Source organism: Oreochromis niloticus, linkage group LG19 (genome assembly GCF_001858045.2).
Source record: "Oreochromis niloticus isolate F11D_XX linkage group LG19, O_niloticus_UMD_NMBU, whole genome shotgun sequence".
NCBI lineage: Eukaryota > Metazoa > Chordata > Actinopteri > Cichliformes > Cichlidae > Oreochromis > Oreochromis niloticus.
This window is the reverse complement of record NC_031983.2, coordinates 30,784,086-30,927,222: the sequence shown is the minus strand read 5'-3', so window position 1 is coordinate 30,927,222 and position 143,137 is coordinate 30,784,086. Positions and strand designations below refer to the sequence as shown.

At 42.0% G+C, this 143,137-nt stretch overlaps 6 protein-coding genes, 1 long non-coding RNA gene and 1 other non-coding gene across 13 annotated transcripts; 5 read left to right on the top strand and 3 right to left on the bottom strand.

Annotated features, from left to right (window-relative positions):
* The first annotated feature begins 68,274 nt into the window (after window positions 1-68,274).
* Window positions 68,275-73,286, top strand: dkc1 (dyskeratosis congenita 1, dyskerin). Of its 2 annotated transcripts, none has more exons than XM_019349082.2 (15): window positions 68,275-68,381; window positions 69,332-69,387; window positions 69,467-69,553; window positions 69,928-70,019; window positions 70,095-70,279; window positions 70,543-70,607; window positions 70,785-70,911; window positions 70,994-71,124; window positions 71,334-71,477; window positions 71,666-71,786; window positions 71,972-72,090; window positions 72,160-72,263; window positions 72,599-72,641; window positions 72,715-72,870; window positions 72,995-73,286. In XM_019349082.2, exons 1-15 carry the CDS (start codon window positions 68,366-68,368, stop codon window positions 73,052-73,054), a joined length of 1,506 nt encoding a protein of 501 aa, XP_019204627.1. In that variant the 5' UTR covers window positions 68,275-68,365; the 3' UTR covers window positions 73,055-73,286. The 2 variants fall into 2 exon arrangements, with proteins under 2 accessions (XP_019204627.1, XP_005466270.1); XM_005466213.4 differs by lacking the exon at window positions 68,275-68,381 and adding an exon at window positions 69,148-69,247.
* LOC112843211 (small nucleolar RNA SNORD83) lies at window positions 71,830-71,906 on the top strand. Its single transcript, XR_003215397.1, has one exon. It is a non-coding gene; the product is annotated as a small nucleolar RNA SNORD83 (small nucleolar RNA).
* A 4,609-nt stretch (window positions 73,287-77,895) lies between the features above and the next one.
* On the bottom strand, window positions 77,896-83,346 carry LOC102079865 (uncharacterized). The gene is made up of 4 exons (XM_005466210.4): window positions 82,599-83,346; window positions 82,243-82,434; window positions 78,769-78,979; window positions 77,896-78,687 (listed from the first exon to the last, which is right to left on the bottom strand). Exons 1-4 carry the CDS (start codon window positions 83,245-83,247, stop codon window positions 78,453-78,455), a joined length of 1,287 nt encoding a protein of 428 aa, XP_005466267.1. The 5' UTR covers window positions 83,248-83,346; the 3' UTR covers window positions 77,896-78,452.
* A 286-nt stretch (window positions 83,347-83,632) lies between these two features.
* cinp (cyclin dependent kinase 2 interacting protein) lies at window positions 83,633-87,627 on the top strand. The gene is made up of 5 exons (XM_003460210.5): window positions 83,633-83,776; window positions 84,543-84,705; window positions 84,782-84,911; window positions 85,637-85,766; window positions 87,110-87,627. The coding sequence occupies exons 1-5, from the start codon at window positions 83,770-83,772 to the stop codon at window positions 87,310-87,312; spliced, it is 633 nt and encodes a 210-aa protein (XP_003460258.1). The 5' UTR covers window positions 83,633-83,769; the 3' UTR covers window positions 87,313-87,627.
* A 365-nt stretch (window positions 87,628-87,992) lies between these two features.
* On the bottom strand, window positions 87,993-96,218 carry znf839 (zinc finger protein 839). Of its 2 annotated transcripts, XM_025901133.1 has the most exons (8): window positions 91,220-91,609; window positions 90,680-90,793; window positions 90,478-90,570; window positions 90,071-90,217; window positions 89,886-89,990; window positions 89,611-89,698; window positions 89,398-89,512; window positions 87,993-89,187 (listed from the first exon to the last, which is right to left on the bottom strand). In XM_025901133.1, the coding sequence occupies exons 1-8, from the start codon at window positions 91,241-91,243 to the stop codon at window positions 88,716-88,718; spliced, it is 1,158 nt and encodes a 385-aa protein (XP_025756918.1). In that variant the 5' UTR covers window positions 91,244-91,609; the 3' UTR covers window positions 87,993-88,715. The 2 variants fall into 2 exon arrangements, with proteins under 2 accessions (XP_025756918.1, XP_019204337.1); XM_019348792.2 differs by lacking the exons at window positions 87,993-89,187; window positions 89,398-89,512; window positions 89,611-89,698; ... (1 more) ...; window positions 90,071-90,217; window positions 91,220-91,609 and adding exons at window positions 91,645-91,775; window positions 91,968-93,050; window positions 94,954-96,218 and having other exon boundaries at window positions 90,554-90,570.
* LOC112843160 (uncharacterized) lies at window positions 90,224-94,930 on the top strand. Its single transcript, XR_003215327.1, has 3 exons — window positions 90,224-90,612; window positions 93,627-93,690; window positions 93,800-94,930. It is a non-coding gene; the product is annotated as an uncharacterized LOC112843160 (long non-coding RNA).
* A 268-nt stretch (window positions 96,219-96,486) lies between the features above and the next one.
* On the top strand, window positions 96,487-120,630 carry tecpr2 (tectonin beta-propeller repeat containing 2). 4 transcript variants are annotated; one of them, XM_019348788.2, is made up of 27 exons: window positions 96,487-96,631; window positions 97,596-97,704; window positions 97,780-97,920; window positions 98,437-98,565; window positions 98,656-98,787; window positions 98,863-99,020; window positions 100,098-100,251; window positions 100,350-100,502; window positions 107,306-107,456; window positions 107,585-107,811; window positions 107,915-108,134; window positions 108,280-108,526; window positions 108,604-108,802; window positions 109,064-109,291; window positions 109,370-109,437; window positions 109,506-109,621; window positions 109,731-109,904; window positions 110,612-110,792; window positions 112,234-112,375; window positions 112,490-112,715; window positions 112,814-112,903; window positions 112,979-113,076; window positions 113,460-113,595; window positions 118,284-118,432; window positions 119,364-119,505; window positions 119,599-119,748; window positions 119,832-120,630. In XM_019348788.2, exons 2-27 carry the CDS (start codon window positions 97,624-97,626, stop codon window positions 119,981-119,983), a joined length of 4,044 nt encoding a protein of 1,347 aa, XP_019204333.1. In that variant the 5' UTR covers window positions 96,487-96,631; window positions 97,596-97,623; the 3' UTR covers window positions 119,984-120,630. The 4 variants fall into 4 exon arrangements, with proteins under 4 accessions (XP_019204333.1, XP_005466266.1, XP_019204334.1 ...); XM_005466209.4 differs by having other exon boundaries at window positions 96,488-96,631; window positions 107,324-107,456; XM_019348789.2 differs by having other exon boundaries at window positions 96,517-96,718.
* Window positions 120,631-123,836: 3,206 nt separating this feature from the next.
* Window positions 123,837-125,138, bottom strand: LOC100712253 (ankyrin repeat domain-containing protein 9). Its single transcript, XM_003460213.5, has one exon. The coding sequence runs from the start codon at window positions 124,940-124,942 to the stop codon at window positions 124,115-124,117; it is 828 nt and encodes a 275-aa protein (XP_003460261.1). The 5' UTR covers window positions 124,943-125,138; the 3' UTR covers window positions 123,837-124,114.
* Between the last annotated feature and the right edge of the window lie 17,999 nt (window positions 125,139-143,137).

The following is a 143,137-nucleotide window of genomic DNA, read 5'->3' as shown; positions in this document are numbered from 1 at the left end:
TTGGTTGATATCATTGCAAAGTGCGTGCAGTCTAACCTCTGAATAAGTCCGAACACACTCCTGTTGCATACGTAGTTTTCCTTGAACCAACAAAAATTATAAATCAAAACATAGGTATTTTTCTTGGCTTTCAGACAATGTCACTGTCATTATTCAGAGAGCTATTTCTCAATTTGCCTCAAAGTGACACAAGGTCTAAAAACTAAAAACATTCAAGCAGATAAAACCTGATTTTCATTGGTGGATTAAAATTTAGCAGATTAAATTTAATTTAATGTCATAAAAACACAGAATTCACAGTCTCTGATTAATTGTGCTCTAGATTTTGGCTGTATCCCAATTCAGGGTCTGCAGCCGTGGCTGCATTTTAAGACCGATTACGTCACAGCGGCGCGCCGAAGGCTGTCCCAATTCAAAGGCTGCTCGAAATGCGGCCTTCATTTCCATGAATTTTAAGGCTGTGGCGATGTAGACTTCGTGGCCCAACATATCCCACAATTCATAGCGCGGCAGTCACTGTGGACGAACCCAAGCGTAGCGGCCGAAGAGTAAACTGTTAAACGTAAGTACTGAATATGATGTCACTTATTTATGTGCAAATGTTTAAGAATGAGGAACATTAAAACATTACTGTTGGCCACATGTCGGCAAAGTTATTTGCCATTAGCGATGTTTGTACTTTCAGCGTTTACTTGGTTTTAAGGCCTTTAAAATATAATAATACAATAGTTGACCTTAATCTTACAGAGAATGTGATGATTTTATGGATAATTAAAGTCAGTCATATATCCACAAACACAACAAGCTGAAAGTCAGTGATGCTGCTCGGTTTGCAGTCCTGAATATGACGGCACAAGCAGGATTCACTGCACTGTTAATGTTAGCTATGTTATATTGCTGCCTCTGTTCGGTGGTGTCGAGCCAAACGGACTTTAACGTGTGTTTGAACGAGCTGACGGTTCACTCGTTAAGCTGAAAGAAAGATGCTTTAATCACAGGAGTCACACATGTGTCCACTGGACCATCTGGGAACTCTTCTTGTTTAGCACTCGTAATAACACAAACACTAAATCCTCCTTCTCTTGTGCTGTTTTGTAGCAGTGTGTACACCTGAGACTGTCACCTGTCTGTCTGTCCTGCACTCTCTCTCTGTTTCTTTCTCTCTGATTGTGGAATAAAAGTATGAACATGTATTTATAAGTTACACTTGTGTTTGAATCCTGCAGCTTATCACACATTTGATTTCCATGTGTGACAACTGCAAGTGTCCAGAGTGAGGACAGACTGAGGGACCCACTGCTGCACATCATCTGTGAGGCTTTGCACCCCTGATGATCCACCAGGACAAACTCAGCAGTGTGTGAGGAAGAGGAGGAGGAAGAGCCAGCAGCAGCTGACAGATGGAGAGAATAGACAGACTGTTCCCTGTTTGTGAAGGACTGCTAGGAAAGTTTAACATAACTAATTGTCTGTCCTGAATCAGTCTTATTAGGTAATGTTCAAATAATGTTATCATCCCAGTGTTTTCAGTGTGGGAGAAAGTACTCAGAGCCTTCAAGTTACACACTATGAAAGGCAGCAACAAGTTTAATGTTCAGAAACCTAAAGTATGTATCAGCAGCAGAATGGAGCTAAAAATAAATGTTTGCTTCAGTTCTATGAAGCTTTGAGTATTTTGGATTAGTAGCACTGCTGTGTTTGTTGCATCATATTGCTGTAATTGTTTATATGCTTTATATATTCTGAGGTAAGTTGATCTATAGTGTTACATCATATTCTACAAGGATGTTATGTGTTTGTAGACTTTCTGCCCAGTTTGACCCATTTAGCAGAAGTCAGCCTGTTTAAGGCTCTGATATCTATTCTGTATGACTTAACACAGTTATGACATGGTCTGATTTTCTCACCCAATAAAGGAATATTTAATATATCAGTCTGATCTTCATTCTATCAGAAACAGTTTTCACAGCTCGTACATTTTCTTTTTACACATATATGTAAGCATTGAGCCAAATTTAGTAATGCCAACATATTAAACAGACAATATTTGTCTCTTATATATAACACATCTACATATACACTGTTAAAGATACTTGTCTTTGAGTGAAGATTTAAGGTAATAGGAAATATAAATAACTGCAACTTGAATCTTTACTGAAGCTCAGTATTAGACACAGAGTTCACTCACATGAATTTCACTCACATCTGCTGTACCTGTGTACCTGCACATGTGATGTGACAATAGAAGTGATTTGATTTGAGAGTTCAAACTCACTGCTGTAATAACTTATGATGATTAATATAATAACTTTAATATTGGCCATATCATATTTACACTGACTTTAGTCTCATGAACAACATTAACTAATTGTTATTTACTAGCTAATCTTAAATGACTGTTCAGTACAGAACTGAAGGCCAACAATCATGTTTTACAGTCCTGTGGTCTCAGCCTCAGATACTTATTAAATCACACAAAGCTCGTGTAGAAACAAACACACGAACAAAATATGTTCTCCTTCATTTCTGTCAAACAAAGCTGTATGAAACGTTTCCAGCGGTTGGTGTTATGGTTGCTAGGCAACCTGGGCAGCGTGACGGAGGCTAGACCGTCCCATTTCACAAGCCTCGCACTTCCGGCCTTAGCGGTCTTTGAGTACGCGGCCCTTGAGGATCGTTGAGGCTGCGTACTTTAAGGCTGCAGACCCTGAATTGGGATACAGCCTTTGTGTGTGTGTTTGTGTGTGTGTCCACAGTTGTAAGCACTGTTAGGCGCAGGTGGAGGAATGATGGAGAATTCTACTAATTTGTTAAAGATATGCAAAGTTTACATAACAATTTCCTAATAAAACCTCTGCTATTTCAGCTGGTTTCACCTTAATGTGTAAATATATAAACATAAATATATATTGCATAATCCCTTCTCATGTGTTCTCAACAGTGTTTATCTACTATCTACTAGTGTCTAGTGACCAGTGTAAACTTTCAAATAAGATTTGACACATCAGCTATGTGTAAAAAGAGCTGTGTCCCAATTTAGCATTCAGTACTTCACGGACTACATATGGCGGGTACAACGAACTGCGAGAAGTGCGGAAGTGAGATGCTGCTGAAATGGGACGGTCTGGCCTTTGTCACGCTCCTCAGGTTGCCTAGCAACCATGATATTAACCGCGGGAAACGTTTCATACAGCTGTTTTGTTCATTCATTTTTTTATGATATCACTTTGATTTGATAAGTATCTCAGACTGATTAGTTGAGTACATCTGAGGCTGAGACCACAGGACTGTAAAAACATGATTGTTGGGCTTCATGTCTGTGCTGAACAGTAATGTCTTCAGACACTGCTGACATGCATGGTCGAAATAGTTTTTACAGTCATCTTACTGTTGAGCCATAAATTACGTTTGTTTGAGGGGTGGAAATCTTTCCTCCTGTCAGTTTTCAAACTCTGAAAATGAAGCCGTTTCTTCTCTCGTCAGAGCTCCGCGACGGAGGTACAAAGAGCTATGTAAATCGCAGTGAAAGTTCACCAAAGTCTGCTGATTCACCCAGCACAAGAATTGTGCTTCTATCCCGCCTAGTTTTTGAGTTACACGACTTTTTGTAACTCCAAAAAAGGCGTTTTACACCTCTCGCTGTGATCTAATTCTGACTGCTCATTACCCTGTTTTCAAGAAACCGGCTCACTTTGCCGCTGGCGCAGTTGGTAATGACGCGGGTCTGCAGCCCAAAGGTCGTGGGTTCAATTCCACCTTGGTCCACATGTTTTTTTCCCCCTACAAATTAATACACTATCACAGATCAGTAATTCTAAGTACACAGCCTCTCTGATTGGTGGATTCAAATTGAGAAGCTCACAGCTGTTTGACTGACCTAGAAACATGCTGTTTTTTACGGCAGCATTTCATTGTTGGATAAAAATATAATATATTCAGACTGGTTGACTGGCATAGACCCTGTGTGTTGTCTCTCTCTGTACATTTGTGTATCCATATTTGATTTTGTGTGTATCTGTTGGCTGTTCTTATTTGTTTTTTTTCTAAATGTATTTTTATTTTATTTATTCACAGGTGAACAAAAATTAGTTTTGAGCGAACTTGACCATGTTCCTTTTTTACTCAGCTTGTCTTGTATTCGTGCCAAAGTATAGTATTTATAGCAAATCATAGTATTTGTGCTAAAACATAGTATACTGCCACATTGTAGTATTTGTGTATAACCAGAATGTCTGCAAAATCATCATATATCTGTGATGTTATAGTGTTATTACTAAGGCATAGTATTTCTGCAAAATCATAGTATTTTTGCAGAAACATTGTACTTCTGGTAAATCATAGTATTTCTACTAAATAATAGTATTTCTGCCAAATCATAGTATTTGTTTCAAATCATAGCATTCGAACCAAATCATAGTATTTGTGCCAAAACATTGTATTTGTACAAAGTCATAATATTTCTTCTAAATCATAGTATTTCAATCAAATCTCAGGAGTTGTGCTAAAACGCAGTATTATTGCCAAATCATAGTATTTGTACCCAAACATATCAGTTCAACTTATTTAACTCTTCTCAACAGCCCAACACCTCTTCTTCACCCCGTTTCAGCAGAATTGTGAGTTTTTTCACCCCTTTTCAGCACAAATCCCAGCTTTTTCAGGTGTTTTCAACAGAAATTTCTTTTTTAGCAGACATTCTGTTGATTTACCTGTTTTCAGTGCAACATTCTACTTCTTTACCTCTTTTCAGTAGAAATTCTGCTGATTCACCTATTTTAAGCAGAATTTTCAGCCTTTCACCTCTTATCAGTACAAATCTCAGTATCTTCTGCTCATTTCAGAAGGAACCTTTTCACCTCTTTTCAGTACAAATTTGAACTTCTGTACCCCTTTTAAGCAGAATTTTGCCTTTTCATGTCTTTTCAGCAAAAGATTCTGCTTCTTCACTTATTTTCAGCATAATTTTTCAGTTTCTTTACTGCCATACAACTTTTGCTGCTTTTCATCTTTTTCAGTCATTTTCAGCAGACAGCTTCAGCGTTCTGGCATCCACACAGCATTTTCGCAGGAAATGCAAATTTTTCTAGTTGTGTGGATGCCCTAAAAGGGCTTCCACACTATTGAGTTCCTGTTTCTCTTTATTCTTTATTGTGTGGATGCCTTTGAAGGCATCCACACTATTGAGTTCCTGTTTCTCTTTATTCTTTATTATTATTATTCTTCAAGTTGCTTCCGTACGTTTTTTGCCGTCTATCTACTGCCTCAGTTTTCAGCCGATTTTCTCCGTTCAAACTCTATACTGTTCTGCTCTTTCTGCTAATGTTTGCTATGACTTTTGGTGTTTATTACTATTATACTTTTTAAAATATTACACTTTTTTCCTTTAATTTGTCCCATTGAAATGAATGGAAAACTTCCACAATTCTGCTAAAACTTGCTTGTTTTTGAAACTTAACTACTTTGTCATACTTTCACCTAGAAACTCCATTCAAACTTTAAAATGTTCTCAGATTATTGGGCTATTCCTGTCTGATTCAGCTTTTTCAGATCTTCTACCGTTTAAATCTTATCTGTCTTTAAGTTTTCAGTTGCAAAATTGTGATTTTTCAGAAAATACATGGGTTGCTATGGTTGCTATGCAATTAAGTCAGAGTGAGTGCTGGTCCGTTCTGAATTTTCTCTTCATGTCCGAACAACTTCTTGCTACTCGCTCAATTTCCACTCAACCCCCACAAATTATACATCAAAACGTAGGTATTTTTGCTGGCTTTCAGACAATGTCACTATCTTTATTGTGAGATTTACCGTTTTTTCGCAATTTGCCTCGGAGTGACACAAGGTCTCAATACTCCCCATTCAAAGTCTATGGGGAGGTTTTGAAATTCAGAGCTGAAATTCTGAAACGGGAGGCATTTTCAAATCGCCATATCTCTTTAACAAAGCAAAGTTAGGACATGAGGCTTGTGCCAATATATCTTCAGACACTGCTGACACTCACAGTGGAAGCAGTTTTTACAATTATCTTACCGTTGAGCAATGAATTACGTTTGTTTGAGGGGTGGAAATCTGTCCTTCTCTCAGTCTTCAAACTCTGGAAATGAAGCCGTTTCTTCTCTCGTCATATCTCCGCGACGGAGGTAGAACGAGCTATGAAAATCGCAGTCAAAATACACCAAAGTCCGCTGATTCACCCAGTACAAGAATTATGCTGCTAGCCCTCCTAGTTTTTGAGTTACACGACGTATTGTAACTCCAAAAAACGGCGTTTTTCGCCTCTCACCGCGATCTATTTTCTGACTGCCCAAGTATCTGTCTTTCAGACCGCCGCCCCCTTTCCTGGTGGCGCAATCAGTAATGACACGGCTCTGCAGCTCAAAGGTCGTGGGTTCAATCCCACGTTGGTCCACGTTTTTTTTTTTTCACTACAAATTTATACACTATCACAGACCTGTAATTTATATTGCTAATTTATTACAATTCTGCAAAGTTTTATGATTTTAGCAGCTTTTCTAATATGGACCTCAGATTCTTGTTAACGCTCCATGACAGAAACAAGTACACAGCCTGATGAAGCAGACTGAGGCAGTACCTCTGATTGGTGAATTTGAGCAGAACCAGGTTGTTCTTTCATTTCATTTCATTATTTATTTCACACATGGTTCAACAGTGTTTCTTTTTCTACATACAGAACCTTCTGCCTCTTTTCAGCAGAAATTCTGCTCATTCACCTCATCTCTTGTGTTGGAGTGCCCTCTTGTGGCGCCTTTTGGGTAGTGCCTTAGTAAACGTGAACGCTGCAAAGAAGTGGTATCAGACTGGTTTGTAGTGGAGGAATTTGTTGCCAGTTTCTTTCATCTTTAATCCGTATTCATGTTGTAATGTAGTAGTACCACAATATGGCAGAAACACTATGTTTTGGCACAAATACTTTGATTTAGTATACTTTAGCTTCTTCACCCCTTTTCAGCAAAATTTTCAGCCTTTTCACCCCTTTTCAGCACAAATTCCAGCTTTTTTGGCTGTATTCAGAAAAAAGACAACTCTTTTGAGCAGAAACTCTGCTGATTCATCTCTTTTCAGCGCAAGTTTCTGCTTTTTTGCCTCTTTTCTGCAGAAATTCTGCTGATTCACCTCTTTTCTGCAAAATTTTCAGCCTTTTCACCTCTTATCAGCTTCTGCTCATTTCAGCAGAATTGTCCGTCTCTCCACCTCTTCTTTGTAAGAGTGACTTTGGCTCAGGGAAATGAATAGCCACCTTTGAGCAGAAATTCTGCTGATTCATCTCTTTTCAGCGCAACTTATTGCTACTTTACCTCTTTTCTGCAGAAATTCTGCTGATTTACCTGTTTTCTGCAAAATTTTCAGCCTTTTCACCTCTTCTCAGCACAATTCTCAGCAGCTTCTGCTCATTTTAGCAGAATTGTCGGTCTCTCCTCCTGTTTTTTGAGAGAATGAGTTTAGCTCAGTGAGATGAGTAGCTTCCTTGAGACCAGGAGGGCCAGGTTCAAATCCTGCTCAGGGTGACGTTTTTTTCACCACCATACAACTTTTTGCAACTTTTCATCTTTTTCAGCTTTTCAGCAGACAGCTTCAGCGTTAAGGCATCCACACAGCATTTTCGCAGGAAATGCAAATTTTTCTAGTTCTAGTTATTCTTCTAGTTGCTTCCGTACACTTTTTGGCACTTAACTACTTCCACAGTTTTCTGCCGATTTTCTCAGTTCAAACTCTATACTGTTCTGCTCTTTCTGCTCTTTCCGGCAATGACTTTTGGTGTTTATTACTGTTATACTTTTTAAAATATTACACTTTTTTCCTTTAATTTGTCCCATTGAAATGAATGGGAAACTTCCACAATTCTGCTAAAACTTGCTTGTCTTTGAAACTTAACTACTTTGTCATACTTTCACCTAGAAACTCCATTCAAACTTTAAAATGTTCTCAGATTATTGGGCTATTCCTGTCTGATTCAGCTTTTTCAGATCTTCTACCGTTTTAATTTTATACCTCTTTAAGTTTTCAGTTGCAAAATTGTGATTTTTCAGAAAATACATGCGTTGCTATGGTTGCTATGCAATTAACTCAGAGTGTGCACTCGTCCTTTCTGAATTTTCTCTTCATGTCTGAACAACTTCTTGCTACTCGCTGAATTTCCACTCAACCCCCACAAATTATACATCAAAACGTAGGTATTTCTGTTGGCTTTCAGAAAATGTCACTATCATTGTTGTGGGACTTATAGACTTTTTGCAGATCTCCTCAGAGTAACATAAAGTCTCAAAACTCTCCATAGAAACTCAATGGAGAGTTTCTTCAAAATCAGCGCTGGAATTCTCTAATGAGAGGCATTTTCAAATCGTCATATCTCCTTAACGAGACAAAGTTGAGACATGACGCTTGTGCCAATATATCTTCAGACGTCACTGATGCTCACAATTCAAGAATTTTTTCCTCACCTATTACCGTTTGGCCATGAATTACACTTGTTTGAGGATAGGAAATTTGTCCCTCGCTCAGATTTCTTCAGATTTCAAACTCTGGAAATGAGGCACTTTTTTCTCTCATCATATCTTTTTGATGGATTTCCACAGAGACCTGAAAATTCCCATGACTGTTCACCAAAGCCTGCTGTTTCTTACGGTGAAAGAATGATTTTGATGCTCCATATAGATTTAGAGTTACAAAACATTGTTTGAGGGCAAGTCAAGGCAGTTTTGCTTTGCCTCTACTCAGTTACGGTGTATTACAAGTCATATATCTTTAATAATTTATATTTTATCTCTGATTTATGAAGACCTGCAGATTCCCCCATCTCTTCTGAACAAATCGGTGTCAGAATGAGCGTTCTAGCCCCTACGGTTAGGAAATTATGGCCATTTGTTCGAGGGGAATCCTGAATGTGAGAAATACACTGCAGAAAACTCACACCTCTCTCTGTGTCTGTGTGTGTAAGTGCTGATTACAGCAGGTGCAGCCAATTTAGCTGACCTAGATATACCAAACCCAGACTCTCAACAGCCTCTGCACACTTTGCTCTCTGTGTATGTGTGTGTGTATATCAATATTTCTCCCATGTTAAAGTATTACTCCTCCATAATAGTATTTGTGCTAAATCAAAGTACTTCTACTACATCTTAGTACTTCTGCTCAATCATAGTATTTCTGCTAAATCATAGTATTTTTGAAAAATCATGGTATTTGTGCCAAATCATGGTTTGGGGGCAGAACCATAATATTTATTTTATGTTATGAGATTACTACTAAGTGCAGGAATGTCTGTTATGTTATAGTTTATGTGCTGAATATAGTATATCTGCCAAATCATAGTATTTATCCCAAATCATAGTATTTATGCAAAATTACAGTATTTCTGCCAAAAAGCAGAAATAGTACCTTTTAGCAGAAATTTCTGTGAAAAGATATTATTTATGTTAAAACATAGTATTTCTGCTAAATCATAGTATTTCTGCCAAATCATAGTATTTGTACTTATTCATAGTACTTGTGCCAAATCATAGTATTTGTACCCAATCATAGTATTTCTGCAATATGATCGTATTTGTGCCAAATCATGGTATCTTTTTGCCAAATCATGGTATTTGTGCCAAATCATGTTATTTGTGGCCAGTTAAAATTTCTGTTATATTAGTGTTACTACTAAGTCATAGAATTTCTGTTATGTTATAGTATATCTGCTGATTATGGTATATGTGCCAAATAATAGTATTTATAGCAAATAATAGTATTACTGCCCAAACATAGTATTTCTTGTAGTATTTGTAGTAGTAGTTGTTGTAGTATTTGTGCAAAAACATAGAATTTCTGCAAAATCATAGTATATCTGTTATGTTATAGTATTACTACCAAATCATAGTATTCCAAATCATAGTATTACTGCAATTCCATAGTATTTGAGCGAAATCGTACTATTTGTGAAAAAACATACTATGTCTGCAAAATCACATTATATCTGCTATGTTATACTATTACTACTAAGTCACAGTATTTCTGCCAATTCGTAGTATTCGTACTAAATCATACTACTTGTGCCAAATCATAGTATTGAAATCAAAATATAGTATTTGTACCAAAGCATTGTATTTGTACGAAGTACAGTATTTCTGCCAAATCATAGAATTACTGCAATTTCATAGTATTTTGAGGAATCCCTTTTATTATAGTATTACTTCTAAGTCGTAGTATTTCTGCTTTGTCATAGTATTTGTACTGAAACATAGTATTTCTGCCAAATCATAGTTTTACTGCTATTTCATAGTGTTTGAGTGAAATTACAGTGTTTCTGCAAAAACATTGTATTTCTGCTAAATCATAGTATTTCTGTTATCTTAAAGTACTTGCACTCAATTATAGTATTTGTGCCAAAGTGTAGTATTTCTGCCAAATCATATTATCTCTGCTAAATCATAGTGTCTGCCAAATCATAATATTTGTGCCTAAACGCAGCATTTGGACCAAAACATAGTATTGCTGCTATATCATAGTATTTGATCCAAATCATAGTATATGTCCTAAAACATAGTATTTCTGCCAAATCATACTATTTGTCCTAAAGCATAGCATTTCAACAAAATCACAGTATTTCTGCTATGTTATAGTATTTGTGCTTGTAGAAAAACCTGTGTTATTATGAGCTACATTACCCAGCAGCCTCTGAGCAGTGAGGGAATTCATGGGACTTCTGAGCTAGATGGTCTTCCTTCGTTCCTGGGCTAACGATTGAGGAGAGAGCTGCTGGGAAGGGGAGCAAATAGCCCATCCTGTATTTGTTGGGGATGGTGTGTGTCACATAAACGTGAGTTAATGTTCCATGCTTAAGATGTTTACCCTGCTACTTGTGTGTATTGGTTTTAGTTACCTTTAGCGTATGTGCTAGTTAGAGATAGCTATGGCAGCACAATTATTTGATTGTTTTGGGCTTGTTCCTGCTTTGTTTGTTCCCCCTGCAAATTTATGTGAATTTGTACACTGTAATATCGCTGTATTACGTAGTGGCTAAGTAGGAGGCTGACTGTTACTAAGTGCATCAGTGTACATAGGTCATCTCTTGTGTTGGAGTGCCCTCTTGTGGCACCTTTTGGGTAGTGCCTTAGTAAACGTGAACACTGCAAAGAAGTGGTATCAGACTGGTTTGTAGTGGAGGAATTTGTTGCCAGTTTCTTTCATCTTTAATCCGTATTCATGTTGTAATGTAGTAACTTTTGTGGCGCAAATACCACAATATGGCAGAAATACCATGTTTTGGCACAAATACTTTGATTTGGTATACTTTAGCTTCTTCACCCCTTTTCAGCAAATTTCATTTTTTCACCCTTTTCAGCACAAATTCCAGCTTTTTCACGTGTTTTCAACAGAAATCTCTTTTATTTCTGATTGCTGATGTCTTTGTTTTTCAGCCGCCCGCCCCTTTCCAGGTGGCGCAATCAGTAATGACACGGCTCTGCAGCTCATGGTCGTGGGTTCAATCCCACCTTGGTCAACATTTTTTTTTCACTACAAATTTATACACTTTCACAGACCTGTAATTTATATTGCTAATTTTTTCACTACAAATGAGTAGTGCAAAAACATACTATGTCTGCAACATCACAGTATATCTGTTATGTTATAGTATTACTACTAAATCACATTATTTCTGCCAATTCAAGGAGGCTGACTGTTACTAAGTGCATCAGTGTACATAGGTCATCTGTTGTGTTGGAGTGCCCTCTTGTGGCGCCTTTTGGGTAGTGCCTTAGTAAACGTGAACGCTGCCAAGAAGTGGTATCAGACTGGTTTGTAGTGGAGGAATTTGTTGCCAGTTTCTTTCATCTTTAATCCGTATTCATGTTGTAATGTAGTAGTACCACAATATGGCAGAAACACTATGTTTTGGCACAAATACTTTGATTTGGTATACTTTAGCTTCTTCACCCCTTTTCAGCAAATTTTCATTTTTTCACCCCTTTTCAGCACAAATTCCAGCTTTTTTGGCTGTTTTCAGAAAAAAAAACTCTTTTCAGCAGAAACTCTGCTGATTCATCTCTTTTCAGCGCAAGTTTCTGCTTCTTTGCCTCTTTTCTGCAAAAATTCTGCTGATTCACCTCTTTTCTCCAAAACTTTCAGCCTTTTGACCTCTTATCAGCACAATTCTCAGCAGCTTCTGCTCATTTCAGCAGAATTGTCCGTCTCTCCACCTCTTCTTTGTAAGAATGACTTTGGCTCAGGGAAATGAATAGCCACCTTGAACCAGGAGGGCCAGGTTCGAATCCTGCTCAGTGGGGCATTTTTTTTTCACCACCACTTTGCAACTTTTCATCGTTTTTAGCTTTTCATAGTATCATAGTATTTCCACAAAATATTTGTATTTCTGCTACGTTATATTATTACTGCTCATAGTATTTCTGCCAAATTTTGGTATTTGCTCCAAAGCACAGTATTTCTGCCAAATCACAATATAACTGCAAAATAAAGGTTTTTGAGACAAATCATAGCGTTTGGCTAAATCCTAGTAATTCTGCTCATAGAATTTCTGCTATGCTGAGGTGCTTTCTGCTAGATTATAGTTTTTCTGCTAAATCAAAGTATTTCATGTAAATCATACCAAGTCCCAGTGTTTCTGCCAAATCATAAATCATAAATAATGTGGCGTGTTGGGGGAACAGCTAGTCCTCTCCCATCATGCCTTGGGACATGTGCTGCTGTTTAGATGTTCTTGTTTCATTGTTTATGGTTAGTTACTTTTAACTGTTGTCTTGAATGTTGTGTTTATACTATGGTACAAAGTCACTGACAGTTATTGTTTTATAGGAAGGAAGAATGCAGTACCATAAGTGAGTTCTGTTATGCTGTTATTGACCCTTGAAGCACATTGTAGAACAAGCAAGTGTTTAATAAAAAGCTTCTCCTACCAGCTTGGGGTGGAATTACAAGCTCAAGCTTTCCCTGTGTGCTTATTTGCAAGACTTGTATGTGCCATAATAATTTTAATAAAGCAAAGTTAAGATGAGAAGCTTGTTCCAATTCATCTTCAGACAGTGCTGCCAGTCACGGTTGGAGCAGTTTTTACTGTCATCTTACTGTTGAGCCATAAATTACGTTTGTTTTCCAACTCTTAAAATGAAGCCGTTTCTTCTCTCGTCATATCTCCGCGACGGAGGTACAAAGAGCTATGAAAATCGCAGTCAAAGTTCAGCAAAGTCTGCTGATTTACCCAGTACAAGAATTGTGCTTCTATCCCACCTAGTTTTTGAGTTACACGACGTTTTGTAACTCCGAAAAATCGGCGTTTTACGCCTCTCACCGCGATCTAATTCTGACTGCTCAAGTCTCTGTGTTTTAGGCACCCGCCCCTTTGTGACAGACCTCATTTGGCTCAGAGGGTTGAGAAGCTACTGTGAGACCCGGTGGCAGAGGTCGAGTCCTACCTGTGACAGTTGCTACACATCATCCCCACTTGCATGCACTCTGCTTTCTTGACACTCTTCGTGTACCCTTACACATAAAGCCATCTCCATCAAACGCTCTACACCTCTTTTTTAGCAGATAATTCTGCTTTTTCGCTTGTTTTCAGCAACTGCTGATGCTGATAGCCCTCCTAGTTTTTGAGTTACACGACGTTTTGTAACTCCAAAAACGGCGCTTTTCACCTCTCACCGCGATCTATTTCTGATTGCTGATCTCTTTGTTTTTCAGCCGCCTGCCTCTTGCCAGGTGGCCAATCAGTAATGACACGGCTCTGCAGCTCAAAGGTCGTGGGTTCAATCCCACCTTGGTCAACATTTTTTTTCACTACAAATTATACACTATCACAGACCTGTAATTTATATTGCTATTTTTTTCACTACAAATGAGTAGTGCAAAAACATACTATGTCTGCAACATCACAGTATATCTGTTATGTTATAGTATTACTACTAAATCACATATTTCTGCCAATTCAAGGAGGCTGACTGTTACTAAGTGCATCAGTGTACATAGGTCATCTCTTGTGTTGGAGTGCCCTCTTGTGGCGCCTTTTGGGTAGTGCCTTAGTAAACGTGAACACTGCAAAGAAGTGGTATCAGACTGGTTTGTAGTGGAGGAATTTGTTGCCAGTTTCTTTCATCTTTAATCCGTATTCATGTTGTAATGCAGTAGTACCACAATATAGCAGAAACACTATGTTTTGGCACAAATACTTTGATTTGGTATACTTTAGCTTCTTCACCCCTTTTCAGCAAAATTTTCATTTTTTTCACCCCTTTTCAGCACAAATTCCAGCTTTTTTGGCTGTTTTCAGAAAAAAAAACTCTTTTCAGCAGAAACTCTGCTGATTCATCTCTTTTCAGCGCAAGTTTCTGCTTCTTTGCCTCTTTTCTGCAGAAATTCTGCTGATCCACCTCTTTTCTGCAAAACTTTCAGCCTTTTCACCTGTTATCAGCACAATTCTCAGCAGCTTCTGCTCATTTCAGCAGAATTGTCCGTCTCTCCACAACAACTTTTTGCAACTTTTCATCTTTTTCATCTTTTCAGCAGACAGCTTCAGCGTCAAGGCATCCACACAGCATTTTCGCAGGAAATGCAAATTTTTCTAGTTCTTTATTATTATTCTTAGGCTTCCGTACGTTTTTTGCCGTCTATCTACTGCCTCAGTTTTCAGCCGATTTTCTCCGTTCAAACTCTATACTGTTCTGCTCTTTCTGCTAATGTGTGCTATGACTTTTGGTGTTTATTACTCTTATACTTTTTAAAATATTACACTTTTTTCCTTTAATTTGTCCCATTGAAATGAATGGAAACTTCCACAATTCTGCTAAAACTTGCTTGTTTTGAAACTTAACTACTTTGTCATACTTTCACCTAGAAACTCCATTCAAACTTTAAAATGTTCTCAGACTATTGGGCTATTCTGAATGATTCAGCTTTTTCAGATCTTCTACCTTTTAATTTTATACCTCTTTAAGTTTTCAGTTGCAAAATTGTGATTTTTCAGAAAATACATGCGTTGTTATGGTTGCTATGCAATTAACTCAGAGTGTGCACTCGTCCTTTCTGAATTTTCTCTTCATGTCTGAACAACTTCTTGCTACTCGCTCAATTTCCACTCAACCCCACAAATTATACATCAAAACGTAGGTATTTTTGCTGGCTTTCAGAAAATGTCACTATCATTGTTGTGGGACTTATAGAGTTTTTGCAAATCTCCTCAGAGTAACATAAAGTCTCAAAACTCTCCATAGAAACTCAATGGAGAGTTTCTTCAAAATCAGCGCTGGAATTCTCTAATGAGAGGCATTTTCAAATCGTCATATCTCCTTAACGAAACAAAGTTGAGACATGACGCTTGTGCCAATATATCTTCAGACATCCTGATGCTCACAATTCAAGAATTTTTTCCTCACCTATTACCGTTTGGCCATGAATTACACTTGTTTGAGGGTAGGAAATTTTCCCTCGCTCAGATTTCTTCAGATTTCAAACTCTGGAAATGAGGCACTTTTTTCTCTCGTCATATCTTTTTGATGGATTTCACAGAGACCTGAAAATTTCCATGACTGTTCACCAAAGCCTGCTGTTTCTTACGGTGAAAGAATGATTTTGATGCTCCATATAGATTTAGAGTTACAAAACGTTGTTTGAGGGCAAGTCAAGGCAGTTTTGCTTCGCCTCTACTCAGTTACAGTGTATTACAAGTCATATATCTTCAATAATTTATATTTTATCTCTGAATTATGAAGGCCTGAGATTCCCCATCTCTTCTGAACAAATCGGTGTCAGAATGAGCGTTCTAGCCCCTACGGTTAGGAAATTATGGCCATTTGTTCGAGGGGAATCCTGAATGTGAGAAATACACTGCAGAAAACTCATAGCTGTCTCTGTGTCTGTGTGTGTAAGTGCTGATTACAGCAGGTGCAGCCAATTTAGCTGACCTAGATATACCAAGCCCAGACTCTTAACAGCCCTGTACACTTTGCTCTCTGTGTATGTGTGTGTGATATCAATATTTCTCCCATGTTAAAGTATTACTCCTCCATAATAGTATTTGTGCTAAATCAAAGTACTTCTACTACATCTTAGTACTTCTGCTCAATCATAGTATTTCTGCTAAATCATAGTATTTTTGAAAAATCATGGTATTTGTGCCAAATCATGGTTTGGGGCAGAACCATAATATTATTTTATGTTATGAGATTACTACTAAGTGCAGGAATGTCTGTTATGTTATAGTTTATGTGCTGAATATAGTATATCTGCCAAATCATAGTATTTATCCCAAATCATAGTATTTATGCAAAATTACAGTATTTCTGCTAAAAAGCAGAAATAGTACCTTTTAGCAGAAATTTCTGTGAAAAGATATTATTTATGTTAAAACATAGTATTTCTGCTAAATCATAGTATTTCTGCCAAATCATAGTATTTGTACTTATTCATAGTACTTGTGCCAAATCATAGTATTTGTACCCAATCATAGTATTTCTGCAATATGATCGTATTTGTGCCAAATCATGGTATCTTTTTGCCAAATCATGGTATTTGTGCCAAATCATGTTATTTGTGCCAGTTAAAATTTCTGTTATATTAGTGTTACTACTAAGTCATAGAATTTCTGTTATGTTATAGTATATCTGCTGATTATGGTATATGTGCCAAATAATAGTATTTATAGCAAATAACAGTATTACTGCCCAAACATAGTATTTCTTGTAGTATTTGTAGTAGTAGTTGTTGTAGTATTTGTGCAAAAACATAGAATTTCTGCAAAATCATAGTATATCTGTTATGTTATAGTATTACTACCAAATCATAGTATTCCAAATCATAGTATTACTGCAATTCCATAGTATTTGAGCGAAATCGTACTATTTGTGAAAAAACATACCATGTCTGCAAAGTCACATTATATCTGCTATGTTATACTATTACTACTAAGTCACAGTATTTCTGCCAATTCGTAGTATTCGTACTAAATCATACTACTTGTGCCAAATCATAGTATTGAAATCAAAATATAATATTTGTACCAAAGCATTGTATTTGTATGAAGTACAGTATTTCTGCCAAATCATAGAATTACTGCAATTTCATAGTATTTTGAGGAATCCCTTTTGTTATAGTATTACTTCTAAGTCGTAGTATTTCTGCTTTGTCATAGTATTTGTACTGAAACATAGTATTTCTGCCAAATCATAGTATTACTGCTATTTCATAGTGTTTGAGTGAAATTACAGTGTTTCTGCAAAAACATTGTATTTCTGCTAAATCATAGTATTTCTGTTATCTTAAAGTACTTGCACTCAATTACAGTATTTGTGCCAAAGTGTAGTATTTCTGCCAAATCATATTATCTCTGCTAAATCATAGTGTCTGCCAAATCATAATATTTGTGCCTAAATGCAGCATTTGTACCAAAACATAGTATTGCTGCTATATCATAGTATTTCATCCAAATCATAGTATATGTCCTAAAACATAGTATTTCTGCCAAATCATACTATTTGTCCTAAAGCATAGCATTTCAACAAAATCACAGTATTTCTGCTATGTTATAGTATTTGTGCTTGTAGAAAAACCTGTGTTATTGTGAGCTACATTACCCAGCAGCCTCTGAGCAGTGAGGGAATTCATGGGACTTCTGAGCTAGATGGTCTTCCTTCGTTCCTGGGCTAACGATTGAGGAGAGAGCTGCTGGGAAGGGGAGCAAATAGCCCATCCTGTATTTGTTGGGGATGGTGTGTGTCACATAAACGTGAGTTAATGTTCCATGCTTAAGATGTTTACCCTGCTACTTGTGTGTATTGGTTTTAGTTACCTTTAGCGTATGTGCTAGTTAGCGATAGCTATGGCAGCACAGTTATTTGATTGTTTTGGGCTTGTTCCTGCTTTGTTTGTTCCCCCTGCAAATTTATGTGAATTTGTATACTGTAATATCGCTGTATTACGTAGTGGCTAAGTAGGAGGCTGACTGTTACTAAGTGCATCAGTGTACATAGGTCATCTCTTGTGTTGGAGTGCCCTCTTGTGGCGCCTTTTGGGTAGTGCCTTAGTAAACGTGAACACTGCAAAGAAGTGGTATCAGACTGGTTTGTAGTGGAGGAATTTGTTGCCAGTTTCTTTCATCTTTAATCCGTATTCATGTTGTAATGTAGTAACTTTTGTGGCGCAAATACCACAATATGGCAGAAATACCATGTTTTGACACAAATACTTTGATTTGGTATACTTTAGCTTCTTCACCCCTTTTCAGCAAAATTTTCATTTTTTTCACCCCTTTTCAGCACAAATTCCAGCTTTTTCAGGTGTTTTCAACAGAAATCTCTTTTATTTCTGATTGCTGATGTCTTTGTTTTTCAGCCGCCCGCCCCCTTTCCAGGTGGCGCAATCAGTAATGACACGGCTCTGCAGCTCAAAGGTCGTGGGTTCAATCCCACCTTGGTCAACATTTTTTTTTCACTACAAATTTATACACTATCACAGACCTGTAATTTATATTGCTATTTTTTTTCACTACAAATGAGTAGTGCAAAAACATACTATGTCTGCAACATCACAGTATATCTGTTATGTTATAGTATTACTACTAAATCACATTATTTCTGCCAATTCAAGGAGGCTGACTGTTACTAAGTGCATCAGTGTACATAGGTCATCTCTTGTGTTGGAGTGCCCTCTTGTGGCACCTTTTGGGTAGTGCCTTAGTAAACGTGAACACTGCAAAGAAGTGGTATCAGACTGGTTTGTAGTGGAGGAATTTGTTGCCAGTTTCTTTCATCTTTAATCCGTATTCATGTTGTAATGTAGTAGTACCACAATATGGCAGAAACACTATGTTTTGGCACAAATACTTTGATTTGGTATACTTTAGCTTCTTCACCCCTTTTCAGCAAAATTTTCATTTTTTTCACCCCTTTTCAGCACAAATTCCAGCTTTTTTGGCTGTTTTCAGAAAAAAAACTCTTTTCAGCAGAAACTCTGCTGATTCATCTCTTTTCAGCGCAAGTTTCTGCTTCTTTGCCTCTTTTCTGCAGAAATTCTGCTGATCCACCTCTTTTCTGCAAAACTTTCAGCCTTTTCACCTGTTATCAGCACAATTCTCAGCAGCTTCTGCTCATTTCAGCAGAATTGTCCGTCTCTCCACAACAACTTTTTGCAACTTTTCATCTTTTTCAGCTTTTCAGCAGACAGCTTCAGCGTCAAGGCATCCACACAGCATTTTCGCAGGAAATGCAAATTTTTCTAGTTGTGTGGATGCCCTCAAAGGGCTTCCACACTATTGAGTTCCTGTTTCTCTTTATTCTTTATCTTTATACTTTATTATTCTTCTAGTTGCTCCGTTCTTCGCCATTTAACTACTCTGTCAGTTTTCAGCCGATTTTCTCCGTTCTAACTCTAAACTGTTCTGCTCTTTCTGCTAATGACTGCTATGACTTTTGGTGTTTATTACTATTATACTTTTTAAAATATTACACTGTTTTCCTTTAATTTGTCCTATTGAAATGAATTGGAAACTTCCACAATTCTGCTAAAACTTGCTTGTTTTTGAAACTTAACTACTTTGTCATACTTTCACCTAGAAACTCCATTCAAACTTTAAAATGTTCTCAAATTATTGGGCTATTCCTGTCTGATTCAGCTTTTTCAGATCTTCTACCGTTTTAATTTTATACCTCTTTAAGTTTTCAGTTGCAAAATTGTGATTTTTCAGAAAATACATGCGTTGTTATGGTTGCTATGCAATTAACTCAGAGTGTGCACTCGTCCTTTCTGAATTTTCTCTTCATGTCTGAACAACTTCTTGCTACTCGCTCAATTTCCACTCAACCCCACAAATTATACATCAAAACGTAGGTATTTTTGCTGGCATTCAGAAAATGTCACTATCATTGTTGTGGGACTTATAGACTTTTTGCAAATCTCCTCAGAGTAACATAAAGTCTCAAAACTCTCCATAGAAACTCAATGGAGAGTTTCTTCAAAATCAGCGCTGGAATTCTCTAATGAGAGGCATTTTCAAATCGTCATATCTCCTTAACGAAACAAAGTTGAGACATGACGCTTGTGCCAATATATCTTCAGACATCCCTGATGCTCACAATTCAAGAATTTTTTCCTCACCTATTACCGTTTGGCCATGAATTACACTTGTTTGAGGATAGGAAATTTGTCCCTCGCTCAGATTTCTTCAGATTTCAAACTCTGGAAATGAGGCACTTTTTTCTCTCGTCATATCTTTTTGATGGATTTAAACAGAGACCTGAAAATTTCCATGACTGTTCATCAAAGCCTGCTGTTTCTTACGGTGAAAGAATGATTTTGATGCTCCATATAGATTTAGAGTTACAAAACGTTGTTTGAGGGCAGGTCAAGGCAGTTTTGCTTTGCCTCTACTCAGTTACAGTGTATTACAAGTCATATATCTTTAATAATTTATATTTTATCTCTGAATTATGAAGACCTCCAGATTCCCCCATCTCTTCTGAACAAAACGGTGTCAGAATGACCGTTCTATCTCCTACGGTTAGGAAATTATGGCCATTTGTTCGAGGGGAATCCTGAATGTGAGAAATACACTGCAGAAAACTTATACCTCTCTCTGTGTCTCTGTGTGTAAGTGCTGATTACAGCAGGTGCAGCCAATTTAGCTGACCTAGATATACCAAGCACAGACTCTTAACAGCCACTGTACACTTTGCTCTCTGTGTATGTGTGTGTGATATCAATATTTCTCCCATGTTAAAGTATTACTCCTCCATAATAGTATTTGTGCTAAATCAAAGTACTTCTACTACATCTTAGTACTTCTGCTCAATCATAGTATTTCTGCTAAATCATAGTATTTTTGAAAATCATGGTATTTGTGCCAAATCATGGTTTTGGGGCAGAACCATAATATTTATTTTATGTTATGAGATTACTACTAAGTGCAGGAATGTCTGTTATGTTATAGTTTATGTGCTGAATATAGTATATCTGCCAAATCATAGTATTTATCCCAAATCATAGTATTTATGCAAAATTACAGTATTTCTGCTAAAAAGCAGAAATAGTACCTTTTAGCAGAAATTTCTGTGAAAAGATATTATTTATGTTAAAACATAGTATTTCTGCTAAATCATAGTATTTCTGCCAAATCATAGTATTTGTACTTATTCATAGTACTTGTGCCAAATCATAGTATTTGTACCCAATCATAGTATTTCTGCAATATGATCGTATTTGTGCCAAATCATGGTATCTGTGCCAAATCATGTTATTTGTGGCCAGTTAAAATTTCTGTTATATTAGTGTTACTACTAAGTCATAGAATTTCTGTTATGTTATAGTATATCTGCTGATTATGGTATATGTGCCAAATAATAGTATTTATAGCAAATAATAGTATTACTGCCCAAACATAGTATTTCTTGTAGTATTTGTAGTAGTAGTTGTTGTAGTATTTGTGCAAAAACATAGAATTTCTGCAAAATCATAGTATATCTGTTATGTTATAGTATTACTACTAAGGCATAGTATTCCTACCAAATCATAGTATTCCTTCAAAATCATAGTATCACTGCAATTTCATAGTATTTGAGCGAAATCGTAGTATTTGTACTAAATCATGGTACTTGTACCAAATCATAGTATTTTTTGCAAATCATATTATTTGAACCAAAACATTGTATTTGTACGAAGTCATAGTATTTCTTCTAAATCATAGTATTTCACCCAAATCTCAGTAGTTGTGCTAAAACCCAGTATTATTGCCAAATCGTAGTATTTGTACTGAAACATAGTATTTGTGCCAATAAGAGTATTTGTACTAAATCATAGTACTTGTGCCAAATCATAGTATTTCTGCCATATTGTGCTAGTTGTGCAAAAACATAGACTGTCTGCAAAATCATAGTATATCTGTTATGTTATAGTATTACTACTAAGTCACAGTATTTCTGCCAATTCGTAGTATTTGTACTAAATCATACTACTCGTGCCAAATCATAGTATTGAAATCAAAATATAGTATTTGTACCAAAGCATTGTATTTGTACGAAGTACAGTATTTCTGCCAAATCATAGAATTACTGCAATTTCATAGTATTTTGAGGAATCCCTTTTGTTATAGTATTACTTCTAAGTCATAGTATTTCTGCTTTGTCATAGTATTTGTACTGAAACATAGTATTTCTGCCAAATCATAGTATTACTTCTAAGTCATAGTATTTGAGTGAAATTACAGTGTTTCTGCAAAAACATTGTATTTCTGCAAAATCATAGTATTTCTCTCATCTTAAAGTACTCAATTATTGTATTTGTGCCAAAGTTTAGTATTTCTGCCAAATGATATTATCTCTGCTAAATCATAGTGTCTGCCAAATCATAGTATTTGTGCCAAATTATGGGATTTTGCCAAAACATGGTACTTGTGCCAAATTATAGTATTTGTGCCCAATTAATATTTCTGTTATGTTATAGTATTACTACTAAGTCGTAGAATTTCTATTATGTTCTGCCAAATCATAGTATTACGGCTATTTCAAAGTATTTGAGTGAAATTACAGTGTTTCTGCAAAAACATTGTATTTCTGCTAAATCATAGTATTTCTGTTATCTTAAAGTACTTGCACTCAATTATAGTATTTGTGCCAAAGTTTAGTATTTCTGCCAAATCATATTATCTCTGCTAAATCATAGTGTCTGCCACATCATAATATTTGTGCCTAAGCGCAGCATTTGTACCAAAACATAGTATTGCTGCTATATCATAGTATTTGAGCCAAATCATAGTATATGTCCTAAAGCATAGTATTTCAACAAAATCACAGTATTTCTGCTATGTTATAGTATTTGTGCTTGTAGAAAAACCTGTGTTAGTGTGAGCTACATTACGCAGCAGCCTCTGAGCAGTGAGGGAATTCATGGGACTTCTGAGCTAGATGGTCTTCCTTCGTTCCTGGGCTAACGATTGAGGAGAGAGCTGCTGGGAAGGGGAGCAAATAGCCCATCCTGTATTTGTTGGGGATGGTGTGTGTCACATAAACGTGAGTTAATGTTCCATGCTTAAGATGTTTACCCTGCTACTTGTGTGTATTGGTTTTAGTTACCTTTAGCGTATGTGCTAGTTAGCGATAGCTATGGCAGCACAGTTATTTGATTGTTTTGGGCTTGTTCCTGCTTTGTTTGGTCCCCCTGCAAATTTATGTGAATTTGTACACTGTAATATCGCTGTATTACGTAGTGGCTAAGTAGGAGGCTGACTGTTACTAAGTGCATCAGTGTACATAGGTCATCTGTTGTGTTGGAGTGCCCTCTTGTGGCGCCTTTTGGGTAGTCCCTTAGTAAACACTGCAAAGAAGTGGTATCAGACTGGTTTGTAGTGGAGGAATTTGTTGCCAGTTTCTTTCATCTTTAATCCGTATTCATGTTGTAATGTAGTAACTTTTGTGGCGCAAATACCACAATATGGCAGAAATACCATGTTTTGGCACAAATACTTTGATTTGGTATACTTTAGCTTCTTCACCCCTTTTCAGCAAAATTTTCATTTTTTTCACCCTTTTCAGCACAAATTCCAGCTTTTTTGGCGGTTTTCAGAAAAAAAACTCTTTTCAGCAGAAACTCTGCTGATTCACCTCTTTTCAGCGCAACGTTCTGCTTCTTTGCCTCTTTTCTGCAGAAATTCTGCTGATTCACCTCTTTTCTGCAAAATTTTCATCCTTTTTGCCTCTTATCAGCACAGTTCTCAGCAGCTTCTGATAATTTCAGCACAATTGTCAGTCTATCCACCTCTTCTTTGTGAGAATGAGTTTGGCTCAGTGAGATGAGTAGCTGCCTTGAGACTAGGAGGTTCGAGGGGAATCCTGAATGTGAATGTAAGAAATACACTGCAGAAAACTTATACCTCTCTGTGTGTCTGTGTGTGTGTAAGGGCTGATTACAGCAGGTGCAGCTAATTTAACTGACCTAGATATACCAAGCCCAGACTCTTAACAGCCACTGTTCCCTTTAGGCTCTGTGTATGTGTGTGTGTATCAATATTTCTCCCATTTTAAAGTATTACTCCTCCATAATAGTATTTCTGTTAAATCAAAGTACTTCAACTAAATCTTAGTACTTCTGCTCAATCATAGTATTTCTGCTAAATCATAGTATTTTGGCCAAATCATGGTATTTGTGCCAAAGCATAGTATTTTCACAAAATAACAGTATTTCTGCTATGTTATATTATTACTGCTCATAGTATTTCTGCCAAATCTTGGTATTTGTTCCAAAGCATAGTATTTCTGCCAAATCACAATATAACTGCAAAATAAAGGGTTTTTTTTTAGACAAATCATAGTGTTTGTGCTAAATCCTAGTAATTCTCCTCAATCATAGAATTTCTGCTATGCTGAAGTGCTTTTTGCTAGATTATAGAATTTCTGCTAAGTCAAAGTATTTCATGTAAATCACAATATTTATACCAAGTCCCAGTGTTTCTGCCAAATCACAAATCATAAATAATGTGGCGTGTTGGGGGAACAGCTAGTTCTCTCCCATCATTCCTTGGGACATGTGCTGCATTTGAGATGTTCTTGTTTCATTGTTTATGGTTACGTTACTTTTAACTGTTGTCTTGAATGTTGTGTTTATACTACGGTACAAAGTCACTGACAGTTATTGTTTTATAGGAAGAATGCAGTACCATAAGTGAGTTCTGTTATGCTGTTATTGACCCTTGAAGCACATTGTAGCACAAGCAAGTATGTTCAATAAAAAGCTCCCCCTACCAGCTTGGGGTGGAAATACAGGCTCAATCTCTCCCTGTGAGTTTCTTTGCAAGATTCATCTGCATGCCATAATAATTTTAATAAAGCAAAGTGTCATCTTCCTGTTGAGCCATAAATTACGTTTGTTTTCAAACTCTTAAAATGAAGCCGTTTCTTCTCTCGTCATATCTCTGCGACGGAGGTACAAAGAGCTATCGCAGTCAAAGTTCATGAAATTCTGCTGATTCACCCAGTAAAGGAGTAGTGCTTCTATCCCACCTAGTTTTTGAGTTACACGACGTTTTGTAACTCCAGACGCTTTATGCCTCTCACCGCGATCTAATTCTGACTGCTCATCTCCCTGTTTTCCAGGCACTGGCTCTCTATGCCGGTGGCGCATTTGGTAATGACACGGGTCTCCAGCCCAAAGGTCGTGGGTTCAATTCCACCTTGGTCCACATGGTTTTTTTTCACTACAAATTTATACACTATCACAGACCTGTAATTTATATTGCTAATTTATTACAATTCTGCAAAGTTTTATGATGTTAGCAGTTTGTCTAATACGGACCTCAGATTCTTGTTAACGCTCCATGGCAGAAATACATACAAGTACACAGCCTGATGAAGCAGACAGAAGCAGTACCTCTGATTGCAGAAAGTATTACTACTCCATAATAGTATTTCTGTTAAATCAAAGTACTTCTACTACATCTTAGTACTTCTGCTCAATCATAGTATTTCTGCTAAATCATAGTATTTTTGCCAAATCATGGTTTTTGTGCCAAAATATAACACTTCTGTTAAGATATAGTATTACTACTAAGTCGTAGAATTTCTGTTATGTTATAGTATATCTGCTGATTATAGTATATGAGCCAAATCATAGTATTTATAGCAAATCATATTATTTGTGCCCAAACATAGTATTTCTTGCCAAATCGTAGTATTTGTTCTAAAACATACTATGTCTCCAAAATCACAGTATATCTGTTATGTTATAGTATTACTACTAAGGCATAGTATTTCTACCAGATCATAGTATTCCTTCAAAATCATAGTATTACTGCAATTTCACAGTATTTGAGCGAAATCGTAGTATTTGTGCAAAAACATACTATGTCTGCAAAATCACAGTATATCTGTTATGTTATAGTATTACTACTAAGGCATAGTATTTCTGCGAATAAGAGTATTTGTACTAAATCATAGTAGTTGTGCCAAATCACAGTATTTCAGCCACATTGTGCTAGTTGTGCAAAAACATAGACTGTCTGCAAAATCATAGTATATCTATTATGTTATAGTATTACTACTAAGACGTAGACTTTCTGTTTTGTTATAGTATCTCTGCTGAATATAGTATATGTGCCAAATCATAGTATTTATAGCAAATCATAGTATTTGTGCTAAAACATAGTATACTGCCACATTATAGTATTTGTGTAAAACCAGAATGTCTGGAAAATCATCATATATCTGTGATGTTATAGTATTACTACTAATGCATAGTATTTCTGCAAAATCATAGTATTTTTGCAGAAACCTTGTACTTCTGGTAAATAATAGTATTTGTGCCAAATCATAGTATTTGTGCCAAAACATTGTATTTGTACAAAGTCATAATATTTCTTCTAAATCATAGTTTTTCAATCAAATCTCAGGAGTTGTGCTAAAACGCAGTATTATTGCCAAATCATAGTATTTGTACTCAAACATATCAGTTCAACTTATTTAACTCTTCTCAACAGCCCAACACCTCTTCTTCACCCCGTTTCAGCAGAATTGTGAGTGTTTTCACCCCTTTTCAGCACAAATCCCAGCTTTTTCAGGTGTTTTCAACAGAAATCTCTTTTTTAGCAGACATTCTGCTGATTCACCTGTTTTCAGTGCAACGTTCTACTTCTTTACCTTTTTTCAGTAGAAATTCTGCTGATTCACCTATTTTAAGCAGAATTTTCAGCCTTTCACCTCTTATCAATACAAATCTCAGTATCTTCTGCTCATTTCAGAAACCATTTCACCTCTTTTCAGTAGAAATTTGAACTTCTGTACCCCTTTGAAGCAGAATCTTTGCCTTTTCACCTCTTTTCAGCAAAAGTTTCTGTTTTTTCACTTGTTTTCAGCATAATTTTTCAGTTTCTTTACCGCCATACAATTTTTGCAGCTTTTCATCTTTTTCAGTCATTTTCAGCAGGCAACTTCAGCGTTAAGGCATCCACACAGCATTTTCGCAGGAAATGCAAATTTTTCTAGTTGTGTGGATGCCCTAAAAGGGCTTCCACACTATTGAGTTCCTGTTTCTCTTTATTGTGTGGATGCCCTAAAAGGGCTTCCACACTATTGAGTTCCTGTTTCTCTTTATTCTTTATTATTCTTCAAGTTGCTTCCGTACGTTTTTTGCCGTCTATCTACTGCCTCAGTTTTCAGCCGATTTTCTCCGTTCAAACTCTATACTGTTCTGCTCTTTCTGCTAATGTTTGCTATGACTTTTGGTGTTTATTACTCTTATACTTTTTAAAATATTACACTTTTTTCCTTTAATTTGTCCCATTGAAATGAATGGAAAACTTCCACAATTCTGCTAAAACTTGCTTGTTTTTGAAACTTAACTACTTTGTCATACTTTCACCTAGAAACTCCATTCAAACTTTAAAATGTTCTCAGACTATTGGGCTATTCCTGTCTGATTCAGCTTTTTCAGATCTTCTACCGTTTTAATTTTATACCTCTTTAAGTTTTCAGTTGCAAAATTGTGATTTTTCAGAAAATACATGCGTTGCTATGGTTGCTATGCAATTAACTCAGAGTGTGCACTCGTCCTTTCTGAATTTTCTCTTCATGTCTGAACAACTTCTTGCTACTCGCTGAATTTCCACTCAACCCCCACAAATTATACATCAAAACGTAGGTATTTTTGTTGGCTTTCAGAAAATGTCACTATCATTGTTGTGGGACTTATAGAGTTTTTGCAAATCTCCTCAGAGTAACATAAAGTCTCAAAACTCTCCATAGAAAGTCAATGGAGAGTTTCTTCAAAATCAGCGCTGGATTTCTCTAATGAGAGGCATTTTCAAATCGTCATATCTCCTTAACGAAACAAAGTTGAGACATGACGCTTGTGCCAATATATCTTCAGACGTCACTGATGCTCACAATTCAAGAATTTTTTCCTCACCTATTACCGTTTGGCCATGAATTACACTTGTTTGAGGATAGGAAATTTGTCCCTCGCTCAGATTTCTTCAGATTTCAAACTCTGGAAATGAGGCACTTTTTTCTCTCATCATATCTTTTTGATGGATTTCCACAGAGACCTGAAAATTTCCATGACTGTTCACCAAAGCCTGCTGTTTCTTACGATGAAAGAATGATTTTGATGCTCCATATAGATTTAGAGTTACAAAACATTGTTTGAGGGCAAGTCAAGGCAGTTTTGCTTTGCCTCTGCTCAGTTACAGTGTATTACAAGTCATATATCTTTAATAATTTATATTTTATCTCTGATTTATGAAGACCTGCAGATTCCCCCATCTCTTCTGAACAAATCGGTGTCAGAATGAGCGTTCTAGCCCCTACGGTTAGGAAATTATGGCCATTTGTTCGAGGGGAATCCTGAATGTGAGAAATACACTGCAGAAAACTCACACCTCTCTCTGTGTCTGTGTGTGTAAGTGCTGATTACAGCAGGTGCAGCCAATTTAGCTGACCTAGATATACCAAACCCAGACTCTCAACAGCCTCTGCACACTTTGCTCTCTGTGTATGTGTGTGTGTATATCAATATTTCTCCCATGTTAAAGTATTACTCCTCCATAATAGTATTTGTGCTAAATCAAAGTACTTCTACTACATCTTAGTACTTCTGCTCAATCATAGTATTTCTGCTAAATCATAGTATTTTTGAAAAATCATGGTATTTGTGCCAAATCATGGTTTGGGGGCAGAACCATAATATTTATTTTATGTTATGAGATTACTACTAAGTGCAGGAATGTCTGTTATGTTATAGTTTATGTGCTGAATATAGTATATCTGCCAAATCATAGTATTTATCCCAAATCATAGTATTTATGCAAAATTACAGTATTTCTGCTAAAAAGCAGAAATAGTACCTTTTAGCAGAAATTTCTGTGAAAAGATATTATTTATGTTAAAACATAGTATTTCTGCTAAATCATAGTATTTCTGCCAAATCATAGTATTTGTACTTATTCATAGTACTTGTGCCAAATCATAGTATTTGTACCCAATCATAGTATTTCTGCAATATGATCGTATTTGTACCCAATCATAGTATTTCTGCAATATGATCGTATTTGTGCCAAATCATGGTATCTTTTTGCCAAATCATGGTATTTGTGCCAAATCATGTTATTTGTGGCCAGTTAAAATTTCTGTTATATTAGTGTTACTACTAAGTCATAGAATTTCTGTTATGTTATAGTATATCTGCTGATTATGGTATATGTGCCAAATAATAGTATTTATAGCAAATAATAGTATTACTGCCCAAACATAGTATTTCTTGTAGTATTTGTAGTAGTAGTTGTTGTAGTATTTGTGCAAAAACATAGAATTTCTGCAAAATCATAGTTTTACTGCTATTTCATAGTGTTTGAGTGAAATTACAGTGTTTCTGCAAAAACATTGTATTTCTGCTAAATCATAGTATTTCTGTTATCTTAAAGTACTTGCACTCAATTATAGTATTTGTGCCAAAGTGTAGTATTTCTGCCAAATCATATTATCTCTGCTAAATCATAGTGTCTGCCAAATCATAATATTTGTGCCTAAACGCAGCATTTGGACCAAAACATAGTATTGCTGCTATATCATAGTATTTGATCCAAATCATAGTATATGTCCTAAAACATAGTATTTCTGCCAAATCATACTATTTGTCCTAAAGCATAGCATTTCAACAAAATCACAGTATTTCTGCTATGTTATAGTATTTGTGCTTGTAGAAAAACCTGTGTTATTATGAGCTACATTACCCAGCAGCCTCTGAGCAGTGAGGGAATTCATGGGACTTCTGAGCTAGATGGTCTTCCTTCGTTCCTGGGCTAACGATTGAGGAGAGAGCTGCTGGGAAGGGGAGCAAATAGCCCATCCTGTATTTGTTGGGGATGGTGTGTGTCACATAAACGTGAGTTAATGTTCCATGCTTAAGATGTTTACCCTGCTACTTGTGTGTATTGGTTTTAGTTACCTTTAGCGTATGTGCTAGTTAGAGATAGCTATGGCAGCACAATTATTTGATTGTTTTGGGCTTGTTCCTGCTTTGTTTGTTCCCCCTGCAAATTTATGTGAATTTGTACACTGTAATATCGCTGTATTACGTAGTGGCTAAGTAGGAGGCTGACTGTTACTAAGTGCATCAGTGTACATAGGTCATCTCTTGTGTTGGAGTGCCCTCTTGTGGCGCCTTTTGGGTAGTGCCTTAGTAAACGTGAACACTGCAAAGAAGTGGTATCAGACTGGTTTGTAGTGGAGGAATTTGTTGCCAGTTTCTTTCATCTTTAATCCGTATTCATGTTGTAATGTAGTAACTTTGTGGCACAAATACCACAATATGGCAGAAATACTATGTTTTGGCACAAATACTTTGATTTGGTATACTTTAGCTTCTTCACCCCTTTTCAGCAAAATTTTCATTTTTTTCACCCCTTTTCAGCACAAATCCCAGCTTTTTCAGGTGTTTTCAACAGAAATCTCTCTTATTTCTGATTGCTGATGTCTTTGTTTTTCAGCCACCCGCCCCTTTCCAGGTGGCGCAATCAGTAATGACACGGCTCTGCAGCTCAAAGGTCGTGGGTTCAATCCCACCTTGGTCAACATTTTTTTTTTCACTACAAATTTATACACTTTCACAGACCTGTAATTTATATTGCTAATTTTTTTCACTACAAATGAGTAGTGCAGAAACATACTATGTCTGCAACATCACAGTATATCTGTTATGTTATAGTATTACTACTAAATCACAGTATTTCTGCCAATTCAAGGAGGCTGACTGTTACTAAGTGCATCAGTGTACATAGGTCATCTCTTGTGTTGGAGTGCCCTCTTGTGGCGCCTTTTGGGTAGTGCCTTAGTAAACGTGAACACTGCAAAGAAGTGGTATCAGACTGGTTTGTAGTGGAGGAATCTGTTCCCAGTTTCTTTCGTCTTTAATCCGTATTCATGTTGTAATGTAGTAGTACCACAATATGGCAGAAACACTATGTTTTGGCACAAATACTTTGATTTGGTATACTTTAGCTTCTTCACCCCTTTTCAGCAAAATTTTCATTTTTTTCACCCCTTTTCAGCGCAAATTCCAGCTTTTTTGGCTGTTTTCAGAAAAAAAACCTCTTTTCAGCAGAAACTCTGCTGATTCATCTCTTTTCAGCGCAAGTTTCTGCTTCTTTGCCTCTTTTCTGCAAAAATTCTGCTGATTCACCTCTTTTCTGCAAAACTTTCAGCCTTTTGACCTCTTATCAGCACAATTCTCAGCAGCTTCTGCTCATTTCAGCAGAATTGTCCGTCTCTCCACCTCTTCTTTGTAAGAATGACTTTGGCTCAGGGAAATGAATAGCCACCTTGAGACCAGGAGGGCCAGGTTCGAATCCTGCTCACTGGGGCAGTTTTTTTTTTCACCACCATACAACTTTTTGCAACTTTTCATCGTTTTTAGCTTTTCATAGTATCATAGTATTTCCACAAAATATTTGTATTTCTGCTACGTTATATTATTACTGCTCATAGTATTTCTGCCAAATTTTGGTATTTGCTCCAAAGCACAGTATTTCTGCCAAATCACAATATAACTGCAAAATAAAGGTTTTTGAGACAAATCATAGCGTTTGTGCTAAATCCTAGTAATTCTGCTAATAGAATTTCCTCTATGCTGAGGTGCTTTCTGCTAGATTATAGTTTTTCTGCTAAATCAAAGTATTTCATGTAAATCATACCAAGTCCCAGTGTTTCTGCCAAATCATAAATCATAAATAATGTGGCGTGTTGGGGGAACAGCTAGTCCTCTCCCATCATGCCTTGGGACATGTGCTGCTGTTTAGATGTTCTTGTTTCATTGTTTATGGTTACGTTACTTTTAACTGTTGTCTTGAATGTTGTGTTTATACTATGGTACAAAGTCACTGACAGTTATTGTTTTATAGGAAGGAAGAATGCAGTACCATAAGTGAGTTCTGTTATGCTGTTATTGACCCTTGAAGCACATTGTAGAACAAGCAAGTGTTTAATAAAAAGCTTCTCCTACCAGCTTGGGGTGGAATTACAAGCTCAAGCTTTTCCTGTGTGCTTATTTGCAAGACTTGTATGTGCCATAATAATTTTAATAAAGCAAAGTTAAGATGAGAAGCTTGTTCCAATTCATCTTCAGACAGTGCTGCCAGTCACGGTTGGAGCAGTTTTTACTGTCATCTTACTGTTGAGCCATAAATTACGTTTGTTTTCCAACTCTTAAAATGAAGCCGTTTCTTCTCTCGCCATATCTCCGCGACGGAGGTACAAAGAGCTATGAAAATCGCAGTCAAAGTTCAGCAAAGTCTGCTGATTTACCCAGTACAAGAATTGTGCTTCTATCCCACCTAGTTTTTGAGTTACACGACGTTTTGTAACTCTGAAAAATCGGCGTTTTACGCCTCTCACCGCGATCTATTTTCTGACTGCCCAAGTATCTGTCTTTCAGACCACCGCCCCCTTTCCAGGTGGCGCAATCAGTAATGACACGGCTCTGCAGCGCAAAGGTCGTGGGTTCAATCCCACCTTGGTCCACGTTTTTTCTTTCACTACAAATTTATACACTATCACAGACCTGTAATTTATATTGCTAATCTATTACAATTCTGCAAAGTTTTATGATTTTAGCAGCTTTTGTAATATGGACCTCAGATTCTTGTTAACGCTCCATGGCAGAAACAAGTACACAGCCTGATGAAGCAGACTGAGGCAGTACCTCTGATTGGTGAATTTGAGCAGAACCAGGTTGTTCTTTCATTTCATTTCTTTATTTATTTCACACATGGTTCAACAGTGTTTCTTTTTCTACATACAGAACCTTCTGCCTCTTTTCAGCAGAAATTCTGCTCATTCACCTCATCTCTTGTGTTGGAGTGCCCTCTTGTGGCGCCTTTTGGGTAGTGCCTTAGTGAACACTGCAAAGAAGTGGTATCAGACTGGTTTGTAGTGGAGGAATTTGTTGCCAGTTTCTTTCATCTTTAATCCGTATTCATGTTGTAATGTAGTAGTACCACAATATGGCAGAAACACTATGTTTTGGCACAAATACTTTGATTTAGTATACTTTAGCTTCTTCAGCTTCCTCACCCCTTTTCAGCAAAATTTTCATTTTTTTCACCCCTTTTCAGCACAAATTCCAACTTTTTTGGCTGTATTCAGAAAAAAGACAACTCTTTTGAGCAGAAACTCTGCTGATTCATCTCTTTTCAGCGCAAGTTTCTGCTTCTTTGCCTCTTTTCTGCAGAAATTCTGCTGATTCACCTCTTTTCTGCAAAATTTTCAGCCTTTTCACCTCTTATCAGCTTCTGCTCATTTCAGCAGAATTGTCCGTCTCTCCACCTCTTCTTTGTAAGAGTGACTTTGGCTCAGGGAAATGAATAGCCACCTTTGTGCAGAAATTCTGCTGATTCATCTGTTTTTGCAAGTTTTCAACTTTTTCAGCTTTTTCAGCAGGCAACTTCAGCGTTAAGGCATCCACACAGCATTTTCGCAGGAAATGCAAATTTTTCTAGTTATTCTTCAAGTTGCTTCCGTACGTTTTTTGCTGTTTAACTACTTCCACAATTTTCAGCCGATTTTCACCGTTCAAATTTTAAACTATTCTGCTATTTCTGCTAAAGTGTGCTATGACTTTTGGTATTTTTTGCTGTTATACTTTTTAAAATATTAAGCTTTTTATGCAATTTTTTGTCCCATTGAAATGAATGGAAAACTTCCAAAATTCTGCTAAAACTTGCTTGTTTTTGAAACTTAACTACTTCCTCATACTTTCACTTAGAACAACCATTTAAACTTTAAAATGTTCACAAATTATTGGGCTATTCCTGTCTGATTCAGCTTTTTCATATCTGTTACCATTTTCATCTTATCCCTCTTTAAGTTCTGAGATTCATTTTTCTGATTTTTCAGAAAATACATGCGTTGTTATGGTTGCTATGCAGTTGGTTCTAAGTGAGCCACTCTTCCTTTTTCAATCTTCTCTTCATGTCCGAACAACTTCTTGCTACTCACTCAATTTTCACTCAACCCACACAAATTATACATCAAAACGTAGGTATTTTTGCTGGCTTTCAGAAAATGTCACTATCATTGTTGTGGGATTTATTGAATTTTGGCAAATCTCCTCAGACCAACACAAAGTCCCAAAAATCCCCATAGAAAGTCAATGGAGAGTTCGTTTAAAATCACCGCTTGATTTCTGTAATGAGAGGCATTTTCGAATCGTCATATCTCCCGAACAAAGCGAAGTTAAGACATGAGGCTTGTGCCAATATATCTTCAGACACTCCTGACGCTCACAATTCAAGAATTTTTTATTCATCTATTACCATTTGGCCATGAATTGGGTTTGTTTGAGGGTAGGAAATTTGTCCCTCGCTCAGATTTCTTAAGATTTCAAACTCTAGAAATGAGGCACTTTTTTCTCTCGTCATATCTTTTTGATAGATTTCCACACAGACCTGAAAATTTCCATGACTGTTCACCAAAGCCTGCTGTCACTTACGGTGAAAGAATGATATCTATACTCCAAATAGATTTAGAGTTAGAAAGCGTTGTTTGAGGGCAAGTCAAGGCAGTTTTCGCTTTGCCTCTACTCAGTTATGGTGCATTAGAAGTCAAATATCTTCAATAATTCATATTTTAATGATAAATTGTCCACACTGTAAGATTCCCCCATCTCTTCTGAACAAAACGGTGTAAGAATGACTGTTCTAGCCCCTACGGTTAGGAAATTATGGTCATTTGTTTGAGGGGAGTCGTCATTATGAGAAATAGACTGCAAAAGTCCTGTGTCTCTCTGTGCTGCGTGCACCTGTTTTGGCGGGAAAAAGTGCACAGGCTCTCTGATTGGTGGATTCAAATTCAGCAGCTCCCAGGCTGCTTGACTGAGCTAGAAACTTACTTCTCTCTCCCTGTGTGTGTGTGTTTGTGTGTGTGTGTGTGTGTGTGTGTGTGTGTGTGTTTGTGTGTGTGTGTGTGACAGAGAGAGAGAGGGAGAGAGAGAGAGAGAGAGAAAGCCTTTTTATGGGATGATCTCATTGTAAGATTCAAATTCAATATATTTAGACTGGTTGACTGAATTGGATCTTGTGTGTGTGTGTGTGTGACAGAGAGAGAGAGAGAGAGAGAGAGAGAGAGAAAGCCTTTTCATGGGATGATATCATTGTAAGATTCAAATTCAATATATTTAGACTGGTTGACTGAATTAGATCTTGTGTGTGTGTGTGTGTGTGTGTGTGTGTGTGTGTGACAGAGAGAGAGAGAGAGAGGGCGAGAGAGCCTTTTTATGGAAGCATCTTATTGTATGATTTAAATTCAATATATTTAAAGTGGTTGACTGAATTTGGTCCTGTGTGTGTCTCTCTGTGCATGTGTGTTTCCATATGTGTACATATTTCTGATTGTGTGACTGTTATACTTTTTTTTGCTGATTTTTTTTCATTTAACAATTATATTTGAGGGACCCTTAGCATGTTCAGGATTTTTTCAGCTGTCCATTTTGCTTTTCCAATTTTTCTATTTAACTTATTACTATTGTGCTAAGTCATAGCATTTCTGCTGCTTTTCAGTATTTGTGCTAAATACAGCATTTCTGCTAAATCATACTATTTCTGCTATTTTATAAGATTTGTGCTAAATACAGCATTTGTGCTAAATCATACTATTTCTGCTATTTTATAGGATTTGAGGTAAATATAATATTTCTGTGTAATTATAGTATTTCTACCAAATCATAGTATTACTGCTAAAACTAAAAGTATTTCCGCCAAATCTTGATAGTTCTGCTATGTTATTGTACTTGTAATTAATTATAGTATTTTTGCCCTAGCATAGTATTTCTGCCAAATCTTAGTATTATTGCTAAATCATAGTTTTTGAGCAAAATCATATTATTTGAGCATATTCATTCTATTTGTGCCATAGAATAGTATATTTGCTGAATCACAGCATTTCTGCTATGTTGTAGTATTTGTCCTAAATCACAGTATTTCTGCAGTGTTTAGGTATTTTTGTTTAAATAAAGTATCTCTGTAATCTTGTACCATATTTGCTAAATTTCTGTATTTCTGAGAAGTTATCATGTTTCTGCTAAGTTACAATATTTCTGCTAAGTTCTGCTAGGTTATTTTATTTCTGCCGAGTATTATGTTTTCTTTACATTATTGCAGTTCTGCTAAGTTTTTACATTTTTGCTAAGTTCTTATGCTTCTCCAAATATATTACAATTTTTTGCTACTTTTCAACTTTTTCAGCTATTTTTAGCAGACAGCTTCAGCTTTAAAGCATCCACACTGCATTTTCGCAGGAAATGCAAATTTTTCTAGTTCTTTATTATTCTTCAAGTTGCTTCCGTACGTTTTTTGCCGTCTATCTACTGCCTCAGTTTTCAGCCGATTTTCTCCGTTCAAACTCTATACTGTTCTGCTCTTTCTGCTAATGTTTGCTATGACTTTTGGTGTTTATTACTCTTATACTTTTTAAAATATTACACTTTTTTCCTTTAATTTGTCCCATTGAAATGAATGGAAAACTTCCACAATTCTGCTAAAACTTGCTTGTTTTTGAAACTTAACTACTTTGTCATACTTTCACCTAGAAACTCCATTCAAACTTTAAAATGTTCTCAGACTATTGGGCTATTCCTGTCTGATTCAGCTTTTTCAGATCTTCTACCGTTTTAATTTTATACCTCTTTAAGTTTTCAGTTGCAAAATTGTGATTTTTCAGAAAATACATGCGTTGCTATGGTTGCTATGCAATTAACTCAGAGTGTGCACTCGTCCTTTCTGAATTTTCTCTTCATGTCTGAACAACTTCTTGCTACTCGCTGAATTTCCACTCAACCCCCACAAATTATACATCAAAACGTAGGTATTTTTGTTGGCTTTCAGAAAATGTCACTATCATTGTTGTGGGACTTATAGAGTTTTTGCAAATCTCCTCAGAGTAACATAAAGTCTCAAAACTCTCCATAGAAAGTCAATGGAGAGTTTCTTCAAAATCAGCGCTGGATTTCTCTAATGAGAGGCATTTTCAAATCGTCATATCTCCTTAACGAAACAAAGTTGAGACATGACGCTTGTGCCAATATATCTTCAGACGTCACTGATGCTCACAATTCAAGAATTTTTTCCTCACCTATTACCGTTTGGCCATGAATTACACTTGTTTGAGGATAGGAAATTTGTCCCTCGCTCAGATTTCTTCAGATTTCAAACTCTGGAAATGAGGCACTTTTTTCTCTCATCATATCTTTTTGATGGATTTCCACAGAGACCTGAAAATTTCCATGACTGTTCACCAAAGCCTGCTGTTTCTTACGATGAAAGAATGATTTTGATGCTCCATATAGATTTAGAGTTACAAAACATTGTTTGAGGGCAAGTCAAGGCAGTTTTGCTTTGCCTCTGCTCAGTTACAGTGTATTACAAGTCATATATCTTTAATAATTTATATTTTATCTCTGATTTATGAAGACCTGCAGATTCCCCCATCTCTTCTGAACAAATCGGTGTCAGAATGAGCGTTCTAGCCCCTACGGTTAGGAAATTATGGCCATTTGTTCGAGGGGAATCCTGAATGTGAGAAATACACTGCAGAAAACTCACACCTCTCTCTGTGTCTGTGTGTGTAAGTGCTGATTACAGCAGGTGCAGCCAATTTAGCTGACCTAGATATACCAAACCCAGACTCTCAACAGCCTCTGCACACTTTGCTCTCTGTGTATGTGTGTGTGTATATCAATATTTCTCCCATGTTAAAGTATTACTCCTCCATAATAGTATTTGTGCTAAATCAAAGTACTTCTACTACATCTTAGTACTTCTGCTCAATCATAGTATTTCTGCTAAATCATAGTATTTTTGAAAAATCATGGTATTTGTGCCAAATCATGGTTTGGGGGCAGAACCATAATATTTATTTTATGTTATGAGATTACTACTAAGTGCAGGAATGTCTGTTATGTTATAGTTTATGTGCTGAATATAGTATATCTGCCAAATCATAGTATTTATCCCAAATCATAGTATTTATGCAAAATTACAGTATTTCTGCCAAAAAGCAGAAATAGTACCTTTTAGCAGAAATTTCTGTGAAAAGATATTATTTATGTTAAAACATAGTATTTCTGCTAAATCATAGTATTTCTGCCAAATCATAGTATTTGTACTTATTCATAGTACTTGTGCCAAATCATAGTATTTGTACCCAATCATAGTATTTCTGCAATATGATCGTATTTGTGCCAAATCATGGTATCTTTTTGCCAAATCATGGTATTTGTGCCAAATCATGTTATTTGTGGCCAGTTAAAATTTCTGTTATATTAGTGTTACTACTAAGTCATAGAATTTCTGTTATGTTATAGTATATCTGCTGATTATGGTATATGTGCCAAATAATAGTATTTATAGCAAATAATAGTATTACTGCCCAAACATAGTATTTCTTGTAGTATTTGTAGTAGTAGTTGTTGTAGTATTTGTGCAAAAACATAGAATTTCTGCAAAATCATAGTTTTACTGCTATTTCATAGTGTTTGAGTGAAATTACAGTGTTTCTGCAAAAACATTGTATTTCTGCTAAATCATAGTATTTCTGTTATCTTAAAGTACTTGCACTCAATTATAGTATTTGTGCCAAAGTGTAGTATTTCTGCCAAATCATACTATTTGTCCTAAAGCATAGCATTTCAACAAAATCACAGTATTTCTGCTATGTTATAGTATTTGTGCTTGTAGAAAAACCTGTGTTATTATGAGCTACATTACCCAGCAGCCTCTGAGCAGTGAGGGAATTCATGGGACTTCTGAGCTAGATGGTCTTCCTTCGTTCCTGGGCTAACGATTGAGGAGAGAGCTGCTGGGAAGGGGAGCAAATAGCCCATCCTGTATTTGTTGGGGATGGTGTGTGTCACATAAACGTGAGTTAATGTTCCATGCTTAAGATGTTTACCCTGCTACTTGTGTGTATTGGTTTTAGTTACCTTTAGCGTATGTGCTAGTTAGAGATAGCTATGGCAGCACAATTATTTGATTGTTTTGGGCTTGTTCCTGCTTTGTTTGTTCCCCCTGCAAATTTATGTGAATTTGTACACTGTAATATCGCTGTATTACGTAGTGGCTAAGTAGGAGGCTGACTGTTACTAAGTGCATCAGTGTACATAGGTCATCTCTTGTGTTGGAGTGCCCTCTTGTGGCGCCTTTTGGGTAGTGCCTTAGTAAACGTGAACACTGCAAAGAAGTGGTATCAGACTGGTTTGTAGTGGAGGAATTTGTTGCCAGTTTCTTTCATCTTTAATCCGTATTCATGTTGTAATGTAGTAACTTTTGTGGCACAAATACCACAATATGGCAGAAATACTATGTTTTGGCACAAATACTTTGATTTGGTATACTTTAGCTTCTTCACCCCTTTTCAGCAAAATTTTCATTTTTTTCACCCCTTTTCAGCACAAATCCCAGCTTTTTCAGGTGTTTTCAACAGAAATCTCTCTTATTTCTGATTGCTGATGTCTTTGTTTTTCAGCCACCCGCCCCCTTTCCAGGTGGCGCAATCAGTAATGACACGGCTCTGCAGCTCAAAGGTCGTGGGTTCAATCCCACCTTGGTCAACATTTTTTTTTTCACTACAAATTTATACACTTTCACAGACCTGTAATTTATATTGCTAATTTTTTTCACTACAAATGAGTAGTGCAGAAACATACTATGTCTGCAACATCACAGTATATCTGTTATGTTATAGTATTACTACTAAATCACAGTATTTCTGCCAATTCAAGGAGGCTGACTGTTACTAAGTGCATCAGTGTACATAGGTCATCTCTTGTGTTGGAGTGCCCTCTTGTGGCGCCTTTTGGGTAGTGCCTTAGTAAACGTGAACACTGCAAAGAAGTGGTATCAGACTGGTTTGTAGTGGAGGAATCTGTTCCCAGTTTCTTTCGTCTTTAATCCGTATTCATGTTGTAATGTAGTAGTACCACAATATGGCAGAAACACTATGTTTTGGCACAAATACTTTGATTTGGTATACTTTAGCTTCTTCACCCCTTTTCAGCAAAATTTTCATTTTTTTCACCCCTTTTCAGCGCAAATTCCAGCTTTTTTGGCTGTTTTCAGAAAAAAAACCTCTTTTCAGCAGAAACTCTGCTGATTCATCTCTTTTCAGCGCAAGTTTCTGCTTCTTTGCCTCTTTTCTGCAAAAATTCTGCTGATTCACCTCTTTTCTGCAAAACTTTCAGCCTTTTGACCTCTTATCAGCACAATTCTCAGCAGCTTCTGCTCATTTCAGCAGAATTGTCCGTCTCTCCACCTCTTCTTTGTAAGAATGACTTTGGCTCAGGGAAATGAATAGCCACCTTGAGACCAGGAGGGCCAGGTTCGAATCCTGCTCACTGGGGCAGTTTTTTTTTTCACCACCATACAACTTTTTGCAACTTTTCATCGTTTTTAGCTTTTCATAGTATCATAGTATTTCCACAAAATATTTGTATTTCTGCTACGTTATATTATTACTGCTCATAGTATTTCTGCCAAATTTTGGTATTTGCTCCAAAGCACAGTATTTCTGCCAAATCACAATATAACTGCAAAATAAAGGTTTTTGAGACAAATCATAGCGTTTGTGCTAAATCCTAGTAATTCTGCTAATAGAATTTCCTCTATGCTGAGGTGCTTTCTGCTAGATTATAGTTTTTCTGCTAAATCAAAGTATTTCATGTAAATCATACCAAGTCCCAGTGTTTCTGCCAAATCATAAATCATAAATAATGTGGCGTGTTGGGGGAACAGCTAGTCCTCTCCCATCATGCCTTGGGACATGTGCTGCTGTTTAGATGTTCTTGTTTCATTGTTTATGGTTACGTTACTTTTAACTGTTGTCTTGAATGTTGTGTTTATACTATGGTACAAAGTCACTGACAGTTATTGTTTTATAGGAAGGAAGAATGCAGTACCATAAGTGAGTTCTGTTATGCTGTTATTGACCCTTGAAGCACATTGTAGAACAAGCAAGTGTTTAATAAAAAGCTTCTCCTACCAGCTTGGGGTGGAATTACAAGCTCAAGCTTTTCCTGTGTGCTTATTTGCAAGACTTGTATGTGCCATAATAATTTTAATAAAGCAAAGTTAAGATGAGAAGCTTGTTCCAATTCATCTTCAGACAGTGCTGCCAGTCACGGTTGGAGCAGTTTTTACTGTCATCTTACTGTTGAGCCATAAATTACGTTTGTTTTCCAACTCTTAAAATGAAGCCGTTTCTTCTCTCGCCATATCTCCGCGACGGAGGTACAAAGAGCTATGAAAATCGCAGTCAAAGTTCAGCAAAGTCTGCTGATTTACCCAGTACAAGAATTGTGCTTCTATCCCACCTAGTTTTTGAGTTACACGACGTTTTGTAACTCTGAAAAATCGGCGTTTTACGCCTCTCACCGCGATCTATTTTCTGACTGCCCAAGTATCTGTCTTTCAGACCACCGCCCCCTTTCCAGGTGGCGCAATCAGTAATGACACGGCTCTGCAGCGCAAAGGTCGTGGGTTCAATCCCACCTTGGTCCACGTTTTTTCTTTCACTACAAATTTATACACTATCACAGACCTGTAATTTATATTGCTAATCTATTACAATTCTGCAAAGTTTTATGATTTTAGCAGCTTTTGTAATATGGACCTCAGATTCTTGTTAACGCTCCATGGCAGAAACAAGTACACAGCCTGATGAAGCAGACTGAGGCAGTACCTCTGATTGGTGAATTTGAGCAGAACCAGGTTGTTCTTTCATTTCATTTCTTTATTTATTTCACACATGGTTCAACAGTGTTTCTTTTTCTACATACAGAACCTTCTGCCTCTTTTCAGCAGAAATTCTGCTCATTCACCTCATCTCTTGTGTTGGAGTGCCCTCTTGTGGCGCCTGTTAAGGGATTTTGTGATTTTATGATGTTTTTCCTTTTTGATACATCTTCCTTTTTAATGTTTCATTTACTCAGTTCTCCTTATAATGTTCCATTTACTCCTTTACTCATATGCTCCTGTTAAGAAAGGCTTGAAAAGCACACAGTGTTCACATATCTTTATGTTTTGTCTTTGCTTCTGTTCACACACATACACATGAGCCCTGCAGTATTCGCTGACTCCTGTGAAAGTCTCTTGCAGACACCCTGGGAAACAGGACCCAAACTGGCTTCTGTTTTCCTCGAGATAGAAACTGCACACACACACACACATATACACTGTGTCCCGTACATGCCCAGATTGTCTGTTACAGCCTGATAAAACAGGGAATGCTACGATGTATAAATAAAGCTGACTACAAAGCCTCGGGGTGAGTATCACTCGATCACTCACCCGTGCGCACGTAGTTCTCTGAACAAAACTCTGACTGTTTCTGTATTCTTTCAATGTTTAAAAATGTCTTGCCACTGACATTTAATTGGTCCTTCGAGCCGGATAGTTTATTGATATTATTGTATCATCTAACTATTCACAGACGGAGTCACCAGATCCTGACGTCGTGACTACCTGCACTGCAACCACCGTTTCTAGCGAAGCGAGGAAAAGCCCAGAGTCGTACATTCGCCTGCTGGCCAGTGTCTTATACAGGTCCACGACGCCAGGTTCTCGGTGACGCCGGGAAAAAGAACACAGCGCAACATTGAAGGTGAATATAAAGCAGCCAGAAACACTTTGCGTTGAATAATCGATTTTAGTTTGACACTGCTCAAAGTAAGGAAAAGGACAGACGTGTCCTATGTAATATGCTCGCCCGTGTAAGACGAAACAACCTGCCCTGTGGGGGCCCGTTTCGCAACATAAGCAAGGGTTGGTAGCCAGTATATCTCACGCTCGCCTGCGTAAGACGGATTAACACGCCCTGGGAGGCTTAATCCGCAGCAAAACAAAAGGTTGGTAGCAACGCTCGCCTGTGTAAGACGGAGAGGCTTAATCCGCAGCATAAAAACAAAAGGTTGGTAGCAACGCTCGCCTGTGTAAGACGGATTACCATGCCCTGAGAGGCTCAATCCGCAACAAAAAAAAGGTTGGTAGCCAGAGAAGCGAGAGTGTCAAATAAAAATAGGATTTTCTCTAAGCGCGCTAACTGTTTGCTGAATGTTGGTTGAGGAGTAAGTGCTTCATTGAATAGGAGCTCTAGGCTCCTGCACTACTCCTACTGTTTTCCTGTGAGTACTGGATGGTGAGAAAGAGAAAAGGTTGCGCTTCAACGCGTAAAATTAAGTCCGCCCTGAATTTAGTTCAGGGTAGAAGGCTGACTTAATAACCTCCTCTGACTCTAGTACCAGAACGTCTCACAGTGTGTGCTGGCAGTATAAATAAAATATAAAATATAAGTATTGCATCGATTAAACAAACTTAGAAATGGGCAGTAAACTAAATGTCCCACATGGGAGGGAAAAAAATGTAGCCCCTCCACATTGACTAAATTAAAAGAAACCCTCCAAGCAGATATAAGTGAAAAAAGAGAGAGATGCATAAGGTATATTATGGCTGTGTCATTGTTCAGCCAAGGAAAGTGTGTCTCCGGCTTGGGTGGGGGTGAAACTGCAGATCACCCCCACCTTTGGTGGATACATAATAAAATATATATATGAAATATTATAATAGACGATTGTATATTTGTAGTATAGTAGTATATTGTAATATACTATTGTTAAAGGTAGTCTGAATCAAGCTTAAGGTTTGCTAAAACTCAGTATAATGATATATGAGATGAAGAAAATACCAAATCTAATCAAGTGCATAGAGACGCTTGACCTGCTTGAAAACCTGTCATCCTAGATGAGACATTGTTGAGATATAGAGCACACCTATACTAACAACTAAACACCCTTTATATAACAGCTAAGGCCACACAATTGTGAAGCTGAATTAAATATATGGTCACTGCTAAGCTGATGAGCAGGTTACACATTTTTTAGAGCAGGGGCTGCATAAGAACACATCAGAGGGAGGGAAACAGAGTTATTAAAGCTCAAACATGAAGCTGTCTGTGAGCTCAGTTTTTTCCTCATGCTTCTGATTTGTCTTTGGCAGCAGCCTTTTTGCATCCTGACTCGTGTGTAAAGCGTTCAAGCCATCAGTAACTTGGTTTTGTTTCGTCTTGTTTTGTTGGGTTGAAAAATGAATAAATCAGTTTCAGTTGTATCAGTTTGATGATGATAAGTCCAGAGCCAGCTGAGAGCTGGGGTGTCTGTTTTTTGTTTGAAATGTAATTTTGTGTTTCTCAGCAAGGAACAACTACAATTTCATTTCCTGTTTTTGAGAAAGGAGAATTTAAAATAATAGTAATGATAATAATAATAATAAAACAAAGAGTGATGTTTTGTTTAAGTGATGAAGACAGCTAATACTGCAAATCTTTAAATAACTCCAATCATGGAGACCTGAAGTCACATGCTTAGGGCACACCCTCTCAGGTGAAGGCAGAAAGCTACTAAACAAAAGAAAAGAAGCCATACAAAATGCGCCACAGCCACAAAACTAAGCATTCACATTTTTTCTGACTCTTTGTGAGCCTGAGTTATGACCTTGGCTCCCTGTTTTTCTGCCTCCACCAAAGGTGGGGGTGACGCTCCCGTGGCATGTGCTCTGTTCTTTTACTATCACAGAGGAAAAAAAGAAAGAAAAGAGGGAGGCCCCTACTCTCTGAACACAATACTCTTTTCATAACTCAGCGTTATGAAATGTCATGAAACAGTGTAACTCACTCACAGTAAATCAGCAGTATAGGATAATACATACCTATCTAATAGATCTGGTGATTTTCACGTTCTTTCAATTGGGAGGTGTGATGCAAACTGAAACTAAATACTGATTAAACAAGAAGTATGATGTGGCCTACAGCAGTATCATGATTCACTCATTTTGTTTACAGGTATAATGTAATGTAATCTCACAACTACTACAAGCACTTTTGCCTTTCTTAGCACACGCGAGTGAAGGGCAACTGTTAGAGAAATGCCTTGTTTGAGGAAAAGTTAAAATTAACCTGCCTACAAACGCAATGAAAAAACAGCTTACACTCATGAACACGTGAAGATTTTCCAGCAAGGTTAAAGCAGCAAAAATTAATATACACCTGTTGTTAAATGATGAAGTTTATCTATTACTAACAAATATACCCTCTGGGTTGCAGGACAACCACTTAACTTCAAAGAAAAAGAAAATAAAGAGACTGGTATGACCAACCAGTGATTAATCAACAATTTTAGTGGTTAAAAGTCAAATTGTGAGATGTTTTCTGCTGATTGAACGACACATGTGATTACTGACGGAAGGAAAATTCCTTTTTGTGCTTTTAAACATGATCTTAAGAATTTAAATATCTACCTGTGTTGTCCTGTCAACTTGGTGGGTTATCAGTTGATTACATCGTGAGAGGGAAAAAAAAAGAAAAAAAAAGGGGAAGGCTGACACAGGGCCTGCCCGGTGTTTCTCCCCTCTCTTTGTATCACAGCCAGCACAACATAATTTTCCTGTTCGTACACTTCTGGTTGTTTTTGTTTTTGTTTTTCTTCTCTTTATGTTTAAATACAGGCTGCTTTGCCGGCCCTGAAAGCCGAGGCTGACCTGGACTCCTGCTCTCCCCTCTACGTGACCCTGACCAAATGCTGCAATAGCTGGACCCACAACAACAACCGGAAAATGCCAGTGCTGCAGGAAAGCGATCTCATGCAGCAGAGGCAGAGAGCGTTAAAACCAAGGCCCGTTTCACTACACGGGGGGAAAATTCCCAGACTGCGTCAGCTGACAGAGCTGTGACGGGACGCCCGCCAAGCCCGAATGAAAAGTAAGGCCGAACAAAAGAATGCTGATCTTGATAACTCTGCATTAACACTGTGCAGGACAGTGATGGACCAACACGGATGATCGGGCAGCAAAAGGGGCGTGCCAGAGACAGGAGGAGCAACTGAGGTCGAATGGACAAAAAACACAGAAGAAGATGCAGGTTTCACCTGCGGTGAACATGGACAGTGGAGAAACGGACTGCCCCAATTGGGGTCAGAACCAGGATGGACAGAACTTTGAGCAGCAGCAGCAGGAATGGTCGCAAGCGGACTGAAGAGGAGGAGGGCAGGACCCCAGGGCACGCTTCAGGCCGTGGTTTACCCAAGACACCAGAACAGGAAAGTGATGAGCACAAACACACACAAACACACACATCTACATACACTGATGAAAAGAAACACACACATGAACAGATGTGCACTCATTGATTGAGTGAAAAATGACACACACATTGAAATGCTGATTCACTGAGAAGTGATCCACATACACATGCACACGCTTGTGCAATGAAGACTGATGCACACACACACGCTTATGCAATGAAGAATGCTTTGCTCGCAAATACTTATGCTCATGCAAAATGCTGCACACAAACATCCCAATACATAATTTCTATGAGAAGCAATTGACTGCTTAAAATGTGTTTTATGTCACCCAGAGGATATCTATGTAGATTTAAGGAACAAGGTCTAAAATTGTCCGGTTATGAAAACAATGTCTGTGCGTGAGGTCTGTTTATGGCTCAAGGTCTTGATTGAATTGTCTATTGTGCTACACACCTCGTAAATGAAGTAATATCAAAAGTCTCTGAAGCGCTGGGCTTCAGTATAAAACATCACCTCTCATATCCGATAGACAAATCCATAAGAGAAACAAAACTAGCAGAATGGATGACAAAACTGTTAGAAAACAAAGAAATAGTTTTGAACAATCAACTGCCAGATGATTCTCTTCCAGTCTCCTCCAGGTTGAAACCAGGAGATTGGATCCTGATAAAAGTGCTCCAGAGGAAAAACTGGAGCTCCCCGAGGTGGGAAGGACCCTACCAAGTCCTCCTGGCCACACCAACAGCCTGCAAAATTGCTGAACGACCTTCCTGGGTTCATCAGAGCCACTGTAAAAAAGTGAGTGACAGTCCACACTAAGACGCCAGCACCCCTGCCTGTCAGTGACCTGGGAGGTGGAGAGAGGGCTGTTTGGGTAAATCCCGCCCTTGTTCTTCTCGCCCCTAGTCTACTCACTCACAGGACCAGGTGTGTTCGGTCATCATGAAGACCCTACTCGTTCTGGTGGCCAGTGTCACAATTCTGTTGGGACTGCTGTCGCTGATTTCAGAAGAAGAAGGACAAGATTGACACATGACACAATACATCCAGACGACATGACACAAGATCGCAACCACCCATGGATGAACAATGCCTGGTACCGTTATGTGTAAAACTCCACAAGAGACAGAAACTATTACATCTGTTCGCACATGCCTCTTAATGCAAAACACCTGATAATGTGCATTCCACCAACTTGTCTGACACACTGAACACGCTACGTCAGCTCAGACGAGTACAGCAGCAAGATTACACACACAACACCGAGGACTGGCTCACGTGGCTGCTTAGTGGGTCATGGAAGTCATTACTCACAAAAGGACTAACATTCGTTGGAATGCTCCTTATGTTACTTTGCTTATTTTCCACATGTGTACTGCCTTGTATTCGGAGTATGATAAGCAAACTGTTTACTGTAAGATTGCAAGCTTACATTGCATTATCTCAAGTTGAACAAGCTCAAGGAAAGGTACAAGTTGAAGAAGATGATTTTTAAGCACTAAACTGTGTAAACCCACTAAAGTTGATCATGTACGTTTTCACAAAGTGATACTCTAGTTGAAAATGCTTCTGCAAGTGACTAATAGTTGAAGTACATAAATATATATGAACAACAGCAGGGAATGTTAAGGGATTTTGTGATTTTATGATGTTTTTCCTTTTTGATACATCTTCCTTTTTAATGTTTCATTTACTCAGTTCTCCTTATAATGTTCCATTTACTCCTTTACTCATATGCTCCTGTTAAGAAAGGCTTGAAAAGCACACAGTGTTCACATATCTTTATGTTTTGTCTTTGCTTCTGTTCACACACATACACATGAGCCCTGCAGTATTCGCTGACTCCTGTGAAAGTCTCTTGCAGACACCCTGGGAAACAGGACCCAAACTGGCTTCTGTTTTCCTCGAGATAGAAACTGCACACACACACACACATATACACTGTGTCCCGTACATGCCCAGATTGTCTGTTACAGCCTGATAAAACAGGGAATGCTACGATGTATAAATAAAGCTGACTACAAAGCCTCGGGGTGAGTATCACTCGATCACTCACCCGTGCGCACGTAGTTCTCTGAACAAAACTCTGACTGTTTCTGTATTCTTTCAATGTTTAAAAATGTCTTGCCACTTAGTGAACACTGCAAAGAAGTGGTATCAGACTGGTTTGTAGTGGAGGAATTTGTTGCCAGTTTCTTTCATCTTTAATCCGTATTCATGTTGTAATGTAGTAGTACCACAATATGGCAGAAACACTATGTTTTGGCACAAATACTTTGATTTAGTATACTTTAGCTTCTTCAGCTTCCTCACCCCTTTTCAGCAAAATTTTCATTTTTTTCACCCCTTTTCAGCACAAATTCCAACTTTTTTGGCTGTATTCAGAAAAAAGACAACTCTTTTGAGCAGAAACTCTGCTGATTCATCTCTTTTCAGCGCAAGTTTCTGCTTCTTTGCCTCTTTTCTGCAGAAATTCTGCTGATTCACCTCTTTTCTGCAAAATTTTCAGCCTTTTCACCTCTTATCAGCTTCTGCTCATTTCAGCAGAATTGTCCGTCTCTCCACCTCTTCTTTGTAAGAGTGACTTTGGCTCAGGGAAATGAATAGCCACCTTTGTGCAGAAATTCTGCTGATTCATCTGTTTTTGCAAGTTTTCAACTTTTTCAGCTTTTTCAGCAGGCAACTTCAGCGTTAAGGCATCCACACAGCATTTTCGCAGGAAATGCAAATTTTTCTAGTTATTCTTCAAGTTGCTTCCGTACGTTTTTTGCTGTTTAACTACTTCCACAATTTTCAGCCGATTTTCACCGTTCAAATTTTAAACTATTCTGCTATTTCTGCTAAAGTGTGCTATGACTTTTGGTATTTTTTGCTGTTATACTTTTTAAAATATTAAGCTTTTTATGCAATTTTTTGTCCCATTGAAATGAATGGAAAACTTCCAAAATTCTGCTAAAACTTGCTTGTTTTTGAAACTTAACTACTTCCTCATACTTTCACTTAGAACAACCATTTAAACTTTAAAATGTTCACAAATTATTGGGCTATTCCTGTCTGATTCAGCTTTTTCATATCTGTTACCATTTTCATCTTATCCCTCTTTAAGTTCTGAGATTCATTTTTCTGATTTTTCAGAAAATACATGCGTTGTTATGGTTGCTATGCAGTTGGTTCTAAGTGAGCCACTCTTCCTTTTTCAATCTTCTCTTCATGTCCGAACAACTTCTTGCTACTCACTCAATTTTCACTCAACCCACACAAATTATACATCAAAACGTAGGTATTTTTGCTGGCTTTCAGAAAATGTCACTATCATTGTTGTGGGATTTATTGAATTTTGGCAAATCTCCTCAGACCAACACAAAGTCCCAAAATCCCATAGAAAGTCAATGGAGAGTTCGTTTAAAATCACCGCTTGATTTCTGTAATGAGAGGCATTTTCGAATCGTCATATCTCCCGAACAAAGCGAAGTTAAGACATGAGGCTTGTGCCAATATATCTTCAGACACTCCTGACGCTCACAATTCAAGAATTTTTTATTCATCTATTACCATTTGGCCATGAATTGGGTTTGTTTGAGGGTAGGAAATTTGTCCCTCGCTCAGATTTCTTAAGATTTCAAACTCTAGAAATGAGGCACTTTTTTCTCTCGTCATATCTTTTTGATAGATTTCCACACAGACCTGAAAATTTCCATGACTGTTCACCAAAGCCTGCTGTCACTTACGGTGAAAGAATGATATCTATACTCCAAATAGATTTAGAGTTAGAAAGCGTTGTTTGAGGGCAAGTCAAGGCAGTTTTCGCTTTGCCTCTACTCAGTTATGGTGCATTAGAAGTCAAATATCTTCAATAATTCATATTTTAATGATAAATTGTCCACACTGTAAGATTCCCCCATCTCTTCTGAACAAAACGGTGTAAGAATGACTGTTCTAGCCCCTACGGTTAGGAAATTATGGTCATTTGTTTGAGGGGAGTCGTCATTATGAGAAATAGACTGCAAAAGTCCTGTGTCTCTCTGTGCTGCGTGCACCTGTTTTGGCGGGAAAAAGTGCACAGGCTCTCTGATTGGTGGATTCAAATTCAGCAGCTCCCAGGCTGCTTGACTGAGCTAGAAACTTACTTCTCTCTCCCTGTGTGTGTGTGTTTGTGTGTGTGTGTGTGTGTGTGTGTGTGTGTGTTTGTGTGTGTGTGTGTGACAGAGAGAGAGAGGGAGAGAGAGAGAGAGGGAGAGAGAGAGAGAGAGAAAGCCTTTTTATGGGATGATCTCATTGTAAGATTCAAATTCAATATATTTAGACTGGTTGACTGAATTGGATCTTGTGTGTGTGTGTGTGTGACAGAGAGAGAGAGAGAGAGAGAGAGAGAGAGAAAGCCTTTTCATGGGATGATATCATTGTAAGATTCAAATTCAATATATTTAGACTGGTTGACTGAATTAGATCTTGTGTGTGTGTGTGTGTGTGTGTGTGTGTGTGTGTGTGTGTGTGACAGAGAGAGAGAGAGAGAGGGCGAGAGAGCCTTTTTATGGAAGCATCTTATTGTATGATTTAAATTCAATATATTTAAAGTGGTTGACTGAATTTGGTCCTGTGTGTGTCTCTCTGTGCATGTGTGTTTCCATATGTGTACATATTTCTGATTGTGTGACTGTTATACTTTTTTTTGCTGATTTTTTTTCATTTAACAATTATATTTGAGGGACCCTTAGCATGTTCAGGATTTTTTCAGCTGTCCATTTTGCTTTTCCAATTTTTCTATTTAACTTATTACTATTGTGCTAAGTCATAGCATTTCTGCTGCTTTTCAGTATTTGTGCTAAATACAGCATTTCTGCTAAATCATACTATTTCTGCTATTTTATAAGATTTGTGCTAAATACAGCATTTGTGCTAAATCATACTATTTCTGCTATTTTATAGGATTTGAGGTAAATATAATATTTCTGTGTAATTATAGTATTTCTACCAAATCATAGTATTACTGCTAAAACTAAAAGTATTTCCGCCAAATCTTGATAGTTCTGCTATGTTATTGTACTTGTAATTAATTATAGTATTTTTGCCCTAGCATAGTATTTCTGCCAAATCTTAGTATTATTGCTAAATCATAGTTTTTGAGCAAAATCATATTATTTGAGCATATTCATTCTATTTGTGCCATAGAATAGTATATTTGCTGAATCACAGCATTTCTGCTATGTTGTAGTATTTGTCCTAAATCACAGTATTTCTGCAGTGTTTAGGTATTTTTGTTTAAATAAAGTATCTCTGTAATCTTGTACCATATTTGCTAAATTTCTGTATTTCTGAGAAGTTATCATGTTTCTGCTAAGTTACAATATTTCTGCTAAGTTCTGCTAGGTTATTTTATTTCTGCCGAGTATTATGTTTTCTTTACATTATTGCAGTTCTGCTAAGTTTTTACATTTTTGCTAAGTTCTTATGCTTCTCCAAATATATTACAATTTTTTGCTACTTTTCAACTTTTTCAGCTATTTTTAGCAGACAGCTTCAGCTTTAAAGCATCCACACTGCATTTTCGCAGGAAATGCAAATTTTTCTAGTTATTCTTAGGACTTCCGTACGTTTTTTGCCGTTTAACTACTTCCTCAGTTTTCAGCCGATTTTCTCAGTTCAAACTCTATACTGTTCTTCTATTTCTGCTAATGTGTGCTATGACTTTTGGTGTTTATTACTGTTATACTTTTTAAAATATTACACTTTTTTCCTTTAATTTGTCCCATTGAAATGAATGGAAAACTTCCACAATTCTGCTAAAACTTGCTTGTTTTTGAAACTTAACTACTTTGTCATACTTTCACCTAGAAACTCCATTCAAACTTTAAAATGTTCTCAGATTATTGGGCTATTCCTGAGTGATTCAGTTTTTTCAGAACTTCTACCGTTTTAATCTTATACCTCTTTAAGTTTTCAGTTGCAAAATTGTGATTTTTCACAAAATACATGCGTTGTTATGGTTGCTATGCAATTAACTCAGAGTGTACACTCGTCTATTCTGAATTTTCTCTTCATGTCTAAACAACTTCTTGCTACTCGCTCAATTTCCACTCAAGCCCCACAATTTATACATCAAAACGTAGGTATTTTTGCTGGCTTTCAGAAGATGTCACTATCATTGTTGTGGGATTTACAGATGTTTTGCAAATCTCCTCAGAGCAACACAAAGTCTCAAAACTCTCCATAGAAAGTCAATGGAGAGTTTCTTCAAAATCAGCGCTGGATTTCTCTAATGAGAGGCATTTTTAAATCGTCATATCTCCTTAACGAAACAAAGTTGAGACATGAGGCTTGTGCCAATATATCTTCAGACATCCCTGATGCTCACAATTCAAGAATTTCTTCCTCACCTATTACTGTTTGGCCATGAATTACACATCTTTCAGGGTAGGAAATTTGTCCCTCGCTCAGATTTCTTCAGATTTCAAACTCTGGAAATGAGGCACTTTTTTCTCTCGTCATATCTTTTTGATGGATTTCAACAGAGACCTGAAAATTTCCATGACTGTTCACCAAAGCCTGCTGTTTCTTACGGTGAAAGAATGATTTTGATGCTCCATATAGATTTAGAGTTACAAAACGTTGTTTGAGGGCAGGTCAAGGCAGTTTTGCTTTGCCTCTACTCAGTTACAGTGTATTACAAGTCATATATCTTCAAAAATTTATATTTTATCTCTGAATTATGAAGACCTGCAGATTTCCCCATCTCTTCTGAACAAAACGGTGTCAGAATGAGCATTCTAGCCCCTACGGTTAGGAAATTATGGCCATTTGTTCGAGGGGAATCCTGAATGTGAGAAATACACTGAAGGAAACCCATAGCTCTCTGTGTCTGTGTGTGTAAGTGCTGATTACAGCAGGTGCAGCCAATTTAGCTGACCTAGATATACCAAGCCCAGACTCTTAACAGCCCCTGTACACTTTGCTCTCTGTGCATGTGTGTGTGTGTATCAATATCTCTCCCATGTTAAAGTATTACTCCTCCATAATAGTATTTGTGCTAAATCAAAGTACTTCTACTACATCTTAGTACTTCTGCTCAATCATAGTATTTCTGCTAAATCATAGTATTTTTGAAAAATCATGTTGTTTGTGCCAAATCATGGTTTTGGGGCAGAACCATAATATTTATTTCATGTTATAGTATTACTACTAAGTGGAGGAATGTCTGTTATGTTATAGTATATGTGCTGATTACAGTATATCTGCCAAATCGTATTTATCTCGAATCATAGTATTTATTCCAAATTACAGTATTTCTGCTAAAAAGCAGAAATAGTACCTTTTAGCAGAAATTTCTGTCAAAAGATATTAGTTATGTTAAAACACAGTATTTCTGCTAAATCATAGTATTTGTACTAAATCATAGTACTTGTGGCTATTCATAGTACTTGTACCCAATCGTATTATTTCTGCCATATCATCATATTCGTGTCAAATCATGGTATTTTTCTGCCAAATCATGGTATTTGTGCCAAATTATAGTATTTGTGCCCAATTAAAATTTCTATTATGTTATAGAATTACTACTAAGTCGTAGAATTTCGGTTATGTTATAGTATATCTGCTGAATATAGTATGTGTGCCAAATCATAGTATTTATAGCAAATCATAGTATTTGTGCTAAAACATAGTATTTCTGCCCAATTGTAGTATTTGTGCAAAAACATACTTATGCAAAATCACAGTATATCTGTTATGTTATAGTATTACTACTAAGGCATAGTATTTCTACCAAATCATAGTATTCCTTCAAAATCATAGTATTACTGCAATTTCATAGTATTTGAGCAAAATCGTAGTATTTGTGCAAAAACATACTATGTCTGCAAAATCACAGTATATCTGTTATGTTATAGTATTACTACTAAGGCATAGTATTTCTGTCAAATCATAGTATTTGTACTAAATCATAGTACTTGTCCCTATTCATAGTATTCATACCCTATCATAGTATTTCTGCCAAATCATGATATTTTTTTGCCAAATCATGGTATTTGTGCCAAGTTATAGTATTTGTGCCCAAGTAAAATATCTGTTATGTTATAGTATTACTACTAAGTCGTAGAATTTCTGTTATGTTATAATATATCTGCTGAATATAGTATATGTGCCAAATCATAGTATTTATAGCAAATCATAGTATTTGTGCTAAAACGTAGTATTTCTGCCCAATAGTAGTATTTGTGAAAAAAACATACTTATGCAAAATCACAGTATATCTGTTATGTTATAGTATTACTACGATTTGGCATAGTATTTCTACCAAATCATAGTATTCCTTCAAAATCATAGTGTTACTGCAATTTCATAGTATTTGAGCAAAATCGTAGTATTTGTGCAAAAACATACTATGTCTGCTAAACCACAGTATATCTGTTATGTTATAGTATTACTACTAAGGCATAGTACTTCTACCTATATATAGTATTCCTTCAAAATCAAAGTATTACTGCAATTTCATAGTATTTGAGCAAAATCGTAGTATTTGTGCAAAAACATACTATGTCTGCTAAACCACAGTATATCTGTTATGTTAAAGTGTTACTACTAAGTCACAGTATTTCTGCCAATTCGTAGTATTTGTAGTAAATCATGGTACTTGTGCAAATCATACTATTTTTTGCAAATCATAGTATTCGAACCAAAACATAGTATTTGTACGAAATCATAGTATTTCTTCTAAATCATAGTATTTCAATCAAATCTCAGTAGTTGTGCTGAAACGCAGTATTATTGCCAAATCATAGTATTTGTACTGAAACATAGTATTTGTGCCAAAAGAGTATTTCTACTAAATCATAGTACTTGTGCCAAATCATAGTATTTCTGCCACATTCTGCTAGTTGTGCAAAAACATAGACTGTCTGCAAAATCATAGTATATCTATTATGTTATAGTATTATTACTAAGTCGTAGACTCTCGATTTTGTTATAGTATATCTGCTGAATACAGTATATGTGCCAAATCATAGTATTTATAGCAAATCATAGTATTTGTGATAAAGCATAGTATTTCTGCCACATTATAGTATTTGTGTAAAACCAGAATGTCTGCAAAATCATCATATATCTCTGATGTTATAGTATTACTACTAAGACATAGTATTTCTGCAAAATTATACTATTTTTGCAGAAACATTGTACTTCTGGTAAATCATAGCATTTCTACTAAATAATAGTATTTCTGCCAAATCATAGTATTTCTGCCAAAATATTGTATTTGTACAAAGTCATAACATTTCTTCTAAATCATAGTATTTCAATCAAATCTCAGGAGTTGTGCTAAAACGCAGTATTATTGCCAAATCATAGTATTTGTACCCAAACATATCAGTTCAACTTATTTAACTCTTCTCAACAGCCCAACACCTCTTCTTCACCCCGTTTCAGCAGAATTGTGAGTTTTTTCACCCCTTTTCAGCACAAATTCCAGCTTTTTCAGGTGTTTTCAACAGAAATCTCGACATTCTGCTGATTCACCTGTTTTCAGTGCAACGTTCTACTTTACCTCTTTTCAGTAGAAATTCTGCTGATTCACCTATTTTAAGCAGAATTTTCAGCCTTTCACCTCTTATCAATACAAATCTCAGTATCTTCTGCTCATTTCAGAGGAAACCTTTTCACCTCTCCTCTTTTCAGTACAAATTTGAACTTCTGTACCCCTTTGAAGCAGAATTTTTGCCTTTTCACCTCTTTTCAGCAAAAGTTTCTGTTTTTTCACTTGTTTTCAGCATAATTTTTCAGTTTCTTTACTGCCATACAATTTTTGCAGCTTTTCATCTTTTTCAGTCATTTTCAGCAGACAGCTTCAGCGTTCCGGCATCCACACAGCATTTTCGCAGGAAATGCAAATTTTTCTAGTTATTATTATTATTATTATTATTATTATTACGGCAAATGAATCGGCCTTTTGAGGGCCTAAACATGCTCAAAACATCATGAAATTTTGCACACGCGTCAGGTCTGGTGAAAATTTACGTATTTTAATGTCCTCAGAAATATCAAGGGAAAATTGGCTCAGTAGCGCCACCTAGAAAAATGAAAAACGCGAGCCCCCGGTGTGGGTATGACCTACATGTATGAAACTCGGAACACATATCTAACGTTAGGAGACGCACAAAAAAGTCTGTTATGGCCATGTCCTAAACCCAACAGGAAGTCCGCCATTTGGAAGTGAAGGTGACATTTTGGCTCTAATTTTGCCATTTCCATGCCTCGAACTTTTGCGAACTCCTCATTGGAATTTCATCGTACAAGCTTCATATTTGGTCAGTCTCAACTACACACCTGGGCCATGTTAAATTGCGGAGCTTTTGAGTTTTCGGGATACGGTGAGGCCGTGGCGCCACAGCGAATTTCGATGACTCGCCATGAAAATCGTATTGCCTCTCATTTTGTCATATATGTTCCGATCTGGACCAAAGAGCACACATACGATAAGGCTCCACCCCTGAACATATTTCAAGTGCCATATTTGACACCAGGGACAGCGCCACCTAGTGGGAACAGGAAATGTCATGTTTTACACTTTGGGGTACAGTAATGTGATGGGTGACATCTGCAGCCTGAAATTTCTCCAGGAAAGCCTTAAGGAGTTGGTCTTGGGTTACAGTGAAAACTGTGAGTTTTCGCGGAAGGGTGTGACCCCGGCAGCATGGCGAACATTGATGTCTCGCCATGAAGAAACAAATTAGTGTAACTCAATGAAATCCAGTCTGATCAGTACCAGACTTTAAAGGGATGATGTCAGACCCGCCCTGAACAGATTGATATGCCCATTGTCAGGAATACGTAGAGCGCCACCCAGTGGGAACAGGAAATGTCATGTCTTTCATTTTGTTGTACTGATTTTCACAGGTTCATCGTGGCCACCTCAAAAGCGGTGAGTATCACCATCAGTCCTTCATGATGCTTCTGTGCGAAAATTGTGACTTTAAACTGAACGGCGCACCCTGGTGGCAACGCGGTTCACCATGAAAGACGAAGTGGCTTTTGAGGGGCTTGGAAATTTTAAAAAGTCTTGGAATTTGGCCCAAACCTCCAATGTGATGAGGGCTTTGTTGTTATGTGATCATTTTCCTTGAATAGTGCAAAATGGCTCCACAGCGCCCCCTACAAAATTTCAAAACATCAGCCCCTGCTCTGTGTTTTATTTATAAGTATGAAACCTGGTAAGCTTATGGAGGATATCAAGATGTACAAAAAAGTCTCTTGGAGCAATATCCCAAATCCAACAGGAAGTCAGCCATTTTAAAATTAATGTGTAATTTTAGCCACTTTTTCGCCTCTTTTCAGGCCTCATACTTTGACGAACTCCTCCAAGGGATTTCATCAGATTGACGCGATCTCCAGTGCATGGAATCCAAAGACCTTTGTGATGTTAAATTGCGAAGCTTTTTATGTTCAGGGAAACGGGTGGTCATGGTGGCACGTGGAGTTTCAATCACTCGCCAAAAAGCAGTAATCTGCTGTCACTCAAAAACACAATGTCCAATCTCTCCCAGAGGTCGCAGTTATGATGAGACTCGAGCTTGGAAATGTTTGTTATGCCATTTGTCAGTAATGGTTAGAGCGCCACCTAGTGGGACGACTATAATCATCATTGAATGAGATGAAATTTTAGCTGGTGGTTAAATGCATGAATTCCATCAATGTGACATTTGATTGGAGGTGCTGGTTGTAGGTGTTGGGCGTGGCACGACGCGATGGGGTGCGAGGGCCCTCATAACGCTGCTTGCAGCTTTAATTATTATTATTATTATTATTCAGGCAAAAGAAGGGCCTTTTTGAGGGCTTTAACATGCTCGAAAACTCTTGGAATTTTGCACACATGCCAGGTCTGGTGAAAAATTTTGTATTTTAATGGTTTTACATATGAGCACTGGGAAATGGCTCTGTAGCGCCACCTATGCCTTGTTAAATGCAGCCCTACGAACACATCGTTTTAGCTACATGTATGAAATTTGGCACAGATGTGTATCATGCCAAGACGAACAAAAAAGTCAGTGGGACCATTGACGCAAACCCAACAGGAAGTCCGCCATTTGGAAGTGAAGGTGACATTTTGGCTCTAATTTTGCCATTTCCACGCCTCGAACTTTTGCGAACTCCTCATTGGAATTTCATCGGACAAGCTTCATATTTGGTCAGTGTCAACTACACACCTGGGCCATGTTAAATTGCGGAGCTTTTGAGTTTTCGGGATACGGTGAGGCCGTGGCGCCACGGCGAATTTCGATGACTCGCCATGAAAATCTTATTGCCTCTCGTTCTGTCATACATTGTCCGACCTTGACCAAAGTGGACACATATGATAAGGCTCCACCCCTGAACATATTTCAACTGCCATATTTGACATCAGGGACAGCGCCACCTAGTGGGAACAGGAAATGTCATGTTTTACACTTTGGGGTACAGTATTGTAATGGTTGACATCTGCAGCCTCAAATTTCTCCAGGAAAGCCTTAAGGAGTTGGTCTTGGGTTACAGAGAAAACTGTGAGTTTTCGCGAAAGGGTGTGACCCCAGCAGCATGGCGAACATTGATGTCTCGCCATGAAGAAACAAATTAGTATAACTCAATGAACTCTAGTCTGATCAGTACCAGACTTTACAGGGATGATGTCAGACCCGCCCTGAACAGATTGATGTGCCCATTGTCAGGAATAGGTAGAGCGCCTCCTAGTGGCACCAGGAAATGCCATGGCTTTCATTTTCTTCTGCTGATTTTCACAGGTTCATCGTGGCCACCTCAAAAGCGGTGAATATCACCATCAGTCCCTCATGATGCTTCAGTGAGAAAATTGTGAGTTTAAACTGAACGGCGCACCCTGGTGGCAACGCAGTTCACCATGAACAATGAAGTGGCTTTTAAGGGGCTTGGAAAGTTTAAAAAGTCTTGAAATTTGGCGCACACCTCCAATGTGATGAAGGCTTTGTTGTTATGTGATCATTTTCGTTGAATAGCGCAAAATGGCTCCACAGCGCCCCCTTCAAAATTTCAAAACAACAGCCCCTGCTCTGTGTTTTATGTATGAGTTTGAAACCTGGCAAGCTTATTGGAGATATCAAGATGTACAAAAAAGTCTCTTGGAGCAATATCCCAAATCCAACAGGAAGTCAGCCATTTTAAAATTAATGTGTAAATCTGGCGACATTTTCCCCTGTTTTCAGGCCTCATACTTTGACGAACTCCTCCAAGGGATTTCATTAGATTTACACGATCTCCTGTGTGTGGAATCTAAAGACCTTTGTGATGTTAAATTGCGAAGCTTTTTACGTTCAGGGAAACGGGGTGGTCATGGCGGCACGTGGAGTTTCAATCACTCGCCAAAAAGCAGTAACCTGCTGTCGCTCAAAAACACAATGTCCAATCTCTCCCAAAGGTCGCAGGCGTGATGAGACTCGAGCTCGGAAATGTTTGTTATGCCATTTGTCAGTAATGGTTACAGCGCCACCTAGTGGGACGACTATAATAATGGTTGAATGAGATGAAATTTTAGCTGGTGGTTAAATGCATGAATTCCATCAATGTGACATCAGATCGGAAGCGCTGGTTTTAGGTGTTGGGCTTGGCTCGACGTGCTGGTGTGCGAGGGCCCTTATATCGCTGCTTGCAGCTTTAATTATTATTATTATTATTTCGGCAAATGAATCGGCCTTTTGAGGGCCTAAACATGCTCGAAAACTCATGAAATTTTGCACACGCGTCAGGTCTGGTTAAAATTTACGTATTTTAATGTCCGTAGACATGTCCAGGGAAAATTGGCTCAGTAGCGCCACCTAGAAAAATGAGAAACGCGAGCCCCCGAGATGGGTATGACCTACATGTATAAAACTCGGAACACATATCTAGCGTTCGGAGACGCACATAAAAGTCTATTATGGCCATGTCCTAAACCCAACAGGAAGTCCGCCATTTGGAAGTGAAGGTGACATTTTGGCTCTAATTTTGCCATTTCCATGCCTCGAACTTTTGCGAACTCCTCATTGGAATTTCATCGTACAAGCTTCATATTTGGTCAGTGTCAACTACACACCTGGGCCATGTTAAATTGCGGAGCTTTTGAGTTTTCGGGTTACTGTGAGGCCGTGGCGCCACGGCGAATTTCGATGACTCGCCATGAAAATCTTATTGCCTCTCGTTCTGTCATACATTGTCCGACCTTGACCAAAGTGGACACATATGATAAGGCTCCACCCCTGAACATATTTCAACTGCCATATTTGACACCAGGGACAGCGCCACCTAGTGGGAACAGGAAATGTCATGTTTTACACTTTGGGGTACAGTATTGTAATGGGTGACATCTGCAGCCTCAAATTTCTCCAGGAAAGCCTTAAGGAGTTGGTCTTGGGTTCCAGAGAAAACTGTGAGTTTTCGCTGAAGGGTGTGACCCCAGCAGCATGGCGAACATTGATGTCTCGCCATGAAGAAACAAATTAGTATAACTCAATGAAATCCAGTCTGATCAGTACCAGACTTTAAAGGCATGTCAGACCCGCCCTGAACAGAGTGATGTGCCCATTGTCAGGAATACGTAGAGCGCCACCTAGTGGCAACAGGAAATGTCATGTCTTATATTTTGTTGCACTGATTTTCACAGGTTCATCGTGGCCACTTCAAAAGCGGTGAATATCACCATCAGTCCCTCATGATGCTTCAGTGAGATAATTGTGACTTTAAACTGAACGGCGTACCCTGGTGGCAACGCAGTTCACCATGAAAAATGAAGTGGCTTTTGAGGGGCTTGGGAAGGATAAAATGTCTTGAAATTTGGCGCACACCTCCAATGTGATGAGCGCTTTCTTGTTATTTTACCATTTTCATTGAATAGTGCAATATGGCTCTACAGCGCCCCCTACAAAGTTTCAAAACAACAGCCCCTGCTCTGTGTTTTATGTATGAGTCTGAAACCTGGTGAGCTTATAGAAGATATCAAGATATACAAAAAAGTCTCTTGGAGCAATATCTCAAATCGAACAGGAAGTCAGCCATTTTAAAATTAAGGTGTAATTTTGGCGACATTTTCCCCTCTTTTCAGGCCTCATACTTTGACGAACTCCTCCAAGGGATTTCATCATATTGACCCAATCTCCAGTGTGTGGAATCTAAAGACCTTTGTGATGTTAAATTGCGAAGGTTTCCACGTTCAGGGAAACGGGATGGTCATGGCGGCACATGGAGTTTCAATCACTCGCCAAAAAGCAGTAATCTGCTGTTACTCCAAAACACAATGTCCAATCTCTCCCAAAGATCGCAGGCATGATGAGACTCGACCTCGGAAATGTTTATTATGCCATTTGTCAGTAATGGTTAGAGCGCCACCTAGTGGGACGACTATAATCATGACTGAATGAGATGAAATGTTAGCTGGTGGTTAAATGCATGAATTCCATCAATCTGACATCAGATCGGACATGCTGGTTGTAGGAGTTGGGCGTAGCTCGACGCGCTGGGGGTGCGAGGGCCCTCATAACGCTGCTTGCAGCTTTAATTATTATTATTTTTCATTGAAATGAATTGCCTTTTTGAGGGCTTTAACATGCTCGAAAACTCATGAAATTTTGCACACATGCCAGGCCTGGTGAAAAATTTTGTATTTTAATGGTTTTACATATGAGCATTGGGAAATGGCTCTGTAGCGCCACCTATGCCTTGTTAAATGCAGCACTACGAACACATCGTTTGAGCTACATGTATGAAATCTGGCACACATGTGTATCATGCCAAGACGAACAAAAAAGTCTATGGGACCATTGACGCAAACCCAACAGGAAGTCCGCCATTTTGGATTGAAGGTCACATTTTGGCTCTAATTTTGCCATTTCCATGAACTTTTTCGAACTCCTCCTTGGGATTTGGTCGTATGAGCTTCATCTTTGGTCAGTTGACACTACATACCTGGGCCATGTTAAATTGCGGAGCTTTTGAGTTTTCGCGATACTGTGAGGCCGTGGCGCCACGGCGAATTTCGATGACTCGCCATGAAAATTTTATTGTCTCTCATTCCCTAATACATGGTCCGACGTGGACCAAAGAGCACACATATGATAAGGCTCCACCCCTGAACATATTTCAAGTGCCATATTTGACACCAGGGACAGCGCCACCTAGTGGCAACAGGAAATGTCATGTTTTACACTTTGGTGCACCGTATTGTGATGGGTGACATCTGCAGCCTCAAATTTTTCCAGGAAAGCCTTAAGGAGTTGGTCTTGGGTTACAGTGAAAACTGTGAGTTTTCGCGAAAGGGTGTGACCCCAGCAGCATGGCGAACTTTGATGTCTCGCCATGAAGAAACAAATTAGTGTAACTCAATGAAATCCAGTCTGATCCGTACCAGACTTTACAGGCATGATGTCAGACCCGCCCTCAACAGATTGATGTGCCCATTGTCAGGAATACGAGTAGCGCCACCTAGTGGCAACAGGAAATGTCATATCTTTCATTTTGTTGTACTGATTTTCACAGGTTCATCGTGGCCACCTGAAAAGCGGTGAATATCACCATCAGTCCCTCATGATGCTTCAGTGAGAAAATTGTGACTTTAAACTGAACGGCGCACCCTGGTGGTAACGCTGTTCACCATGACCATTGAAGTGGCTTTTGAGGGGCTTGGAAAGTTTAAAATGTCTTGAAATTTGGCGCATCCCTCCAATGTGAAGAGCGCTTACTTGTTATTTTACCATTTTCCTTGAATAGCGCAAAATGGCTCCACAGCGCCCCCTACAAAATTTCAAATCAACAGCCCCTGCTCTGTGTTTTATGTATGAGTCTGAAACCTGGTAAGCTTAAGGAAGATATCAAGATATACAAAAAAGTCTCTTGGAGCAATATCCCAAATCCAACAGGAAGTCAGACATTTTGAAATTAATGTGTAATTTTGGCGACAATTTCCCCTCTTTTTAGGCCTCATACTTTGACGAACTCCTCCAAGGGATTTCATCAGATTGAGGCGATCTCCAGTGCGTGGAATGTAAAGACCTTTGTGATGTTAAATTGCGAAGCTTTTTACGTCCAGGGAAACAGGATGGTCATGGCAGTACGTGGAGTTTCAATCACTCGCCAAAAAGCAGTAATCTACTGTCACTCAAAAACACAATGTCCAATCTCTCCCAAAGGTCGCAGGCATGATGAGACTTGAGCTCGGAAAACTCAGTTATGCCATTTGTCAGTAATGGTTAGAGCGCCACCTAGTGGGACGACTATCATAATGGTTGAATTAGATGAAATTTTAGCTTGTGGTTAAATGCATGAATTCCACCAATGTGACATCAGATCGGACGCACTGGTTTTAGGTGTTGGGCTTGGCTCGACATGCTGGGGTGCGAGGGCCCTCATATCGCTGCTTGCAGCTTTAATTTATTTTTATGTTTTGTTTTCTTTACCCCCCCCCCCCCCCTTTTTGAATTTTTGAATTTTACAACCTTAAGTGTATGGGCTAATTACCCCAAATGTGTAATCCTTCTCTTCTCCTTTTGTTTATATGTATAAGAAGGAAAAACTCTTAATAAAAGTACATCAAAAACTGAAGAAAACCCTGAATCCACATATGAACATTACCTGATACTGCTGAAGTGAAGCAGAGCCCTGACGGCACGTCCGTGTCGTCGGGTGAACGATCCACGCTCTGTGTTTACGTCTTTGTCTTTGTGCAGAATCCGTGTACCTGCTCTCATTTACTGTTTCAGCTTTTAATGGTTGAAATCGTTTTATGAGCTTTAAGCTGAGATTCTGGAGTTTCTGGAAAAAATACATTTATATTTAAAAAACCGAATCGAAATAACTAAAATCGATTTGAATCGGGAAATCGATTTTTTAAACCCACCCCTAGTTTGGTCACACAGGAGGAGCCTCACTCACATGTCCACTTTCCCATCGGGACATGGAGTAACACGGAGGAGGAGTCAGGAGCCTAAACTTTGACCTTCAGGTCGATCCTGTTTCTGAAATCTGGAAGAAGCGAGGAATGAAAGGCTGTGTCCGAATTCAGGGGAAGGATGCTCATAAGGACACTACCTACCTACGTCACAAGGTAGTGTCCTTAGACGGACGGGTAGTCAGGAAGTGAGCGGCTTGGACAGCCCCCTTTTTTTCTCCATAGAAACTTTATTGAATAAACAGTGAGTATCCAACATAACAGATGGGCTGTGGACAGCCTCCTAGCCTTCAACTCCGCCCTTACTTGAGTGTTTTTCCCGATCGCTAGCGCCACAGCGCGAAAACTTTAAAATGGACCCAGAAATGTCGCTCTGTTGTTTGGACAATTTTATTTCTCGAGGAGCTAGAAAAACCTTATCGTCGCCGCCCGCACGTTTTGTACCTTAGGCTCATCAGAGACAAACATGTCCAGGTAAAATAATTTCCTTTAATCTACACGCATTTAGAAATTACTTAGCTAATTACACGGATAATTGAAATATTGCTGGCATTGTGCCAAAAAAGTGTTCGCCTGCCCAAACTGATTTCCAATGTTTCCGAGTGTAATATGTGTAATATCTTTATGTATGTTGGTAAATAGACTTCAATGAACATGGTTTACTAAGGGGTTTTATATATACAATAATTACCTGTTGTTCAAGTATCTTTATAACTCTGGTTATAATGTAGGTACAATTTATATATTTGTTGCGCTGTCTGCTGTCCTCTTGGCCAGATTACTCTTAAAAAATAAATTTCTAATGTCAATAAGATTTTTTTTTTTTTAACTGGATAAATAAAGGATATATAAAAGTCACTGCCAAAAACTGATTGCAGCTTCTACCTTGTTACAGGAATGTTGCTGGTGGCTCAAGGTGACTTGATATCATTAATGAGGGAAACATTTGACATGTTTCACGTATTATAGACCAACAAGTTATTCATCAGAATCAGAATCAGAATCGTGTTTATTGGCCATGTATATGTGCAGACAAATACAAGGAATTTGGTTCCGGTAGATGGTGGCTCTCAAGCACAGCAATGTAAATCACACACACACACACACACACACACACACACACGTGTCTATATATACATTACACATGCATACACATACATACACAAAGCTGTATAAACCAACTATAAATAAGTAATCTAAACATATATACATAAAATACAGAAATGAAATGAGGTGGAATGAATTCTTCAGAATGTACATAAGGTGCAGTTGCAGTCTGGCAGTGGGAGCAGTGTGACAGTTCAACTGTTTAGGAGGGAGATGGCGAGGGGAAAGAAACTGTTCCTGTGTCGGGTGGTCCTGGTCTGCAGGCTTCTGTACCGTCTGCCAGAGGGCAGCAGATCAAAAAGTCTGTGTCCAGGGTGTGAGGGGTCTGTGATGATTTTCCCTGCCCGTTTCCTGGTTCTTGAGAGGTACAGATCCTGGATGGAGGGCAGGGGGGCGCCGATGATCCTTTCTGCTGCCCGTACAGTCCGCTGCAGTCTGCTCCTGTCCTGTTTGGTGGCTGCACCATACCAGACTGTGATGGAAGAGCATAGGACAGACTCAATGACCGCAGTGTAGAACTGGATTAGCAGCTCCTGTGGAAGACTGTACTTCCCCAGTTGTCTCAGGAAGTACATCCTCTGCTGGGTCTTTCATAGCAGGTTAAATACGAGCAATCAGTTTAGGGCAAAAACCGGAAATCAGTTTTTGGCAGACGATCATTTTTTGCCACAACATCGGTCATTCTCACACATGTACTGTATCATATAAAATATATAATCTAAATATCTTTGAAACGTATAGAATCTAATCTTTTGTTTGTTTGTTTTTTTACATAGCACTTTATCAAACTGTTGTCTGCTACAGAGTTACAAGTATTATACTAATAATATAGCATCCACCATCTCCTGCTTGCATATTTCTGTAAACATCTTAGTGGTGTGGCAGCCATGAGTGAGCCAGCCCTGCAAACCCTGTGGATGGACGATGCAGTGGACAGTGGGAGGAAGCATCCTAAAGCTCTCTTTGCAGACCACCCTGTGTGATTCTCCACTCGCCGACCAGAAAAGACAAACCGCAGGTCTCAGTTGCAGCAGCTCATCCATCCATGTCTGATCTTGCTCGGGCAGATTCAGCAACACTGCCAGAGACTTCCTGTAATCTATTACAGTTGTTAAAGAAACGGTCCAGGAACAGGTCACTCAGGTTAATCCTGTGTGAACAACTGAAAATATTGTTTTTCATCTTTACATACTGTGTATTTGAAATATTCTTGTTTAATTGTTATTGTTATTTACTTTATTGCTATCAAATAAATATCCAAGTAATATTGTTCAAAGTTAGCGTTATGTTCATACGTGTTACAAATGCCTGTAAATCAAATTGAGTTCAGTGACAATTACTGTTTGTTTGAATCAATTTATTAATAACATAAAACCTTTAAACTAATGCAACACATATAACAATGTGACAAATATATTCAAATAAATACATTTCTCAATACATAACTCATTTGGGAACTAATCTTTCTAAAACAGTCTGTCCGTCCTCTCCCTGCTCTCCTCTCCTCAGCCTCTCTTTGCTGCCTCATGTCCTCTCTGATGAGGTCTAGCAGCTCATCATCTCTTTTCCTCTTTCTCCCTGTCGTAGGTGGCTGAGCCGCTTCGTCATCGCTGTCGTTTTGGTCACCCACTGCTGCGCTTGGCCCTGGAGTGTCCTCAGGGAGAGAGGAAATTAGGACAGGAGGCTTAATGGAAGGCATCTATCCTATCACCTCATCCATGAGGGCAAACAAGGGCCAAGTAGCAGCAGTGGGCTTCCCACTGACCCCCTCTCCTGAGCCTGGATACTTGCAATCCTAAAGGCAGAGGAAATCAAAAATGACAGCAGGCAAATAAAAACACCACAACAACTCTTAGTAATTGCACATTTATTAACTTGTGTTCTTGAGAATTATCTTCTTGATAACACACATACGTACTTTGTATTCTTTAAACTTATCTCATGTCTTCTGGCCTGCAAGGGGGAGAATTTCACCTGCCACAGAGTTGAGGCTCCGGTGTGAAATTTATGGTTTTCAGGGGTTTTATCGTTAACTCGGTTTCCCTGAGTCTTTCCCTTGTTGTAGTTGTGTGTCTTATTTTGAAAGAAATATTTACAGTTACCATAGCGACCAGAGAGCATTAAGTGGCAGAGAGGAGGATGTTACTGTCAATATTGGCGCATTTTCAGGAGGACACTGCTAATAAAGTTACACAATTACACAGTACATTCACGTTTATTATTATATTTACAAAATACCACAGTTTTTGTCTTGGTCGGATCATTTTATGTGGTTGTATTTATCCGCGATACCTTAAAGGCCGCTCCGTGTCTGACATAAACCGGTCTGTGGCTCAAAAAGGTCGGGGACCGCTGCTGTACAGCATGAGGGTTAATAGGACCGTACTCATATGAATATGATGCGTAAATTGATTTATTCTTGTACATCCACGCCGTAGCGGCCCAATTCTTCACCCCAGTGAAGAGGTGATCGTTTTCTCCTCGTTTTAATAAATTAAGCCGTTTGGTCTTTGTTCCCCACAACATATCACCAATTCGAAAACATCAAAATTAGCTGTATGTAAGCGGCAATACATGAAAAATCGCGGGACCCCCGATACAAGCTGGTTTACGGTTATTTTAAAGAAAAGAAACATGTCTATGCAGATGCCCAAAGCTTAACAAAACGACCGCTATAACAATTTAACTTTTGTACAACCAGATTTTCATATACTTACATTTGAAAGTGTTTTCCTCTCCTGCTTCGACCACCATCGTTATCAGAAACAAATCTCCTCTATGACCCGCAATGACTCCTGGGATATAGTAGGACATGAAGGATACATCGGACCATCCTTAGAATTCAGGGCAAAGTAGGACGCATTTGTCGCCACATTTTGAGAACTCTTTGAATTCGGACAGCCTTCGTCGCGTCGCCGCGACGTCATTGCCTCCAAATATGGCATTGGCGCATCCTTCCCCTGAATTCGGACACGACTAACCCTCAAATTCGCGGAAAAGTAGGACACATTTGTCGCCACATTTTGAGTGCTCTTTGAATTCGGACAGTCCTCGTCACGTCGCTGTGGCGTCATTGCCTCCAAATATGGCATTTTAAGCATCCTTCCCCTGAATTCGGACACAGCCAAAGACACGTTTGATGATCTCCACAACACTAGGTGGCGGTAAACCCCTCCGCCTCTGCAAACACCAAAGAAGAAGACGGAGCAGGGGGAGAAGAGGAGGAAGGGGTCGCTGTGCGCGCTCAGTCGACGGAAGATGGCGGACACAGGAGGTGAGCACGAGGCTCGTTTCTTCCAAACTTTCAGTTTTTAGTTTTAATCAGAATCAAATTCATGTTAGAGACCGGACAGAACCAGAACCTCCGCGCCTGCGCACACCCGCTCGCTACGCGCAGCCTCTTCGATTCCGCAGAACTGCCTTTAAAAAACGGAAAACACGTTTTCCAGAAAAAAAACAAAAAAACAAAACGCTTTTTGATCGTAAATGCTCCGAGTCTGTTTTTTGGGTTTAAGGTTCGGAGGATCTGGGGAACGGTTCGAGCTTAGGTACACGTGCCAGTGTGTACAAGCGGCGTGTGTGCAGCACGTCTGCAAGCGCAAACTGAGTTTACCTGTTCAGGTGGATCATGTGTTGAAAGGTTCTGATCAGTGAGCTGAATCGGATAGATCCGCGGATTTTGATCGATCTGCAGGTTTGGTGGAGCTGCTGGGAGGTCTCGGTGCTGACTGAGCTCGTGAGTTTGAATCAGTTTCAGTCGGTCTCAGCTGTGATCGATCACTGATTGCTTATTACGATCGGGTCCAGTTCACTGCATCGATCTGCGGCCGCGTTAAACATCCTGATTATTAATCGCCTGATAAGTTGAGCAATTAAAGGCCTGTTAGCTCGGTGTATTAGCCACCTCATGCTAACAACCACGTGTCGCAGGGAGGCACGTGGCCTCCAGGTTAAATCGGCTCATTCTTCTCTCCCCTCGTGCGCAGCTGCACAACCACGTGGGTTGTGCAGCTGCGCACGAGGGGAGAGAAGAATGAGCCGATTTAACCTGAGAAATGATTACAGTTCATGTCGTCACCATTTTAGCACCAGATGACTTTTTTTCCCCCCCACCTTTTGTGTTAGATCATCTTAAAGCAGGTCAAAGACATAAGGAAGTCTGCCTACAGACTGAGCATGCTCATTTGTCACCCTGATATCAAGTTTTTTTGTTTTTTTTTCCAGCAACGTCAGTGAAGAAGAAGAAGAAAGTGAAGAAAGTCGGTGAAGAAGACCTTGGGGTGAGTCAGAAGGTCAGAGGTCGCTGTTTCAGTGCCTGGCACCCTGAAGTGTGTGAACGAACTTCTTCTTGTTGTTCAGGAAATCCAGCAGAGCGGGGACTTCTTCATCCGCCCAGAGTCCAAAGTTGCCTCATTGGACACGTCGCAATGGCCGCTGCTGCTAAAGGTAGGTCACCTGAGTCTACTTGTAATTGTCACGATACTACTTCCTGTCAAGTCGCGGTCGTGTGATGTGATGAACCTGTTTATCCATTCGCTGAGTGCTGCCTTTGAGTCGCAGTCGGTGCTTCTGCTCCCGTTCTGGTGGCGGAGCCTCTCGGTCAGGGTCCTGGCAGTGTCCCGGCGTTCTGCCGGACAACAGCCGGAACCTCGCCAAGAGAACGGCGCAACTCAACCGCTGCCAAGACGACTTCCTGTTCTGATCATATGACACTGCAACCCATATCCAAGAGTGCTGCTTCCCATTGTTGCTCTTCAAACAGGAAGTGATGTTTTGACGCCAACAAAGTTGCTTTTTTTTGTGTGTGTTTTTATCTGCAGAACTTTGATAAGCTGAATATCCGGACGGCGCACTACACGCCGTTACCAAGCGGCAGCAACCCACTGAAGAGGAACATCCACGACTATGTCAGGTACCGTCCCGCCAGCACACCTCACCGATACGCCATCCCAGTGCCCCTCTGATTCTACTTGCTGTTTCCTGTCAGGTCAGGCTTCATTAATCTTGACAAACCAGCCAACCCATCATCCCACGAGGTCGTGGCGTGGATCCGGCGGATCCTTCGGGTCGAGAAGACTGGTCACAGCGGCACGCTCGACCCAAAGGTCACAGGCTGCCTGATTGTCTGCATCGACCGAGCCACGCGATTGGTCAAGTCCCAACAAAGCGCAGGTAATGATTACCACTTCCTGTTCCTGTCGACTGTCGGAGGTGATCAGCTGAGCATTGTGATGCCACACATGTTGATCTGACAGCTGATTGGTTCACGTGTGGCAGGTCACACCTTTGCAGCGATCAATTGGTGTGACCAGTTTATGATCAGCTGACAGGAAGTGGTTAACCTCTGATGTTGTCCAGCCCGCTGTCTTTGCCCCTCGCCACGGCGTGGGCCCAGTAAACTGCCGCCGCCTCACTGCTCTCTGTGTTTGTTGCAGGTAAAGAGTACGTGGGAATAGTTCGGCTGCACAACGCCATCGAGAGCGAGCACGTTCTGGCCCGGGTAAGACTTCCTGCCGCCAAGCGCTCGCTCATCGATCTGCTCGAGTATTGATTAGCGTGCTTATCGATCATTTGAAATCTCCTGTTTGATTAAAAACATCCTAATACAGTTTTCCTGAAGCTCTTATTGGCTGGCTGCCAGTCATGTGACCTCCACTGACTGGGATTGTATCTGCAGGGGCTGGAGACGTTGACGGGTGCTCTGTTCCAGCGGCCGCCGCTGATCGCCGCCGTCAAACGTCAGCTGAGAGTTCGAACGATTTACGAGAGCAAACTCATCGAGTATGACCCCGAGAGGAGGCTTGGTGAGCGATACGATCATTCGACGTTTAATTGCTTCACCTGTGTGGGAGCGTAGTGATGTCACAAGTTATGTCTTTCCCGCAGGTATATTCTGGGTGAGCTGTGAGGCGGGGACATACATTCGGACGCTGTGCGTCCACCTGGGCCTGATGCTCGGCGTTGGAGGCCAGATGCAGGAGCTGAGGAGGGTCCGGTCAGGGGTCATGGGAGAGAAGGTGAGCGTCACTTATTGTGTGATGTCACTGTGGTTTCAAAGTGTTGAGTCCAGGCCCGCTGCTCGGTGTGGGTCTGTCAATTGAACTTTGAAACAGAGACGGCGATGGAGAGGTGGCGGACATGGCGTGTCCGAACCCCGAACCCAAGTATCGCCGACATGACATCGTTGCACTTAATGATGACATCGCTCACCAGATCTCTGTTTCAGGACAATCTGGTGACGATGCACGACGTGCTGGATGCTCAGTGGCAGTTTGACCACAACAAAGACGAGTCGTACCTGCGGCGAGTCATCTTCCCGCTGGAGAAGCTGCTCGTGTCACACAAACGCCTCGTGATGAAGGACAGCGCCGTGAGTCTTCCTTGCCGTCCTCCCAGTTTAGAAAAAAAAAAAAGCTGTGAATGTTAAAGTGGAGGTCACCTGTTTGGTAGAAGTCCAGGCAGACTCTCGCCGTATTTCACCTATCAGCAAGGTTAAAAGTCGTTGCCAAGCTGCTGAATTTTACCTGCACAGGTGACACTGAAAACATCTGTCTGCAGGTGAACGCCATCTGTTATGGAGCTAAGATCATGCTGCCAGGTGTGCTCAGGTATGAAGACGGCATCGAGGTGAACCAGGATATCGTTGTCATAACAACAAAGGGCGAGGCCATCTGCACAGGTGAGTTAGGTGGTGTGATGCCGTCACGTCCTGCTCAGGGTAAGCCACGTGATGAGTTGAGTAGCTGCAGCAGCTTTCGGGCCGTGATGACTTGCTATCTATCACCCATAACTGATGGCTTCGCCTCTGCTCGATTGAGGTTATCCATCAGCGATGGGATCATTGACCAGTTTGTTTTTGTGCAGCGGTGGCGCTGATGACCACAGCGGTGATCTCCACATGTGACCATGGCGTGGTGGCAAAGATCAAGAGGGTGATCATGGAGAGGGACACGTATCCCCGGAAATGGGGCCTGGGACCAAAGGTGCGCCTGACAATGATCAGCTGTGAGCCATTAACCTGATCGAGTGTTTAACGAGTTTTTGTTAATCAGGCGAGTCAGAAAAAGATGATGATTCAGAAGGGACTGCTCGACAAACACGGCAAGCCCAACGGCAGCACGCCGGCCGACTGGAAGGACCAGTACGTCGACTACAGGTACGTGGAGGGGCGGGGTTAAAGTGGAGGACAGGTGCATGTTTCTTATTCAGATGCAGTAACAACACCTGGAGATGATTCTGTAGTGTGAGGTAAAGTCAGGCAGGTGAAGCAGACAGTTATCCCTCGCTGAGCTGGCGTGCTCTCTGAGGGAGTCGGTCTGCGACAGCAATGCTCAGGTCTGAGCTTCTTCACTCAGCTTCCCGCTGATCTGCAGCTCGCCTGAGAACAGTCATGTGACGATTAGGTGGACAGTCGACCCTTGTCCACTCTAGCTGTCACTCTTCTCTGAGTTCAATGTGAAGTCTTCAAGGTTTTGGTTTGTTTTTAAACAGTGTCTCCAAGGTGACTGGGGAGCCGGGAGATGCTCCAACAAAGGTAAACTCGAACAGTAATCACTCGAATCAGGTGTAGTTGGAGCTGATGCTGACCTTTGAGCTCTGATCTGCAGAGGAAGCGGGAAGTGACGGAGAGTGAGGGTGAAACACCACCCAGCACACCGTCTGTGGAGGAGGCAAAGAAAGAGAAGAAAAAGAAGAAAAAGGAGAAGAGGCTGAAGCTGGAGGAGGCGGAGGCAGAGGACACGGGGCCAGAGCCTGAAGCACAGGTGAGGGCGTCTGTGACATAACTGTGCAGCAGGAAGAAACTCTTAAACGACTGAACAGAAGCTTGTCTACATTTTTCAACAGTGTGCGTGTGACTCGTGTTTTCATCATGGCTTCTTCCTGCAGGTTGTGGAGAGCGCAAAGAAAAAGAAGAAGAAGAAACAAAAGGAAGGTGACACAGAGTAAGGAATCTCAGGTGAACGGGCGGCGAGACCCAGCCCACATCACACCTGAGTGCAGATGGTTGTGGGAGTTCGGCATGCAAGCAGAACATAACGTTATTTTGTAAAAATATTTTTTTAACTGTAAATACCTGTTTGTACTTTTAAGATTAAATGTTTTTTGTTCTGAGACTGACCTTGAGCTTTTCTGAAAATTTGGCCTGGAAATGGAAATAAAAGCTTTAACATATACCTGTCATCATGGTACCAGCTGCCGTGTAATTAAAGCATCTTTAATTAGGTGACTTCAGGAGAGAGTTGTGAAAATTGTAGCTGGTCTAGTTGTAATCTCATTACATTTCTTCCTGAAACGCGACATAGATTGTAGAGGAGGGGGTGTGGCAGATACTTTCCACTTCAGCGCATTTATCAATCAAAGACAGTGTTTGGATTCATTTGAAAGCCTGAATTTGAGCTTTTTGTACCTGAACTCAGAAACCAGTCCTGTTATCATCCAACTGGCCCTTACTCAGTTTATAAATCCTCAGACCTTTTTTATCTGATTTACTGCTAGTCTCAAATAAAATACAGTGCATGACGGTCAGTGCTCTGTTGAGCTCAGCAGTCCATTAACATTAACTAGTAATGACTTCATGAATTTCTTCACAATTAAAATTTTTACCCGTAGAAAAAATATTTGAGGAGTTTGTCAGGTTTCAGAGCTCATCACAGCACAGAATCGGCTTTAGTGAAGGTTACAAATGATCTTCTTATGGCCTCTGACAGTGGACTCATCTCTGTGCTTGTCCTGCTAGACCTCAGTGCAGCGTTCGATACTGTCGACCATAATATCCTATTAGAGTGATTAGAGCACGCTGTAGGTATTACAGGTACTGCATTGCAGTGGTTTGTATCATATCTATCTAATAGACTATGTGTGAAGGTTCTCAGTCATCCAGGTCATCGTAGTCTAAGGAGGTTGGAAAGAAAAGCGTCTGGACTTCTTTAAGTTGCTTGAAGACGTTTCACCTCTCATCCGAGAAGCTTCTTCAGTTCTAAGGGTCAAATGGAGAGTCCCAGATTTAAACCCAGTGGGAGTTTCCCCCCAAAGAGGGACAAAGGACCCCCTGATAATCCTCTACCTAATCACATGAGCCAAGGTGTGAAAGTGGGCGTGGGTCCCAATCAGCCAGGGTTTCGGGTGAGCTCATTGTTAAACCTGGCCCCACCCTATCAGGTGATTTCCTGAGGTCAGATGGCCCAGGATGTGAGTGGGCGTTAAGGCGTCTGGGAAGGGATCTCAAAACGACACCTACGACACCAATTGTCTGCCATCTATAATCCAGTTTTGAGATCCCTTAGACTATCTAATAGACTCCAATTTGTGCATGTAAATGGAGAGTCCTCTTCACACACTAAGGTCAATTATGGTGTTCCACAGGGTTCAGTGCTAGGACCAATTCTGTTTACATTATACATGCTTCCCTTAGGCAGCATCATTAGAAGACATAGCATACATTTTCACTGCTATGCAGATGACACGCAGCTCTATCTGTCCATGAAGCCAGGTAACACACACCAATTAGTTAAACTGCAGGAATGTCTTAAAGACATAAAGACCTGGATGGCCGCTAACTTTTTGCTTCTTAATTCAGATCAAACTGAGGTTATTGTACTCGGCCCTGAAAATCTTAGAAATATGGTATCTAAGCAGATTCTTACTCTGGATGGCATTACCTTGGCCTCCAGTAATGCTGTGAGGAGCCTTGGAGTCATTTTTGACCAGGACATGTCCTTCAATGCACATATTAAACAAATATGTAAGACTGCTTTCTTCCATTTGTGCAACATCTCTAAAGTTAGAAATATCCTGTCTCAGAGTGACGCTGAAAAACTAGTTCATCCATTTATTACTTCCAGGCTGGACTACTGTAATTCATTATTATCAGGATGTCCTAAAAACTCCCTGAAAAGCCTTCAGAGCAGATTTCTCCTGTTTTGGCTTCCCTTCATTGGCTTCCTGTTAAATCCAGAATTCAAAATCCTGCTCCTCACATACAAGGTCTTAAATAATCAGGCCCCATCTTATCTTAATGACCTTGTAATACCATATCACCCCCTAACCCCTTCGCTCTCACACCGCAGGCTTACTTGTTGTTCCTAGAGTATTTAAAAGTACAGGGTGGGCCATTTATATGGATACACCGTAATAACATGGGAATGGTTGGTGATATTAAAGTCCTGTTTGTGGCACATTAGTATATGTGAGGGGGAAAACTCCTCAAGATGGGTGGTGACCATGGTGGCCATTTAGAAGTCGACCATCTTGGATACAACTTTTGTTTTTTCAATAGGAAGAGGGCCATGTGACACATCAAACTTATTGGTAATGTCACAAGAAAAACAATGGTGTGCTTGGTTTCAACGTAACTTTATTCTTTCATGAGTTATTTACAAGTTTCTCTTTGTTCACAGCCATTGACATGTCGAAGAGGTTAACACGTGAGGAGCGGATTGAAATTGTGTTGATATCTGGTGAACGCAGTAACCGGGTCATTGCAGCAGATTTCAATGCAAGACACCCTACGAGACCACCCATCTCCCATGCTACAGTTAGCAAACTGCTTGCTAAGTTTCGTGAAACTGGTTCAGTGTTGGATTTGCCAAAATGTGGACGCAAGAAAACTGTCACTAATGAAAAAACATCAGCGGCTGTCCTAGCTTCATTCAGCAAGAGCCCACAGCGTAGGACTCGCCGCATGTTACTGAGAGTGGCATTAGTCGAACATCCCTTCGGCGGATATTAGCTACTCACAAATGGCACCCTTACAAACTCCAGCAGCTGCAGCATCTCAACGAGGATGACCCAGATTGGCGCACAGAATTTGCAGAATGGGCAAAACAAAAATTGGAACAGGACCCTCAGTTCACGCAGAAGATTTTGTTCAGTGATGAGGCAAACTTTTATGTGAATGGTGAAGTTAACAAACAAAACCACCGCTATTGGTCTGACACTAACCCACATTGGATGGATCCCTCCAAGACTGTTGGAACAACAAAAGTGATGGTTTGGTGTGGTATATGGGGTACAACGATAGTGGGTCCATTCTTCATCAATGGAAACCTCAAGGCCACTGGATATTTGAAATTGCTACATGATGATGCGTTTCCCTCTTTATGCACTGAAGCTGGCACGTTCCCTGAGTTTTTCCAGCAAGATGGTGCACCACCACATTATGGGTGCCAGGTCCGAGCATTCCTAGATGAACAGTTTCCTGGGAAGTGGATTGGTCGTCGTGGGCCAGTTGAATGGCCCCCAAGGTCTCCCGATCTGTCCCCCTTAGACTTTTATCTTTTGGGGTCATCTGAAGGCAATTGTCTATGGTGTGAAGATACGAGATGTGCAGCACCTGAAACTGCGGATACTGGATGCCTGTGCTGGCATTTCTCCTGCGGTGTTGCTATCAGTGTGTGAAGAGTGGGAGAAGAGGGTTGCATTGACAATCCAACACAATGGGCAGCACATTGAACACATTTTATAAGTGGTCAGAAACTTGTAAATAACTCATGAAAGAATAAAGTTACGTTGAAACCAAGCACACCATTGTTTTTCTTGTGACATTACCAATAAGTTTGTGTCACATGGCCCTCTTCCTATTGAAAAAACAAAAGTTGTATCCAAGATGGCCGACTTCTAAATGGCTACCATGGTCACCACCCATCTTGAGGAGTTTCCCCCCCTCACATATACTAATGTGCCACAAACAGGACTTTAATATCACCAACCATTCCCATTTTATTACGGTGTATCCATATAAATGGCCCACCCTGTAGAATGGGAGGCAGAGCCTTCAGTTTTCAGGCCCCTCTTCTGTGGAACCAGCTTCCAGTTTGGATTCGGGAGACAGACACTATCTCTACTTTTAAGATTAGGCTTCAAACTTTCCTTTTTGCTAAAGCATATGGTTAGGGCTGGACCAGGTGACCCTGAATCCTCCCTTAGTTATGCTGGAGTTGCCACAGTGAATCGTGGTATCTTGGTTCGACTGACGATGTCATTCAGTGATGAAGTCGAACTGAGCATGCTCAGAATGCACTGAACTCTGATAAACCTTTGTCAAGTTGGAAGCTGCTTTACAGTCACCTACTTTGTTTGTAGTAGAACAAAGAACCGACCCTAACCTTCCGGCAGGAAACACAATGACAGTCATCTGTGGTTTTTCATTTCTTTCGGTCAATAGCATAAATTATTTTGAGTTGTTCCTAAACATGAGACGGCTCATTCCTACAACAACACAGGTGGTGCTCATTGGCAGCGTCATTGATGTAAGCAGGTCAAAGGTTCATAAATACAACCTCACCTCCATGTGCCGACTGAAGAGAGTCATTCTCTTCTGCTGCATTTAGTCACATGACCTCTGAAAGCACACTCATGCAATTAAGAACCTGAACTTTAACCCTAACCTGAAGTAATGTTTCTATATTTATGTGTTTATAATTCTAATCAGTGATGTTAATCAGTATTACCCCATTTGCTTGTTGCAATAACAATTTAATGATCAATCAGGTGTTTTCAGATTCGAGGTTTAGATATTTAATTGATTTGTTTGTTAAAATTCTGAAAATGAATAAATGTTAATTTTATGACTAAAACCTGTCAACAACACTGAAATTCACAGTTTAAATGAGAACAGGAATAAACACTGAGCTCTGAATAAAAACAAGTTAATAGACAGAATTATTAAATCTGTAAGTAGTTAATTATTGGTTTGTTAAATGTTTTTTTTGTTTTTCAGTCTTGTTTTGTTTTTTTTGTTTAAAATATTTTTTTGTTTTTTGAAGCAGAAAAAAACCCAGACAAAAAAATCAAAATAGGAAGAAGTTTTATTTTGATGTTTACAGAAAACACACGTGTCATTATTCAAAAGATTCAAAGATGTCATGTGACCTCAGAAAAAGGTTAAAGTTCAAACCGTGAAATAAATCAAATTAAAAAAAAAACCCCACTTTTTATTTATTAACCATATTCAAAGTCCTGAAACACATTCAGTGTCTTAAAATCAAAAGGTTCAATAAAGTGATTGATTAGTAAAGCGTTACCCAGAATGCAGCAGTGATAACGGCAGCTGCGGCCGGACCCTCGCCATATCGTTAAGTGTAACCATGACTACACAGAAGCTTTGAACCTGCCTTGTCCCCTCCCCCTCTGATGATGATGTTGCTGATGGTGATGATTTTGATGATCTCGTCCTTTCTTTCGTACCGTATCTGTGAGGAAGACGCAGGTGAAAGAATGAGTGAATGGTTCTGTTGGGCGCAGGTGGCTGATCCTGAAGGCCGACTGGATAATAAGCTGACGGAGATATGATGGCCCACATTTTGTTTTACACCTTGATCCCGGCGGGCAGACTCTCACTGACTAGTCAGACACAGTGGCAGCTGAGCAGGTCTCCATGTGAGCTGGTGATGACTCTCACTCTGTGATTGGTCAGTCTCTGGAGGTCAGAGGTCAGCCGCAGCAAACGAGGACTTGGCTCAAAGATGACCCGGCTTGGGTCGCTCGGGTCAGGTCTGTAGTACGAGTCCAGAACCTCCAGGGTGTCGAGGCGCCGCAGTCGCTGCAGCTGCAGGAAGTCGTCGTTGGACACGTGCTGGTGCCTGAAACAGCGACGGCAGGTTACCATGGAATCCATCAAGACGCTTACAACAGAGACACCGTGTGTGATGTGTCAGGCTCACCTGATCCGCAGCGTTTTCAGATGAGGGAACAGCTGTGGGAGGAGTCTGATCAGGTCGGATGATGAGCTCCAGGGCTCCAGGTGCAGGTGCTCAAGCTGCGGCACCCGGGTGGAGACCACCCGCAGGTCGTCGGGCTGCAGGTCCACGCACAGCGTCAGGCTGAGCAGCGAGATGGGCAGGAAGTCAGCGTACGCTGACAGGGGGTGGCCTCCTGTAGAGATTGACAGATCACGTGACTTTCGCGCATTGCATTGTGGGTACGAGTGTCAACAAAATCAAAACACTGCATCAAGCGCTAGTATTTCCAGCACCGGTAATCATTAATTCTGCGGTTTTAATCCCTACTTGCATTTTATTTGCCCCCAAAACAGTTATGTACAAAACGACGGAGAACACGGCAGGTTCGTACGAAGACAGACTTGACGAAAAGGCAAAAAAAAGGACGACGAAAAAATCAAAGGAGTGAAAGGGTCAGACCCATACGAGCGTACAGGGTGGAGTAAGGACGTCAGCGTGCTGCCCAACTTTCATCACGCACATATTTATTATTATATGGTTCTAAGTGTGAGTGCATACACTCACAAGATGTTTATTACTATTACTATGGAAGACATCCTGCATCGTCCCGGTCCCCAAAAGGAACCGGCCCAATGAGCTAAATGACTTCCGACCGGTGGCACTGACGTCACATCTTATGAAGACTCTAGAGCGGCTCTTCCTCAAACTCCTCCGACGACAGGTACAACATGCCCAGGACCCACTACAGTTCGCATACAAGGCGGGTGTCGGAGTGGAGGATGCTGTCCTGTACCATCTACATAGAGCCCACTCACACCTGGACAAGGGAAAAGGCACGGTCAGGATCCTGTTTCTTGACTTTTCCAGTGCCTTTAATACCATCCGGCCCTGTCTGCTCCAGGAGAAACTAAACAGGATGCAGGTGGACCCCTGCCTGGTTGCTTGGATCTCCGACTACCTCACTGACAGACCACAGTACGTCAGGCTGAAGGACATCATGTCTGACACTGTGGTCAGCAGCACAGGAGCACCACAGGGAACTGTGCTGTCCCCTCTTCTCTTCACCCTGTACACCTCTGACTTCTGCTACAACTTTGAATTATGCCATATTCAGAAATTTGTAGACGACACAGACATTATGGGGTGTATCTGGGATAATCAGGAAGAGGAGTACAGAAGTCTGGTGAGGAACTTCGTCACATGGAGTCACACTAACCACCTGCAACTCAACACCTCAAAGACCAAGGAACTGGTTGTGGACTTCGGGAGGTCCAGAGCAGGTCCACTGGCGGTTCAGATAGAGGGGGAGGAGGTGGAGGTGGTCAACAAGTACAAGTACCTCGGGCTGTGGGTGGACAACAAACTGGACTGGTCATGGAACACAGAGCACCTGTATAAAAAAGCCCAAAGCCGACTGTATTTCCTCAGGAGGCTGAGGTCTTTTAACATCTGCAGGAAGCTCCTGAGGATGTTTTACCAGTCGGTGGTTGCTGGAGTACTTTTCTATGCTGTGGTGTGCTGGGGGAGCAGCACAGCAAAGAAGGACTCATCCAGGCTGGAAAAACTGATCAGGAAGGCTGGCTCTGTGGTCGGCATGAAGCTGGACACTCTGGTGTCAGTGGCAGAGAAGAGGACATTAAAGAAATTGCTGAACATTATGGACAATGCTGGGCATCCTCTGCACACGGCCATAAACAACCAGAGGAGTCTGCTCAGTGACAGGTTGCTTCTCCCAAAGACAAGAACCAACAGACTTAAAAACTCCTTTGTCCCACACGCCATCAAACTGTTTAACTCCTCTCTGGAGGGGAGAGGGAGGGGAAACAGGAGGACAAAGGAAGGGGGGGACAACTAAGCTGTAGTGCCTTTTCACTGTGCAATAGTTTTTGTTAATAACCAACGGTGCAATAGACTTCAATACTTGAAATGTGCAATTCCCTTGTATTCTTATTCCTATTTATTCTATTTATCCCTTTTGTATACTCTTTATTTATACATGTCTCTTTATTTATATATGTGTATGCTATTCTGCTCACATTCTCTAAGTTCTGTCGGTGCTGGGCTATTTGGAAACTGAATTTCCCAGAGGAACCCACCCGAGGGATTAATACATTTTTATCTTATCTTATTAACTTCAGATCCCTGCAACAAGCCCAGGTCCAGTTTACTTTGGTGATTTGGACTATTCCATTTCACAGCTGTTGTTAAATTCTTTTCCTTTATCTCCTGTACAGGCAAACGCATCTATTTGTGGTTTCAGGTTGTGGTATTACACAACATTTTCCGATCTAATAGAAATAAAATGAGTGTTTCGTAATTCATTCAATTTATTGTCTTTATTTATAACTGGCATTATTGTTTGATTCTATTATAGAATCTTACAAGAAAGAGGCAAAATTGTAAAAATCCATCATTCTTTATTAGCTGCTTCGGTGAAAAACAAATCAAAAATGCAAAAAAACAAAACAAAAAAACAACACTGCAAAACAACATACTGGAAAACAGTTATTCATCACTTGATTGCTTCAAAAAGATCTTTTGTTAAAAGGGTTGGCGTAATAAGCAAATGCTTCAGCCAATACCTTTTGATTAGCCTTGTCTCATGCTTTCTTGCTTTGTGGTAATCTTTATTCTATATTCACTGAGATATTTAAATGCTAATCAATAAAAACAAAAAACAAACAAAAAACAAAACAATACAACCCCCTTGGGCACATATATGCGGGACGTTTCGTGGCTGTTTTGATATCGCTCTCTCTCTTAACGGATCAAATCTGGCTGTGGTAGCAGCTTTAACCTCGGTATGACCCAGGGTGATAGAGGTGCCTGGTCTGGATGCATTCCAGCATTTTGTAGGCTGGTTTTCCTACAAAACACAACAAACATTAGCCCGCAAAGCCACAGTGAACAAAGCAGCATAACGCAACGAATTCAATTCAAATCAATATAAGACTTATTTGTAACCTACATCAACAATTATGTTATGATAAATTACGTAATAACTACAACAGAAGACGTACCTTTGTGGAAATGCTTGGAGCAGACTAACATGTGAGCTGGAGTGTTCTGGGACGTTATATTTGGTCTTTGAATGGCTGCAATCCAGGCCATCCGTCGGCTCTTTGTTACTTCAGAAACACGGCTTTAACAATTTCTCTTCCACGACGTAATACGATAACAACCGATCTCTTTACCCGTTGGCTTCCCGTGGCTGTCATGCGACCGGCTATTGCAGTTAATAATACAACAGCTTCTTGCCATTCTTTGTGTTTCTTTTTATCACCGTGTGACTGTTTTCTTGTGAAACCCTGTGCGCGCTAGTACCACTTGCCACTCGTATCCACAATCCTTTGCAGTTTTACCCCAGAATGACATCACATTTTCAATCTCTATTGAACTTGCAGACATCAGAGAGATGCTCAGATAGACAAATACAAAGGGGGGAAACACACTCACCGTGGATGCTGAGGTTGGTTAGGTGTGGCAGTGACGTCAGCCACGTCTGCAGGTGACAGGTGGGTCCAGGTACGGAGTACAGGTGGAACACTGACAGGGTACGGAGGCGGGACAAAGGCTGCAGTGTTTCCTGTGTCACCACGGCGTCATAATTCAGCAGCTGCAAGTCCAGCAGCTGTAGTGCAACATCACCTGCAGGACGATACGTGACATGTGATCTCACCTCTGTTCCATCTCAGAGGTGAGGCAGGTTCAGCAGGAAGGCAGAACACACCAGTGCCTACCCTTCCCTTCCTTCAAGATCAATAATCTAACTATTAAATATCTCAGCAAGTGACTGATCCAGGTGTGCCTACCTGTGTGGTGGGCGGGGCTGAAGAAGTCATGTGGGAGCGTCCTGTAGGTGATCATGGTCCAGGACAGGTGTGTGAGCTCGGTCAGGTGAGCGAGGACGCCGCTGAGGGACGGGACCCTTAGGCTGCCGTCATGGTGCAGCAGTAGTGAGGTCAGACGCGTCAGCTGACCAATGGCGGCCAACAGGTGAGAGGCAGAACAGGTGAGCTGCACATTACAGAGGCCGAGCTGTGTCAGCTGCTGACTCAGAGGAAACAGGAAGTCCAGGTTCCTCAGCGGTGTAGAACCGGATGTGACGGACAGTCGCTGAAGCTGGCGGAATAGTCTGAGATCATCCATGCCCCCTTCTCTCCAGTCGTCCAGTCGCAGGCCGCAGAGCGCCGGCAGCCAGGTGTACAGCTGCTTCAGGTGCTTCCTCTTACCTGAGCGCAGCAGCACGTTGCCCACGTGCCTCTGAGCCAGGCTACGCCAGAACGAGGGGTTGTAGCGCGAGAGGTTCTGCAGCACCACGCTGAAGCCCCTCCACAGGGGGCGGGACTTATCCAGCAGGTGTCTGAAGTATGAGCAGGTGCAGCGCATGCTCAGTTTGTCCCTCCAGGACAGGAAGCTGAACACCTTCAGCCACAACTCGGCCGGAAGCTGCAGCGCCATCTCTCACCTCCGATTATCGATCAGGGAGCTACCTGAGCAGCGGCCCTGACGTCATCACAGCCACAACACCGCGTTTCTGATTAGCTGATATCGATCCTTGATCGTGTCTGTGGTCAACTCCGACAGTTCTTCTCACTCTAACTGCGCCTGCGTGATATTATCGATTATCGCCAGCTTTTAAAAGATCTCCACAGAAAAAGAGAGTCAGTAAAAGTACGGCAGTCCCAGTCTTAGCGCAGGCGCAGTGACACTTACTTACAACATCCGGTTCCAGTGCTGACGTCACTGCCAGTAAGTTTCAGACGCTATTGCGCATGTCAGAGAATTGAAAGGGCGGCATCGTCAGTCACGTGTAAGAGCAGAAAACCAGTTTAAGGTCAGAACAGAGCTTCTCGCGCACAGGTGAGTTCACCTGAGAGCCGAGACCGGAAACCAGACACCCGCGGTCAAAGAAGACGACTGGAAGAAAAACCACCGAAGAAGAAGCTGAGCGGGCGGAGCTGGTCGGAGCTGATCGATCAGATGGAAGGTGGGTGATTGATAATCGATCCACACGTGACTAACCAGCTGATCGATGGCACGCGCAGCAAAAATTATCAGCTGACTGGCGTAAGCCTTTCCGTTATTAATCAGCGGTCATGCGGGCGCGCGCTCAGGGTCAGAGCTCAGAGACTAGAACGACAACAAAGAGTGACGTCATATGTATACACCTGAGGTCCATGTAGGATTTCACCTTTGGCTGGAGTCACGTGGACCATGAAGGTGGGCAGCTTGGTATCGATTATTGATCAGCAGGAAACATTATAGCTTCATACCGGCATAGCATGGTGAAATACCCCCTGACCCGGCTAAAGCCAGGTAAACCCTGAGTTACCTGGATAAGGTGACCTCTGCTGCAGAGCTCGAGTGGACGAGGTCAGGATCAGTAAAGCCAGACAAGGCAAGAAATCCTGGATATGTTGAACCTGCTTCATGGTGGGTTAGGGTTGGTTACGGTTGACCTTTGACGGCTGAATGATGATGTATTTGTTTGTTTTGATTTTGCTTTACTTCATTTTATGTCTATTTTTGACATTTGTATGTTTTTTAAATGATTTTTTTGACAAAAAGTTTAGAAATGTTGTTGTCACGTTCTGAGCTGTGACATCACAGGAAGTGACAGAGGCTGCTTTGAGGCGGCGAGCTGCACGTTGAGGACCGTGGTTTACACAAGTTTTATTGATTGTCTTGTCGTGTCGCCTGCACACTCTGTCACTAAAACACTCAACAACAAAATCACGTGACTCTGTTCTCAGGTGACATCTCAGTCACGTCAGCAAACAGGAAGTCTGCTGCGATCACAGGAAGTGCGAGAAAGATTAAAGACAACGCTGCCGACTGGCACAACATGATGCTGCGGTGGGACAGGTTGAATGAGGACGGCTTCATGGCGGCAGCAAGCATCGTCAACATGAGGCGGTCAGTTTACTGATGATCTCAGGAATGCCAGGTGTTGATGGATCATGTGATTGATCAATCTGAAATCTGTTTTCAGTGCTCAGAGCGATCAGCTGCTGCTCAACAATTCTTCATCGCCTCCACCCTCTTCCTCACCACAGCACGTGGGCGGAGCTTCTGAGCTGCAGGACAAATGTCTCAAACTGCAGGAAATCGTAGACAAAATGGTGAAGCTTCAAAAAACATTATTTACACTTAGGTTCAGAGACAAAAACAAAACACTGGTTCAGAATCCAATCAATAATCAATAATCACACACACACACACACACACACACAGCAGCCCCATCAGTGATCAATAATTTGAGTGCAGAGAGTAAAAGCTCACACAGACCTTTCAAAAGAAAATGAGAAAACAGCTTTTATTGACCACTGAACAAAAGCTGATCAGTATTGATCTTGACTGAGCATGTGACACAGATTAAGGCTCCTCCTCCTTGGGCTGATGTGCACAACTGCTTTATGAAGTTAAACTGAATCTCAGTTTGTTGATTTTAAAGTGATGCCATCATCAGGTTCACTATTTCCCAGCTTTCTCTGAGTGAGCTGGATCAGTTAAACCTGAACTCCCAGACAGAGCTAATCAAGCAAGATAATAATCAATAACAGGAATCAGGAAGGAGGTTATCAGTGTTCTGCTGGAGCCTCTGAGCATGCAAACATTTTACACGTGTCATGTGACCGATGAAGGCGCTGAAATAGATCCGTGCTATGCTCTGATAGGCTGATCAGATTTGTTTCTGTTCATGAGGACGCAGCGTTTTCAGTGGGAGAAACGTTTCGTCACTCTTCCAAGTGACAGAATCAACTTTTTGGGATTACCTGGATCATCGAGCATGCGTCAAGCATGCGTCAAGACCTCTTGTGTGACATCATTTCTTGTTTCCCGTCAGGCTGCTGTGGTGACGAAGATGGATCGTCTGATGACATCACAGCGTGGAGTAGAGGATCTGGAGGCGTTTCAGTTTGGAGCCGAAGGAAGAAAAACTCCTCTGTTTCACAGCTGGAGCACCAGAGAGTTCGGTGAGCAGCGTGGCTGATGGAAACCGTGTAGCAGCTTGGACTCTGGTCAGATGAAGCTTAATCTTAATTTTACATCTCACTTTAAATCCAATGATTCAGCCACAGTTTACTGATGGAGCTGTGAGATTAGTTGCCCATAGCAACAGCCTCCAGGCAGATCCGCCCTCTACTCAGATTTTATTCAATTGTTTCTGGTGCGGTTTCTGCCCGTTCCATCAGTAGCAATAACAAATTCCATTAATTCTGCCATTATAGGATAAAAATGCTTGAGGACTTAAATTGTGTCAACAGTTATAATCTGATCTCATATCAACTTCACGATCAACGATGGCTGCCCGACAGTCACTGTTTGAGTAAAACACCAAAGTTTCCGAGCCGACGACTTTGATGATAAAAGACAAACGTGGCTCAGCTTTCACTCAGCTGCCCACATGCTGAGCAGAGAGGGTTGAAGTCAGGGATGCAGAAGCTGTAAACGATCCAAATAGAGTAACACGGGATGAGCTGGAACCGGATCCGGTCTGAATCTGTGATCTGAATCCATTTTAGATCCGTCCTGCCGTGGAAGAGGACTCTGTTCCGGGGCCTGCGATTCTTTGAAGCAGATCCAAACATGTCGAGGCTCAGACTCGGAACCTTTAAAATGTGGTTAGATGACATTCAAGGACTGAAATGTAATCCGATTACAATCAGACTGTCTGCAGCAGCTTTGAAACGTCACAGTCTCAGTTTAAGAGTCTAAAAGTCATCTGAGCTCATCTTCACTCAGATATTCTCCAGCGGTGACTATGAGAAATGATTGATCGGTGATCAGAGTGTAACACAGTAAACGTTTGCAATGCAGGAAACTGACAGCATCACTGTCCACAGAGATGAAGGAGATGAAGACTACAGATGATGATAGATCTGTGATGTCATCACTGTCTCTGTCCTGATACATTGATTACCGATTGACTGTCAGAGCTTCGTGTTAAACACAAAAATAACAAACTAACATAAATGTGAGACTTCAGCGTTTGTAAAAACTTCTGCAGATTGTCTCCTCTGAGCTCCGACAGCTCTGACGTCATGAATCTGAGGTCAGTCAGCTGATTCAGGTGCAGCAGGAGGGGAGGAGTCAGGCAAAAAACACCTGCCAGCATACGGTTGGGTTCAGAGTGTTACCATGGTTACTGTCTCATAGTTGACGTTAACTCTTTCTCCCTCATCTCAAGGTTAAGAAACTCAGTTGTAACAGAACCCGATTCCTGTAACGTGCCCCTGAGTGATGTCAGCACATTCACCTGTCCTGTCGTGAAGCTGCATGCTGTGATCTCTTTGGGTGATTGTTTAATTTGTTTCAGGTGAAATCTCTCAGGTGCTGCTGGACTCGTTCCGTCGGGAGCTCCTCTTGAAGCAGACAATCCTGCAGGAAGTGGCTCACACAGTGACCTCTGACCTCTGCATGGTCTTTCTGTCCGGCTGGCTCCATCAGCCGTTCATTCCCACGCAGAGCAGACTCAGGCTGGAGGCGTTGCTGCTGGAGACCGGGCACCGCCCACTGTGAGGCCATCACCCAGCCAGAGGGATGGAGCTCCGCCTACTTCCAAGGAAGCCCTGTCAGAGACGTGAAAGAGTCGCAACAGAGGAACGCCAGACTGATCAGTGACTCTATTGATCATCCATTAAACCTGATGCAGGTGTGACCCTGGCTCCACCCCAATGAACGAGACTCACTCAGCCCCTTATTTGTTTGAGATCAAAGGCAATAAACTGATCAATAGGTGACCTGTCATCAGCACAGCAGAGCTCACCTGTTGCCTCACCTGTACTTGTGTGGCTTAATTCTGATGACATCATTAATATTAAACATCTCCACAAAGAACTTACCCGCTCAAGGGTTCGGTTGCCATGGCGATGTTATGTTTGAAGCGTTTTTTTTTTTTCTTGTTACATCATGAATTGATGGCAAGTTTGTTCAAACCTGAACCGACACTGGTCAGACTGCACGAGCCACCTGTAGTGACGGCGTCCGGGTGCTGAGGCCCACAGCCCGCCCTTTATGGATGTGATGTGTTTATGTGCCTGAAATAAAGACGGAGGTCTTTGTACACATGAAAAGTGTACAATAAAGTTGTTTTAAATCTGCTCTGTGTGTTTTAAATTTTCAGTGGAAGCAAAAGGTGGACATCCCTGGTTAGAGGGTTGACAGGTGTGTGCGCGAGAACACAGACGCTCTGAGGCGGGTGGAGTTCAGCTTAGTTTATTGGGAGGAACAGGAAACACTCGAACAGGACAAAGTTTTTTTCCCTCCGTGCTCGCATCGGTTCTCCGAATGTTCTCATCCCGTTTGGAGAACGTGTTGTGTGAATTTTATAAAAAGTAATAAAATAGTGCAACTTTTTAAACTTTATCTACATATGAACATCCAATGGATCACTTCACGGTCAACAAGTCCAAACACAAAGTTTACACATTCACAGCCAATCAGAGTGCAGGAAACCAGGGAGGCTGCTGATGACATCATCACAGGTGGAACTAAATGAGCCAATCGGATGCACTGTACAGAGCCCAGAGTCTGCAGAACACGCTACTGCACCTGGATGAAGGTGAAACCACCTGTTGCCATGACGCCATCCCTCTGGTTTCTGAACGCAGCGCCGAAGTCACGGCGAACATCATCAACAGGAGCTTCAGTCTGAACCAGAAATGGCGACCGGACCTAAGTTTCCAGGTACGGTCTGGGGTCAGGTTAACGGAATTGTTCGTCCTGTTGTCCTCAGCAGGGCGGAGTCAGAGCAGGCACCCCCTGCAGGCGGCAGTGTTTACTACAGCTGTAAAGTCCAGCAGAAACCTGAGGGGGGCGCCGAAAGTGCAGGATGGTGTCAGGTACGTCTGTCCGCAGCACTGCCTCACTCCACCTTAAAAGTCAGCGTGGTACAGACCAGGTGCTGGTTCCGGTCCAGGTGTTTACTGGGGGGCTTTGGCTCCGTCGTACGCCTCAATGCCCAGCAGGGCCTGGACCGCCTCCAGCGGCACGCCCTCCGGGGTCTGGATGTGCATGGTGGTTCCATCTGGCCCGTTAACGATCACGATCCCATCTGAGCCCGGTTCTGCCAGCTGCACCGTCAGCCCCTCCGTCTGGATGTAGATCTCCTCGCCCTCCCGCACCTCTTTGGCCTCCGAGGGGCCTGACTCAGGGTGGGAGGGGCTTATAGTCTGGATCAGGCTGGATTCGGGCTTGATGACAGATCCGGGTGTAGGGGCGGGCTCAGATGACTTTGGGTCCGTGGGGTCACTGGGACCTGAACCCAGAGCTTTCTCCAGCTCCGTCACCTGGGGTCCGATGTCTGTAGAGCTTGGCGCCTGTTCCTGGTGGACGTCATGGTCCTCACCTGGGGTCACTTCCATAGGGGTGTCGGGGGGCGGGGCCTGTGAGGAGCTGTGAGAAACACATTGCAGTGCAGTGAGACAGGAGCACTTTACAGAAGTGACCTCACCTGAACTCGATTTTCTAGAAACGGCCGAGTAAAAATGCATTCGCCACGTTACGGAAACCCTGACCTCACAGGTCACCTGTGCTCACATCATCACCTGAGGGCGTGGCTACCACGCACACGTACTCAGCAAACAGGAGGTGGAGACAACTCACCTGAAGGAGGAGTCAGCAGAGACTGTCAGCAGTCTGGTTCCCTCTGGAATCATGAGAGGAGCGACAGAGACCGAGCAGGACTTCAGAGGGGTCACAGAGGGCACCGCTGTCCCACCTGGACGGACAACATGTGGAGAGATTAAGAACGCACAGACAGATGTTTTACCTGCAATTTAGGTGTATTGCCTGTAGATTAGGACGTTCCAGCCATACCTGTTTTTGGCGTCTCAAGGCCATTGTGATGCACGGGGACGCTGTTCTCCATTTTGAACCTCTTGGATGGCGGCAGCATCTTAGAGTTCTGGGAAGGAGACTGATGCGGATCAGAACCGTACCTCTAACCTTAAGGTAAACCTCAGTGAGAAGCTGTGGTCGACCTCATTGTCAGCTACGACTCTAAAACTTTAGACTGCTTAGACTGACCGCCTGACCCTGCGGGGACGTAGGCTTATCTTGTTATAACCACTTGGATGCAGGTTTGAGTTTACCTCCATGTATCGCACGTTCTTATTTGTTGAACTGGAGCCAGGAGACGCTCCAGGAACCACCTTCATCCTGTTCACCTCATCCAGGATCCCTAGAGACCTGGCCACCTGAAACACAGCACGGTCTGGGTCACCTGTACGCCGCAGTCCACTTGTAACAGGCGTTCTGATGTCAGCATGGGCCTCACCTCGATGTTCCTGATTTCCAGGGGTGTGGCTCCAGCCTGCGGGCTGCCGATGTAATCCTGGGCAGCCTGCCTCACCTGAGCCTGCAGGGACTCGAACTCACGGTAAATGTCTGGGAAATGAGTTCGACCCGGACCGCCGCGCTCCACCTGGAACAGCCAGGGCACATGATACACTGCAATAGCTGCACATCGTTTACAGAGAAAATAAGAATCAGTGTGATGAGAGGGCAGCTCGGTTTAAACTATCAGGATATTTATTTATTACAGCTGTTTGTAATAACATGCTCCACTGTCTTGTGCTCACATAATTTGCTCTGGCATTATTAAAGTATTCTGATTCTGAGCCCCTGATGTTGTCACAGATCCCGGCAGGTGTGGATAAAGGTTCCTCCTTCGTGTGTGCGTACCTTTGCCAGCATTAGCTCCCACAGACTCATCACTTTGGTCAGACGAGGAAGAACGATGTCCATCAGCTCCTCATCCTTGCACTGCTCCACCACCTGTGAGCGACGTGATAGGACACTCAGGTGTCAGCACATCAGGTGACTACAGATTAATCAATATTTCTAAAGACGTTTACTCTGAAAGGAGCTGCTTCCTCCACCTTACCTCCTCTAGACGCTCTCGTCTTCTCTCTACCTGCTGCTCTGCTGTTACCATGGTAACACCCAACTTTGGAGGTCGACCACGACGACCTCTCCTACTCATGAGGCCCACAGTCACCTGCGAAAAATGAGAAATCAGATTCACCTGAGTGCGAACAAAGCAGGACGAGGTTTCTGTGCAAACTACTGTACAGGTGAGCTCACCTGGACAAGTGACAGATGTAGTAAAAGGTCTAATAACAGTTGAACAAAGGTCTATTTACAGCAAAGCATCCCCCACAGCGCGTGAGGTCGCATATTGCGCTGTTTGTCCCATCACAGACACCGTACACGGAATGATTACTGTGTTTTGCCATTTTGTAGGACAATACTACTTTGTTGCTTTTATTTTGAAGGCGACATTTATCCTTTTTTAATTTAAGTGCGTCTGTGCGTGCATGAATGCAGCTTCACTGTAAATGTGTCAGAGCCCATGTTTCTGAGAAATGTGAGTTTTCTGAAAGATGAAAGTAGACTTTTTAGTTTGAATCAGGAAAAAGCACACCTGGATCACCAGGTGAAGTGACATAGGAGCAGGCAGCAGTGCACTCTCTGACGGGGACCTCTGAAGCACACGCAGGGTGAAGTGAGTGAACTGAAGCGGGTTACAAAGCAGCAGGTGTTTATGCCAGGAGCAAAAATGAACTGAATCACAGCTGGAGTTTTGTTCTTCACTCAAAGAGGAAGAAGCTTTTGCTTCTCAGTGTCACCTGTGTGCTCTCCAATGAGACATTGAGCCCGACTGTAATGTTGCAGGGAGCAAATTTCTCTCCCGGAACAATAACAAAGAGCTGAAAACCTGAAGTCCTTCAACTACAACAGAACAGCGATGGCACTTTCAAAGTCTGGGAACGATGACGACCGGCTAGCTGTAACATGAACTCTCACTTGCAGCCGTTCATCATTTTCATACTCCATGAGTAATCTCACCTTAGGAGGCGGTCCCAGTGACCGTCCCCGCCCTCGTCCCCGACCCCTGCCTCGCCCTCGTCCTCGGGACGGCCGGGGCCCCGATGATGGAGGCCTCTGAGTCCTACAGCTGCTGCTGGACCCCCCTCCACCTGCAGACGGACAACAGTCACCTGAAGCTTACTGTCGACAGCTGTTATTATCCTGAGTGTTTGAGCTGCAGGAAGGGCTAACCAGCCATAATTAGCTGGTTAGTTAACAGCTTATTAACTGTACACAGACAATAAGAAAATAAACTGTAGGATGACACAGATCTCTGCTGTGATTGGTGGATGATTTCTCACTTTATTTGTTGCCGTGGCAGCAGGTTTGTCATCCTTATTTTTCTCCTCCTCCTCCTCATTGACGGCTGTTGCCGTTTCCTCTGATTGGCTGTTGTCTGGAAGGGGGTGCGGTGTGTTCCCTGGTGGGTCGCCGGGTGGCTCTGGCTCCCCGTGGGTCGGGTTCAGTTTGTAGTGGCGGTTCAGGCCGCCAGCACCGATGTAGGCCTTGTCGCAGGTCTGGCAGCGGTGGGACCGAGACTTGTGGCTGTAGGTGAGGGAGCTGCCGGGCGTGGCACCATCCTTCCTGGTGCCCTCGCCATCCTCCTCCTCCACGCTCATGTCAGAGTAGTCGTCTGAGTCGGACTGGTGACTTTCGGCGAGGTCCTCTGTCTTTATGAACTTGTAGTCTTTGGCTTTGTACTTCGGTGGTCTGGAGACCCGCCCGGACCGGGTTTGGACCTTCATTGCTTTTTTCTCCCTCTTCTTTGCCTTCTTCTCCTTCTCTTTTTGCTCACTTCTGTCCTTAGTGGGAGGGGGTGGGGCTGCAGAGGGCGTGGCCACCGTGACAGGTTGTGCAGCAGGCGCGGCGGTCTGTACTGGGACTGCCGTGACTGTGACAGGTGGTTTAATGAGACTTTTACGGGCAGCAGCCATCGTGCCGTTAGCAGGTGTTTTAATTAATGGAAAGTTAACAGTTTTAGCCGCAGTAGTGGGTGGAGTCTTAATTATTGAAGGGATTGGGGTCTTAACAGTGGGTGCCATGGACACTCTGATTGGTGTTGCCGTGGGTTTCTGAGCTGCGCTGGAGGCAACTGATGCCGTCTGGCCTGTTAGCTTGTGGACCAATGGTAGCAGTGAGCCGACCACGGGGGCGGGGCTCTGTAGCAGCAGCTGGATGGGCGGGTCTCCAGGATTCTGCTGCAGGAAGAACTGCTGACCCTCCTGACCAACCACGGGCTGGATGTGGATAATCTGAGTGCTGCTCACGCTGCCATTGGCTGACAGCTTCACTTGCGGCTGAGTGACCGCCTTCTGCTGGGTGGCGGAGCTAGGCTTCACTTCCTGTTTGGGAGGCACCTGGATCTGGATCCTAACGGGCTCCGACTGAAAGGACAGACACACAGAAAGTAGATCAAAACACATGATAAGTGTGATTATTCAGAGATTTGTTACCATGGCAACATTAAGATCATAAACCTAGTCGATGAAGAAGTTGGTTTAAGGATTCCTGAAGAGTGTACGGATAATGAAAATGGACTGATGAGTTCTTATGTCAGTGTGACGCATTTAAAAGTTCTAAAGGCTCCAAATGTGAAAAGATTGAAGTTCTCCATGAAAATTCAAAATCAAACCCATTTTTTATGTTTCTGAACCTGAAGTTGAAAAACTAACCGTGTGGTTAAGTAAACAGCTGGTAATATGTTCAGAAACATGGAGACGGCAGCCCACTACGAGCTCCTGCTGTCACGTCTCACCTGCATCACCTGTCCAGGCCCCAATTGAGTTGGATTTTCTCAGCATGGATCTTCCTCCATGTAGCTCTTCCTTTGCAATTCCACTCCCATCACACTGCTTTCTGCTTTCCAACTTCCCTCTGTCACTGATATTTCAGATCTCTTATGTAATTCAAAACCTTCTCCTTGTCAGCAAGACAAGTGATTTCTGGATTTTTCTTTTCAGATTCTGTCTCTCACAGTGGAAATGCACCTATGCTGAAAATTGTAGACCCCTCCATGATTTCTAAGTAAGAGAACTTGCAAAATCACAGGGTGATCAAATACTTATTGACATCACTGTATCTGCTATCATCTGCTCTTCACTTACCACTGGAACTGTTCCTGTTTCCTTCAAAGTTGCTGCCATCACCCCAATATTGAAAACAACAACAACAACAACAAAAAAACAGGTCTAGACCTCAATAATTTTGACAATTTTTGTCCTATTTCCAATCTACCATTCCTCTCAAAAATTCTTAAGAAGATAGTTGCCACACAACTCCACTCACACTTAACTAACAATAATCTGTATGAATATTTCCAGTCTGGTTTTCTGGTTTAATCCTGATTCTGCTCTTCCCCCATCCTCCCTCACCCTCTGTTTAGCCGAACTAAATTCATGGTTCTCTTCTAATTTTCTTAAACTCAACAGTAACAAATCCGAGCTTCTCTTGGTCGGCTCTAAATCAACATTATCCAGAAATAACAGTTTCTCTATTACAATCAATACTCAATCAAAAAATAAAACTCGCCGGTCTCCGTTTCTTCCTCTGTGAAAAGTTTGGGTGTCATCCTCGACAGTACTCTGTCTTTCCATTCACACATCAATAATGTCACTCAGTCTGCATATTTTCAATTGCGCAACATTAATCGTCTCCGTCCTTTTCTCTCCCCACATGCCACACCCATTCTTGTTCACAGCCTTGTTACTTCTCAGATTGATTACTGCAATTCACTTCTTTTTGGTTTTACTCAAAAATCCATCCACAAGCTCCAATGTGTCCAGAACTCTGCTGCCCGTATTATCATCGGGATCCCTTCTATCCACCACATCACTTCTGTCCTGCAGCAGCTTCATTGGCTCCCGGTCAAATATCGCATCAATTTCAAAATACTTCTGCACACATTTAAGGCTATTCAACATCTCTCCCTCTCTCTGATTTGGTTCAGATCACCATTCCATCTCGGTGTCTTAGATCTTCTTCTTCTCTCTCTCTGTCCCCTCTCCCTGTCTTTCCACCATGGGGAGCAGGGCTTTCAGCTGCTCTGCTCCTCGACTTTGGAATTCCCTTCCTCCTGATATAAGAAATATCACTTCATTCTCTCTCCCTTGTTCAAAATAGCTCAACCCACATAACACTCTATTTCAATTTTTTTTTGTCTTATGCTCTTATGATTGTGTAAATTGCTTGCTTTTATTATTCTGCTGTGTACAGTGTCCTTGAGTGCTCTGAAAGGCGCTTTCAAATAAAATGTAGTATTATCATTATTTTTATTATTATGTGACCCACCTTTTTCTGGACCAAGGGGATCGAGCTTCCCGTCTGCATGGCCACCTGCTGGGCCACGCTCTTCAGCTGCTGGGAGGCGTTGTTCGGGGTCTTCAGGTTCCGCTGGGGGACCTGCTGCTGTGACACCTGGACCTGGACCTGCTGCTGCTGGGACTTGGTGACCTGGTTGATGACCTGCTGCAGCTGACTCGGATCCAGAGCTGCGCTGTGAGCCGGTTTGATCAACTGGCCCTGCTGGAGCAGCTGAGCCGCCTCGGTGTCGGAAACCTGGACCACCTGCTGCTTGGTGAGCTGCTCCAGCAGCGCCTGCTGCTCCTCTGCCGTCAGCCCGGAGCTCTCCACCAGGCTGCCGTCTGGCTGCACGTACAGGATGGTGGTGTTGGCCAGGTCAGTGAACTCCGTGGCCACCAGGATGCTCTGCTCCTCCGGCTGGCTCGGCAGTAGCTCCGCCAGCTGAGCCCCGGACCCCACCGGTACACTGTGGCCCGGCTGGTCGCCCTCCGCGCCGGACACGGGCTTCAGATTGCCGCTCTGGTTGCCGGCCGCCGCTACGTTCTCCCCGGGCTTGCTGCTGTGAGCAGCGGGGGTTGCTGGTGAGCAGTCCCCAGGCTGGGCGCTCAGGGCGGCGGGGGGCTGATCCGCGGCCCCCGACGACTCCGGGGCTGTTATTGTTCTGTCACCCTCGCTGTCCGCCATTTTGGCTGTGAGGTTTGAGTCAGTGCAGACACTCGGGGGATCAAACCAACCGGATCGATCGATCGATTACACCGAATAAATACTGATTTATGGACGCTGTGTATACACGAAGAGGAAACGCTCCGCGGGGATGAAGGACGACATTAATGGGAGCAGTGATACCGGGAGCGCTGACGGTTAGCGGGGGGAGATTTGAACTAGCCTAGCTTAGCCCGAGTAGGAGCGGGAGCGCGCATTACCCGGAGCGGATCCAGTGTTTCACCGTGAAAAGATCCGGCGTGGGTCATCTTTAGAAAAGTTTTAAATCACTTTAAAGTGTGTAAAATCACAGCCGGGTTTATTTCACTGAAGATTAATAAAAAATAAAATCGCATTTACATTAAAGATACCCTAAGCGTTTTAAAATAAAGACATTTTGACGAAAGGCTGTTTGTGAGCAAATTAACACATTATGATTGATTAGAGAGTTTTGTATACCGGATATTTCTCTAATTTCATCTTTATATTGATTTACTTTTATAAATGTATCTCCAGAAAACACACACACACACAAAATCAAGTTAAATTAATTCAGTCATTCATTTTTCACCAGCTTTACTCGTCTGTTCCAGTTAAAAATATTTGTAAATCGGATCCAGTTTCCTTGTTTTCCAGTCAGCTGTCGTCGAGTTTCCGTTTCCGGTCATTAAGTTCTGAATGTTTATGTTTATTTATTAATTATAAGGCGGGAGATGGAGTTTCATCGGTAGAGTTTTACTTTTACGCAGAATAAACAAACAAACACCTAAAATAAAAATAAAAACCGGAAGCTGAGCGTAGCCGCAATATCTTGCTGCTTGTGACCAGCAGGTGGCGCAGTTTGCGGACGGCCTCCGTGGAAGCAGTCACGTAGGGCGATGTCACCTGTCCGATCCCCAACACCCAGCTGCAACAAAAACACCTGGATCAACATCTGCGCGGCCTCGTTCGCGGGGAGCTTTCGGTGAGATGTCACGATCTCCTTCACGCCGCCGGTGTTAGCCAGCGTGCTAACAGCGTTCGACACTGATGCTAGCCCGGACACTTATGTGTAAACAACGCGGTGACTGTTTGTTTGTTTTTGTTTATTTAATTATTTGTTTGTTTGTTCACTTCGTTTTGGGGATATTTATTCTCAGTTGTCACCTTCCACAGAAGCTTACCAAGCTAACATCAGCCGTTTGCAGCGTCAAACCAAACTCCGTTCAGTAAACGGCCATTTTTAAGATCCGCTGAGTTTGGAACACAAGAACAGAAGATTAAGGGAAACCAAGACTTTCCATAACATCCAGCAAACGGTTCTGCTTTATTTGGCCCAAGTCTGCTCCACCGAACAGGCTTTAAATCCGGTTAAATTTCAACGTTTGTTCAGGCTGGTCGCTTTCAAACTGCAGATTCACCTTTATTGTTATTTTAATGAAAAGTAGAATGACGTCGCTGGCTCCTTTATATTGCGTCTGCGCGGCGTGTAGCTGCCAGATGTCGAACCGCAAACATGTTTTTGGCGTAAAGGCTCATTGATAATTGATCAGGAATAGGGACCTTCATGGCGTCCACGCCGAACTCCACTTAACAAACGGAGATTTTGCTGTGAATCCGCCTCAGCGAAAATTAGATCAGTGTTCAGCAGCACCGTTTGAGCTTGGCTAGCGTTTTTTTTAATTCGGTGTCTGTTTGATCCACTGAGCTGCCGTACTATCTGTAAATCTCAGGCGTTCACGTGCTTCAGGGCACCGCCCTCGCAGACTGGTGAAGGAAGGGTTAAAGATTAAAACCCTGATGGTAGTGAGAGACTTCCTGGCGTTCCCAGGACAGCCGGAAGGTTCTAAACAGATATTCACTGAACTCTTTGGTTCAGGCTCCTGCAGGTGATGAGCAGGTTTTTCACCTGTCCTCAGGTGTATTTCTGTGTTGTTGTTTTTTGCTAGGATCAGCTGAGTTCACCTGGGCAGTAACATGGCTGCTCAGCTGGCCCCACAGTCTGTCCTGAGGGAGTTCTGCCCACTCTACTACCTGCTGAATGCCATCCCAGCCAAGGTATGTACCTGTCGAGGTGTGGATGATGATGATGGTGTCAGAGATGAAGCTGAGGGGTCCCCTGTTTCCCTGCAGGTGCAGCGGGGCTTCAGGTCAGTCCTGGTTTACCTGACAGCTTTGGACAGTAGCAGTGACTTCCTGGCTGTGGGCAGCAGCATTGGTATGCTCTACCTGTACTGCCGCCGGCTCGCACACCTGAACAAATACAGCTTAGAGGTGAGAGGTCTTTTCCTACAATACTTAGATACTAAGTGTTGGAGAAGTTTATGGGGACTTGTGTCAGACAGGCAATGGCACACAGGTGATGTCAGATAGCTGGCAGGTTAAATAAAGACAGAAATTATATTTAGATTCTTTAAACAGGTACCTTTGCATCTGCATGATGCGCTCAGACTTTCATTAACTCATGTTTACACTGATGCAGGTGTGCACAGACAGGTGACAATCATCTCCTGCAGTCATGTGATCAGTGATGCATTCAGGTTCAGGTGTTACAGGTTACATTTGGTTCAACCTCAGACTCACCTGGAGCCACCTGTGATAGCTTGAAAAGGTTTGAACAGGACTGAGACGCGCTGAGACAGATCACATGATCATAAAACATGTTGCAGTGCATGGTGAGATGTTTGTTCACCACAGACAGGACAGGTAACAAGTTCACACCTGGAAGACCGAGAGACAGGAGACTGCTTTTGACCTGTGTGTGTGTGTGTGTGTGTGTGTGTGTAACAGGGGAAGTATGATGCAATCACAGCTGTGAAGCTGCTCAGCTGCTTTGATGACCTGGTTGCTGTAGGAACCTCTTCAGGACGGGTTGCAGTCTTTCAGCTGGTATCTCCGCTTCCTGGTCGCAACAAACAGGTAAGAAGATCGATTGACAACGAACGCTGTAGTTACCCCCTCTGCCTCTGTGCACCCGTGTCACACACACAGCTGTCTGTCTCTGTGCAGCTGCGGCGTTTCAATGTTGTCGGCCTCCATAAAGGCTCTGTCACAGCGTTGGCGTGGAGCACAAACGGGATGAAGCTTTTCTCCGGTGACGATAAAGGACGAGTTGTGTTCACCTCTCTGGACCTGGACCAGGTAAATACCCACACTGCCTCCGTCCTGTCCATTGTAATACACCGGTCCTTACACCGTGTGTGTGCGTCCGTGCAGGGGGTGTGTAAGCCTGTGTTGCTGCTGGAGGAGTCCTCAGGTGTGGTTCAGATGGAGTATAGTCACCAGGTGCTGCTGGTATCAACGCAGCAGAGATCCCTGCTATACTGCACACAGAAACAGGAAGTGCTGCAGCTGGGCACCAAGCCCCGCAAGAGGTAACCCCAGACCCCACCTATTGTCTGACATTAAACCGGTCTGTGGCCCAAAAAAGTTTTGGGACCGCTGTTGTAAGGTAAAGACCCTAAAATTTTACCAGTTACTGATTTAGTGGTACTCGTCTATATTATCTGTACCTGTGCTCACTCGTGATGCTCGTACACAGAAGCATCACTTGTACCTGTACTAGGGCTGGGCTAGATCATACCGTTCACGGTAATACCGGTGTAATTTTGGATAATGATAGGAAAATGAAATATCGCGATAGAATATGGGTAAAACGCGCATGCGCAGTGCCTTTATTTACATACGCACATGGCGGCGACGCAGAATGAGAAGGGAGAAAGTGGATCGTTGAATAAAACGGATGAACCAGAATTGGTTTGTAAAAATGCTGCAACTTCAGTGGTGTGGAACTGGTTTAGCTTTCGTCCGTCAGATACACAACAAAACACTATTTTTGGTAGAGCATGCCAGCGGGCCGTCATTATTACCGTGTTGTTTGGAAAATACGGCACACTTAAAATCAATCCTTTGATTTTTCTGAAGATCGACAGGCGTTTGAAAATCTGTCAAATGTTTTAGTACGACTTTGCTAAGCTACGAACCCCCCAAGCTTGATGGATTGTCGGAGCATTACGGCTATCGTATGCAGGCGCCTCGCGGAGTGATACGTACTGTGCTTCAACATAATATTACCGTATTGTGTGTGTATAACCTCTTTTTAAGTTTTGTGGATATTATACATGGTTATGCTGAGGATATGTCGGCCAATTTCCACTGGAAATGCCTTTTGGTTAAACTGTCAGCGAGGATTTGCATTTGCACTGTTAATTTTTTATATAACTTTAATGTACATAAAAAACAGCTGCTTGTTTAAGTGGAAATACATTGATTTTTTTTTTTTTTTTGCACTAATAAAGTTGAAGAGTTGTAAAGTATTTTGTCTAGTGTCAATTATATCGTCAGTTATATCGTTATCGCAAATTTTCAAATATATATCGTGATAAATATTTTTGGTCATATCGCCCTGCTCTAACCTGTACTGATACTGTTGAATTTGTGTGCTGTTACAGCAGTGGACGGTTCGGAGCCTGTTTCCTACCTGCTCTCTGTAAACAGAGTGACCTTCAGGTTTTTGCTGCTCGACCTGGACTTAGACTGTGGAGGTCTGACATCAGAGGACAGGTGGAGGACACCCGGCTGCTCAAGCCCCTCTTTAACTCACAGGTACACTGGGAACACCAACACATACCTATACATATACACTGAAACTGATACACCCGTGTTAGTAACAGACCTGTTTTCTGTACACCTGCCTTACTCAGATACCTCAGTTTGAGTTGTTTCCTCGTCCTGACCCGATTGGAGGGTACCGTCCAGCAGACCGCCAGCTCGGGCTGCTTCGTTGTTTCCTGAAAGAGGGCTGGATCCTCAGTTGGAATGAGTACAGCATCTATGTCCTGGACTGTCTGAACCAGGTACTTCTGATTTAATGATGTGATCTTTAAGATAACGTGGGGCATGATTATTCATGACATTAAGGCTTTTAAATTAAATTCTGGACCAAACAGGGAGCAAGTAAAAGAGAAGCCAGTATGGGAAAAAGTATGGGGGCTAGGGTTTTTGAGGCAGTGTTAATTTTCACAATAAATTTGGACTTAGTTTCAGTCTTAATTTAGGCATCTAAATTTTTTTCGTTTTAGTCTATTTTCAGTTGACTAAATATCATAAGGTTATCGTAGACTAGAGGTTAAGTAATCTGACCAAAAAATAAAATATAAAAGTGTGTTGTGTTTTTACCGGCAACGGTTGCTCCACACGGTTTACAAACCGTCTTCTTTTACTTCACGTCAAATGTGTACTCTGGAATTGTGGGCGTCACATGACCAAGATAGCAGCTTAACAGACAAGTTCTGAAAACTGCGTGCTACTTTTTTCAAAGCAACTCCATCTCTTAATAAGGACACAATACTGGTATGTCAACACCTTCGGCAGTAACACAGAGCCAAAGTTTTACTTGTCCACAAAGTAGCCCAAATACTAACATGGATAGGACAAACAAAGGCACTGTGCGGTCAGACTTTGGAACAAAGTTCAATAATATCAATATCACTATTGAAATTGCAAAGGCTTTGACTGCACTGGAAAGTAAAGTGACAGAGATAAGATGTAATGACCATATGCAGCACTAGGGCTGTGCGATATGACCAAAATCTCATATCCCGATATAAGACGTATATCACAAAATGGTGCATTTTCTGTAAATTCAGTGAATTTCGGCATGAAACGATATATTTTTAGATATAAGTTGTAACGGCCGCCATTTTTTTTGTGAGTATTTGTTACATGGCGTGCTGCAGGGAAAAGCCTGTTCTAACGTTTGAGTCTAAGGTTTATTTTGAGCACCTGATGACTCTTTTTTGCTTCTCTTTCGTAAACTCTCTCCATACTTTGTTACGTAACTGAAGAAGCTTCTCGGATGAGAGGTGAAACGTCTTCAAGCCACTTAAAGAAGTGTAGACGCTTTTCTTTCCAAGCTGCTTAGACTATGATGACCTGGATGACTGAGAACCTTCAAACACATATTGCCGTACTTTTTGGGAGGAACACCCTTCAACTGGTGCGGCAGTATGAAAAGGAATCAAGGAAACTAGCGGATTATAGGAACCATCTCCCTTTCGACCTAAGATGCAGACAAAGTTGTTCCTAAGGGTTTATGCCTTGGATCCATGGTCAGGGGACATAGAGTTGACTTTTAGGGCACAAAATCAACTTCTAAGTGAAAGGATAAGACAGGTCCATTTCACTATAGATGACCTCCAGAACAAGATTAGCCAGACTCTGTAGGAACTGAAAACCCTCTCCTATTTTAGAAAAGGTTTACAAGTTTGTGGACAAGGTTCAGCGGGCCCAACACTCTAAAAGAAAAGAGAGACAACGCAGGAAATTCCACACCGTGCTTTCTAAAACATTCACTCCTCAGTCTGAATTTACACAACACAGAGAAGAACACACACCTGAGGACAGTCAGGAAAAATGGGTGAAGAACTTTTCAGACTGGAATCTCACTGAACCTGAAAAGAGAGTATTAGCCAAAGGACTCAATTTTGCCATTTCCCATAGTGGACCTCATCACAGCCACAGAAACCACCATGCGGATTAATAAATTATCACAGACAGAAGCAGAGCAAATCAGGATGAAAGTCCAGTGTCAAAGTCCCTCCGTCCAACCTCACAATACAAGAAAAGAAGGCCGTCAGTTCCCTGAGCAAAGACCACAACATCACTTTATTACCAGCTGATAAGGGAAGGTGCACCGTGGTCCTGAACACAACAGAGTACCACACAAAGATCACTACTCTCCTCAGTGACAACAATACCTACGAAGCCTTAAAGTGAGACCCCACAAACAGCTACAAAAAGAAAGTTATAGCTTGCATTCAGGACCTTGAAAAGGACAAAATCATTGGCCGCCTTACATATCACCGAGTTTACCCAGGGGATGCCATTCCCTGCATTTACGGACTTCCTAAGATCCACAAGGAAGGTGTCCCACTCAGACGCATAGTCAGTAGCATAAACTCAGCCACTTACAACATTTCTAAACACCTTGCTACCGTCCTTGCACCTCTCGTGGGGAACACCCCACATCACATCAAGAACTCCACCGACTTCACCGACAAGGTCCAGAAACTTACCCTGGATCCAGATGAAACCATGGTGTCCTTTGATGTAGTCTCTCTCTTCACTTGCATTCCCACCATGGAGGCAGTGGAGACTGTCAGAAAACGACTACAAGAAGACAGCTCCTTGGAAGACAGGACCAACTTCACACCCGATCAGATTTGCACACTTACCACTACATATTTCAAATACAACGAGGGTTTCTACAGACAAAAACATGGCTGCGCCATGGGCTCCCCCGTGTCATCTATTGTAGCCAACCTTTACATGGAGGAAGTGGAAAGAAAGGCTCTTGGCTCTTTTAAAGGGAGAGTACCCAGCCACTGGTACAGATATGTAGACAACACCTGGGTCAAAATCAAAACACAAGAAGTGGAATCCTTCACTGCGCACATTAACGCTGTGGATAAAAACATCAAGTTCACCAGGAAGACACAAAGGATAATTGTTTGCCTTTCCTGGACTGCGCTGTGCACATTGAAGAGAATGGCAACCTCAACATTGAAGTTTACCGGAAGCCCACACACACAGACCAGTACCTCCTCTTTGACTCCCATCACCCTCTGGAACACAAACTTGGAGTAATTAGGACCCTACACCACCGGGCAGAACATGTTCCCTCTAAGCCTGAAGGGAAAAAGAAGGAACACACACATGTAAAGGAAGCACTCAAAACATGTGGTTATCCTAATTGGGCGTTTATAAAGTCAGCAAAGATGCACAGAAAAGAAGATCAGACACCAGCGAGGGAGGATAAGAAAGACAAACACAACAACATTGTAGCCAGTGTATCGGAAAAACTCAGGAGCATCTTCTCCAAGCACGACATCCCAGCAACACACTCAGACAGAAACTGGTTCATCACAAAGACAAAACTCCAAAACACAAACTGAACAATGTGGTGTATGCTGTACAGTGTAGCGAGGAATGCCCAGACCTCTACATTGGAGAGACCAAACAGCCACTTCACAAATGCATGGCACAACATAGAAGAGCCACCTCCACGGGACAAGACTCAGCAGTCCATCTGCATATAAAGGTCAAAGGTCACTCTTTCGAGGATGCCAGTGTTCACATTTTGAACAGAGAGGACAGATGGTTTGAAAGAGGAGTGAAAAAAGCCATCTATGTCCACTGTGAGCGACCATCTTTGAACAGAGACGGTGGTTTACGATACCAACTGTCTGCCATCTATAATCCAGTTTTGAGATCCTTCCCAGACGCCTTAACGCCCACTCACATCCTGGGCCATCTGACCTCAGGAAATCACATGATAGGGTGGGGCCAGGTTTCACAATGAGCTCATCCGAAACCCTGGCTGATTGTGACTGTTACGAAATCAGTTTTTACCCCGGTTCTTTATTCGTTGAGGGATCCAGAAAACGGCACCGGAACTCAGTAGTTATTTTTACAAAATCTTTATTCATCTTTATTCATCTTCATTTAAGCATGCACTTCTAGAAGGGAAGACGAGGCCGGTGTCCCTCTGAAACAATCTTCACCCCTTTGTTAGTTCCAGGCAGCTTTATAGAGGCAAGCCCATCATAAATCCCCCATGGTGTGCTGGAAACTCCGTATGTCTGTGTGTGTATGCACGAGCACGTGAGTGCCTGTGTGTGCGCGTACCCGCGTGTCTATGTGAGTGCACGTGAGTGAGTGTGCATGTGGATGTGTGAGTGTAACTGTCTCTTCCTAGGGGCCATAAAAAACATCTCCCTTCCAGACCACAGTTACACTGTGAGAAACCTTGGAGTCATTTTTGACCAGGACATGTCCTTCAATGCACATATTAAACAAATATGTAAGACTGCTTTCTTCCATTTGCGCAACATCTCTAAAATTAGAAATATCCTGTCTCAGAGTGATGCTGAAAAACTAGTTCATGCATTTATTACTTCCAGGCTGGACTACTGTAATTCACTATTATCAGGAAGTCCTAAAAACTCGCTGAGAAGCCTTCAGCTGATCCAAAATGCTGCAGCAAGAGTCCTGACAGGGACTAGAAAGAGAGAGCATATTTCTCCTGTTTTGGCTTCCCTTCATTGGCTTCCTGTTAAATCCAGAATTGATTTCAAAATCCTGCTCCTCACATACAAGGTCTTAAATAATCAGGCCCCATCTTATCTTAATGACCTTGTAGTACCATATCACCCTATTAGAGCACTTCGCTCTTGCACTGCAGGCCTACTTGTTGTTCCTAGAGTATTTAAAAGTAGAATGGGAGGCAGAGCCTTCAGTTTTCAGGCCCCTCTTCTGTGGAACCAACTTCCAGTTTGGATTCGGGAGACAGACACTATCTCTACTTTCAAGATTAGGCTTAAAACTTTCCTTTTTGCTAAAGCATATAGTTAGGGCTGGACCAGGTAACCCTGAATCCTCCCTTAGTTATGCTGCAATAACCGTAGGCTGCCGGGGATTCCCATGATGCATTGAGTTTTTCCCTTCCAGTCACCTTTCTCACTCACTATGTGCTAATAGACCTCTCTGCATCGAATCATATCTGTTATTAATCTCTGTCTCTCTTCCACAGCATGTCTTTCATCCTGTTTTCCTTCTTTCACCCCAACCGGTCGCAGCAGATGGCCGCCCTCCCTGAGCCTGGTTCTGCCGGAGGTTTCTTCCTGTTAAAAGGGAGTTTTTCCTTCCCACTGTCGCCAAAGTGCTTGCTCATAGGGGGTCATATGATTGTTGGGTTTTTCTCTGTATTTATTATTGTGCTATCTACTGTACAATATAAAGCGCCTTGAGGCGACTTTTGTTGTGATTTGGCGCTATATAAATAAAATTGAATTGAATTGAATTGAATTATCAAGTTACAAATGTTGAGACCCCCACACAGGTATCCTCTGGGGAATTTCCACTCAGCATTAACTCCTCTTTGTCTTACTTTCACAGTTCAACTGGGGAGGGTCTCCTAAGATCTACTCCTAAGTTCATGACACAGTCAGGCCTTTATTTATATCCAGGGCAGTGTCAGTGTCTCTACCATAATTCTACATTCTATCTTAACACATTTCTAAACTCTAAAGCAAACTAAACATTCCTACATGTCTAAACTCTAAAATAAGCTAAACATTTCTACATGACCCACACCCAAGGGGGTCTCCGCATGAAGTAATGGTGGTTTTAACTTTAGTGCGAACTACTCATATGAATTTCAAAGCTGTTCTAACAGTCCAACACTGGTCTCTCAATCTCCTGTTGGAGAGCCGTGAGCTTTCTACGATGTTATCAAACTTGCGTTCTGTGATGTTGTCATTCTTGTGCTCAAAGAGCAGGTTCTGAGAACTCACGACTGCAGTGCGCTTCCCAAGATGTGATCCAGTTTGCGCTCAGAGGTGTTATTCCGAGCGAGCCCCTCCAGATGTAATCCAGTTTGTACTCAGAGGTCTTGTTCTGAGTATTCACGGCAGCCGTGCAGTTCTCCAAGATCTTATCCGTGCTGCACTCAATGAGCCCATTTTGAAAACTCACGCCTCGTCCCATCGTTTCAATCCCAGCGGGCAGCCTTGTGGGGGTTTGAACAGCCGGTTCCGCTTCCTTAATTCTTCGATAAGCCAGGGCCAAGCCAGCTCCGATCAGCAAGAACTTTGTTATCATGGTTCCGAATAGGTAGATATCTTCAGCACTCAGGCTCACCCAAGCCCAGACTTCTCGTTGAAGGGGTGTCAATTGCATTCAGAGACCAGTTGATCAAATCCATAATTCCTCTTTTAGGTTTTAGAGAACAGACTGCGAGAGAGTGTTCCAGGGAAAAGTAATATAAAAAACACGAGACTAGACAAGGACACAAGAGGCTAAGCAGGGAAGCTAAGGGAGAGGAGGAGGAAAAAAAGTGCGACTGCCTTCGTCAAGAGCAAGAGAGAAAGAAGTCCAGACGCTTTTCTTTCCAAGCTCCTTAGACAACACCCATCTTAAAAAGTAGCATCTTAATAACATTTCCCATATTTCTGAACTGATTTGTGTTTTGGGTTAATTTTGCATAAATCTGAATCTTCTGAGCGTTCTGTTCAATTTCAATTCAATTTTATTTATATAGCGCCAAATCACAACAAAAGTCACCTCAAGGCGCTTTATATTGTACAGTAGATCGCACAATAATAAATACAGAGAAAAACCCAACAATCATATGACCCCCTATGAGCAAGCACTTTGGCAACAGTGGGAAGGAAAAACTCCCTTTTAACAGGAAGAAACCTCCGGCAGAACCAGGCTCAGGGAGGGGAGGGGCCATCTGCTGTGACCGGTTGGGGTGAAAGAAGGAAAACAGGATAATGTTCCACATGCTGTGGAAGAGAGACAGAGATTAATAACAGATATGATTCGATGCAGAGAGGTCTGTTAACACATAGTGAGTGAGAAAGGTGACTGGAAAGGAAAAACTCAATGCATCATGGGAATCCCCGGCAGCCTACGGTTATTGCAGCATAACTAAGGGAGGATTCAGGGTCACCTGGTCCAGCCCTAACTATATGCTTTAGCAAAAAGGAAAGTTTGAAGCCTAATCTTGAAAGTAGAGATAGTGTCTGTCTCCCGAATCCAAACTGGGAGCTGGTTCCACAGAAGAGGGGCCTGTGAATGTTGTTTAAATTTCTAGCTGATCTGTGTTCTTAAGGTGATCATTGGAGCTTTGGAGAGCAGCGGAGACATTGTGTCTGTCTCCTGCTGTGACAACGAGATCTTCGTCCTGAAAGGAGATCGTGACATCATCCGCCTGTCCAATAGCCCCGAGGGTCTTGCCTCCAACTGTGAGCAACTCCAGCACTACCAGTATAATATCACAGGAGCATAATACTGCCACTACTACTAATAAAAGCCCATTGCCAGTATAATCTCACCAATTCTCTTTTTCACATACCCTCATTCTGTCTGTCAGTGTTGGACCTCTCTGTCTGTCTGTCCTCACCCTTGACCACACCCACCATCCTCCGATCAGTTGGATCAGTGGAAATTGCTCAGCCAATAAGAACCATGGCCATCATTACAGAGGGAGGGGGAAGAGAGGATGGCGAAGGAGAGGAGGGCGGACAGGAGAAAGCAGAGGAAGAAGAGGAGGGAGGAGTGGAGGAAGTGGAGGTGGCAGAGGAGGAGCAGCAGCTGGAGGTATGGCTACTGCTGTTGTTTACCTGGATACCTGGGACAGCCTGCAGTAACCATACCTGTCCTTTTTGTTAGGGTAACCAGGTGTGTTTGGTTGTGTTTCCAGGTGACTGAGCTTGGCCAGCTGTCCGGTTTGTTCGCAAGTAGTTCTCGAAGCCGCAGCAGTTCCGTCACTTCATGGGATGGTCTCCATGGAAACGCTCCAGCGAGCAGTTCTTGCGAGCTGACATCCAGACGTTACAGCGCCCCCCTGGGTCAGGAGCAGATGCAACAGGAGCTGGTGGTAAAGCCCATCAGAGTGAAGAAGAAAAAGAGGCGACGACAAGGCAAGTGTGACTCCTCCCACTCTGTAAAGCGTTTTAACACTTTATGACCAATGTGACTCTGTGACGAGTACACAGAGCAACAGTTTGAACAGGAGACCAGACAGACAGGTGAGTGTGTGATTCTGACCTGTCTCTCTCTCCTCAGACAGCGGCGGTGCGACTCGCGTCTCTGAGAGCAGCTGTTCAGACTCCATGTTTGTAGTTCAGGACGGGAGTGTCAGTGACGGAGGAAGCGGAACTCCTCTGAGCGACCGGGCCTCCCTCGTTGGAGTGGACTTTCAGAACGAGAACTCTCCAGAACACCACCCAAATCAGGGCCCCTGGAAGACGAAAGTCTCAGAGAGAGGCATGAAGGAAGAAGAGGAGGTGGAGGCTTCTTCCCACCAGACTGGGTGACTATCTGAAGATGGTGTTGTTCTGTCTGATCTGCACCACCTGCTGACCGGATTTTATCTTCCTCCTGTTTCAGCTCCCTGCTCCTCCTAGGCCTGGAGAACCAGCCGGACCCTGGTGCTGAGGTCGTACCGCCAACACCTGATGTGGATCTGCTGCTGGAGTGCACCTTCTCCTACATGCAGAACACTGAGGAAGCAGAGGAGTTTCCAGATCGTCAGCCGGTGGAGGCGGACGAGTTTCTTAGCCCTCTGATTGGGCCGGAGGAGGAGGAGGTGTGTCTAAGCTGAAGGTTCTGACAAACATTCATGAACATGTGACTTGTGTGTAAATACAGCTGAGGCCCACCTACATTTCCAGGGATCACACCTGCTCAGTCATCCCCCGTGTTTTGGCAAGATGTATCAGTAAGAGTTTCTATTAGTAATGGTATCAGTATCAATAAAGTCTTAACAGGTCAGGGTTTGAGCCTGAAACTCGTCTGTGGATCTGCGTGTTTAGCACAGGTGAAGTTAATTTTCCCTCTGTGCATTTAGGACGATGTCCTGGCCCCCTCTGCTGGTATGACAGACCAAATGTTCCACTCTACCGTGTCCAATTTGGACAGGAAGCACAGTTTGCCCAGCGATGAAGACGATGACATTTACAGCCACACGCTGCCCCCTGCTGGTAATGCTGTGGACACCCTCACCTGCCTGACCAATCCAACGGAGAATTCGCAAGACCAGGATGGCCAGGAGAGAGACCGGCTCAAACCTGAGCAGGTTAGGCAGAAACCTGACTAGGTGAGACTTACACCTGTGCAGGGAATCCTTCATGTCTCCTACGAATGTGTCTTTTAGTTGGCGGAAAGCTGGATGGGGTACTCAGGACCAGGATGTGGGATACTGAGCCTGCAGGTGACGGACAGGTAGGCTCTCTTGATCCCTCAGGTGATGAGCAGGTGAGTGCAGATGTGTGACAGGTGTTCCTTTTCAGGTATGTGTGGTGTCTGGACTTTAAAGGTGGGCTGTTCTGCAGCCCTCTGCCTGAAACTGGACTCACTTGGCAGCGCTTTGAGGATAACGTCCACCAGATGGCATTATCGCCTTCAGGTAAGCGATAATGTCTTTACTGATGTCATTGTTGTTTTATAGTGAGGATACTGTTACCTGTGTAGGTAGGTAGGTGAACTATTTCCATATTACCTGTCTAACCCTGCAGGTAACCTGTTGTGGAAGGTGGAGCAGAAGAGCCTGACGGCGTTCGCGTGTGCAAAGTTTTCGGCGAAAGGAAAACGTCACTGGTACAAAGCTGTGGAGCAGGCGGCGTTCGTCGCTCTGAGTGATGACTCTGCCTGGATCATCAGGACCAATGGGGATCTCTTCCTGCAGACAGGTAACCACGCACCTGTACAAATGGCTCTGCCTGAATGTCACAGTAAACTCTTTGTTTTTACAGAACTACAGCTGAAGCATTTCCTGTCTAACGTGTGAGCTTCCTGTCCGCTGATCCTTCAGAGCTCTGTGTTGTTGGATTAGTCTTCATGATGTCGCTGCAAACTTTTTTTAAAACAAAGCAGTTGAGACACACAAATATTATTCCACTTGCAATGTCATCAGTCACATGAGTGCCTGAGCAGGTGTTCTCACCTCCTCTGATTGCATCAGGAAGTTCTAAACTCACTGAGAGGAAAAACGTGATTCTCTCTTTCGTCTTTTTTTTCCAACATCCACAACTTTATGTAAACACATACGGCTGTAAAGTGTGTGTGTGACCAGCAGAGTGCGCCATAGAGGTTTCACCTGCCTGCAGCTCTGCTGTCAGGAGAGATTAGGATTAAACTAAATCAAACCCAGATCAATAAAACAGGTTCTGAGGAGAGCTCTGTTCACTGTGACTGCTGAACATCAGTAAGGTCAGAGCTCCTCCTCTCCACCACACACGATCGATCTGCTCGACCCCATGACCATCGGTCATAAAACCGAACCAATGAAAAGCCACGGATCAGGCTGCTCTTAACCAACCAGCCCGAGAGCTTAAACCAGCCTGGCCCTTTACGTCAGATAAGCTCTGTAATGAACCTCTTACACTGTGTGTCTCAGGTCTAAGCGTGGAGCGGCCCTGCGCTCGCTCCATCAAGGTGGAGACCCCCTGCGTGTTCAGCCAGGTGTGTGTGCGGGCAGGTGTGGTGTGGGCCCTGAGCGAGCACCAAGCTTTATTCTACCGAGAAGGCCTGAACAGCTACTGCAGCGAGGGTGAGGGCTGGAAGTACGACACCGTCAGGTACTGTTACCGTAATACTATCATAGGTCTACAGTACTACTGTAATACTACTCCATTACTGCAGCAAGGGTAGAAAGTATAACATAATCATGGATAGAGATGGGAATTCTGGTTCTATTACTGATTTCATCGACTGTCATTGGCTCCAATTTGACAGTCATCACCATCTCTAAGCAGCATATCAAAAACATGACATTAACGCATATTAATGCCATGCTGCGTAGTCAAATGTTTGTCGGAGGTGTTTCCGCTCTTTGTTGTAATCTTTGATCACAGCAAAGGTCATTACTCAAAAAGTCATTTTTTTAAAGTAATGCAGTACGTTACTTAATTACTTCCAGGAGGAAGTCATTCTTTACACTATTCGTTACATTACTATGGCATTACTCTGTAAAACAACCTGAAACACATTATTAAACAGTAATTATGAGACAATATAAACTTCCAGCTACAGCCCCACACACCAACACAAATATCTGACCTAATGAGGACACACATGTTTCTCTTAGTATTTGGGTATGAACACAAAGCCGACAGCACAAAGAGACGTGAAAGTGATTCATGTAGGCTCTTTACCTGACAATATAAAGTGAGTTGAGGCGACTGTTGTTTGGAGTTTTATAAATACACAAATTGGAAAAAAACGAGGCTGCAGCCTGACTGCCCATCCGTTTGTTACCTGATGAAGTTCAGCAGCAGCTGGCTTCACCGCAGCTCACAGTGCGTGGCTGGGGTCAGCTGTTACTCAGGCTTAGCGTCACTTTGGGTTCTTGGCTAACTTAGTGTCAGCATGTAGTGTCTATGCAGTTGTGTTAGCAGCATTACAGGTGCTTCTGTCCTGGAAGCAGATTTCCATTTTACCATTGCCATCTCATCCTTTTGTGCAATAAAAACAAGAGTTATGTCCATATCTGCGGGGGACACTCCCTGCTATTTTCCTCCTCCGAGAACTCAAACCAGCTGATTGTAGTGCAAGAGCTGATAACCCTGGTCAACAGGAAACTAACGATTACAAGGAATTGAACTACTTAATCTTGTACTACTACTACTACTACTACTGTAATACTATTATACCACTACTATATACTTCAGTAATACTATGACATTTGGATCAGATGACAGCAGTCAACTTGAGGCACTTTACACAGTACAGTAAACACTAAAATATTAGAGAGGAAACAGAGCAACAATCAACGCCTACAAGCAGCACTTCGTGACAGCGGAGAGGAAGAACTCCCATTTAACAGGAAGAGACCTCCGACAGAGCTGTTGGATGTGAGAAGGATTTTGAATCTATTTTTGGACCCAGTGAAGAGAAGCTGGTGTGGGAGAAACGCTGTCTTTCTGGAAGCGGTGTGAACTAGCAACACAGGTACACACCATCAGGTACACTCCTCACCACCTGTGTGTGTGTGTGTGTGTGTGTGTGTGTGTGTCACAGTGAGGCTCAGGGTCTGGAGCTGATGTGCGTCGCCCTGGGAGATGGTGGGACGGCATGGGCTCTGGATGCCAGCGGCAGCCTGTGGTTTCGGACTGGCGTGTGCTTGTCCAGACCGCAGGGAGAGGACGATCACTGGTGGCAGGTGAGCCTGAGCGTCTGTACGACAGACTGTATGTTAACGATGACAGCCAAAGAGGTTTCCATCATTAGGGTCTTTGTTGGAGGCATTCTGGTTCAGCCCGTGTCTCTCCTTCAGATCAGCATCTCGGACTACGTGGTCTTCGATCAGGGCAGTCTGTTCCAGACCCTGCTGCAGGCCACGCAGAGTGTTGCCACAGTAACCAGAGCACCTGTGGAGCGCGTTGTGGCCTTCCTGTCACAGTACTCCCAGTGCCAGCCGAGCCTGGTCAGCGCTAATGCCAGCGGCGTCTGGGTGGCCTCAGGGCGGAACCAGCTTCACCTGGCACGCGGCAGCCTCGTGGGTTAGTAAAGTCCAGTAGATGCAGTCAAAGTCCAGTAGAGTCCACTGAAGTCCAGTAAGCTCTAGCTGGCTCTAGGCTGATTTGTCTTTTTGGCTCAGGAACTTTCTGGCAGAACGTCGTTCCCAGAGGAACCGTCTCTGCCACCAGGTGGACCTTCATCACATCTTCAGCGGTGCCTCACAGAGAAGGTAACACAGCTGGACACACCTATACCTGAGCCCTGTACCAAGCACAACCCTATCCCCGTGTCACCTGATTTTCAGGTACCTTCCTGTGGCTGGCTCAGAGCAGGAAGGACTTGTTCTGTGTTTGGGATCAGGATGGAGAGCTCCGCCCCTCGTCAGTCCTTTTACCACCTGAGGTAAACACACCTGCCACCTGTCTGTGTCTTAACCTCCTAAGACCCGAACTCTTCCACAGCATGCATTTTTAATTTCTCTTTGATATTTGAGCATATTGGGGCCCGATGAATGTAAAAACAAAGAATTACCAGATTTTTTTTTTTTTTACCTTATTTTTGTTTTTAAGAAAAATCAGAGCCACATATGAGGATATTCGTTTAAAACTTTGATAGAACAGTAGCAGTATAATGTCCTCGTAAGTGGGTATCAGGCCCTTGTAGAGCAAAATTGAGTATTTTGGTCTAAATAACCCAAAATGTGATGTCCACATATGTGGACGCAGGGTCCTAGGAGGTTAAGGGTTACCTGTGTCTTCATCTCATGGCATGCTGTGTGCGCTCAGGTGGAGCTGACTCACCTGTCCGCCTGCCGGGATGCTCTGTGGGGGCTGGACACGCACGGCCGGGTCAGCATTCGGACTCTGTCCCCGTCCTGCCCTGCCGGACTGCATTGGACCCCCCTGGACCTGAGCCAACTCGGTGCGTACCTGAACTCACTCTGATACTTATGTGTGCGAGTGGGCGAGCGTGGCCCAGCCAGTCCTAGTTTTCAAAAATGGCAGGCGTTGTAATATTACTCTTATTACTCTTATTGGGTCACAAAAAAACTTTTAAGATATTTTCAGAATGTAGCTGTGTAAACTTCAAATATCTGCTCGGTTTATCAAGACATCACGTATTTGCAAAAGTGCTCCGACGTTTTCGGAGACGTCCGTTACCCACCAGCTCGATAGCGAGCCGGGGCGAGAACAGCGAACTCCCCGCACATCGTTTTCAAACTCCTGCGCACTTTCACTACTCAGGTTAAACATGAGTCACTCGGATAACTTAAAAATGTTATTGTTTGGCTTTTTTCAGTGTTTTACTTGTTCCTGAGTGAATCGGTTTGGCTGAGATTAAAGTTATAGTTTTTACACAGTTGAATAAACGTCAAACAGAAAACTGATTAAACAGAACTGTGAGACAGTCAAGAATTTACACCAGTGTCCTGTTATATTTTAGATAGCAAGGAGCAGACGGCAGAGTTTATTAAACTCCACCGAGACAGCGGTGACGCAAATCTGAAGGCTAGACCGTCCCATTTCACAGCCGTTTACTTCCGGCCTACCCGACCTCCTGAGGACCCGGCCCACTTAGAATGTGAAGGACGGGTCCGCAAGAGATGCAGCCTATGAATTTGGACACCTCTATTATATAACAAACCTAAAAACAGCAAGCAGCGACACGCTTCCTGTTCCTGTGTGGGGGCAGGTTTATTCACGTCAGTGTGTGAATGGGTGGATGACTGGATGTGTAAAGCGCTTTGGGGTCCTTAGGGACTAGTAAAGCGCTATACAAATACAGGCCATTTACCAAATGAGTGAACATTAACGTGATTTTAAAAACTGCTGTGAAAGGTGGCTGTAGTTAAACCTTTACTTAAAAAGCATCTCTAGACCCAGCTGTCTTAGCTAATTATAGGCCAATCTCCAACCTTCCTTTCATATCAAACATCCTTGAAAGAGTAGTTGTCAAACAGCTAACAGATCATCTGCAGAGGAATGGCTTATTTGAAGAGTTTCAGTCAGGTTTCAGAGCTCATCACGGCACAGAAACGGCTTTAGTGAAGGTTACAAATGATCTTCTTATGGCCTCTGACAGTGGACTCATCTCTGTGCTTGTCCTGCTAGACCTCAGTGCAGCGTTCGATACTGTTGATCATACTATCCTATTAGAGCGATTAGAACATGCTGTAGGTATTACAGGTACTGCACTGCAGTGGTTTGTATCATATCTATCTAATAGGCTCCAATTTGTACATGTAAATGGAGAGTCCTCTTCACACACTAAGGTCAATTGTGGTGTTCCACAGGGTTCAGTGCTAGGACCAATTCTGTTTACATTATACATGCTTCCCTTAGGCAGCATCATTAGAAGACATAGCATACATTTTCACTGCTATGCAGATGACACACAGCTCTATCTATCCATGAAGCCAGGTAACACACACCAATTAGTTAAACTGCAGGAATGTCTTAAAGACATAAAGACCTGGATGGCCGCTAACTTTCTGCTTCTTAATTCAGATCAAACTGAGGTTATTGTACTCGGCCCTGAAAATCTTAGAAATATGGTATCTAAGCAGATTCTTACTCTGGATGGCATTACCTTGGCCTCCAGTAATGCTGTGAGGAACCTTGGAGTCATTTTTGACCAGGACATGTCCTTCAATGCACATATTAAACAAATATGTAAGACTGCTTTCTTCCATTTGCGCAACATCTCTAAAATTAGAAATATCCTGTCTCAGAGTGATGCTGAAAAACTAGTTCATGCATTTATTACTTCCAGGCTGGACTACTGTAATTCATTATTATCAGGATGTCCTAAAAACTCCCTGAAAAGCCTTCAGCTGATCCAAAATGCTGCAGCAAGAGTCCTGACAGGGACTAGAAAGAGAGAGCAGATTTCTCCTGTTTTGGCTTCCCTTCATTGGCTTCCTGTTAAATCCAGAATTGATTTCAAAATCCTGCTCCTCACATACAAGCTCTTAAATAATCAGGCCCCATCTTATCTTAATGACCTTGTAGTACCACATCACCCTATTAGAGCACCTCGCTCTCACTCTGCAGGCCTACTTGTTGTTCCTAGAGTATTTAAAAGTAGAATGGGAGGCAGAGCCTTCAGTTTTCAGGCCCCTCTTGTGTGGAACCAGCTTCCAGTTTGGATTCGGGAGACAGACACTATCTCTACTTTCAAGATTAGGCTTCAAACTTTCCTTTTTGCTAAAGCATATAGTTAGGGCTGGACCAGGTGACCCTGAATCCTCCCTTAGTTATGCTGCAATAGACGTAGGCTGCCGGGGATTCCCATGATGCATTGAGTTTTTCCCTTCCAGTCACCTTTCTCACTCACTATGTGTTAACCCTTTAAGACCTACCATAGAACCAAGTCTGCCAGAGCTTATATTATATTTTTACATGCTGTAGTGCCAATTTTGGGAGCATTTCAAGTTGATATACATCAATACAACCATTATAGCCCAAATTTTAATAATATGTATGCATTAAGTGCATAGTAATTACATAAATTGCAAAAAAGTGCAATAAACTACAAAAAAATTGAAAATCGTTTTTGTTTTTTTAACATATATTTCTAGTTAGAGAAATTTAAGAGGCTTATCCCTCAAAACTGTAAATACAAAAAAGTTGCACAAAATAGTTTCCCACCACAGGAAATTTATTTTGAGTGTCTTCATAGTTTTATTTTTGAAATACACCAATTTTTATATACTGCAGGAAAAACAAAAATAAATATTATAGTGCAAATTTGCAAAAAAGCAGCATATGCATCAAAATAAACTATTTCCAGCAGTGCAATATGAGTCCTAAGCATCCCAGAAACGACACAGAAAGTCATAAAGTCAAAGATAACTTTTAAAAACACCAGTACAGGCTCTGAGGCCCTGATAGTAAAAAAAACTACATTTCCGCAAAAATGACGTCACTTCCGGTTTCGGGCAGGTAATGGCGGACATGCGAAAGTTCGCGCTGACGTCTATTCCAACGTAGGAAGTGTTACGAACAGCTGATCGGATCGGCAAAACGTGTTTCTGGAATATTCTGTTTTTGTTGCTGCAAGCGCTTTTTATGCAGTTTTTGCAAAGCTATATGTGGAAGAAAACCGTGACCTAGGACAAGCTGATGGCATTAGATGTAAGTACAACTCCTCCGGTTTCATATGCAAAAAAAATTATTGCTCTAGCTTACGTGGTTGCAGAGCTACCGGGATTTAAAAATAGTTACGCAAAACGGAGCGTGCCCACTCCGACCGGTTTTAAAGGGTTAACAGACCTCTCTGCATCGAATCATATCTGTTATTAATCTCTGTCTCTCTTCCACAGCATGTCTTTATCCTGTCTTCCTTCTCTCACCCCAACCAATCACAGCAGATGGCCCCGCCCCTCCCTGAGCCTGGTTCTGCCGGAGATTTCTTCCTGTTAAAAGGGAGTTTTTCCTTCCCACTGTCGCCAAAGTGCTTGCTCATAGGGGGTCATATGATTGTTGGGTTTTTCTCTGTATTTATAATTGTGCTATCTACTGTACAATATAAAGCGCCTTGAGGCGACTTTTGTTGTGATTTGGCGCTATATAAATAAAATTGAATTGAATTGAATTGAAAGGGATCAGCAAGAAACACACACACACACACAGCAGCTGTGTTTCTGTGTCACACTGACAGTTGGAATTTGTGTAACAGGGCAGTACTTTATAGGTCAGTGTGTGTGTCTGTGAGTGTGCGTCACACTGCGACCTGTCTCAGAGGTCCGGTCTGTTTTTAGCCCACTGCCCTTCTCACTATCTCAGGTCACATGACTGGCGTCCTCTCTGCACTCAGCGGTCTCTCGTAACATTTCAGTTTCACGCAGAGAAAAACACAGCGACTTCAGACGGGTGTTGGTTGCTAAAACAACAGTTACTGTTTGTTTTGAAGCTGGGAGAAAGTCATTTAGCTCCTCCCACCAGCTCACACAGATCCAATGAGAATCTTATTTACAAAGAACACATGATGTCACACACTTTGTGATGTCACATGTTCTTTCTTTATTAAAAAAATGATAAACCCGTGGGTGTGTGTGATCACCAATGAGTGATTTAACTGAACTATCAGTCTGTCAAGCCTTCCCGTGTCTGGTCAGGTTTCCAGTGTTGAGACCAATTATACCACAGGCTTCCCTCCTCGGCAGCACAGTGGTTAGCACTGCTGCCTCACAGCAAGAAGGTCCCGAGTTCAAATCCGCCATCAGACTTTCTGTGTGCAGTTGCATGTTCTCTCTGTGTTTGCGTGGGTTCTCTCCGGGTTCCTCCCACAGTCCAAGAACACGCAGTTAGTGGGGCTAGGTTAAGTGGTAACACTAAATTGCCCATGGGTGTAAGTGTGAATGGTTATCTGTGTCAACAGACAACAGTCTGGCGACCTGTCCACGGTGCACCCCCCACCCCAAGAAAGGATCAAAATGTTCTACTGTTACTTTAAAAAATAAAAAGGGTTTTCAGGTCGTGTTTAATCTGTGCTTCTTGGTCAGGCTCAGATCAAACTGCTCTGTTTTTCGTATGAGTCCAGGAGAAGGTTTCAATGTTTCCCTTTGTCACGATGAGCTCAAGTAAGACGTCACCTGTGTGTTACAGGAAGTGTGCGTCTGGTGAGCGTGAGCTGTGGCAGTCAGAACGTCTGGGCCGTGGACAGCCGAGGAGTCGTTTACTTCAGAGTCGGGACGCAGCCGCTCAATCCCAGCATGATGCTGCCGGCCTGGATCCAGATTGAACCACCTGTACAGGTAACATCGAACCACAGGTAAACCCGGCTGACTTCAGCAGGGTCATTTTCAGGTGCTTTTAATACAAAGTGCTTGTATGAATATGGGTGAATGAGCCGAGTTGTATAAAGTGTGTAGAGTAGAAAAGCTCTTCATAAGAAGTCGGTGAAGATTCTCAGTCGCCCAGCTTATCGTAGTCTATGGAGCTCAGAAAGACAAATGTCTTGACTTCTTCAAGTCCCGGGTCATTCGACCTCAGTAAGTCACATGATAGGGTGGGGCAGGTCTCACAGTGGGTTCACCAGAAACCATGGCTGATTGTGACCCACACCTATTTTCACAGCTTGGCTCGTGTGATTAGGTAGAGGATCAATAGTTGGTCCATGACCCTTTTGGGGGGACACTCCCATAGGGCTTAGCATCTGGACTGCACCAGTTGCTCTCAGTAGTCAAGAAGCTTCTCGGATGAAATGTCTTCAAGAAACTTGAAGAAATCCAGACATTTTTCTTTCAGAGCTCCTTCGACTCTACGTAAGAAGTCCATTTACCATTCGTTTAAAGCCACCAGATATGAAAAAAAATCAACTAAATGTTATTTGAGAAACAAAAAAATAATTAAATAATAATGATAATAATAATAATAATGATAATAATAATATTTTTTTAATTCAATTCATTAACGAAGAGTCAAAATTATAATTATGAATAAAAGTAATTTAAATAAAATGAAGTCATATTTATCTTTGAGTCCACCGTGAGTGTGATTTCATCAAATCTGCCAGAAAAACATTAAAACATGATTTTTAATGAGAGTAAAGATTTTATCAAAACCTCTCTCACACCTCGTTCTCTCCACCTGTAATTTTCCCTTCATCATCTTCCTGTTTCCTGAAAGGTAAAGCCTCAAAAGCAGTGACACTTGTCCGGTGACTGTAATGTCGTGTCTTTGCAGCCGATCGGAGTGCAGCTGATGAGCATTCAGACGAGTCCTAATGACAGGCTCCTCTGGGCGCTCGACAACAGAGGAAGCGTCTTTGTCAGGACCGGGCTCAGCGACGAGATGCCCGTGGGGACAGAGTGGGAGCTGGTTCCAGGTACTCACTTGTGTGATGTCATCACCCACCTACACCTGTCTGTCTGTGAGTGTGTCTCACTGTGTGTGTGTGTGTGTGTGTGTGTGTGTGTAGGTCTGGCTGTGAGTCAGCTAGTCCTCAGCTGTCGGACTGCGTGGGTTCGTTGCGTAAATGGAGATCTGGCTCGCCGCTACGGCGTCTCTGAACGAAACCCAGCCGGAGATTACTGGAAGAAGATCCCTGGGAATGCCAGCTGGTTCACTGGTAAGCCTGGTTTATTCTGTTTTATACTGGTGCACCGATACTTGACACAGCTGTGTCTCAGGTGTGTTTCTCCCTCTCTGCAGTCACTCCAGAGGATGAGTTGTGGGCAGTGACTCAACTTGGTGGATTGTCCCATCGGCTGACGAAACTCCTCCCACAGACGCCCCTCAGACCCCCTCCCTCAAGCCCCGCTCTTGGAGGGGATGATGTTGATGACGAATGGGAGCTCATCTAACCTGTGACATCACAGCGTCGCCTGACAGAGTGCTGTGACACATCAGTGACATCACTTCCTCTTCCTTAGGGACAGACAGGATGTGACATCATATCTGGGCTTCCTGTGATGGCTGCCACTCAGGTAGGCCAGGGTGTTGCTGGGAAATGAAGTGAATGTTTTATTTAGGTTTTAACAGGAAGCACTTTAACTGCAGAAGGGAGGGGCAGGGTGCCCCCTGAGATCAGTCCTGATTGGATCTATTCTACTTGGTTCTTTTTTAACTTATTCTAACGGGGTCATTGTAAATAGAGATGTTAAAGGGATGTGTCACTGACTTGAAGCAGCTCCACTTTCTTCCTCTGAGGCTCATTAAAAGTCATAGTTACCATGGTATAGACAGGAGCTCCGCCCACTAACACAGCAGCATGAAAACATGTAAAAATCTCCCGGAGACTGAATCAAAACCAGAAATCGGGACTCTAATGGACAGCAGTGGAGTTCTGGTGTTGGCCCAGGTGTCTAGTGGACCTTTAAGCACCGCCTGATTGTCTCTGACAGTGTTGAGCAGCTGTGATGTCATCCTGTGTAGACTGATTGGACAGAGTCAGTGTAAACTCACCTGTTGTGTTTCATCCATTAACTTAATAAACACATTTAAACACTGATGCAGCGTCAGCTTATTCAATGGTTATTGATTGGATTGACAGAATTGCAAGGAAAAACGAATAGATGTTTTCTGCCTTCATGTTTCAGCTGAGATCAACAAACCAACAAACTCTCCAACAAACAGTCTAAGTTAAAATCAATTGCTGACATCTGGAGAAACTCATAGGAGGTAAAAACAGGAGGTAAAAACAGGAGGGTATACATCAAAAGGAGCAACCCTGGGCATGTGTGCCACAGCTGGCACGCTAAGGGTTTACTGATGGCACGACACGCAGTGAATTAATCTGAGAAGGTGCATTAAAAAATAAATGGCCGGGCCGGTGGTGCACATTGCAGATTAGCTCGCGTAGACACATTAATTTTGCCGCTTCTTACTGATGGTATCTTACTTAACCCCAACTACCAGATTCAACTTGTAATTGGCTAAAAATAACTTAGCCTACCGGTGAGGGACGTTGCCAGTTTTTTCAAGCAATGTTGAAATTCCCACATTCTGACACTTCAAATGCTTCAGGAGCTTTCCGCTCAGCGCAGCATCAGCACCACGGAAATTCACGTATACATCCGTAGACTTGAGACAGAATTCACAATGTGTTTTCGGGACTTTTCAGGTGTATGGACCAATGTTTTCTTTTCTGATCAAACCAGAAAGGTTAATGAGCAGCTGGATTTGTCTCGCATGAACTGGCTGGACACAGAGGACATCGAAATGCAGCTGATTGAGCTGAAAAGCTCGACTCTGTGGGGTCAAAGTTTGCAGAACGCAGCTGGAATCCACAGCTGTACGTGTTCATGGAGCTGCATTTTCACCTGCTGGACATCACTGCCTGACAGGTTTAACTGTCTTCAGAACATTGCAGAGGCCTTATTGACAGTATTTGGCTCTACATATCTGTGTGAGCAGATTTTCTCTCACATGAGTGTCCTCAGCCGTCTGAATGCTGGACACTCAGAGGAGAGCAGAGATCACATTAACATGTGTGTCTCTGTATTAACAAACATGCCATATTGACCCAGTTTATTTCTCTTATCATTGTTGTGAGGAGACCATAAATAGCATTTGCATTTTCTGTTGTACAGTTCATTTGCTGTTATGGATAAAAAGTTGTTGGGTTTTTTTTTTCAAAATAGCTGATAACTATTCGCTGATAGCTGCCAACATCTGCGGACAAATATAATTCTATAAAGTTGTTCTATATCGTGTGTAACTGTTAATATAGAGCGTTATTAAATTTATTGCTAATGCAATCATATGGCACACTGACATCTGAGGAAATTTTAGATGGCACTCATCGTCAGAAAGGTTGCCGACCCCTGGACTATACTATAAAAATGCATGCGTCCACATACTTCTGGATCTGCCAACATGGTACACGGAACTGCACAACATGCCTCATTTAGATATTGCATGTTTTTCCATACCTATCAGGTGCAACTTGGGATTCAGGGTCTTGCTCAGGTATGCAGGTCGGAGCAGCCAACCTTCTGATGAGTAGATGACCTACAGCCATGACAAATGAGCGACAAATGTTTTATGAGTAATAAAATATATGGTGTGTGTGTGTGTCAGGTGATGTGAAGTAGAAAGGAAGGTTTTAATTATTTGACAGTGTCACATGATGTCTGAGAGTCTCTGTGATTCATCACAACCCTCCATGTTCTGGATCCAGACTAAAATGTGTCTGCTGACTGCTCCTTTACTCCTGATTGGTCAGTAGACTACAATCAGAAACTTCAGGTACTGAAGTCAGATGCTGCAGATGATCAATACTCATACGGAGTTAAAAGTAAAAAGATCTTCATCTCACCTGAGCACAGTCGTTGATTGACTGACACTTCAATAAAGCCCGGGGACACGAGAAAGTTATTTAAAAGGGAAAGAAGAATAAAAGGAGTGAGGTGCAGGTGAGGACTTCTGAGTTTTCTGAGGGGAAACGGGTCAACTATCTCACCTCAGGTTGTTTAGGAAAAATGTTTGATCAGATTCTGATATTATCAGATTTTATATCCAACCCTAACCCATGTCATTAAATGTTTTATTCACTGAGGGCAAGAACAAAACAGCCTATTTGTTTGAAATAAGTCAATAAAAAGAGCGGGGGGAAGGAGGACAAGAGGGACAGAGCAGCTGGAGCTGAAGTGAGTCAGATCTGAGGTCAGAGTTCAAACAGATGCAGGTTAAAATTAGTTTTGCCACATCACTGCCACAGTGAATCTAACCTGAGAGGAAGCCGACACACTGGGTCCTGCTGATCAGACGGAGGCTAATTCAAACGGGGCTTTTTCTCCAAAAAACAACTGGAAAAAATTCACACTAAATAAAAGATCCTAAACCTATGATCAGATTTTACACAATTATTTTGTGAAATATTTCATTAGCAATTAATTCATTATTTCATCCACACCCAAGTCTTGTTTTAGCCTGCTGGATGGATGTAAGTAATCCTGATCTCATCAAAGTGGAAGGAGCGCTTTTGCAGATCATTCTTCCCCACAGCAGTTAGTGTCTATAACTCCTCAGTCACAACGTCATGAGTCACTGGACATTATGGACATCGACGGTCAAACTTCATGCATATTGCACTTTTATATGTATGGACGTGTGCAGGTATATGTGTATGTATATTTAGTGTGTACGTGTGTGCGTGTACATGTCTATACTTATAAGTAAAATACTTATTACTTACATAGTAGTAGTAGTAATGGTAGAATAGTTACATTTATGTCTTGCATATTTCCACAACCCTTTATCCATAATCACATACTGTGTATGCCACCATTGTATATAGTATATTATCTTAATTATTTTTTTTATTTGTTTGTATTTTATTTGTTTTTTGTATTTTTTCTTCTGCCATCTGCACCTAAACTGAGGTAATGCACAAATTTCCCTGCCGTGGCGGGAGATCTGCCTCCCCCTTATCCTAGAATATTTTGAACAACACAAATCAGTGTAATTCAGCTAAACACCCTGACTGGATTATCTGATCTTGTTCGATCATATAATCCTTTTTTGTCTTTCTCAACCAGATTTCAGGATTTCAGCCTATTGGATTATGGAGGACCATTTTAAAACTTTGGGCTTTGCTGCATGTAAAAATTAACTTGATTATTTAGAGTCACAAAGATACACCTGAGTTGCACTATTGATCTAAAATTAATTAAACAATCATCAGGATCACAAACACAGCCAGGAAGGTTTGGCTTTTATCGCCATCACACTTTATTACAGTTTATTTACAATTTATTTACAGTTTATTCAGGTTTTATTAGGTGTGATGTATCCTGTCATGTGTTCTCGAGATCCAGCAGTGTCCTGTCCAAGCAGCTAATGAAACTGATTGGCAGTTAAACTTTATGACAGGGCAGATCCACCATAGTCTGGGACCTAAAGCCTGATACTTTCAGTCTATTTACATCATGCCTTTACGTCAATGGCACACTGTCCAATTACAAGAGGATTTCCATGCTAATATGATCTCACTACCAGCTGTGCAGCTGCAGGAAGTTGGGCAGCATGCTGATTCGGTCTGCACCAAACTGCACCAAAGAACGCAATGCCTGCAGCAGCAGAGGAGGCGGCGCCACACCTTGCAGCCAGCTGAACACTTTGTTTCCCAGCAGGCTTTGCCAGCGCTGCGGTTCATCCTCCAGCCGCTGCAGCAACGGTGGTTTGGGCAGAAAGAGCAGGAGGTAGTCCAGACAGCGCTTCGCGTGGTGTCGTTTCGACACGTCACAAGAAACAAGTCTCTGCAGAGCGGCGTCGAGGCCGTCAGGCCGTGCACCCTCGACCAGCAGCAGCAGCAAACAATCGGCGTGCGACAGTTCCACCGCTAGCTGCACAGCACTCTTTCCTGCATCTGCAACGTGCGAGCAGCCGCCGCAGCTGTCCAGGTAGTCCTGTCGCTTGGTTTGCTCACCACAGTTCTTCAGAGCTGCCATCATCATACCAAGGATCACTAAGCGGTCATAGCGAACCGCAATACTCAGGTGTGGTGCCCCACTGCCGCGACAGCAGCAGTAACTGCACCGTGGTGCTCTGAGCGCGCTCACAGAGTACCTGTTGAGCAGGTATTGTGCATAGTCCTGGTGGTCATGTATGAGGGCGTAAAGCAGCGCCTCTGATGGCAGGAAGGCTCGAGGGTGGCCGTCGTCCCAGCAGAAGACCTCCATGCAGCGCATGTCCTCCAGCAGCCAGACAGGAAGTCGCTCCCGCACAGAGCAATAGAAGGAGAACGCCGTCCGCTCACACTGCCTCTCAGACGGAGACGAAGACACGTAGTCAAGCTGAGAGGACAGCAGCCACGGCATCACTGCACACGTGAGGAGGTCCGAGAAGGTCTTAGGATGAATGAGGAGGTTTGATGACAGGTGAGGTGCTATGAAGAGTCCTGAGGAGGACTGTGTCTACCTGAGGACCTTTGAGAGTCTGAATCAGCCGACGCTAAGAGCCAATCCTGCAGTCTCAGTCAAACCTTCATTCTAAGCAACTCCTCACTTTTATACTCCCCCCACCCCCCCCCCACCCACCCCCTCCTCAGCTGCCTGTGGGTGTTGATTTTCTGCTGAGGGGTTGAGGTGGACGAGGCGGGGGAGGGGGGAGTTCCATGCATAGTGAACATTGTGGCCTTCAAACTGCTGATGAAAGTAAACAGGAACAGAAATGTTGAGCTGAGCAGGCATCAATGCTTATTATCTGTGATCACACAGATAATTATTGATTGATTATTTCTGATTATTGATCAGAGGAATAGGCTGATTAGATTTTCAAATTTGAAATGAAAACATTAAGTTTTAAATCAAACACTTTAAAATTCCTGATTTATCATACATGTGGTCTTTGTTTTCAGAGACCCTCTCCACACAGTCCCCATGTGTAAGGGCTGAGGGTCAGATTTGCTCCTTCTGAAGTCAGCTATTATTTCTTTGGTTTTTGTCGTGTTGAGGACCAGGTTGTTCCGGCTGCACCATGATTCCACTTTGTCCCTGTATGCAGACTCATCTCCCCCGTGATGAGCCCGATCACAGTTGTGTCATCCACAACTTAACAATAGCATAGCATAGCATCTTTATTTATAACGCACTTTACATCCAACAATGTTGACCAAAGTGCTACAAATATAAAACAGAGAGAAAACAGTTTAAATTACATATAAAATATCTTAAAATTAAAAATAATATAATTAATAAGAAAACATATTAAGAGACATCAACAAGTCCTGATGTGCTGAAAGCCAAGGTAAATAAATATGTTTTAAGACGTGATTTAAAAACAGATAAGGAAGGTGCCTGTCTAACATATAAAGGCAACTCATTCCACAATTTTGGTGCTGCCACAGCAAACGCCCGATCCCCTCTGAGCTTACGATTAGTCCTGGGCACACTCAGGAGGAGCTGGTCTGCCGACCCGAGGGACCGGGAAGGTATGTATGAATGAAGAAGCTCAGAGAGGTACAGAGGGGCAGCATTGGACAAACATTTAAAAACAAATAAAAGCAGCTTAAAATGGATCCTAAAATGCACGGGCAGCCAATGAAGTGAATATAAAACTGGGGTGATATGCTCGCATCTACGAGTGCCAGTTAAAAGGCGTGCAGCAGCATTCTGAACTAGCTGCAGTCGAAAAACAGAAGATCGACTCACTCCAAAATAAAGAGAATTACAGTAATCCAGCCGAACGGTTACAAAAGCATGGATTACTGTTTCAAATTGCTGTCTCGCAAGAAAGTGCTTAATTTTGGCCAGTTGCCTCAGATGAAAGAAACTACACCTTACAACCGACCCGATCTGGCTTTCAAGCTTAAGCTCAGGATCCATTTTAAAACCCAGATTAACAATCTCTGGTTTACAGAACGATTTCAGGGATTGCAAATCAACACACGGAACAGCAGTGGAGGCAGGTCTGAACACCATTACTTCAGTTTTAGAATCGTTAAAACAAAGAAAGTTTAGCGCCAACCACGACTTGACGTCCTCCAGACATGTTTGCAAACGATTTACAGACGACCCATCTTTCTTTTTAAGAGGAACATAAATCTGGCAGTCATCTGCATAACAGTGAAAAGAGAGTCCGTGTTTCCTAAGATTTGAGCCCAATGGAAGTAAATAAAGTGAAAACAGGATAGGGCCCAGAATGGAACCCTGTGGTACTCCATGAGACAACGGGGCACGGGAGGACTCACAGTTTCCTAAGCGAACTGAAAAGGTTCGATTTGTTAAGTAAGACCTGAACCATTTCAGAGCCACACCTGTTATACCGACACACTGCTCCAAACGCGAGATTAAAATTTCATGGTCTACAGTGTCAAATGCAGCAGTTAAATCGAGTAAAATAAGAATGACACTTTCACCAGAATCACATGATAAAAATATATCATTAAAAATTCTTAAAAGTGCTGATTCAGTGCTATGCATTGCTTTAAAACCAGAGTGAAAAATCTCCTGAACATTTTGTGCATTCAAGTATGGGATCAATTGGTCATATACAATTTTTTCCAAGACTTTAGATAAAAATGGCAGCTTAGATATTGGTCTAAAATTTTCAACAGCGTTTGTATCTAGCCCAGGTTTCTTAAGAAGTGGTTGCACAATTGCATCTTTGAAATTCTTTGGAACCACACCTGAGATAAGGCTGCTATTTAAAATGGTTAAAATAGTTGGACCTATAGTAGAAAAAACTTCTTTCAGAAAACGGGGAGGGATAGGATCACAAGGTGAGCCTACAGGCTTTAAATGATCCACCACCTCCTGTAGCTGAGCAAGAGTAACCGACTCAAACTGTTGAAAGACAGCTGAGCAAATTGGAAGATCGGAGGGGTCAGATGTGGGCAAAATAATCCCCTGAGGCTACCTTGTTTATAAAGAAGTGCAGAAACTTTTCACACATTTCATGTGAAGGCTCAAAACTAAGAGCAGAAAGAGGGCTTAAAATAGTCTCAATTGACTTAAACAATATATGTGGTTTCTGATAATTCACCATAATAATGTTTGCAAAGTATTTCCGCTTTGCTTCTTTTATTGTAAGCTGATATAAGGCCCAGCGCTCTCTTAAATTTTGTAAAGAGACCTGTAAGTTATCTTTTTTCCATCTCCGCTCAGCCCTACGACATTCACGCCTCGCACCACGGGTTTCATCATTCAACCAAGGTTCAAACTTAGTCTTAGGGTGCCTGATTTTTAGAGGGGCAACAATATCCAAGACAGTCTGACAAGTGGTATGAAACCAAAAACTGAGTTCCTCTATGTATTGGAGTGTCTCAGGAATGGAGAACTGATTATAGTAGGTGGAGAACCGTGCTGCCGTGGAAGAATTTAACAAACGAGATGTCTTAGCAGCCTTGAGGCGACTTTTGTTGTGATTTGGCGCTATATAAATAAAATTGAATTGAACTGAATTGAATTAGCAGGGACATGCCCCCTGAATTCATTTCTAGATAAAGAGATGTCAAACAGAACCGGCATATGATCAGAGAAAACAGGATCAGAGACTTTCAGATTAAAAACAGGCAATGAGTGCGCTAAAACCAGATCGAGAGTGTGGCCACACTGTTGTGTTTCAATAGTGTTGGACGGGTTGGCGGGGGTGCAGTCGTGAGTGTATAGAGTGTACAGCAGGGGACTCAGCACACACGCCGGTGTTGAGGCTGAGGGCTGAGGACAGATGAGGCCCTACTTTAACTCTCTGTGAGCGGTCACTGAGGAAGTCCTTGATCCAGAGACAGGTGGAGTGAGGGAGGCCGAGGTCATGTAGTATGGTTACCAGCCTGGCAGGGATGATGGTGTTAAAAGCTGAGCTAAAATCAATAAAAAGAAGCCTGATGTAACTGTCCTTTTGTTCTAAGTGAGTTAGGGTTGTATGGAGGGCTATGGCTATGGCATCGTCTGTTGATCTGTTCTTCCTGTATGCAAACTGGTGGGGATCAAATGTGGCTGGGAACCCTCGAATGATGCGAGTTCTGACCAGTTCCTCGAGACACTTCGAGATGACTGGAGTAAGAGCCACTGGCCAGAAATCGTTTAGGCAATGGATGGTAGTTTTCTGTGGAATGGGGATGATGGTAGAGGACTTCAGGCAGGGTGGAACGGTGGCCTGTGTTAAGGACAGGTTGAATATTTTAATAAAGACCCCTGTGAGCTGGTCTGCACAGTCCTTTAGCACCCTAAAGTCGGGTCCTGCTTTTTTCTTGGAGTTTACTGTCCTTAGTACTAGACTTGTAGTCAAGACCGCCTAATCCGAGACCAAGACAAGACCAAGACCAGAGGGTCGTTTACGGGTGTCAGGCATATTTATGTGTTTTTGCTTTCGCACAGCCCTCCTCACCGCTGTCTACTGTCTCACTCACTTACTGAGAGGACAGACGGATGCTCCACTTGACTGTTGCGTCTCTCACCCTCTCTGTTTTTCACATAATGATATTATCCTATATCCTCGCATGTGATTGGCCACAATATGGAGGGATTGGAGCATAGCTGAGCCACTGTGTGAGAGCTGAGCAGCGAAAGGAAATTAAGTGAGGGTAGAAATGACTGTAAGATTAATAGGCTCTGTTTTGAGTTTTGTTCAATAAAGAATGACTTCATATAGGAAAAAAAAATAAATATCACATATGCAGGACACCTTAAACTAGTTTTTGATTAAGCAGCAAGGCAGAACAAAGTCGGGGCTGTATCAAGACACAGGGACTAAACCCCAATTCAACCAGACCCAGAACTGATCCAGAATTAAAACAGGACTACAACAGTTCAAAATCAGGACTACTTAGGACTTAACCAAGACAGAACCAGAATCAAAACTACATGATACTAGCACTAAAAATCATCATAGACCTGCACTACACTTATTTTTTAATTCTACCAAAGTCTGTGAAGGTTCTCAGTCACCCAGGTCATCGTAGTCAAAGGAGTTTGCAAAAAAAAGCGTCTGGACTTCTTTAAGTTGCTTGAAGACGTTTCACCTCTCATCCGAGAAGCTTCTTCAGTTCAAAACACAGACTTAACAACGTGGTGTATGCTGTACAGTGCAGCGAGGAATGCCCAGACCTCTACATTGGAGAGACCAAACAGCCACTTCACAAGCGCATGGCACAACATAGAAGAGCCACCTCCACAGGACAAGACTCAGCAGTCCATCTGCATCTTAAGGATAAAGGACACTCTTTCGAGGATGCCAATGTTCACATTTTGGACAGAGAGGACAGATGGTTTGAAAGAGGAGTGAAAGAGGCCATCTATGTCCACTGTGAGCGACCATCTTTGAACAGAGGCGGTGGTTTACGACACCATCTGTCTGCCATCTATAATCCAGTTTTGAGTTCCCTCCCCAGACGCCTTAACGCCCACTCACATCCTGGGCCATCTGACCTCAGGAATTCACATGACAAGGTGGGGCCAGGTTTCACAATGGGCTCACCCGAAACCCTGGCTGATTAGGTCCCACACCCGCTTTCACACCTGGGCGCATGTGATTAGAGGATCACCAGGGGGTCCTTTGTCCCTCCTTGGGGGGATACTCCCACTGGGTTTAAAATCTGGGACCCTCGGCCATTTGACCTTAGAACTGAAGAAGCTTCTCGGATGAGAGGTGAAACGTCTTCAAGCAACTTAAAGAAGTCCAGACGCTTTTTTTTTGCAAACTCCTTTGACTAATTCTACCAAAGTACACTATTTAGATTCAGAAAAGTTTATATAATTATTTAGCCTTCATAAGCCTGCATAACTTAATAAATATAGAATTTAAAAAGTACACTATGTACTAGATACATGTTCTGACATCTTCCAGAAAGATGGCGCGGCCACGTCCAGACGCCTTCCTGACCGCTCCGCTCCGACTATCCACTTTTCTTGTTTTTTATTTATTTTTTGCACTGGTTTACATTCCAAAATCCTCTAGTCTTATAGTATACGACGGCAGATCACTTGTAAACATCGGTGACAAGGTTGCACATCTTATCTTGGACACTTTTAAGCGCCTTGAGGCGACTTTTGTTGTGATTTGGCGCTATATAAATAAAATTGAATTGAATTGAACTTTTAAACCTGACCCATCCTGGCCGCCAGAGATTCTACGCGGTGCGGAGAACAACAAAGGACGGGCCGCTCATCCGAGGCGTAGAACAAAGAAGCACCGGGGGAAACGCGCTGGCATTAGGAACAGACTGAGACAGCAGGCGCATCGCGCACCACTGCCCAGTATCCTACTGGCCAACGTACAATCCATGGAGAACAAACTCGATGACCTAAGAGCAAGAGTCACCTTCCAACGTGACATGAGGGACTGCAACATTCTGTGCTTCACGGAGACATGGCTGACCCCCACCGTGCCGGACCAGGCCGTAACTCCGTCGGATTCATTCTTTGTGCTCCGCGCGGACAGAACGGCAGAGTCGAACAAAACAAAAGGTGGAGGAGTGTACTTCATGGTAAACAGAAAGTGGTGTGATGCCAGGAGCATTTCTACTCTTTCCAGCAGCTGCTCGCCACATCTGGAATTCCTGAGCATTAAGTGCCGCCCTTTCTATCTGCCCCGTGAGTTCAACTCGGTCATCGCCACGGCAGTCTACATCCCACCCCAAGCGGACACAGGTATGGCTTTGTCCGAACTACATGATGTGCTGAGTTCGCTTCAAAACAAAGATCCGGGCGCAGCCCTCATTGTAGCAGGAGACTTTAATAAAGCGAACCTCAGACAAGTCATGCCAAACTTTTACCAGCATGTCTCGTGTCCAACGAGGGGGGACCGAATTTTGGATCACTGCTACACACCATACAAGCAGGGCTACAAAGCCGTCTCACACCCGGCTTTTGGGAAGTCTGACCACAACGCCATCTTCCTCATCCCCCAGTATAAACAAAACATACGGAGGGAAGAAGTAACCACAAGGGAGGTGAAACGGTGGTCTGCCCAATCAGAAGCTACGCTACAGGACGCACTCGACGACGTCGACTGGGACATGTTCAGAGCATGCGCAGTCAACATCAATGAGTTTACGGAAGTAGCAGTAAGCTTCGTCAACATGCTAGCGGAGGAGATTATCCCCACTGCGAGAGTCACCACATTCCCTAACCAGAAACCGTGGATGGACAGATCGATCCGCGCTGCAGTAAACGCCAGGACCACCACCTACAACGCGGGTCTTGCCACTGGCGATATGAGCGCCTACAAAGCGGCATCATACGGCGTGCGGCACGCGGTGAGAGATGCCAAACGCCGGTACCGGGAGCGTGTGGAGTCCCGCTTCCACCAGGGCAACACACGGAGTATGTGGCACGGACTACGCACCATTACGGACTACAAACCCAGGGACACTGCGCCGATCAACGCCGACTCTGCATTCACCAATGAGCTGAACCAGTTCTACGCCCGTTTCGAGGTTAGCCAGGTGGCTAATGCCATCTACCGCTGGACTACCGAGGACAATGACGTCATCAACGACAGACCGGTGACCAGCTTCGCGGAGCATGATGTCCGAGCGGCATTGAGGAGAGTGAACACAAGGAAAGCGGCGGGGCCAGACGGCATCACCGGCCGTCTGCTGCGCTGCTGTGCTGACCAGCTAGCAGGTGTGTTCACTTACATCTTCAACGAGTCCCTGGCGAAGTCTGTGGTCCCCACATGCTTCAAAAGATCCACCATCATCCCGGTGCCCAAGAACAGCAAACCCTCATCCCTGAACGATTACCGGCCAGTTGCGCTGACCTCGGTAGTCATGAAGGTGTTTGAGAGGCTGCTGAAGAACATCATCTCCTCCTCCATCCCAGACTCCACAGATCCGCTCCAGTTCGCCTACCGACCCAACAGATCCACTGAAGACGCCATCGCCCATGTCCTGGACACCACCCTCAGCCACGTGGACAAGAAACAGGGTAACTATGTGAGAATGCTGTTTGTTGATTACAGTTCAGCGTTTAACACAATAGTGCCCAGCAGACTGTTCACAAAGCTGAGGGACCTGGGACTCAACAGCCGTCTGTGTGCATGGGTGTTGGACTTCCTCACCGGCAGAACTCAGGTGGTGAGGGTGGGTGTGTCTCCGACAGCATCACCATCAACACAGGAGCACCACAGGGGTGTGTCCTCTCGCCACTGCTCTACTCCCTCTACACTTCGGACTGTGTGGCCACCCACAGCTCCAACACCATTGTGAAGTTTGCTGACGACACAGTGGTGTTGGGTGCCATCTCCAACAGCGATGAGGCGGCCTACATGGACGAAGTGAAGAATTTGGCATCATGGTGCCAGGACAACCACCTCCAGCTGAACGTCAGCAAGACCAAGGAGCTGGTGGTGGACTTCAGAAGGAGTCAGCACAGAGACTACAAACCCATTTTCATCAATGGAGCTCCAGTGGAGAGGGTGCAGTCCTTCAAATATCTTGGTGTCCACATCTCCTCAGACCTGACATGGGCTGCCCACATTCAGGTCCAGACCAAGAAGGCTAGGCAGCGCCTGTATCACCTCCGACAACTAAGGAAGTTCAGGGTCTCTCCAAAGATCCTCAGGATCTTCTATACAGGCGCTGTGGAGAGTATCCTCACACAGAACATGACAGCGTGGTTCGGGAACAGCTGTGTGAAGGACCAAAAAGCTCTCCAGAGAGTGATCCGTACAGCAGAACGATGCTGCAGGATTGCTCTCCCCCCACTTCAGGACACCTACACCAGGAGATGCCGGACTAGAGCAATGCAGATACTGAAGGACCCGTCCCATCCTGGCAACAAACTGTTCCAACTTCTACAATCTGGTAGAAGGTTCCGCATCATCCGGGCAAGGACAGAGAGACTCAAGAAGAGCTTCTATCCTCAAGCCATCCGGACCCTAAACCAACACCCCCCCCCCACACACACACACACACGCCATCTCACATCATCTATAATTGACTGAGACTCTCCTCCAGACACTCAATTCCTTTAACTTCCTTTACCTTTAAATATGTTTATATTGTCCATTCTGTAAAATAGTCAGATGTCTATTCATATTAATGTACAGAATTCACCTGCTGCTGCTTCTACTGCACATTCACCCAATGTATATACTATATATATATATATATATTTACAATGTTATTCCTCTACCCCCCCCCATGTTTTTGCACATGTCGAGGATCGTGTCAGGATACATTTCACTGTGTGTTATACTTGTATAACTATGCATGTGACAAATAAAGAACCTTGAACCTTGAACCTTGATGAGTTTTGGCAAACAACCATTTGACTAACATGTGTGTCTCACCTGCTCTTGTTCCATCTCTGTTTTGTCCTCTTTCTTCATCTCCCTCTCTGTTCCTCTCTCTCATTCTCTTTTCCTCTCTCTCCCTCTTTGTGCTGACAATCAAGCCAAACACCAGCATCATCAAATATACAGTGGAAACCAGATATTTACATACTCTTCAGATAAAAACACAAACACTTTTTTAATTGTAACGTCAAATCAGACTAAATGTTTTTTTTTTTTTAGATTGCTAAATATAAAAAACATATTTGTTAACTTTTGTATTTTGTATTCAAAACTGAGCCACACTTATTGTCATGGTTCTGGGTCCGTTGGACCCAGTATTTTGAGTTCCTTATGTTTTGGTTTATTTTGCATGTTTGAGTGTTTTGGGGTTGTCTGGGGTTTTGATTATTTGTGATATATTATATTACTGTGATTCTGGTTTAGGGTTTTTGTTCGCAGGTTTTATGTTCTCATGTTTTGTGTGGGTTTAGTTCCATGTGTCTCTCAGTGTCGGGTCTGCGTCTTTGTGTAGTGATCTCGTTTCCTGTTTTATTGTGAAGGTCTGCGTCTCATGTGTATGTGTTCGGTTTTACCTCTTGTCTCGTCTTGTTAATTACTCCCAGCTGTGTCCACCACCTGTGTGTAATCTCCCTGTGTTTCTCTGTGTGTATTTAAGTCGCGTCTTCTGTCTTTGTAGTGGCTGCTTCATCTGTGTTGTTCCCCTCGGTCTCCCTGCGTCTCACCGTCCGTCTTCCTGTGGATTTTCCTGTGCCCCCCTGCACCTACGTTCTGGTTTGTTTTGTTAGTTTGCCCAGTTTAGGTTTTCCAGTTTCATGTTCACCCGCCTCTATTGTTTGTATCTACTCCAGTTCAATAAATACTCACCTGCACCAGAGCTGCTGCATTTTGGGTCCTATCTTCAATTCCACGCGTCTGCCACACCGGACGTGACACTTATAGAGCTCCACGATTCTTTTCCTGGTGTTTTGGTTGACATCTCTTGATTTTCCCATGTCAAAGAAACAGGCTCTGTGTTTTGCCTTATATGCATCCACAGGTGTGCCACCAATTTACTCACATGGACTCTACTAACCTATCAGAAGCTTCTTAAGCTCAGAATGGAATTGTCTGGAGTTTTCTTATTAATTAACAATAAACTTAGTGTATATGTACTCCTAAATTTGATGAAAGTGATTAAAATAGACAGCTCCCTCTTTTTATTCTGACATTTAACTAATTCAAAAGATATTTCAACATTTATTTATCTAAAACAAAACAAGTTTACTCTAAATTGATGTTTAACAGTAAAAAAAAAAGTTTGTTTTCTCCCTAAAGTGTAAATATCTGGTTTCATCTGTGAATATACTGCTGTGTATTGGAATTCCTCTTGTTTTGCATAGAAATATACTGAACAACATACAAAGCATAATATATAAAATAACATCTACCTGAGTTTTTTCTTTGAAAGAAGCTCCTTATGTCCATTGTAGTGTTCATTAGTACACAATTGAAACCGATTTAGAGAGTTTGTTTAGCCGTGGAGGGTAACAACTGAAAATATGAAATGTAAGCTAAGACTTTCTAAAAAATCAGCATTGTTGTTCGGCTTTTTATTGATCCATTTGTTGATTCACTCGAAGAGTAAGTAACGCAACCAAGTGATCAGTTTGATATCAATCTTTTGTGATACACCGTCATATTTACATTATTTGTACAGTATGAATGATTTGCTTTGGTACCTGGTCAAACTTAAGCTCTCCTCTGTCTGCAGCAAACTCGCAGGCAGCAGCTTCTCCCCCCTCGCTCACATGGGTGCTGCGCTCAGTCGCCCAGTGCCTGAGCTCAGATCATACCAAAATTAGGGGGAATTTACAACGGTGCGCTCTGCGCTTCGTGTGTTGTTTTTGTTTTATACAGTTGTCAGTCAGGCATCTAACTAACAAATTACACTCCAAAAGACCCCATGCTTCTGAAAAAATGACCCAGGCTTAAGCCCAGTAAGCCCCCCCCCCGCTCCGTAGATGGTTGACTCCAAATCTCCCGAACACTATGTCGATTTGAGAACGCAAGACCGAGACCAAAGTCAGTCGAGACCAAGACCACGTAAAAGTGGTCTCGAGACCGGTCTCGAGACCAAGACCGGTCTCGAGACATCCAACTCTACTTAGTACATGCCTTAAATCATCCTCCCCAACAGTTAAGATGTGGCTGGTGGATGTGATGTAGCCACTTCTGGTGTTTTCTGTTCGAAGCAGGCGTAGAAGCAGTTCAACTTCTCTACAAGTGTAGCATCGCCATCCACGCCGTTGGTTCTGGGTTTGTAGTAGGTGATGTTTGGGACTGTCCTCCACACCTGAGGTCCGTTCTTCGTACCTCGCTAAGTAAGTTAGCTGGATTTGATTGTTGACGATTTCGCGTGATCTTGGATCATTCGGTTCTCCGAAGCTCATCCAGGGGTCCGTTTTTCGTACCTCACTTACTATATCCAAGATCAAATGACACATCCAAGATCAAATCATCACGCTAACTTTGAGCTCGCTAATCCGGTTCTCCGAACACACCTGTTGTTGACGATTAGTATAGCTGGATGAAGTAATCTGAGATCACTGGGTGGTTTAAAAGGGGCTACGCATCGATAGTAGAAACATTGATCGGCAACTCTGTGATTGGTTGCTGAAGATGTCGAAGGAGCGCGCTCAGTATTTTACGGCAGCAGAGCGAGAACTCTTGATTGAGGGATTTCAGGAGTTTCAGAGTTTAATGAAAACGCAAGGGAACACTGCAAAGGCTGCAAAAGCAAGGAGAGAGGGCTGGCAGAAAGTTGCTGACAAATTAAACTCGTAAGTAATATATTATATTATATTACATTATATCCTCTGTCACATTAGAGCCACAACAGGACCCACTAGAACATGGGAACAAGTAAAAGTGAAATATAAGAATATTCTACAGAATGGTAATATTTATCACTTATATTGCTTTTAGTCTCTTGAAAAGAGACCCTGAAATAATCTGTTTGTTTGTTTATAACAGCAACCAAGAAAAGGGCAGAGCAAATAAAGACAGGTGGTGGTCCTGCACCCCCTCGTCACACCCCGGCAGAGGAGCTGGCCCTAGGGTTGAATGCCACCAGACCCATTGTGGAGGGCATCCCTGGGGGCAGCTCTTCCTTAGACCAGCAGCCGGGGTGCAGTAGCAGCAGCACCTTCATAACTGGTAAATGAGCTCATAATTCTATTTGTACAATGTAAAATATTTGGTTGTTGCCTTAATTAAAATGCTTTTTGTACTGTGACATTTATTGACATTGTGTGTTTTTTTGTGTGTAGTTTCACATAACACTCCATCACTTTTACCTGTTCCTGAAACGTGCCACTCGCAAAGAAACGCAAGGCAATGCACACAGTTTGTGCAGTTGTTAATGCCCGACTATGGTGAGTGGAACTCTTAACATAGGGATCCAACAAGTTGGTTAAGTAAATAATACCCTAACGGGAAAATCGATATCTCTCTATGAGCACACTGTCGCGCTGAGCTAAAGGATCCTGTCTATCCCGCAATATCCGCTGAATTCTGAAAACTCTCCTTATCAATCTTGCACCTTCGGCAATGGGTTGCTCGCGTACAAACGGACAGGACATGGCTGCGACAGACTTCCCAAATCCACCTTCGCTTTTATAGCCGTGGTCTCTCATCTTGATTACACGAAGTAATTTTTATTACTACTCTAAAATATGAATTACATCTGGAATAATCAAATACATGTAATAGAATGATTAATAGTACATTTCCCTTTTTTAAGGAAATGACCTGTATGTATCTGTATGACATCAATAAAAGAATCAAATACTGCATTATCTTTAGTTACATTGATAATATTTATTTATGGAAAAACAGTGGAGAAATATCGCTGTTGCTTTCATATAAATGAAGCGGACATACCTGAGTGGCCGCAATCTAACCCTGTTTACATAAAGTAAGCCTGCTCCCAAGCAGGTTTACGCTTACGGATCTGTTGCTATGACAGCAAGTCCCGGATGAGCTTCGGAGAACCGAACGATCCAAGATCACGCGAAATCGTCAACATTCAAATCCGGCTAACTTACTTAGCGAGGTACGAAGAACGGACCCCAGGACTTGCTGTCATAGCAACAGATCCGTAAGCGTAAACCTGCTTGGGAGCAGGCTTACTTTATGTAAACAGGATTAGATCGCGGCGACTCAGGTATGTCCGCTTCATTTATACGAAAGCAACAGCGATATTTCTCCACTGTTTTTCCATAAATAAATATTATCAATGTAACTAAAGATAATGCAGTATTTGATTCTTTTATTGATTTCATACAGATACATACAGGTCATTTCCTAAAAAAAGGGAAATGTACTATTAATCATTCTATGTCATGTATTTGATTATTTCAGATGTAATTCATATTTTAGAGTAGTAATAGTAAATTACTTCGTGTAATCAAGATGAGAGACCACGGCTATAAAAGCGATAAATAATTAAAACAAAAGATATATATATATACAGGGATCTAGACTGCGACCAATTTGGTCGCAAATGCGACCATTTTGATTTGGGTTGATTGTTTTGTCCAAACAATCCATTTTGTTTGATTTGGGTAATGTCGGGGGCTGGTTGACCTTTTGACCTTTACCTTTTCATTAATATCTTTGAAACAGAAGCAGCACAAATGACAATTTTAGCAGCACAAACCAGCACAAACGTAGCACAACTGATTGACACCAATTTTGTTTGATTCCATTAATATGGGGGGGCTGGTTGACCTTTGATGACCTGTAGAAATTTTTATTAATATCTTTAAAATGATAGCAGCTAGGGCTGGGCTATATCATACCGTTCACGGTAATACCGGTGTAATTTTGGGCAACGTTAGAAAAATGAAATATCGCGATAGAATATGGGTAAAACGCGCATGCGCAGTGCCTATGTTTACATATGCACATGGCAGCGACGCAGAATGAGAAGAGCTAAAGTGGATCGTTAAATGAAACGGATGAACCAGAACTGGTTTGTAAAAATGCTACAACTTCAGTGGTGTGGAACTGGTTTAGCTTTCGTCCGTCAGATACACAACAAAGCACTATTTTTGGTAGCGCATGCTAGCGGGCCGTCGTTATTACCGTGTTGTTTGGAAAATACGGCACACTTAAAATCAATCCTTTGATTTTTCTGAAAATCGACAGTGTCCCTTATAATCCCGTGTGCCTTATGTATTGTTAAGGGTTCAGAAATTGAGGAGGAAGACCAAAAATAATGACCACTGATCCGGCCGGGTGCAATTAGACAACATTTTAATGAATACACATGTCGAGTCCACACTGTACAGATTCAGTGTTGAACTGTCTTACAATAGTCAGAACAAAGACTTTATAGGGGTAAAATAGTACAGCCCCCTTCTGTTGCCAAGCAGACTCAATACAGCATACGTCAATCCAAAACCACAAACGTTCAGTTAACTTTGACATAGTTTAAAAGAACATCATCTTCGGCTCGAACCCAGGTGCTTCCCCCAGCTCGCCTTCGCTGTCGCTTATCTCTGGGACATCTGGTGTACTTCCTGGAACAGACTAACACGTACGCACCCCAACTTTGCAGTTACAGCAAAACACATCTTAACTTCTTACCTACTAAATGAGTCTACTTATATGTATGTGTATGTGTGTGTCAGCTTCTGCTGCCCTTTATTTCACCCTTCACTTCATCAGCTAAACCTTGTAACCTTTCCACCAGACAGAAGGCCAGCACGTACACAACTGAAACTATGTGTGTGTACATACCTTCCCACCTTGGTGAGCTCCAATTTTTCCTTTGGAGTACTTTGATCAGGATCCAATCACCTGGTTTCAACCTGCAAGATACTGGAGAGTTGTTTAGAACAATCTCTTTATTTTCAAGTAATTTCAAGTTGTGAGTTTCTGAGAACTTTGTGTCAGTCTCATCCACATTTTTACCAGGCCTATACACTCAGGCCATGGTCTCCCTGTTTTTTCCATGCATTTTCTCAGTCTCTGTTTTATTTCCTAGTGCTTCAGAGACCTTACTGATTACTTCATTAACAAAATGTGTCCCATTGTCTGATCTTATCAGAGTGGGGATGCCATATGTTGGAATGAAGTGATTGCATAAACATTTTGCTACTGAGATGGCGTCTGCTTTTTTTACTGGATAGATTTCTGGCCATTTTGAGAATACGTCTATGATCACTAGAGCATATTTTGAGCCTTGGCATTCATTTAGCTCAATAAAATCCATGTGGATTGTATGGAAAGGATGAGGTGGTGTGGGAAAATTACCTCTTCTTGGTCTGAGGTTTCCCTGTGCATTATGTTTTTGGCAAATCATGCATGTTCTGACAAATACTTTTGCTGAGGTTTCGAAATCTTGGGTGTAGAAATGTTTAGATAGTATATCTACCATCCCTCCTGTCGACATGTGAGTGGAACCGTGTGTCACTAATGCTGCTGTTTTGTGTAAGGATTTTGGTAGTACTGGTTTGCCATTACAAGTCAACAAATCATTCTCCAGCCGAGCTCCACATTTTAACCACCTCTTTTGTTCTCTAGTTGGTGCAGCTTTCTGTTCGTTTATAAGCACATCAAGTGGTATTTGCATTGAGGAGTCAGACATTAATGTGTCTATAGGTTGTTGTGCTGCTGCTTTTGCGGCTTTGGTCTGCAAAGTTATTGCCTTCAGTGACCTTTGAACTGTTTTGGCAATATAAACACTTCCAACAGTGCCTTCAAAAGATTTCCATGTTGCAGTTGGGTTAGGCACGTATGACAGCTGTGAGTTCTGCACTCTGTGCAGAGTGTGAGGAAGTTAGTGCTTTTGCTTCTAAAATTGTGTCTACTGTGATTACCGCATAACCTACACAGTTCCGCCCAAGGCTACTTTGTTGATATCTACTAAGATATCAATGACACCAGCCTGTGGGGTGCTGTGAAGGTCAGCGCGTGATACAGCATACAGCAATTCTGATGTGTAACAGTATGAGCAAAATGCCTACATAGGAAAGTTGTCTGGCATGTGTCGAACTTCTGAGGTAGGAAAAACCTACAGTTCATAGCTCACAGCTCTAAAACTAGGCATCAGCAAATCATATGCCCAAATCATTATGTGTCACTGTGATCACAAATATGATCACAAATTTGTTTTCCAAACTTACTAAGCAAACAAACAAAAACAAAACAAATTGCCTATGGCATCATCAAGGCTTTGCGTTCATATTAATTGAGTGTAAGCTGCTTTCTTCATTGCAAGTGTTTATTGCCATAAGGTTTAATTCATGCATCATATCACTGAGTTCTAAGTTCAAATTATCTCTTCTGACCCTTTCCAAAAATAATTTCACATATAACAATTTGAGTATGTGTTGTCTATTCATTCTATTCATAGTCTATTCATAGAGTTCTGTTTCTCTCTGTGGGCTGTCTTGACACACCACAGGCACACATATTTCCTGTTTCTGCAGACTAATCGAACTCTTTTGTTTCTCTTTGTATTCATAGTCTATAAACCCTCTTTAATTCTGCTAAATCTTGATCTAAAACCAACACCTTTATGTCACGCTCACACTCCTGAATAGAGCCCTTTCAGACATCAGGAATCATCACACACACTGCCTTTTCTCTCAAACTTCCACTTGTTCACTCACTCTACTATGAACCTTTGTAGTATTATACTTACTAATTCTTTATTATTTTTGTACAGATCACACCCAATCACTCAAAACCTACTACTCACAGCATTTACACAGTTAAAATCACTCAAAATATGCTTTCATACGAGTATTTCAGACATGCTTTTCAAGATATATAGAGGTCACTCACTGTACATCCACAGTAATGAATTCAAACTCTATTTATACAATTGTAGTGAGCAAAACCAGCATCTCCATGCATGTCACCGCTCCTCATTAGCTTGGTAGTGTCCACATATTTAATTCAGCTTCTCATTAGTTGTTAGTATAGGTTTGCTCTTCATCCTAACGAAGTCTCATCTAAGATGACAGGTTTACAAGCAGGTCAAGTGTCTCTATGCACCTGATTAGTGTAGTTAATTCCTTATTTTCTTCATCTCATATATCATTGTACTGAGTTTGAGCAAACCTTAAGCTTGATTTAGACTACTTTTAACAATCTTCCACCTCACATCATAACTGACTGAGGTGCCTCTTCCTATTAATAGTATATCATTATTAATGTTATCATTGTATTGTTTTTCCTTTTTTATAACAGCAATAGTATATACACTACTTCACTACTTTACTACTAATATACAATAGTATATTAGTTTATATTTTATTATGTATCCATCACGGGTCTGTGTGAATCTGCAGCTTCACACCTTGCCAAGCTGGAGACATTTTCCTTGGCTGAACAATGACGCAGCCGTAATATACCTTATGCATCTCTCTTTTTTATTTGATATATTTTCGTGTGAATTATCTGGTTTCATGCATTCTATTCATTCTAGGCACGGTCGTCATGCCAACTATGTTTCATTGTTAATACCAGTTTACAGGTTGTTAACCTTCCTATTATCTCCTATTATCATGCTTATCACTAGATAAGCTCTGCTTTAATTTAAGTTAACCTTAATTTAACCTTTTGTTTATTCCACTTCATTCCACTTTCCATGCTTTAAAATATTACAACTCTTGTGTACTCTTTGATTTCTTTTTAGCTTCCTTTTCAGTATTTATTTCTGCTTGGAGGGTTTCTTATAATTTAGTTAATGCATTTTCCCTCCCACGTGGGACATTTAGTTTTCTTTGGATTTCTCCATCTATATGCACTAATTTGTCCGGCACCTGGACATTTCTTTTCTAACCACTGCTCGTCAGCAGTGAGTTTTGAAGCTTCATTACCCATTTTAATCCTTTTAATTTTAACACTTTACAACTACACAACTGCGGCACCTTCTCCGGCATGAGAATCGAGAGAGGTAGTTGACACGGCCTTCTACTTTCAAGCTATTCTTGAAAGCGGTGTCAACACGACCTGTTTCTCTCTTTTCACCAGTACTTGGGTGGCCAACAGCAAACAAAACAGTGGAATAGTTCAGCCTCCTTATTGTGCTGTAAAATCAACTTATTCCACCAACGAAAATAAAACAACAACAATACCTTTTCAACGCGTACTACGTTTTACGGACCAGGTTTATCTAAAATAGCTTCCAGCCCCTTCCAGGCGAGCCTTTACTTCTAGAAACCCTTCTAAAATAGCTTCCAGCCCCTTTTTCAGGCGAGCCTTTACTTTTAGTG

Bases quoted from the DNA above. Each gene is read 5' to 3' on its own strand.
- LOC100712253 (XM_003460213.5), bottom strand. From the start codon at position 124,942: ATGCCGTGGCTGCTGTCCTCTCAGCTTGACTACGTGTCTTCGTCTCCG.
- tecpr2 (XM_019348788.2), top strand. From the start codon at position 97,624: ATGGCTGCTCAGCTGGCCCCACAGTCTGTCCTGAGGGAGTTCTGCCCA. The intron at 98,566-98,655 runs GTAAGAAGATCG...GTCTCTGTGCAG, and splicing joins TTCCTGGTCGCAACAAACAG to CTGCGGCGTTTCAATGTTGT. The intron at 109,292-109,369 runs GTTAGGCAGAAA...TGTGTCTTTTAG, and splicing joins ACCGGCTCAAACCTGAGCAG to TTGGCGGAAAGCTGGATGGG.
- LOC102079865 (XM_005466210.4), bottom strand. From the start codon at position 83,247: ATGGCGCTGCAGCTTCCGGCCGAGTTGTGGCTGAAGGTGTTCAGCTTC. The intron at 82,435-82,598 runs GTAGGCACACCT...ATCGTCCTGCAG, and splicing joins CAGCCCCGCCCACCACACAG to GTGATGTTGCACTACAGCTG. The intron at 78,980-82,242 runs GTGAGTGTGTTT...CAATCTCTACAG, and splicing joins AACCAACCTCAGCATCCACG to GAGGCCACCCCCTGTCAGCG.
- cinp (XM_003460210.5), top strand. The intron at 84,706-84,781 runs GTCAGTTTACTG...ATCTGTTTTCAG, and splicing joins AGCATCGTCAACATGAGGCG to TGCTCAGAGCGATCAGCTGC. The intron at 84,912-85,636 runs GTGAAGCTTCAA...GTTTCCCGTCAG, and splicing joins AGGAAATCGTAGACAAAATG to GCTGCTGTGGTGACGAAGAT.
- znf839 (XM_019348792.2), bottom strand. From the start codon at position 95,649: ATGGCGGACAGCGAGGGTGACAGAACAATAACAGCCCCGGAGTCGTCG. The intron at 93,051-94,953 runs GTGGGTCACATA...CTGTCCTTTCAG, and splicing joins TCCCCTTGGTCCAGAAAAAG to TCGGAGCCCGTTAGGATCCA. The intron at 91,776-91,967 runs GTGAGAAATCAT...GTCCGTCTGCAG, and splicing joins CTGCCACGGCAACAAATAAA to GTGGAGGGGGGTCCAGCAGC.
- dkc1 (XM_005466213.4), top strand. From the start codon at position 69,163: ATGATTACAGTTCATGTCGTCACCATTTTAGCACCAGATGACTTTTTT. The intron at 70,020-70,094 runs GTACCGTCCCGC...GTTTCCTGTCAG, and splicing joins AACATCCACGACTATGTCAG to GTCAGGCTTCATTAATCTTG. The intron at 72,642-72,714 runs GTAAACTCGAAC...TCTGATCTGCAG, and splicing joins CGGGAGATGCTCCAACAAAG to AGGAAGCGGGAAGTGACGGA.